Source organism: Sphaerodactylus townsendi, linkage group LG08 (genome assembly GCF_021028975.2).
Source record: "Sphaerodactylus townsendi isolate TG3544 linkage group LG08, MPM_Stown_v2.3, whole genome shotgun sequence".
Lineage (NCBI taxonomy): Eukaryota > Metazoa > Chordata > Lepidosauria > Squamata > Sphaerodactylidae > Sphaerodactylus > Sphaerodactylus townsendi.
In genome coordinates, this window is record NC_059432.1 from 54,693,655 (window position 1) to 54,837,833 (window position 144,179).

At 41.8% G+C, this 144,179-nt stretch overlaps 3 protein-coding genes across 4 annotated transcripts in view; 1 reads left to right on the forward strand and 2 right to left on the reverse strand.

Moving 5' to 3' along the window:
- CASP7 (caspase 7) overlaps nt 1–17,576 on the reverse strand; it is a 24,300-nt gene extending 6,724 nt beyond the window's left edge. The window contains exons 1-2 of one of the 2 annotated variants that reach the window (XM_048504841.1): nt 17,262–17,576; nt 13,748–13,866 (exon numbers count right to left, since the gene is read on the reverse strand). In XM_048504841.1, the coding sequence (XP_048360798.1) occupies nt 13,748–13,866; nt 17,262–17,276 (134 nt within the window). In that variant the 5' untranslated portion in view covers nt 17,277–17,576. Of the gene's footprint in view, nt 1–6,619; nt 6,731–13,747; nt 13,867–17,261 lie in introns of those variants that run through there. The other variant, XM_048504842.1, reaches the window with a different exon arrangement.
- Nucleotides 17,577–21,997: 4,421 nt separating this feature from the next.
- Nucleotides 21,998–94,758, forward strand: LOC125438089 (nebulin related anchoring protein). The gene is given in 45 exon segments (XM_048506268.1): nt 21,998–22,196; nt 22,576–22,670; nt 25,903–25,990; nt 31,559–31,663; nt 33,328–33,435; nt 33,935–34,042; nt 35,215–35,319; nt 35,413–35,520; nt 37,265–37,357; nt 39,777–39,881; nt 42,647–42,763; nt 44,156–44,260; nt 45,089–45,193; nt 45,963–46,067; nt 51,056–51,154; nt 53,075–53,179; nt 53,756–53,863; nt 55,420–55,521; nt 56,092–56,289; nt 57,257–57,361; nt 59,376–59,474; nt 60,429–60,533; nt 61,003–61,110; nt 64,610–64,921; nt 65,436–65,540; nt 66,958–67,056; nt 68,449–68,553; nt 69,958–70,065; nt 73,336–73,446; nt 74,674–74,755; nt 74,758–74,778; nt 74,781–74,869; nt 75,885–75,886; nt 76,443–76,553; nt 78,747–78,843; nt 79,814–79,918; nt 80,780–80,887; nt 82,500–82,811; nt 83,786–83,890; nt 84,750–84,848; nt 86,321–86,425; nt 87,793–87,900; nt 88,948–89,259; nt 92,815–92,967; nt 94,346–94,758. Coding segments are annotated over 45 exon segments (5,199 nt in total). The 5' UTR covers nt 21,998–22,124; the 3' UTR covers nt 94,448–94,758.
- Nucleotides 94,759–95,616: 858 nt separating this feature from the next.
- Nucleotides 95,617–115,709, reverse strand: HABP2 (hyaluronan binding protein 2). Its single transcript, XM_048506889.1, has 10 exons — nt 115,538–115,709; nt 114,442–114,552; nt 112,441–112,557; nt 111,882–112,001; nt 111,486–111,657; nt 105,699–105,810; nt 104,499–104,749; nt 98,834–98,838; nt 98,093–98,238; nt 95,617–95,784 (listed from the first exon to the last, which is right to left on the reverse strand). The coding sequence occupies exons 1-10, from the start codon at nt 115,707–115,709 to the stop codon at nt 95,617–95,619; spliced, it is 1,374 nt and encodes a 457-aa protein (XP_048362846.1).
- Between the last annotated feature and the right edge of the window lie 28,470 nt (nt 115,710–144,179).

The window sequence follows — 144,179 nt, forward strand, 5'->3', positions numbered from 1 at the left end:
TGGTTGATATCTTGGGATGTTCTTCCTGATACCCTGGTCACAAAAAGTCCTAAATATATAAGCTTGTATCCTCAGTCTTGCTTTTGTTTGTTGTCAGTGGAGGACCGCTGTAATGCATATTTCATATTAGGAGCTTCCATTTAACCAAGACTAGCACCTTTAAAAATATTTTTTTTGCTTAAAAGCTATTATTTTCTTCCAATAATATTCATAAATTTCACATACCTGTCAGCTGTTAATGTATGCATATGAGAATTACTCTAACTTTATATGAATGCTATATCTGTTTCATGAAGACCTTCACGTACATTAGAGTAAGGAAAACAGTTTTTTCTAAGAGACAATGGTAGGAAGTTGCGTGATTTTTATGCACCTAAGCTGTAAAAATGAGCAGTCTAGGAGATCATTATAGTCTTTTTGTAAGGCAATTATTTTTTAATTCCTTTGGGCACCCATTGTTCAAACAATCAGATGATGAACTGCTTTGGAATGTGATAAATAAAAAAATCTATGGTTCTGGTTGTAACAGGAATAAATCTACTGAAGCTAAAGTGTAGAGCTTTCTGAAAATACACAACAGGAGTTAACTCTTTTTTATGAGAGAGGTCCTGCCCAGAAGTTTGTATGCAGAAAAATGCCTTGCCTTAACACAGTAACTTTCCAGCTTTCTGCCTTTGAAAAGCCCTTTTTCATATCAAAACTTTTCTTTGTTTCAAAGAATCACAGGGCATATTATAGGGTGTAATTGTATGAACTTCAGTAACTGATCTGGGAATACTGGCAGATGCTGAGATCTAGCCTTCTTAATTATTGTGTGAAAAGAACACACTATGCAGTACTGTGTGCTAAGTGCCATTAAGTTGCTTCCAACCTACGATAAACGTATGAATCAATCACCTCCAAAATGTCCTTCCTCAGGTATTGCAAACTGAGGGTCATGATGACTTCCTTTATAGAGTCAATCTATCTCATGTTGTGTCTTTATTTTTTCCTACTTACATTAGTCAAAATGATTTGCAGGCCAACAGGATATTTATCATAGGATAAATACTTGGGGAACAGCTATCTGCCTTTGCTTGACTGACAGAGCAGACCTGCTCGAGTATCTTAATGAAAAGGTAAACTTAACATCCAGCGTGACTCCTGATTTAGGGACTGTTGCAGGTCCCACACTACAAGCCTCAAGTCAAAGGCCAAGAGCTTTTGTCTGAACTCTAGGTCACACCCAGACCTTTGTAATCTGTAGACAGGAAGGAAACAGAAACTCAACCAGATGTTATGCAGCTGGCCAAGTGTTTGAACAATACCTTATCTTGTTTGCTTGCAATGTTATTCCCCCATCTGACTTTGTAGCAAGCTAAACACTATACATGCAGGTCTTAGCTACGCAAGAATCCCTGGATTTCTTGGACTCTGGTATAGTATAATAGCACAACTATACAAAGCCTATGCTGGGCACTTACTCAGAATCAGATCTGTATTATTGAAAGCCACCTAGTTAGTTAACAGCAAATACTTGGTATTGCTCCAGTGCTTGGCAGGACTTTAAGGAAGCTCAGCGGCAGTATATACATCACCTTGGGGAAACTCCCTTATTTACCTGCCAAAGCAAAAGGTTACAAAAACAACTAGCTCAAGAATATTCAAAGAGAATTATTAACTTCTTTAGTTTCATTTATGCTCAGTACAAGTTGTTGAGGCAGAAAGGTTAATGCAATCTATTTCCACGGTGAACAGAAAAAACCTATTCCCTAATGCATGTTTCTAATAAAAAAGTACACTTCAGCCATAAGGTTGCCAACCTGCAGGTGAGGCCTGGAAATCTCTGTGAATGACAGCTGGTCTCCAGATGACAGAAATCAGTTCCTTGGAGAAAATGGCTGCTTCTGAGAGTGGACTTTGTGGCATTATGCTCCACTGAAGTTCCTCTCCCTTCTCCAAACCCTACTGTCCCCAGACTGAACCTCTCCAAATCCTGGAAATTCCCAATCTGAAGTTGACAATGCTGCTCAGATTTTATGAAGGTGATCATAATTATCTCCCTGTTCGTAATTACAGGAATATGCACACATTCCTGTAAGCAATTCATACTTTATATTTTCTTAGTGGATTTAAAATGCCTTACCTCCCGGTGCCAACAGCTGTTTTTATCAGCTGAAATTCTGAGAACAATTAGATGTATGTAAAACTGTAGCTTTCTTCCTTTATGAAGTGGCAAGATAATTTTTTTGAATTCTATTTTTACTAGCATTGTGCTTACTTTACGCCATTCTTTGACAATCATGTTTAACCAAATAAGAACATATAAGATTTCTTTATAACAATTTTGGTTCTAAATAATAAGCAGCTTTCCACTTCCTGAGAGAGATTTAATTATGTTCCAAGTGGAAAATTTTGGTTGCTGCCACTCAGTAAGCTAAATTTGTTTTAATATTCATTATAAAGTTATTAATCCTTCCATAGTAACATGTATCAGTTTTTTTCTTAACCAGTTGCGTCCCCCACCCCCCACTGAAGAAGTTATTTTCACTCTCCTCCATCTGCTTTTGTGGCAGTTAGCTAAATTGTGGCAAGCTAAATTGCAGACTAAATTGCACAGTGTGTAACAGACGTCCCTCTGTGATACATCTCTGAAAATGCCAGCCAGATCCAGGTAAAACTTTAGGAACAAGATCCACCAGACCACGGCCACACAGCCCGGAAAATCCACCACAACCAGTTGAATCCGGCCGTGAAAGTCTTCGACAATACATTAAATTGCAGCAGCTTCAGTTTCTGCTGCATGAAAACTAACTGGTGTCATCTTTGGATCACTTTTAAGCTTCTGCTGCTGAACTGAGCTTTCTTTCGGAACCAGTCAGATTTCATAATGTTTAGAAGGAAAAGCAAAAACATTGTAGGAGTTTATATCTCAGCGTTATCAGCTGTGTTAGCTGAATGCAGCCTACAATTATTAGGCTGCTTGAATTATGATTATGTTGTTATGGTATTAATTATAACTAAAAGTAACAGTGTGTTCTGAACATTACATAAATGTGATGATTGCAAAAAGTAGAGATCAAATCAACCATAACTTTTGGGAGTTACTATTAAATTCCTCTGAAGATGCCAGCCACAGACGCAGGCGAAACGTCAGGAGAGAATGCTGCTAGAACACGGCCATACAGCCCGGAAACCACACAGCACCCAAGTGATTCCGGCCGTGAAAGCCTTCGACAATACATTACTATTAAATGGTGGGGTATGATTGATTCCAATTATTTTTATGTTGAAACTGTATTTACTTTCAACAAAGTTTCACATTTTTGAAATCAGTTTCAAATTCAAAGAGGTTGGATTTTTTCCAGACTTATTTGGGGCACATCAGATTCTAATAGTTAGTTTAAACAGTGTGTTCTTAAGGCAGAAGAGGAAACTGAAATCATTTTATATCAAAAGGCTTCATTTGGTTCATTTCAGTTTTGCTTACAAACAATTTTAAATTATTTTAAATTATTGATTCCAAATTGGTGGTTTTAATAATTTATTGTGTTTTGCTGGTGTTTGGAGTTTTACTTTGCATTTCATAAGTTGAAAAGGTGGCTAATCAAGGCTTTAACTAAATAATTTGAATAAATAAAAATAAACCATTTTGGTTAGGAGCTCAAGTAAAGGACAGAGGACTCACTGGATAAAGGACTCTAACTCCAGTACTGCCAATAAGTATCACTGTCCAGTTTATTTCTGCAGCACCTGACAGGCAAGAACATTCTCTTGTTAGGGATATGAATGTCTTGTAGGCTTTAAGAGTTCATCCACAGAATAATGATCTGAGATCGTCCAACCCCTTCTTAATTCTAAATTGAAGATTCCTGTTGTATCCCCAAATTTCTCCTCCTATGTAGCAGCTAGGACTGCCAACTTCCAGGTGGGCACTGTAATTCTCCCAGAATTAACGTGATCTCCAGACTATAATGACCAGTTTCCCTAGAGAAAACAGCAGCTTCGAAGGACAAACTCTATGGCATAACATCACTGCTGAGTTTCCCCTTCTCTCTGAACTCTGCTATTCCTAGGCTTTGCCCCAGCAATTTTCCAGCCCAGAGTTGGTAACCCCAAAAGCAGCAGCAAAAGCCAAACTTTGGCTGTTTCCGCACGGAGGCGGAAGGGGTCGGGTCGGCATAGATGACGCCGACCTGACCCCTCTGGGACCGTTCACATGAACGGTCCCAGAACCAGCCGGGACAACGGCGCAGAGCTGCACTGTCGTCAGGGCAACCTACCTGCCTGTGGCCCTCCGGCACGTTGCCGAGGCCAGGGGACATGCCCCCCTGCCCTGCGGGACCACTCGGGAGTAGCAGGGCAGAGGGGGCGTGTCCCCAGGCCTCGGCGACACGCCGGAGGGCCACAGGACAGGTAGGTTGCCTGGACATAGGGGGGAGGGAAGGCGCCGTGGAGCCTCTGCCGTTTGCACGGCAGCGGCTCCAAGCCGCCATTTCCCGAAAACCTCGCTGGGCAAGCGAGGTTGGAAAACGGCGGCTTTGCACCGCTTGGGCAGCGTGGCTGCGAAGCAGCTGCGCCCCCTTTGCGAACGGCTCCCTGGGGACGGCGTTTTTGCCATCCCCAGGCCGCCGTATTCCGCCCATGCAGAAGGGGCCTTTGTTTCCTTAGAGCGTTGCTAGAAAAACGACAAGGAAAAAGATGTTGCAGATGCTCCTTTGCTGTGAACTCAAAACCAGTATCAGTTTAGACCAACAGCTGGAGCATTGAATACCATAAACTAAGGAATTGGTACAAAATTGTAAAAAAATGGTTAAAAGCTTTCAAAATCTCATTTTCATTAATCAATTGTTTCATCATTTTCTTTCATCAAATTTTTGATGATTATAAAATTATGGACCTGTAACAATGAAAGGAACTTTCAAAATCACGAATAAGCTATCGGTAGTGAACAAAGCACTTACTTTTAAAAATATATTTTCAGACCCCTCTCCTCTGAGATATGAACGTCTCAGTTTTATGAAGGTGAAGGTGCTTTCAAAATATTTAAAGCTTTATAACTTTATACAGCTTTTACATTGCCTAAATCCTAATCGTTTTTGAATGTGCTTCCTGCCTCTATGCAAAAGAAACTATTACAAAAGGAGATCTGAAATATCTATTCAAATTTGCCTGTTCTTTTTGTGAATTCAAAATTAGAAGACTGTTTATGTAAATCAAATAGTGCAGACTTTAAGCAATACGATTCTTCATTATACAAAGACGATCCTCAGAAGATTATGAAAGAAAGTAAGCTGTCCTATGCAGATGAATAGTAATCTATATATCTTATGTAACTTACATGCTCAATACAGACATGGGATCGTGCAAAGACACCAGTGGAGCCATACATTTATGAAGTAAATTATGATCACAGATGCTCCTTTTCTCTCTTAATTAAATAATTGTTTATAGATCAAAGTATCATTATGACTTTTAGTACATGATTTCCATGGTATCTTTTTCAATGGATGTCCATCATTACTCCATGCCCAGTTAAAAAATTAAGTCCCCTAGCCAGGGACGTGGGAGGTGGGAAATGGTGCCTGGGAAAAAATGGCACACAGGCTCTTCCTGCTGCAGGCTCCACCCCCATGGCATACCCCATGGTGCTCCCCCAAGGAGCCCTGACCCCTGCCCACTTACTTTAGTTCAACTGGCAGCAGCCGGCTGAAAAAACAGCCTGCTCCGGGCTGCAGGGCTGGGCTGGTGGGGTGGGGCGAGGGGAGAAGGAAGAGGAGTGGGCAATTTCCACTCCCACATTACCCCAATGGTGTGCCTGGGGTGGGGAGCCCCACCGTGCCCCATTGTCGCTATGCCACTGCCCCTAATTCACATATTTTCTTCAGCAGGATTATCACAAAGTCTGAAATACTTCCAAGTTTGTTAGAAACTATATGAAAGACTGTTCCTATAGAAGCTTCCTGCCCTTAAGATATACAATTAAATTAACAAATGCTCCAGTCAGATTTTGCAGTACATGAAGATACAACTCACAACCTGTCAGGTGGGGAAACAGTAGAATGCAACAGCAGTGCCTCCTACAGGACGTGGACTGCTTATCAGTTGCAGCAGGATCAAAATGTTTAATCCCTGAATATAATGCAAATTCAGAATAATATGGGATTATCTTGTTGGACCTTCGGGGCAAATAACCACATGCCTTTTTAATGCCCTTGGTTATTAGGACTTTATGACTTCAATCTATATCACTAATTGATAATTTTGGGTGTTTTAAAAACATTTGGCTCTTTGCTCTAACAATTTTTTTTATTAGCTTCACCTTCCAACAATTTTAAGTTATTTTGTTTGTCAATGGAGCTAGTATATGGAGGAACTGTACCCGAGACTTCACATTATCTAAGCACTAGAAGAAACCATACTCCACTGGCTTCCACTTCCCAAATATAATGTGAGACAGGACCCTGTTGATTGCAAGGAGGCAGATGATTGCTCTAATTGTACCAGGTATTGTTCTGATTTAATTGGTACAATAAATATATTAGCCAGCAACATGCCTGTGGACTGTCACTAAACTAGAAACAACATATTATGCAAGTTGAGTTTAATGATGTTAAATAGAACAAACAATATACAGTACCTTGGCTCTTCATCAAGTGGTATACCACTCTGCATCTGAAAAAAACGTTCACCTTGGGCTCAGAAATAGGTTTAATCTTCTCTAATAATGCCAGCATCCCACCATGCTTATACTACACTAGAGAGTGAAGCAGGGTACAGTGTGCTCACAGACGCAAGCATTTGCCTGTGTCAGCAATGGGTCACGCTGGACTTTTCTATAGGACTATTGAAACCTCCATAGCTATGGTCTAGCAAGCAGCTGAGGTCATGTAGGTCTCTGCCACTTCTGCTGATGGGCAGAAAAATAGCTATCATTGATTCTATCACTACTCTTTTGTGAGAGAGTAGGGGAAGAAGCGCTTAAGAGATTAGTGTACTTCTCTTTGCAGTAATCAGGACTATATTATCACTTTAAATAAATCTCTTTAATTTCATTTCCCCCCATCATCCAATTATGCTAGTGTGACAGACTGCACAGATAAGTAAGGTTTGGAAGTGCAGCAAAAAACAAAGCGAAGTCACAAAGTGTAAGGAAAAAAACTTTATAGGAACTGAATAGCACTCTGATTGGGTAAGCTGATCTGTACTCTGATTAAGTGAGCAACCAGCTGACTAACAGAGGGATCACTCTGAGAGGGAAAACAGTGTACCATTTGGATTTGGATTCCTGTATGTTAACATTAAGTCCCTTAGCTATGTGTAAAAATATCCTCTGAGAGGATTTCAACCAGAGAGTGAAACTGATCATAAATATTGTATGTGCCAGTGAATGCTGAGAGCAGAAATACATGGACAAAAGAACTAGAAGTTTATTTATTGGTCAAGGTAGAGGTGAAATAGTAGAGAGTGACTTTCCAGAGTGACCATAAATAAAGGATGAGGGGAATCTATCTTCTGAAAGATATAAAAATTTTTGGGAGTGATCTGCTGAAGTTACCTCACAAGGGAGATTTCTGGAGATGGGTCTCTAATGGGGGAGAGCTGTGTATATTGTGAGAAAGGTTACCAGCCAGTTAGAACTCAAGAGTCTTTTTGAATCCATAAATCCATAACATCTAAGAGTAACTCAAGACAAAAGAAATGGAGAAACCTAGAAAGCGTGATAAAATCCTGTCCCTGTGTCAGAAACTTAAGATTGCACATAGTTTAATTCTTGCCTGATTTCCATCTACTGATTTTCTTTGTAATTTCATCTTTCTTTGTTCAATACATTTTCCTTTTAATCTGTTTGAACCTGTTTTGGTGCTCCTGTGCTATTTTTAAGGGGATTTGTCTGAAAAGACTAATTTTGTAGAGTATTTAAATTTTGTAGAGTTATTAACTTTGGACCCATTTTGGATTGTGACAAAATTACTTACAATCAGCAGAGTAATTACATGAAAGTTTCCCCCCTCTAATTTCACCCCCTGATATACTTCTTAGTAAGATCATTGGTCCAAGACCAGCAGGAGAACTTGTTACCCTTACAAAGCAGTCCTCCACTTTAGTTGGGGAAATGAGATGAAGAGCAAGAGGGGGTAACTTGGATTGAAAACCTATGTATTTACTAGGATAGTCCTGGGTAAAAACCCTCAAATGAGCAGGCAGTTGTACAATTAGAATTGTTTTATTGAACAAAAGTAGTAAATCAAGAATTATATTTTAAGTAACGAACATATGCATACAAAGAACACAGAAGCTGGCTAAGAGAAAAGGGAGAAAATTGGAAAATTGGATAGGAATGATAGTTACCAGTATTGAATGGATGTCCCAGGAAAGCAGCATTGAAGAGGAAAATGACCAGTGTTTCCAGGAGCAAAAGAAGCCACACGCACATGGATTCAGAACACAAGCACACACCCACAATGAATGGCCAAAGAACCAATATTTATACCCCAAACTGGATCCTGAGGAGTATGAAGCAAGCTGGCAGAAAAGCCAGAGACAAAGAATTTATTGCTTCCTCGGGGTTTGAACAATACAATAAAATGGAGGAGGAGAAAATGCTGTTGTAAGTAGCTTTGAATTCCAGTGGAAAGAAAAATGGGGTATAACCATCTAAATAAATACATGTTTTTACAAGGTTGTAAACTCTAAAACTGGATTCTTCATGACAAATAAATGTGCTTCATCACAATCTAAACTGTAACCCATTTTTATCAACTGTGCTTATTCAAATTCATAGGATAAGATTAAAATTAGTTTTAATTTTAAAGCAAAGACTAATTGTAAAAAACAATAAAATCAGATAAGAAATCAGACCAACCCCAACCCCTTTTCATTTTCTATTCTGGGATTTAATTTTTTAAAGAATATTTATTTATTTATGTACGGTAATAGTCTTTTAACACATGAGAGATAATTAGAAACACATGAGAGATAATAATAATAGAAAATCATGAGATAATAATAGAAACACATGAGAGATAATAATTATACAATCAAAAGATTTAAATAGCTTCTACAGCTATAGAAACTTATCACGTATAATATGGTTCTCTGACAAAAATGATATTTGTCTGCCATCTAGTGGAAATACAATGAATCGTTAATGTAAAAAAATCAAGATTCCCTAGAATACTTGTTTCATCAAATGAAAATATGGTCATAAATCCCACATTCTGAAAGGAAGTGGATTGGTGATGGCGGGGAACAGGCAATTGGAGAATGACTAAATTGTGGCAGGTTACCTGAAGGACTGTCTATTTCAGTGGTTCTCAACCTTCCTAAGGCTGTGACCCTTTAATACAGTTCCTCATGTTGTGGTGACCCCCAACCCTAACATTTATCCATTTTACAGATGGAGAACACTGATGCAGAGAGTCTTCGGCGACCCCTGTGAAAGGGTCGTTCGACCCACAAAGGGGTCCCGACCCACAGGTTGAGAACTACTGGTCTATTTCCATATAAACCTGCCAGCTACTAAGATCATCCGGAGAAGGCTATTTCTCCATCTCATCTGTACATCTGGTAGGATCCCTGGAGAGAGTCTTCTTGGGGATGGTTTCCAGACTTTGGAACTCACCTACTACAGAAGCCCAGTGTGCTCCTTCCTTGCTCTTCTTCTGTAGTCAAGTGAAGATGTTTTTATTTACATCTAGATTTTAGCAAGCAGAATTTTAGGTTTTATAGGTGTATTTTAGTCACTTTTAAATGGTATAGTAGGAATTTATTGTATTTTATTCAGTTGTATTGTTCTTGGTTTTATTGTATATTATTGTACTTTGTAAGCCGCCTTGAATATAGCTAAAGAAGGCAGGATATAAATACTTGTAATAATAAATAACTAAACAAATAAATGTAATAAATGTAAATAAATGTAAGCGAGGAATAGGTTTGGCAATACCTGGGGAAGGTATGATTTGGGGAAGGGGGTGTACAACACCATAGAGTCCTCTCTACTAATCTTCCATTAGCTCCAATTACAGGATATATCCAGGCCCCACCTGAAGGTTGGCAACCCTACTGAGGAGGGTACATGTAAGGAGAACTGGAATAGATCACAAGAATGTATGCACACAATATTGAATCACAAAGACGGATGATGTAGAAACAAACAAACTGGACTTAATCTCTTTTGGGAATGAAATCATTTTTCCTCTACCACAAAAAGCAAACGAAGGCCCTTTCTGCATGGGCCAAATACGGCGCCCTGGGGACGGCAAAACCGCCGTCCCCAGGGAGCCGTTCGCACAGGTGGCGCTGCTGAAACGCAGCAGCGCCAACCTGGCTCCCCTCCACCTCCCCCAGAGCGGCGTCAGGCCGCCGCCAAAAACCTCCCTCCTGGAGGGAGGTTTTTGGGAAACAGCATGTTCCTGCCGGCGCGGTGCAAACGGCACCGCCGGGAACACGCTGTTTTCCCCATCCCCCCCCACTCACCTCGTTGTCCTGCGTCGCTCTACTGGACTTCTGAGACCCTCCCTCGCTGTCCTCCGACCCCTGGAGGTTGGAGGGCAGCGTGGGCGGGTCTTAGGAGTCCAGCAGGGCGACGCAGGATGACGAGGTGAGTGGGGGGGACGGGGAAGAGGCGCTCCCGCGCCGGCCTCTGCGGTGGCCACTCGTACGCTCCCGTGCGACCGGCCCCCACCCCTCCACCGGCAGAATTCCTGCCGGTGCAGGGGTGCCCTTTCCGCAGTGCGGAAAGGGCCGAAGTTAGGAGGGTCAAGATATTCTCCCAGCTCCCATATGGAAAGAAACAATGCTCTGTTCTCAGATGAGAGATGAGAATCCTGACTGGAAGGATTTCCAGTAGAAGCACTCAATCTGCGTAGATATTCTGGCTGCACTAGAACAAAAATGAAAATAATCAGACCATTTATGGGTGAATCCAGCAGCCAAAACCTGTATCAAACTTCTGGGCAATGAAGGCTGCAGAAACAACAGCTCCTCAAATGAAAAATGATGGTTGGTTGGTTGGTTGCATTGTGGTAATGGTTGGTTGCATTTTGTTTCACAGGCACTTATTCAGAGTTGACTTAGAGATCATCTTGTCATGAATTAAGCAACACAAGACTATAAAAAGGATCTTTAATTTTGTAATCCTTAAATGTCTTAAGGATGTCTATGTTTAGCGCCTTTCTCGTGGCTGAAGCACACCTCCTGAGGATGATGTCGCTTTTTAGTTTTTACTTTACTTCTAATAGTGAACAATGAAAAGGAATCCCTCTGAATTTTACATCCTTAGGTTTAGTAATCTGTGGTTGCTGGTCCTTCTTTTGTCTAACCCAATAATATACCTCTTGTGGGACTGAGTAGTTTTCGTCAAAGTGTTGCTTCTGTCACTGTAACTTGATGGAAGGGGGATAAAGTTTTTTTAAGGAGTGAAAGAGTACACAGAAGATGAAATGAAGGTAGAAGAAGAATTAAATCCAGCTATGTAGCAGACTCCAACCGCTAGCTCACTGCAAACCCTGCTTTTGCTCCTGTGCTGAAGGAGAGAGGATTCTTTTCCAATGAGAGAGGGAGTTGGAAGATAATCCTGCCTCTATATCCTGCTAGGAGGGATCACTGTAAGTCAGGATGTTCTTTTTCCTCAAATGAGAATGACATTTGTGTAGTCCTTTGGTTTTTTTTCTTCAAGTGATTGATAAATGGATGGGAAAGAGTTAGTTGGATATATGCCAGAATTGTCCTACTTGTATTCCACCTCTTCTCAATTAGGGAAGCCAAAAGAAGACATATGGAGGAGCCACTTCTAGGAAAGACTTCACTCCATATTTTATGAAAACATAAAGAAGAAAAAGGAGAGAAGCAAGTGGAGGGAGATGTAGAAGGATAGTGGGCATCATGCAGACAGGACAATTTGCATCAAGCAGGCAGGACATCATGCAGACAGGACCTATACTTTAGGGTTTTCTGAACAAACAGTTTTGAGAGATAACTTTTATGAGAATGGAATTCATACCTCTACTTCCTAAATTGTCTTTGAGCTGCTTGAAGCACACGCACAGGAGTAAAATGCTCAATCAAAATTCAGTTATTTTAATCAGCTAGCATGGAACAAGTTCCCCATGCTTTCTAACTGATATGGCCACTCGGACACCCAAATTAAAAGAACAAATTGCAGACAAGGACTACAGGACTAACTTGCCTGAACGGTAGAGCATATGCTTTGCATGGAAAAGGTCCCAAGTTGAATCCCAGATATCAGTTTTGCAAAAGACCTTTGTCTGACAGAAACCCTGACTCCGCGGAAGGTAACATCATATGTTTGATATATATGTTTGAATTATGTTTGAATACTTTGAGACCCATAACCACTTTCCTTCTCCATTCTAATCTGGGCATAAAGCTTTCCTAAGAAAGGATATTGTACCTGTATAAAATTACATTAAAGTTATATAATAGAGTGAGCTACCCAGGGCATTTACTCAAGACTTACACAATGCAAAAATCTTTGATTTAGGCCATTTTGAAACATCTAAACTGGCACTGATTTGAACTGACTCAAGGTTTTCCTGATCCTGGAGTCACTCACACATCACATATCATGCTGAATGCAATTCAAAGAAGGACACCTACCAGTGCTACCCCAAATAAACCAATGACGTCCCATATTGGCAACAAGACATATCTATGGGCCAAATACAGTTCAACAAGTGTATCAGAAATGGGTATATTACTAATATACTGGGCATACCCGGTATATTAGAACTGGGTGTCTTTCTTTCATCTTCATTGGGTTAAACTGAGAATCCCATGAGGTAACCGACAGATGGAATACACAAAGTTGCTCCTGGTATGTGACAGACAGATTAAACAAATGAAACATATGTCCAAACCATTCAAAACTGATTGCTTTGCTAGCTCCCCAAAGTTGGCCTTTTAAAATGAAAGTCAGGAATGGCCAAAGCAACTACAGCCTTTAAGTAAGGTTAGGCACACCTTGAACATTGCCCCGCCAAACCCATTTTTATTAGTGCTTACCTATAACAAATAAAGCTTATCGTTGAAAAATGAGGGAATAAACTATACGCAATTTATCGTAAGTTAACACAGTTTATTAATAGCTCATATTAATTATTTACTCTAATTCAACTCTATAACTTAATGCCAAGAATTTTAAAATTATTATTACAATTTCAGCCCCAAACTTACTCCAAGGATCTCAGAGTGGCACACATGCTATAGAATAGCACTTCTGTTTATATTTCCAATGGAATATTTTGTACAGTTTCCAAAAATAGGGTATATGAAATAAAGGAAAGAATTAAGTAGAACCATTTTTAAGTCAACATTTTCCTGTTATACCTCTTCCAGTGGAACTACCGTAGGGTTGCCAAGCAGTGCCTCGTAACCAGAGGGAGGGTTGTAAGGAGGGCCGTGGGGGCCCTGTAGCCATGCATATGGTAGTATGTCACTTAAGGTAAGAAAACGGAATTAGCAAAGAATAGCTCTAGGAACACTATGGTGAAGCTATAAAGTTTTAGTGACTGCTAGAACTACTCTTTGTCTCTTCTGGTAGGAGCTCCAAAATTGTCCTGGGCTGCTGGCAACAGGATCTAGGTGTGAGGTACACCCTACCCCACCAAGAAGTTGGTAGTCCTAATCCAGAATGAATTTGTACAAATAAATCAGAGAATTACTGATCCACAGAATAACTGGAACAAAACTCTTAAAAGCAAAAAGGCAGTTTTAGAAATACCAAAATGTTTAAAGTCCTTCTTACTTCCTAAAGATTGATAATCGATCTCTTCTATCTGGCTTTGCATCCGGTTGATCCCCATGATCTTCTCCGTTACCTTCATCTATCTGCAATGATGTAGGATCAGAAAGGTCTTCTCCCTGCTATATCAAATAAATAAAAAATGCAACTCAATGACAGTCACTCCTAAAATCCCTCTTAGGCCTGGTTAACCCCTTCATTCACGTTTCATAACTACACAAGACCACTGCTACTAGAATTAAAAATTCTACACACTCAGGTAAATGTTAAGATTTGAATCCACATGCTTAAATTTTGAAAGTGTTCAAGTTTTGTTGAAGGCTCTCACAGCCGGAATCACTGGGGAAAGCACACCTACTCTGTTTTTTAACCTTTCTTCTATGCTACAGAGACACAGGAACTATACCATCATTTCTCACAGCCAAGAGGATCTTCAAATCCCCACTGTTCCAAGTTTTGTTTTTGAAATTCATTTTTGAGATATTGTGTACTTATCTGTCCTTACAGCAGGAGGACTACTAGGGAACAGTTGGTACTGAATCTCCTTCAGAACTGCGCCAAATTGGAAGAGGAAATGGGCCAGACTGGGCCCTAAATCTTTCATTTATGTATATTAATTTCAAGGTATTGATAACTTTTGTCAAATTTAGTGTTTCACTCTAAACACATAATTTATACTGCATGCAGTTTGGACAGCCTACTGCCACATTCCTGCCTGTAGTCCTGTTTTCAGGAGAAAGAGATAGATCTCTGCAAAGAACCAAGTCTACTGGGCTCTAAGGTAAAAAATAATCCTGATTTTTCTTAACCCAAGAGTGTTCACTATGTCATCAAAGTTTTAAAAATGTAACCAGCATATCAATCCATACTTTCAAATCAGTCTGCAGAAGTTACCAGTTCACAGCTTTTGTTTTCTATGAGCCCACTTGTTCACATTAACGGCTGTACCCAACCACAAGCCGTGTCCTGGATGGCCAAGGCTGACCCGATTTCATCAGATTTTGGAAGCTAAGAAGTGTCATTTCTGGTTAATACTTGGATGGGAGACCACCAAGGAAGTTACCACCCATAGGCAGGCAATGGCAAACTACCAGTTAAGTCACTTGTCTTGAAAACAAGTGGTTTTCCACTTGTCACCATCAAGTCACCATAAGTTGGCCACAATTTGGCACAAGAGGTCTTCACTTGGAGGGGGAAATCACTGGAAACTGCCATCCTTTCTTACGAAAATAAATGATTAAGTTTACCGGTAGTAACAAAAAGTGGCTATCTTTTTTTCCTGTTTGATCTGAACTAGTAATTTTCCAAAAAAAATAACTCTGCAAGTTCTCTTATACTAAAATTCAAAATGACATAAACATTAAGTCAATATGCAAATATCTACATTTAATTAGTTGGTTCAAAGAGAGAAGATGAAACAATTATAGCATCTGCAACTGAATACTATTGGAGGGAAAATCAAATCAGAAAATATACATTTACAAGGGATTCTGATGTAGCTAATTTGATTGAAAATAACTTCTACAATTCATTTCAGTTCTTATCAGTACACATAATGCAGAATGTATATTTAATATTATTGAATTTTAGATAAATTATTGAGATCGATCTCATGACATTTCATACATTATTATTATTGGTCAAATAAGTCAGTAAGATAAAACACATGGGATCCATAGAAAAAATCAAGGGTTTTTTTGCATAGGTAATTGTTGGAAGTAACAATGTCTACCTTGCAAAAACTGAGAAGGCCCAGCAAGGGGCAGGCAAGTGGTCAGCTAGATAGGGTTGCAAGGTTACAGACCCTTCCGTCCTTTTGTGTCACCTCTTGTCTGTTCTTAGATTAATAATGTCAGGTCTAATTTCCTCCTTCTTCTTGGAAGTGTCTTCTCCCTCCTTCCCCAGCTGGCGAGACAGCTGGAGGCTATGCCTGTCTCTCAGCTTTCCTATTTGAAATGTAGTTTCCTAATAAACATTTAACGATAATCTGTCAGTCTGCAGCTTCTCTGCATATTTAGTACTTTACTAACACTAATATACAGGGACTTTGGTAACGGGTGAGAAATAAGGATGTAAGTAAATAAATAAAAATGAAAAAAATAATTAATTAAAAATAAACAAGTAAAATAATATAAGCCAGAGATTAATTTAAGAAGCAAACTGGCCTGCTGCAAATGGTCAACAACGTCAAAAGTGAGGGTGGTCAGGCCAAGAAGAATACACCCCCAGAATTGAGAAGTTGATCATGCTTGTGCTATTGGTAACAGTTAGGCTTATTTTAATAAACATCCAGCTATGATTCACTGATTACTGAAAATGTGTTAAGAACATCTGCTTTATGTGGTTATGATCATGAGTCAGCATGACTCTTCAATACTCTTCATCCACATGTTATAAATATTATTTCATGTTATTTGCTATGAATAGAGAACCAAATGATGGCTGGTTACGTATTCACACCTAATTTACCTAAAAGAAATACAGTTTTTTTTAAAGACTATTTTTTCCACATGCTGTCAAGAAAAAGAGGGAACCATCATAAATTGGCAAACAACTTCCAACAGTGGACATAAATTAAAACAAACATTTTGGGCACTAATTTTGAAAAGAAATTATTACAGGGTCATGGTCCTTTTGAGGATATCCAAATTACCAGGTGTGATTCAGGCAGAGGAATTCCAGAACAAGTACCTCTCTGCAGACAACATGACATGGCTGGAAAGTCCACGGCTATACAAAATGCCTTCAGTAGTCCCAAACTCACAGAATTCAATACTGCACCATCTTTTCCTTGACACGTTTCCAGTTACATCCTGGTAGAAAGTCAACAGTACACCGCTGCCCAACATGGAGATGCAGTGAGTGAAATACTTGCTCCCAAAACAGAAATTCAGCAATTAATATTTTCTAGCAAAAAGACACGATGAGAAAAGCTGCGTTTATTACACTTAACTGCCATCTGCCCCAAAAATATTACAAGCGTGTCTGAGAGATCTGGCAGTATTTTTATTCTAAGCACCATCTTGCTTTGCTAACGGACGGCTGTCAAGTTCTGTGTACTTGAACCATCTTTGCTGCCTTAGTATCCACACTGAGGCCAAGCAGAAAAGCGGCACAGAAATATTTTACACAAGCAAAAGCTTCTTCCGTCTAGAAAGCAGGGACAGGAGTAGGAACAGATGGCTGGATAGGAAGGAGAGTGATGGGGAGACATGAGGGTCAAGCAGCAGGTGAAGGAAGACCTTGGAAGAGCTGGGAATGGATGGGAAAATGTAACCTAAATTTTAAACGGACAGCTCAGGATCCAATGCGCAAAACATCATGCAGCAGAAAGGAAGAGAAATCAAAGTGGACGACTCTAGGAGTGCAATGAAAGCAAAGAGACCCCGTAACAGGATGGGCCCAAAGCGGAGAGAAAAACAGCCAGGAGCAGCGAGAGGTTGGTGGCACGTGCGGGAGAAAAGCCAAGACAGAGCAGGGATTCGCTTCGTCCCCACTGGGACCCCGAGAGACTTGCCTTCGGGGGCTCCATGCAGAAGAGACAACCAGGAAGTCCAGCGGCGCCGGCTCTAAGCGTCGAACGAGAACGAAACTAAAAGCTCCCAGCCGGTCCTTTGCCCCCTTGTCACAAGTTCCGCTGCGATTTTTAACGCCCTTTCCCCGCGTTCCGCTCGACTCTGGAAGGGTGCCATCTCCTGGGATGCACCAAGGGACTTTCCTTCCCTTGCACCACTAGCCCTCGACGGGAGGGGAGTGACTGTGCCAACCTGCCTGCTTTTTGAATGCATTGAATGGCACTCGTCCTTCGCCTGCTTGACCGTGCCCAAACCGGCGAGGAGGACCGCGCCCCTCCTTGCCAGCTCCGCTGTGCCCAGACTCTTCCACACCAGCTTGAGTCTGGCCTTGGGCACAGCGGAACTGGTAAGGAGGGGCGCGGTGATTCCTCCGGCTCTGTGCCGTGCTCCTCCGTCCATAACTGAAAAAAATAAGCAAAACAAAACAAGATAGAAGCACACTGAATGTGACAGCTCCTGCCAAACATTTGTTCTACATTTAATAAAGGTGACTGGGCTTCAGCAACATGAAAGAGGACGAGAAACGATCTTATGCTGGAAAACCCTTTTCCACTCTAATTTTGTCCTGTAGTGTCCGGCTGCTCATTTACTCCCAGAGGCTCTTGTCAAGAAGTGGAGGAAGAAGAAGAGTTTGGATTTATACCGCCTTTCTCTCCTGTAGGAGACTCAAAGGGGTTAACAATCTCCTTTCCCTCCTGCCCCCCCCCCACTAAACATCCTGTGAGGTGGGGGGGGGTGAGAGCTCCTTAGAACTGTGATTAGCCCAAGGTTACCCAGCTGGCATGTGTTGGAGTGCACTAGTTCTCCAGATAAGCCTCCACAGCTCAAGTGGCAGAGCAGGAAATCAAATCTGGTTCTCCAGATTAGAGTACACCTGTTCTTAGCCGCTACGCCACTGGAGGAGGAAGAGTGGATCTTCTCCAGTTTTTGATTTCAAATAACATTCAAATAATAAAATTAAAAACTGTTATCGAATTGTGCAACTTCACCCACGATATTCCATTACAGTTTCATTTGCAGTTAATTTTTTTTAAAATCAAGACATTTTAGGGCAGAACTACATGCACTGTACATTCCAGTAAGCTTTCCCTGGCAGCTATAAAAGCAGATGGGCAAGGGAAGAAGCAGCAGTGGCTCAAGTTGTTTGGAGGCTCCAAGTATTTTCTTATGCTGTCCCTATTAGGGTGCAACAGGCCACTTTGGGACCCAACCAGGCAGTAACAACAGCAGCAGCACAGGGGCAGAGGAACACATGTCTTCTCCCTCTCTGCAGCTAAGGTTGCCAGGTTTTTAACTGATTTCACCATAATGAGCAAAAGGGGTGGTGGTACACAAAGGGCAAATTTGTACCACACAGCTACAGCTTAATGCTGACAAAATAAAGCCTCCAACTGGAGTGCAATAACTTTTTAATTATATGTTTCATTACAATGTTAAATGGAAATGTACACAAATTTACATGTGTGAAAATTAACCAGCCATCTATACAAGAACAAGCTTGCCGGAAATCTAGATTCAATGACGACCTCGTAATAAAACTTTGAAGCTCATTAAACTGAATGATACTAAGAAACACAACTTGTAACCATGAGATAGGACAATCAAATCGGACTGTATTCTGCTAGCTTGACCCCTGTTAGCAAAGTCATTGCTAACAAGAGTGTATTGCAAAATTTTAAACCATGTTTTTATCAGTAGTACCTTCCTTCATCTATCTTCCTATGAATTTTTGGCTGTGATCGTCATGGGCATAACTTAAAAAAAATAAGCAAAACAAAACAAGATAGAAGCACACTGACTGTGACAGCTCCTGCCAAACATTTGTTCTACATTTAATAAAGTTACAAGGTGACTAGTGCAAGGAGATGAAAGTCATTTCAGAGTCACCTTCTGAAATGGAGACTTTTTCCTGGGGTGTATGAAGATAGGTAGGCCCCAGGGTCTTCTCTTCTTGAGATGGCTTCAGAAATTTAGACAAAACCATATTTTGATCTATCACCAGCATAAACATAGGCAGAATCACTGCTCCAATCAATTTCAGAATCTCACTGCACAGATTAATTGCTCTGAACTTACTGTATGTTTTCAGGGGGAGGGCGGTATATAAAACTAATAATAAATAAATAAATAAATTTTTGTCAGCAGTGTGAAGGCTAGGGCAACCTTAGTGTAGATCCAAAGTGGTGTGATCATGATGTAATTCTGTACACAAGTATCTGTTGTGTCAACAATGGAGGTTCTCGGAAGCTTGATGGCAAATTTGGGTTTACCTCTGCATTGAGTGTGAAATGGCCAGGAAATGTAGCCTTATGCTAGTTAATTCTATATTTTTTAAATCAGTGCTAAACGTGAAAGATAAAATCTGTTTTTAGTGAAAATTGATGTTTCTGCACATTATGTTGAAGATGGGGAAGTAGTCTAGAATCTACTTGAAAGTGGTTCCCAAGCTGAAAAATGTGTTTGGAAGTGAGTTCCACTTCAAAAAGTTTGAACATTATCATACTGAAGTGACAGAAACATTAATCAAATCTAGGTTCCTTTTCAAGTGAATCTCTTAACAGAACAGTTTATTTTTCCAGGTAGAAAAGGAGAAATTAATTTTTTCTTTACTCTTTGCTAGTGGTATACATTCCCATAGGATACTCAAAAATACCCCGGAGGATAAACCCAACAGAGGAATGAAGTATTGTTGCTGGTCTCTTGAGTATGTTTTTGGAAAAAGTGCTATCTTGGTTATTATGTTCTTCCTAATCTTTTAAGAAGACTGTGAAAACAACCTTAATACTTGGCCATAAAAGACAGTGTCAAGTGTGGGGTAGTGGTGTGTAGGACTAGGATCTGGATTCACTTCCCTAGTCTGCCATGGCATTTTCTTGGAAAGCCTAACATCTCTCAGGGTTATGATAAGGATAATGTGGGAAAAGGAGAACCATGCATGCCATCTTGAGTTTCTTTGAGGCATTGATTTCATGGCCAGTATCTTGAGAGGTCAGTCCTTCCTAAGATGAATTGTACTGTCCTAACCCCACTGAGTTCAATGGACAAGCACTGTAAGGCTGCAATTCTGTACTGTTTGTCTTGGGAGTAAGACCAATTGACCATATTTCCAGGTAAACATACCTAGCCTTAGGTTGCATGCATAACCTGGGCCATGACTGTTTATGATCCATTCTGAAACGTTTTAAGGCATATTCACATCTAGTCTCATATTACAAGTTACACAATTGACCTATGGCCTTCTTGTAGTGATTTAATTTTTTAAAAACATAATCATATAATGGTCCCATAGATTTTGACAATGTAGAATCAAAACTACCAAATATCTTTTGCCAGCGTCCGGCCCCTATTTCAAACATTTATTCAGTTTTTTATCTCAGTGGGAGCACGTACCAAAAATACAATGGGTTGGACCCAACCGGCCTTTTCATTCAGTTATGATATACTACCCACCTCACATGCATTTAGTTCATACTCCCAGCATAGTCTTTTCTATGATCAAAGGAGAGCCTCTCCCTTTTTCTGCATAGGAAAAATTGGTTAGATCTAATCCAATATCTAGTTTGTTGAACAAAATTCTCATAGTACAGTTGAACACTGATTTAAGAATTCTTTGACGGACTGGTAGTCAAGAGAATAGGGAGAGAATCGTGATGTGAACATATACGCCAATTCCACTTAAAAATTCCATGACAAACAGAAGGTGTTCTCCATAGCATAAAAAAGTACGGCAAAGCAAAACTGGTGAAAAGAGCTCAAACTATGTGAACATGAACACATAACTGAATAGACCAGGTCAGTTTGCAAGCTCACCATAAAGCACATAGGCAGACAGCACATTGACAAAGATCAGTGGTCTTAGTAAATTATGGGGAATATTGATGTACCAGCAATCCTCTGCAGGCGCTCTGATAACTGCTTCGGAGTCAGTTTTGTTATTTATACTCCACTGTTCGTGCTTCCTCTATTTTTCCTTACAACAATAATTCTGGGAGGCAGGATTAGGATGAAAGAAAGAGGTCCGTGATCATCCATTGAGTTCGTATAGCAGAGAGAGGATACACACTTGGGTCACCCACATTCTATCTGTGGTGGCGAACCTTTGGCACTCCAGATGTTATGGACTACAATTCCCATCAGCCCCTGCCAGCATGGCCAATTGGCCATGCTGGCAGGGGCTGTATATACTACATATATACAAAACTCCTTTTGAATGCTGACTGGTGACAGGATTCTATGGCCAAATGAAGACCACTGATGTCAATTTGGGTGGGTAAGATAGTGGACACTGCATATATAATTTCTTCTAGGGATCTAGCACTTATTCTGGATGGTAAAGTATAGAGCTCAGTTGGGAAACTGCCTTGCCATATTCTTCTCTTTGTAGTGACTCTACTAAGAGATAATAATCTGAAGATGAACCTGGGTATATTTAGAAGTCCATACTAAAGTTCTGACAACTAACCACCACAGAGGACCAAAGTTCACATATCAACAATTGGACTTTCTCATTCATATGACCATGATGTTTCTCTGTGAGTTCACTTTTCTATTTAGAGAAAGGTGTCACTGAATTCTTCAGTGTCTTTCCCTCCCATGCACTCTTACATAGTTGCCAAAATAACCTCTCTTAGTAACGGGCAGCTTTAAAAACCAGACAACAGCTGAGTTTGAAGCAGAAGCTCAGCGAAAGGAGGGCTGACGTTTTGGTTTGAAGATTTAACGAGTTAGACAGAAAGCAACAGTTTTTTTCTTATATCATCTGAAATTTTGGTATAATCGTTTTGACTTTCCTTGTTGATTTCAAGATGAACATTCAGTCCTGTGTCAGATGTGGCTTTGGGGTATATCCTGCAGAGAAGATTAACTGTATAGATCAGGTCAGTGGATATTGTTATTTATGGCCATTGCATACATTTCTGATACAAAATGCATGTTCATACATTTTTGAGTATTTGTCCTTCATAACATTATAATTGAACTACTGGTAAATAGAAAGTATCTATAAACTATCTTTATTCCAGTTGGATAACTTGGTTCTGAGAACTAGCTTTGGCACCCATGTAAAAGATATAAAATTAACATCTCTTTTATGTTGTGTATATGAACAAAATGGATCTTTGGCATGAGGGTTTTGTCACAGTGAGCAATACATTTTCTTAGATAGGCAAGAGTGATTGGTAATGTTCTTTTAAAACTGACTAATCAAGTATGAAATGCAAGTAACTTTTAGTGTATTTTTATCCTTGCTATTTTTAGACATGGCACAAAGCCTGCTTTCACTGCGAAGTCTGCAAGATGATGCTAACTGTAAATAACTTTGTTAGCCACCAGAAAAGGCCTTACTGTCAAGCGTAAGTATGACTATATAACCTCCACTTACCAAAAAATCAACAGGATTTGACTGGGTTGATCTCTGACAGAGTTCTTACATATGTTTTACTCCGCACCCCCTGGCCAAAAAATGGCCTTGCTGGTAATTCCATAGCAGCTATCTCAGTCTGTTGTAGCAAACTCTTAACCCCCCACCCCCATAAGCACTAGTCCTGTAGTAGTTACATACTGTGGCATACACAGTTGTGGGACATAGCTAAGTAAAATTGCCCTGATGTATGGATCCCTATTGCATGGAGAAGGCTATATTTGCATAAGTTCCATTTCAAGATTCCATTGTAGGTTAGAAGTTGGAACTGCAGGCCCCTTCCGCACATGCAGAATGATGCACTTTCAATCCACTTTCAATTCACTTTGCAGCTGGATTTTACTGTACAGAATAGCATAATCCACTTGCAAACAATTGTGAAAGCGGATTGAAAGTACATTATTCTGCATGTGCGGAAGGAGCCTGCATATGCAATTTCTGCTCTCCCCCAAGTATTCAAAAGAAAATGTGAATAAGGTATGGCTCTTTAGGTTAGTGAAATAAAATATTGATTATACATGGCTCATAGGTTGTTTACTCAGTGGTATACTTTATGCTGTGTGCTATTACTCTAAATTCTACTTAAAGTGATTTTAAAAAAATCCTTAACTACATTTTTGTCTCTCTTTTTTCTAATGGTCTATTGTACATAGTCTGAAATATGTGAATAATACAATTTTATCCAAACTTTAAAGCACTTTCATCATTATATATCAGCTGGGTTAAGGCATGGTAGTTAAAACAGAATGAAACAAAAGGAATGAAGCTAATCTGCCCACTGAATACTTCACCCTCAAAAGGCTAAAAGAGTTAATGTGGGAATGCCAGACAAAACTAAAAAGTCCTCACCCACTAGCACAGTGGTTCTCAACCTTCCTAATGCCATGATCCTTTAATACAGTTCTTCATGTTGTGGTGACCCCCCAACCCTAACATTTATCCATTTTACAGATGAAGAACACTGATACAGAGAGTCTTAGGCGACCCCTGTGAAAGGGTCGTCCGAACCCCAAAGGGGTCCCAACCCCCAGGTTGAGGACCACTGCGCTAGCAGGAGACAATGGGCCAAGAAACACAGGTGTAGGATAACTTTTTTTGGGGGGTGCACAGGTCCCGCCCCCAAAATGAGTGTTATTTTCCCCCAACCTAAACACTAAACAAGTGATCCTTTAGAAAAATCCTGAGTTGGAGCCGCTCCCGAGTGAACAGCCAGGCAAGAGGTGCTTTATTTCCCTCCCTTCCACCCTGTCCTCCATGGTCAAGGAGAAGGCACCTGCCATTGCCTGGCTGTTGCAGGGAGACCCCTTTTCCTTAATTTTTTTGTGGCTTGCATCTGCATAGCTACACAGGTGCAGCTGGTCATGTCATGGGACATTGGTATGGCTGTGGGGGTTCATGTCTGCATGCCTGGCAGGTAAATAATGCATGTGTGGCAGGTAAATAAAAAAACCAGAAGTGTCTCCGTGCGAAGGCGGGACAGCAACTTGGATTGTTTCTGTGGCCCCCATTTGCTGCCTGCATGGAATATATGTGAACAGGAAAACAGGAAAACGGGTTGCTTTACCATAACTGCAACCTGTTATCTGCTGTGTGAAAGGGGGCAATGATAAAGGGAGACAGGTGAAGCTACCTGGGGAAGGAGTTTCAGTGCCATGATCAAGAATGCCTATCTAACCTCAGATGAGGTCATCCAAAACAGTGCCTCTGGTATATAAGGTATGTTGGTCCCAAGGCATTCAAGGTAAGTTTGCCATTGCCTTCCTCTGCAGTATTCCTTGATGATCTTCCTTCCAAGAATTGACCCTGCTTGGTTCTGATATCTGATGAGTTCAGGCTATACCATGCTGCCTTCCCTCCCTTTAAAGGCTAATAGCAGCAGCTTAAATTGAGTCTAGAAGAAGATAAGCAGAAGAAGAGTTTGGATTTATACCCCCCCTTTCTCTCTTGTAAGGAGACTCAAAGGGGCTGACAATCTCCTTTCATTTCCCCCACAACAAACACCCTGTGAAATGGGTGGGGCTCCGAAGAACTGTGACTAGCCCAATGTCACCCAGCTGGCATGTGTTGGAGTGCACAAGCTAATCTGATTCACCAGATAAGCCTCCACAGCTCAAGTGGCAGAATGGGGAATCAAACCCATTTTTCCAGATTAGAGTGCACCTGCTCTTAACTACTACACCATGTTTGCTCTCCAAGCAAATTGGAAGTTAGTCGATGTGGAACAAGACTGGAATAATGGTCCTGTAACTCACTCCAGTCAGCATTCTGGCCACAGAATTCTGTATCAACTATAGCTTCTGCACAGTCTAAAGGCTGCTTCACATCGAGTGCATTGAATTAATCTAATCTAGATGTTACCTGACCATGCAACACAGTGGCAAGATCTTTCCAGGAATGATGTCAGCTGGCTCATCACTGCCACCTGTTTATACAACAGGAGGCTAAGGTCTCGCAGTATTCCAGACCTCCAAACCTTCTCCTTTAACATTTGCAATGAAAATGTTTAGGGGAGAAGATTTTGCAAATAAGTTCACTAGGATCATTTCTACTAAACATTTACAAGCAATAGGTGGTATTTTTAATTATATTATTCTTTTTTAGTGTTTGAAAGGTTGCCTTGACAGAATTCTTATTGAAATTAATTTAAATTTGGAAAATACTCAAATTTGGAAAATACTCAAAGTGCTAGTTCTGGGGGCTGGTTGTGTTTTCCATACTCCCATATGAACCTGACCCTCATGGTAATCAGAAGTGGCCCTGCTCCAGGTTCTGAGGCAAGATGGATAGCAGCAACCTGAGAAAGGACCTTCTTGGTTGTGGCATCAAATCTATGGAATTCCCTTCCCAGGGAGATTTGTCTGCCTCCTACTGTTGTCTTCCACCAGTGGATGAAACTTTTCCGTTTGCTTGCATTCCCTTACTTGACCCTCTTTCCCGTACATGTGTCTGTATGTTTTGTCTTGTTTGTTTTTGTTTTATATGAACAGTATTTATATGTATTTTAAGGTTTAATGTTTGTCTTGTTTGCTGCCTTTTAAGGTGGCTTAAAATATTTTAAATAAATGAAATATGCTATTCCATGGTTTTAAAATAAGTGTGTCAAAATAAATGGTGTATCTTATCCAGAGATGCTTTTAAAATTTGTGCCCTGGTTTCTTTTATAGACATAATCCAAAAAACAATACATTCACAAGTGTTTTTGAGACACCAATAAACATGAATGTGAAAAAGCAATCTGAAGCAGTAAGCGAGGTAAGATGGTTTAGATATATTTGATATTCATCAGTAAGAAGTATGTTCACACATACTGAACTGAATATTCTCTTATTTTGCTTTTCATTTCAAAATTAATGAATTATTCTAACCCTTTAATACTTCCTTTTTGACTGCTTACAACCTTCTTCTGCTGATGCTTTAGAATAATATTTGTATGTTTCATTCCTCCGTTGATCTAGCCAATCAGGGCTCATATGCTGGATGTAATGCTATCACACTGTCATATAGACAATCTGAACCGGCGATGTTCTACATCTCATCAAGGGTAAATGGAGTGCTTTCTACACATGGGCAAATCTAGCTAATCAGAGTCAGTTCAACAATTTAACATCTCTTTTGCAGTGACTGCCGAAATAGCTAACGGGAAGTCCTCTCAATGTTGTTACAGACTTCTGAGAAATGACCCATCTTTTCTGCAAAGACATACTTATTTTATCAGTTTAAAACTGATAATGAAGCCAAAATATAATCTCTTTTAACTAAAGTTAATTCATTGACCTCATATGAGTGCCACGCATGCACATAGTAACAGTTTTCAGTCCCTGACTGACAAGCTGAAGTTCTGTATTGGCGAAAACATTGACTAGAACAGTGGTGGCGAACCTTTGGCACTCCAGATGTTATGGACTACATTTCCCATCAGCCCCTGCCAGCATGGCCAATTGGCCATGCTGGCAGGGGCTGATGGGAAATGTAGTCCATAACATCTGGAGTGCCAAAGGTTCGCCACCACGGGACTAGAATTTGGATTAGACTGAACTAATTAACCTGGGCATGCAGGATTCTCTTCTGGAGTTATATTGCAAATCTGGATAACTGTCAGGAATAGTTACATGTGCATGGTAATGATGTACATCTAGAACTGTTCATAATATTAAGCAGAGCCCAAACAGTTCTCTTGTAACAAAGATGTACATCGTAATGAACCATAAAAGATAAATTTTGATTTGGTTTCTGAAATGCTTTAAATAACCCGTAATGGATTTGCAGCCCAGACTGTTCCCCTGAGGAGGGCCCCTAACAAGATTGTCAACACTAGGCTGGGAAATTCCTGGAGATTTAGGGTGGAGCCTGGAAAGGCTGTAGTTTGGGGAGAGGAAAGATCTCAGCAGAGAGTAATGCCATAGAGTCCATCCTTCAATGCATGAATGTTCTCTCTGTAATCTGGAGATCAGTTCTAATTCGAGGCCCCACCTGGAGGTTAGCAACCCTTTTCTTTAGTTATGTACCTATTTTCCCATCCCTCCCCCTCCCCGATGCTTTGGTCTTAGCATTAAGGCAAATAGCCTTTTACACATAGGTGCATCATTTGTACATTTGTTTCCCTGCAAGTTAAAGGAACTTCTGGAACTGACTGGTTATACTTCCATTATTTTAGAAATTGCAATGCTAAACTTTAGCCTTATTTCTGCACATTTTTGAAACTTGGCTCTATGGTTAGATTTAAACAAAGAATACTAGAAAGAGACTTGCCTAAATAAGAATGGAAGAACCTGAATGTGATGTTCTCAGCTACTACACTATTTGAAGATCCATGTCCTTGCTCACCAAAAATTGCTAGGGATGCTGAACTGAGGTGTGGAAAGAGTGATGGGTTCAGTGATAGGGGTTCATGCAAACGCTTCCTGTAGCTTTGTTTCACAGTCCATGTCTTCCTTTGAATTTTCATTTCAAATGAACCAGAAAACTCAAAGGAAAACTCAGCTGAATCTGTCAAGTCTTTGACACCAAACCAGAAAGTGCCTGCAGATTTATTAGAATCTGAACCCAGGTTCACTAAAAAAAAGGGGGCTTTTTAAACCTCTGATGAACTTGGTACTTAAAACTGAGTTTTTAACAACTATATAAAGTCAAGTTTTATGTGGTAGCATGAGGAAGTTTGCAAAATGTAAGCATCTACTAGAACTGAAGCTACAAAATGTGCTGAAATAACTTATATACTTCCAAAGCTATTTATTACACTGTTCCCAGTTACAAGTTTCCAAAATTTGGGGTTTTAAATACTTTTTTGTCCATTCATTCATAATATAAACAAATGTCTTACTGCGTGATTAGAACAGGTTTAAAATAGGGGAAACATTATCCTGGTATAGTTTATTAGACATTTTTATATCATACTTTCCCATGATAATACTTGAGAATGTCATATTTGCTTCATTTCTTAAGGATTTCAGAATATCCAAAGGGAAGCTATAAAAACAATGGCAGATACCCTCATGTGGGTGACTGAAGCCTTTTTGCATGGGCTGGGGATATGGGTACAAACTGGGATTTATGATCCTGGTGCAGCCTTGGGGCTGTTCGCACGCTTCCGTGCGGGTGGCCTCGGAGCTGCCGCAGCTCACAAATGCGCCTCTGCACGGAGGCATGTCTTTAAAAAAAACCCCCACCTTCTCTCCCCTGCACAGCTCTGCAGGGACGAGGGGACAGGCCCCCACAGCCATGGTGATGCCTCGGGAATCGGAGGGCCAGTCACCCTCTCTTGCAGAGCTGCACAGAAGAGAATGTGAGGTTTTTTAAAAGCACATCCAAAAGTGGTGCCTCACACCCAGGGCCCTTCGCACAGGCATGGCTGCAACCCGGGATATTGTAAAAGAATCGGGGATAGCACAATTCTCAAATATCCCAGATTTAACCATTTAACCTGGGGCAGGTCTGAATTAGAGGCGGGAGCCGTGCAAAGTTCCCACCCCAAATGCTGTAAATCTCGGCCCTGCCCTGGGTTAAATGGCCCGTGCAGAAAGGGCCTGAGAGAAGCTCTGGAATGAATCTGTTATTATCAGTAGTTTCTGTTTGGTGTTTCTGTTTGGTGGCTGTAATGTCAGAGTTTGTCACTTCCTGTATGCATATGCTAGAAAGTTTAAAGATCTTTCCCTACTTTTTCTTATTAAAAAATCCTGTTCCTTTCAATCACAAAAAGAAGTCTGAATTAAAATAGGGCGTTTCCCCACTTACCTTTGCTGCCCTTTGCTGCGCACTACTCTCAGCGCATGGCATCTCTGGTGTGCGCCCGGGTGTCCCCAAGTCCCCGCGCTCTGCGTGTTTCGAGGAGTGCCAGGGATGCCGCGCGCTGAGGGGGCGCAAGAGCGGCAGTATAAGCATAAGCATTTATTGTCATTGTGCATGAACAACAAAATTTACAAGCGTTGAGGTGGCTGCGTTGTCGCCGCCCCTGTAGTGGGGAGTGCCCTGGGACCCCGCGCTACTTGAGGAGAGTAGCGCGGGGCTTAAGGTAAGTGGGGAAAGGGCCATAGAGGCTTATGAAAGTTAATACTCAAAGTAATGTTTTGAACACAAGGGATTAATGTACTTGCTTGCAAACTGATAGATGCATGAAAATTTCATTACATACACCAACTTCCTGATACATGTGTCTAGATCAAAAGTTACACTTTTGCAGCCACTTTATGTTATTGTATACTCTTGTATACCAATCTTGGTCTACCAAAGTTATAGGATCATCTCTTTCTGTATGTGTAGTGTAGTTCCCCAATTTGGTGTCTCCAATTTGGTGACTATGGGTGCCATGGCATCGCTGAAAACCTTTCCTGGTGCCTGCCAAGTGAAGTGGGTGGGCTTTTCCCTAGCAGGGCTTCTGATTGACTGGGCAATTTAAAAAGTAACCTGGGAAACAGAGTGTCTACCTGAAAAGCTGAAGAGTTACTATTAGAGTTGTATATAATCTTAATTCCTGACTTTTTGTGGTTGGCCCCACCTACTGCCGAAGTCATTTAGTGACTGGCTCCTGGGACCATTCCACATTTGGAGAAGTGTGTGTGTGTGTGTGTGTGTGTGTGTGTGTGTGTGTGTGTGTGTGTGTGTGTGTGTGTGGAGGGGGGGTGTTAAACACCCTTTCCCATTGCATTGTGGTCCCACACTGGAGCTTGTGTACTTGGAAATTGAATTCCCAGCATGGAACTTCAAGGACGTATCTGTTGACCGTCCATGAGTCCCTCATATGGAGTGTGACTCAGTCCAAAGGTACTCAGGATCTGGTTGCTTGACAAATTCCTCCCCATGACCTGTGCCTGGGACAAATGTATCATGAATCTGATTGGCAAGCCAGAATAGCTTTTCTTTCTTGGCAATACTTAAATACTGTTATGGTTGTTCTATGTTATCTTTGAATGTGTTTAATGTGTGTGCGGGAGAGAGCATATTTATTTGGAAGTCAAACATGTTTGGGACTCAGTCTATTGGGAAATCATGTTTTGCAAACCCTATTGCGAGGAAAGCAACTCCCGCAAGGAGAACTGTGTTTTTCTTCCTTGCTTTGTCCTATCAGTATGCTCTTTGAGGTTCACAGTTATGTGGCACTCTTCATTAGGAGTATGACTTGATGTGTTGCACTGGTCCATTCTGCACAGCACAAAAAATATGCCTATGGGACATCTCAAAAAGAGGTGACTGCCTCTTTTCACTCCACATGTCCAAAATGAAACGCCCGGGGGACATCTTCCAAGGTGCTAAGTTTCCCTTACACATGTCTGTGTATCTTCAAAGATAGCTTCTCCACTTTTTTTTTAAAATAGGAAAATGAAATATTGTCAGAATCAGCAGGACCAACTGAGTACAACTGAAATGGCGCCCAGGATCAGATCCTGCAGAGCAAATGTCCTGGAGCAACCTACAACAAATGGCGGCAGGAAGAATCCCTTCAGCTGAACACAAAATGTTGGATGCAAGCTGAGGGTGAAACTGACCACAGAACAAAATGGTTGGGCAGAAAAAACAAGACACCTCCTGAGGTCTGCACAGCCAGGCAGGAAACTTCTTGCAAGCGACTTAGGGAAACTTCTTGCAAGCATCCTCCCTCCCTCCCTCCCTCCCTCCCTGAAGGGTTCTGGGCGGTGCACAATCAATAATAAAACATCATAAAAACATCCTGAATTTTAAAAGCAAAAAATTAACAGCAAAATATCTCAGATGGCAAGCTCTGCCTAAACTTCCTGGGTGGCCCATTCTATCTTCGTGTAATGGCACACACATCAGTGACTCTCTCCCACTAAGGCCTGGTGGAACAATTCTGTTTTGCAGGCCCTGTGGAACTGCCCAAGGGCCTGCAGGGCCTGGATGGTTGGAGGTAGAGTGTTCCTCCAGGCTGTGGTCAAGGCACTTGGCCCGGGTGTAGGCCAGCCGCATCATAGAGGAGCCAGGGACCACTAGCAGATTTGCCTCTGCAGAGCGGACATGTGTACAGACATAGGGGGAAAGACGGTCCCTAAGGTATTTTTGGAGAACACTCTCCAAAAAAACCCAGCTTGAGCTAAAATAAGGATTCCCGAGGACATCTTCGGAAGAAAGCTGTGTGGAGTGCCTTTCCAGGATGCCTTTTTTAAGTGTTCCAAGGACATCTAATTTAGGCTGTGCAGAACAGACCACTAAGTTTTGCTACGTTTAATAACTGTTTTGTCCCCCACTGGTAACGATCCTTTCTTCCATGATATCCAGACTGTATTTTCCATTCCCTTTCCCTTATTTTAAGCAATGCCTAGGTGATTTTTTGTGTGTTTATGGCTACTAAGTCTATGCTCCTTTACTCAGATTAAGTATCGAGAAGATGGTGAGAAATTCAAATCTGTTTTTCATTGGAATGTGAAATCAAGAGACGTCCAAACAGCCCAGAAGATGCAACAACTAAGCAATCAGGTAGAAACCTGCCTCAAGGGTCTGCTAACATGCAAGAAATATTGTATCAGCATTTAACCTTCTATGAACTGATAATGTTCCCTGAACAGAATTATAAATGTTTACGACCCATATTTTAATAATACAAGTTAATAATTTAGGTTTACAATTGCATTCCCGACCATTCTGACCACTGATTTTTGTAATCTGGATCCACAGTACACTATTGGTGCAAGTCTCAGTTCTATGAGGACAGCACCAGTCTATGCTCTGGTCATTTAAGCAATAGCTGTATCGGCAGTGGCTAGATCTGAAGATGTGTTTGGAAGAGTGAAATTCTGTTTCAGATTATATGGTTTATCAAATTAAAAAGTGCCTCAGTGAACTGAGAAATAGGGCTGTTGTTGATTTGCCAATAAATGTTATTTTTTATACTGGTATTTATTTAAACCACCAGATGCAAAGGCAATCGCAGAATAGGCATGTCACAGGAGACTCCCTCCCTCCCTCCCTCCCTCCCTCCCTTCCTTCCTTCCTTCCTTCTCCTCTGTACAAGGAGTCTCAAAGTTGCTCTTAATCAACATGAACCTGAAACAGGAATAACAACAAAATCAATAAAAACAGAAAATAGAAAAACTGAGCTCAAAGACACCATGTTCTGAACCTGACAACAGAGAAAAATCACATGACAAATAAATAAATAAATAAAAAAGATCAACAGTGGGCAATCAAACTATTCTGAGCAGGGGAACAACCAGGAGAGATTAAAATTTGGCACAGGTGTTCTTAATCTTGTCTAAGACAATATTTGCCGTGACACATGGGTGACTAATTCCAAATATTCAGGATATTTGTATTTATGTACCAAGGTAGATTTGCTGTACATTTACATTTCTATATTAGAAAAAAAGATAAATAATTTTAAGGAGGCCAGTTAAGTTCTCTTGTTTGCAATGGAATTCTGCGTTAAGGCTGTATTTCATGATATATCAACATTTCAAGCCCATCACCACTTCCTTTCACTGTGTATTGTCTGGGTCAACTGAAGTTTTTTGAGTGTGGCAAGATGCAAAAGCTTTCTCTTCCTTCTGTCTCTACATTTCCCTCTCTTGAATTCAACATATCCATTCTGAAAGGGCAGAAGGAGAACATGGTGTGAAGTAAAGGGGCAGGTGGAGGGGCAATGGTAGGGCTCAAAGGGTTGTTGACACCTAGTACAGAAATAGTAGTGGTAGGTCCTAAAGTGAAAAATAAACTTGTATTCCTATATAGGTTTTAAACTGCCTGCCAATGAGACTGAATTTTTATTATGGGCAGATAGACTGGGCATCTATCTTTAGGAGTGCAGTGTTTACTCCTGGTTTGACAACCTGATCAAAATGATGTTAATTGGAATACAAGTTACATTGAAATCATAGAAGTTTATATAAGTCACTGTGATTCAGACTGAGGTGGGATTGCATACAAACAGTGGACTTCTCCCGTGCAAATCCTGTTTAAATAGCTTCAAAAATAGAAACCATGGGGTTTCCGCATACCATGGGTTGGGATGATACAGACAAAAAGCCATGTAATATCAGCTGATATCCAGCCACTCATTTAGAAAATTAGTCACAGGCCAACTATTTTAACTACTAGGCCACAAGGTCTCTGTTCCTATTTGTCACAATATGCTTCCTGTTTAGAAAACCTCCCATGATGCTTTCCATGAAGAAGGAAAATCCTGGTATTCTGAAACTATTCCATATCCAGAAATGGTCAGGATTGCTCAAGCGCAGCAAACATTCAGCGATGTAAGTTAGTTCGTATTTTGTTACATTATTATTTATCGAAGAAGCATTTGTTTATGAGTGGGGTTGCCAGTAGGCCTGAAGAAAAATGTCCTTCCCATTTAATAGAGGCTTAAGGTATGGTAATGTGCAACTATAGCTTTTAATGGTAAATATTATCCAGTGTGATAACTCACCGAGTGACCATTTATTTGGCCTGAGAAATAAATGGTACTCTAATTTTGACAAGAGCTGGTTATAACATGCACAGCATAGTTCATTGAGAACACTGGTCTAGGATGTAGAGAATTCACTCTCTAGGTGGCATGTAAATTGTTATCTTTCATTCTGATCTTACCTCCAAAGATTGTGTTGTTAAACTACTATTTTAAGCACCATGCAATCTGCAGTTTACTTGGAAGCAAGTTGCACTAAATGTGAGTAGACTTAATTCCAAGTCATTGAGCATAGGGTGACAGTCATAAAGGCAGGATATAAACAAATATTTGTTTCTTACTTCTAGCTGAAGAATACAGAGGAATGCGAAGAACACAAGGGTAAAGGCAGCTTTCCTGCTCTGATCACTCCAGCTTATCAGATAGCCAAGAGAGCCACTCAGTTATCCAGTGATGTGAGTTCCTCTTTCACTTGGTACATCCTGGAGGAGAGGATAAAGAGAGAGGATTGCTAACCCTGAACTGGGAAATTTCTTGAGATTTGGGTTGCAGCCTGGGAAGGAAATGTTTTGGGAACAGGAGGGACCTTTGTGGGGTACAATGACATAGAATTCACCCTTCAAAATGGCCATTTTTTCCAGAGGAACTGATCTCTGTTGTCCAAAGATCATTTGTAATTCTGGGCGATATCAATTTCCCACTTGGAGGTTAACAGCCCTTCAGAGATATCTTTGTATGGGTATTTATGGTTAAGATTCACAGCAAGAATTCAAGTCCTGCATAAACATATGATTAAATTTCTATGTATAGTGTATTTTGAGCATTTTTTTGGGGTTAACTTTTTATATCTCATAACCAGTGGAACTATTATTCTAGAATATTGGCACATGAATTGCTGAATGTAGAAATCCATCATTCAGCTCAGCCATAGATTGACCAATGAATGTACTAATTGTTTGGCTGTTATGGGTTTTAACATCTATCATAAACTAATATACTATTTGAATAAACTATATGCTTTTTCTGGTTTGAAAATATGGGAAGTTAATAAGCTGTTCACTTTGTGAATCACTTTACAAAACCCCGTAGCTATTATTCCAAAAATAACTTGCAGTGCTTTAACAGAAATTGAAAATGAAAGCAATTGAGATTGTTACTGATTAAACATGCTGGGTTAGTATAAAAGAAAGCTGCTTTATCCAAATAAAATTTTCAAAGTTCCCATTGAGTTTAGAGTCATTCTATTAACTTTAATAGGCTACTGGTTTGATCTCTTTTATACATTTACTTCTCCTCAGCCGTTTCTTTGTTATAAAATAAACATCTTTGAGAATTCATGGACTTGGAATGAAATAATGGATAATTAATCCAAAGCACATAATTTTTTGACAAATAAGGTCAGAATGTGTTGTCATTCCAATCCCTTTTTATCAAGGTACCACTTCTTTTGCATTTGTAACTAAGGGGTTTACAGGACAAAAAAATGAGAAAAAATTAATTAGCAAATCCAACGATCATCTATTTTCTTGTCTTTTGATGCTTTATGGCAAGAAATAAGATGGAAGCTTTTTCCATCTCATTTTTTGCATATGTTTTACTCCTTTGTTGCATATGTTTTACTCTATAGGTAGAATATAAACGAGGGCATGATGATCGTGTTTCCAAATTTACCAGTGTTGTAGATACTCCAGAAATACTTCATGCAAAGGCAGAGGGTCAACTCACAAGTGATGTAAGTGAAACAAAAGAAGAAAATACTTAGATATTTTCACCTGTTATTGTCTCTCTCAACGTCTCTGCTAATATGATCTTTTGATTTTTCCAGTTAAAATACACAGAAGAGTATGAGCAACAACGAGGAAAAGGCAGTTTCCCTGCAATGATTACTCCAGCCTATCAGATAGCTAAAAGAGCCAACGAACTAGCAAGCAATGTAAGTTTCAAAACCATGATTTACATGAATTGGTTCTGACACAATAGAAGAAAATTCACACTATGTCTTTAAAAGGACAAATGTCCTTTTTTTTGGTTGGAAAATCCAGACATTGCTGGGTCAGTGGATTTGCACAGAGAGGCCATGGGCTACAAAGTGTTTAGGATAATCTTTTATTATTATTAAAATGAGCTGGGGTTTTTTTGAACTGGGTGAAGTCAAGCAGATTAGAAATAGAATTGTTGATGGTTGGTAGTTCCTGTTACCTGATAGAGATGAGAATGTGGTAGCTGACAGCATCACACTGTTTCTGAAGTGTCACAGTTTGGTTGTACATTTTGATCTGGATTAGGGGGAAGGCAAACATGGGGAGTATCATATTTGATTAACTATCAGGTTACCTCACTCCTTTCTGAACATTGGGCAGATTGCTTGTATTGGTTGCTCCAAAATGGATTTGATTTAAATGAAATCTATGTAAATCAAATAACTAGTCAGTAAGACGATTTAAATCAAGGGTTTCTACATGGACCCATTCTTTCTGGTATAATCTTAATATTTCCAACCATATGAAGGTTTAATATTTAGTATAATGTCTTTTTGGATTAGTTTACAATTATATATAAAAACTGATTTGATTATACTATTAGGAAAATGTAGATAATTGTGAAATTATTGCAAGATGAGCTATCTTCAGTTTTATCCAGCCTACCAGACCTTCCACTTGGTTGTGGTGACTGCATCCTGGGTTACTCTTGTTTTCACTGTTGAACAGGGGCTGCACTGAAAACTGGTTGGAATATTTTAGTTACTTGCTAATAGAAGCTGGTCATGGAGTACATTAATTCTATTTTGGTGGCCCTGTACTGGATATTAGTTTGTTTGCAAGCTTGATTTTAGATGCTGGTCATTATTTTAAAAAGTTTACAGGGTCAGTATCCAGCACTTTTTTTAAGCAGGAGAATTTGTTGATGGAGCCCCACCCTTGGGACTGGGGGTAATTTGCTGAGGCTGAGTTCTGGCACCAAAGTTACAAAATTGTCTCTCTCCAGAAGCATACACCAAGATGGCTTGTTAAAATGATGGCTCACTTGCATAATGCTGTATTATTTGATTCTATCTGTAACCTGGGACTATTGGGCAACATGTCTACGACCTGTTCTGCATGGGCCAAAAGACACAGGTGTATGACGGGGAAAAAAACCATTTTGGGGAAGGGAACTTCGCCCAGATCCTGCCCCTAAAACAAGTCTTCCCCATGTTATTTCCCCCAAACCGGTTTTTAAAAGAATTGCACTATTAGTGAGTCTTTTCAAACATCCCAGGTTGCAGCCACTTGTGAGTGAATGGGCAGGTCTCCATTTGCCTTTTTTAAAATGTCATGGCTTACATCTGTGTAGCTTTGCAGGTGCAGATAGACATATCTTGAGACATCGGCATGGCTATGGGGGTTCATTTGTGCATGCCTGTGTAGCTACACATTGGGAAATAAATTTTAAAAAAGAAATGCGTCTCCATGTGAAGGCACGACAACAACTTGGATTGTTTCCATGGGCTCCAATCGCTGCCTGCATGGATGCATGTGAATGCAAAAACAGGAAAACAAGTTACTTTGCTGCGTGGAAGGGGCCTAAGCCACTACAGGATTTTTAAACAGAAAACATTATGTACAAGTTTATAAAGTACATAAATGTAATTTATTTAAGTTGTAAGACCAACAAGGGTTATCCTTCCTTGCTTTCAGGTCAAATATCACCAAGTATATGAAAAACAGATTAAGGGTAAAGCAAGTCATTTTGCTGGTGCCTCAAAAGAAAACATAGACCACTTTAGTCAGGTAAGGAAAAATGCAAATGAATCACTGCTAAGATGAATTGATTGGATACAATCTATTCTGAGCACAGCCAAGCTAAACTGGTGAAACCAGACTTGCCTTCTTCCCCTCTCCAGCTGCCGGCCCTGAGCCCTAATAAACAGTACTGTGTGTGAAATCAGGTCTGTAATGTGAGTGGGGAATAAGCAGAAATTCTCTCTCTCTTCGTCAGCAGAGGTTATGTTTTGATGGTACCAGAAACTACTTTTCTCTTCCATTTAACACAGTAAAAGAAGAATTTGTAGCAATGTATTTTGAGGAAGAATATAAACAATTTCACCTTTAGTTTTTGGAATATTTTATTTCTCATATGTTTGGCATGACATATGATATTTTCCAAGCTTATTTGGCACTACCACTGTGATGTCTCCCAAGAGGTTTCAATGGCATGGGACAAAGGAAAAAAAAGCAGAAATTCTTGGCCACTCAAAAAGCCCAATGAAGCCCAATGGGCTGTGTCTCACTTTCTTGGTGGCATAAGTCACCAACCGGTGCAGGGGGTGTTCCCAGGCTGAAAGCACTTTGGACGATGATTAAAGTTGGCTCTACCCCAGGAATATCCTCGGATTGCCCCCGTCAGTGCTGGCACAGTGGCAGAGTCCACATTTGGATGCTGTACAGCCATGCAGCGCTCCGCTGCTGATGTGCCCCACTGAAGGCATATTTGCCCCTTGCACTAATGTATGGGCTTTCACATATGTGCACCCTTGTGGAGCCTCCACAACAGTTTTGCCTCTCCCCTTTGGATTGCACAGTTGAACTTTAATTGGGATAAGTCTAAAATATGGAGACTTGATCTATTTCTTAACTATATACCGCCCAGAGCCTTCAGGGGATGGGGCGGTATATAAATACGATAATAAAATAAATAAATAAATAAAATAAACCAGGAAATTAGAAAGCTATTCAGAATAAGGTTGTCCAGAAGGTAACTCATAGGAACCAAATAATTAAGGAATTTGTAACTTTGCACTAATAATTATAAATGTCACAAAAACCTCATTACCAGTTCATAAATAATTTCCCTGAGAAGGTAAAGTTACCTAAAATAAATGAACATGATAATGCTATCTTAGATGCACCATTTACACCTGAGGAAATAACAGCAGTGTTAAAAAATCTCAAAAAGATATTTTGAATGGACTGACACTGGAATACTTCAAAGCCTTTGCTGCAGTTTAGATCAGCTTTTATTAGAGGTAATTAATACTGTTTTCCCCACCTATAATCTCTACCCTCAGAATGATCTGAGTCAAAAGCAGGGAAAACATCTGAATGACATTACCAAAACAGACAAAACATCTGAATGACATAAGAGCATATCAGTGTGTTTCTTAATTATGACTATAAGATTTTGACCTCATATATATAGCATATATACAGTACATTATTACCTGCTTCCGGATGTATCTGATTTGGGAAATTTCTTTAAAGAGTGGGCAAAATTATATATTCAAAATCAATAGCAAACAGCCCTATCTTGGGTGTGTGTGTGTGTGTGAGTCTCTCTGAGGAACAAGCATGCCCCTGAGTTGGTGGAAATGCCTGTTTTGCCAATGGAAGGAGCAGATCTGCTGACAGCTCTGGATGGGGCTGCTTTCCTTTTAAATTATAAGTGCTGGTGTAAGGTGGCAAATGACCAGGAGGAACCCTGCTGGCATCACCCAACCCCTCTACCCTGAAGAAGAAGAAGAAAAAGAAGAAGAAGGAGAAGAGGAGGAGGAGGAGGAGGAGGAGGAGGAGGAGGAGAAGAGTAGTAGTAGTAGTAGTTTGGATTTATATCCCCCCTTTCTCTTCTGTAGGAGACTCAAAGGGGCTTATAATCTCCTTGCCCTTTCCCCCTCACAACAAACACCCTGTGAGGTGGGTGGGGCTGAGAGAGCTCCAAAAAACTGTGACTAGCCCAAGATCACCCAGCTGGCGTGTGTGGGAGTGATGGGATGCTGGCACAGCATCTGGCACAGTGTCCCAGCGACGGCCATAGCGGCTGCATGCCAGCAGATTCACCTCTCCACCAGAGCAAGTACCCTGGCATGGGCAAATCCACCGGTGCGACCGCGTTATGCTCCCAAGGGCAGATTCACACTCCCCTTTAGATGGGACCATCAGAGGCTGATCAATTAATCAGATTAAGAGTACCAAGAATTGAAATGGTTTTCAAAGACAAAGTTCCTGTTTTGCATGTGCTGAATTATGTCGCCACATAGGTTCATTATTTTGTTTATTTAATATTTTCTGCATATGTTGTTCGTTTTTGTATAAAAACCTAAAATTCATAGTAAAAAAAATAGAGAACTGTATTTGTTGACTAGAAAGGCTGGTGATGACAGCACATACAAAACTAAAAAACACAATGAGTATATAACTATGGAATATTCCCTAGGATTATTTGGATGAATATGAAGAGCACAGAAGCAAAGGGAGCTTTCCAGCTATGATCACCCCAGCATATCAAAATGCAAAGAAGGCCAATGAACTGATTAGCGATGTAAGTATGAATCAAGAAGTATTAACCAACATTGGCCAGTTGCAAGAAATTGCTTATTATGATGAAAAGATTCGGTGGTATCATTATTTCAGTAACTATTAAGGAAGGGACTTTTGCAGATTGTCATTGATTTTTGTGGCAGTTCCAGTGATACTTTATATAATTGTGCCTACCTGAGGATTCTAATTTTAATGGTCCTATAAAGTGGTAATATCAATATGTTTTTGTATATGAACAAAAAATCAGGTGTTTTGTTTGTATTGAGTTGGGATGACTGGCAAAGATTTCCTAAAAATATATTATTTACATAGTATTTTTTTCTGTTTGTATCATAAAAACTTATGGAGTAAATTGTCTCCCTCTCTTTTACCTGACAGCCAACTTTTCTGGCTAGGGTTCAAAAACTTGCACAGCCATTTTCACAAGGCAAAAGGAGCTTTGGGATTGAGTTTCTGAATGCCACAAAGCTTCCCACTTTGGAAACTGAATTGATTTTCAAAAGCAGCTTGGGATTTTGCAGGGAGGTCATTTTTCAAACAAAAACTCAAAAATCGCTCTGGATGTTTGCAAGATCTTGCCTAAAGTAGCTTTTTGGATCCTGGTCATAGTTTTAAGCTAAATGTATATATAATTTATTGGCATGGCATATTTGTATCTTTCACTCTAACGATAGCTGGAGCTGATCTTTCCAATATCTTGATGGGAAGTTTTTTTTAAAAAAATGCAATTACATTTACAGTGATACTAACCAGTCTCACAAAGTGTGTGGATTACATTTAATTGCAGAAAATTTTTTGTATTGCTTTAAAGGGTACATTTGGATGTGATTGTGAATGTGATGGACACTCATACTGTCTCAGTGATTTAGCACCCATTGGGCCATAGGGTAACCCATGTGCCCAGGCACACACCTTTCGGTCATGTGGGGGGGGCACCGAGCACTGGCCATGTACATATGCCACTGAGCACTGGCCGGTCTCTCCCACGTCATGGTGACCAGGCCAGTGCCCAGTGGCTCCCCCTGTGCCGGGGCATTGTTCACCAGCATGCGAGGTCGGGCCCAGCCGTGTGGCCAAGAGGCCTCTTCCCCAATAAGGGATTGTGCTGATGGGGCCTGACGCCTGACCAGCGCCGAGGTCAGATCCCTCTGCACAGCCAGGAGCCCCCTGCAAAGGGGGAGCTCTGGGGTCGTGCCCTCCCCGACCTCCCTGCTGACAGGAGGGCAGGAGCTGGCCTGTCCCCATGGCGCTCACCAGAGCTGCCAGCCAGACCCCCATCGTAAGTGGGGTGCGGGACCCGGGGAACACTTGATCAGTGTTCAGTGTTGCCCCTGGGTCTGTTTTCCCTTGATACGTCTTTGTACTGTCTCCTTCTCCCCCTCTTTTCCTCTACTTTTTGGTCAATGGGGACCCAATGTAGCTTACGTTATCATTCTTCCCTTCTCCATTTAATCCTCACAACAGCCCTGCTAGGTGGTTAAGCTGAATAACTGAAGGTCACCTAGCAACCCTCCATGGCAGATTTTGGATTCAATCTAGAGTCTCCCAGACAGTACTGTGACACTCTTACAACACTACTTTTCTTCTCCTCCTCTCTCAGATGCTGATTCCCTTCTCCATTTCATAATTCCTGTAACCCAATAATACTTACTCCACAGCTTATGAAAAGTGACATTTGAACCTACTGCAACCAAAAGAGCCAAATTTATTTCCTCCCTAGCATGAGGCCTATACCTTAGGAATGCTCACAGGTTTCCCCTAGCAGCAGCTGTTTTAGTGTGGGTACCACCTGCTAAACACAAGCCCCACTGGGAAATGGCTTTGCCCAGTGTTCTGAAATATGGGATAGGTGCCACATTAGGGAACAGTGTTCATATGTGGTATGTCAAAAAGCCATACATTGTCAACTCACTGAATGAGTATCACTTTAAGATCTGATGTCCTAAATTGGCAAGTGATGGATGGTGTCAACCTGCTGATCAAACTATAGAGGCAATCTGGTTAGTATTAATCATTATTTGCTCAACTTGGGCATTACAACAAACTCTAGGTAAGGGAACATGGAATATGTGCGTAAACAGGGAAAAATGAAAGGGGAAGGGAAAATACATAATCCTACACCATATGCTCATTTTAAGGGATGGTCAGAGTTGAACATTATTTTAAATAAATAAGCGCTCCAACAGATTTGAAGAAGTAGAAGTTTTACAGGGCCATACTAAGCAGAATTACATTCTTCCAAGCAGACTGGTTTCAATGGACCTAGAAACGTATAACTCCACTCAAGATCACACTAATATTTTCCAAATATATTCTCTGTGTACATTACAAAAGTACTTATTTAAACACTGAAGCACTGTAACTAAGGAAGATAAGAAATGCCAGGGCTGTCTGAATGAGAGAAAATACTGGGAATTTATTACATCTACTGGAATATCTGCTTATTTTTAAACATACAAGCAAGACATCGGAACCAAGCAAATTCCATAGACAGCACATCTAATTCAGCATCAGACTCACAAATAACATTTGCAAGCATTCCTCCTTCCCCAGAATTGTTCTCCCCTAATTTACCTTGTAAACTGCTTCTTTTTCATCCATATCTATCTGTTGGCAGAACACTGATTTCAATCCCATCCTGCAAGTAGCTTGTTTGTTAACAGAGCACATGTAGGAAATAACAACTAACTACTAACAAGCAATCGAGCAAATGAGGAATAGCCACTTGGCAGCTCTAACTTCATGAGTTTGTTCTTTTCTTCTTAGATAAAATACAAGAAGGACTTTTCAAATATGAAAGGAGCAGCCCACTTTCATTCTCTTTCAGCCCAAGAAAACCTTGTTCTTAAGCAAGCCCAAAATACCAACAAGCTGTACAGTGAGGTAAGACAGTCAAAAACGATGCAAATTGATATGATAGTATACAACACAGCGAGCAATTGTTTGTATGTGATCGTGGCAACCTAAGGGCACCTAAATGCATACCATACTTTGTAAATGGAGTGCTGCACTGCACAAAAGAGCAACAACAATTTAAATGTTTTACAGCACTTCTTTCATAGTGGGAGCAACAGGGATGTTACACATTTGTGTTTGCTTTCCAAACTGCTGTTAATATTTGAACAATGACATAGCTTGTACCTATGCCAGTTCTACTCTTCCTTGTGGCAAATGTGTTTTAGACTAAATTTGCTGGCAACATTTCATGGGGGAAATTCAGAGAAAGGCCCTAAGGGGAGTTCCGCAGGGCCTGTAAAACTGAGCTGTTCCGCCGGGCTTTTGGGGGGACCGGCTGCTGATTCCGCCCCTCTCATTGCCCTGCCCACTGGCTGTGTATCTGACCATCTGCCAGCCCCCTCCCAGAATTTGACCACTCCCGGGATTTGATCACTGGGGTGTGGTGCCAGACGCCCTTTATTATTATTAATTATTAACTATTTATTGATGGGTGCTGCTGCTATAGTTTTAAGGTTTTGTATTTTAATTGGGGTTATTCGATTTGTTTTATTATGTTTGTTGTTGTTTGCTGTACACCGCTCTGAGCCCTTTGGGGGTAGGGCGGTTTATCAAATCAAATAAATAATAATAATAATAAAATAATAATAATCAAAGGGATTTACAGAGCTATCCAAAGGGAGAGGGGGTAGTTGTGGTGTGCCTGGTGATGGTGCCTTCACAAAGCCTCCTAAGAGCAATGTTCCCAAGAATGATGCTGCCTGACCGTTGTGAAATTCCCGCAATGCAGCACAATGCACCTATCTTTTTGCTGGTGTAGGTCTGTGCTGGGAAATGGGGCCAAAAGGGCTCAGGAAGCTGACTAAAGCTGGCTTTGACCCCAAGAATGTCCCTTTCAGCAATGGCTAGAACTCCTGTGCCAGTGGAGTGCTAGTGCCACAACTGTGCTGGCACAGCATAAATGCCTCTGTGCTGGCATAAATGACCCTTATGCCAGAGTAAGAGGCAGTTATACAGACCACAGGGTCATGCCATCTCAGAAGTGTCCCTCAACCTTTGGATAACTCTGTCAAACTTTGGGAAACAAATCCCAGTTGTTTCAGCAGGATTTAGGCATGTCTAACTAAGTGCTCTTCTTGCTGCTCAGAGGTGGTTTCAGGTTGTTTGTATACATGCTGAGCAATCTTGTGTTTCTGCCTTTTGCTTTACAAAATCACTCTCAAGACAGAATCCCATTTCTGAAGTAGCTGCATTTAAATAATATTTGCAATAAATGAATACATTTGTATTTTTCATTATTTTTAAAATCTGATTTGTTAGGTGGAATACAAGAAGGATCTGGAGAACAGCAAAGGACATAGTATTAACTACTGTGAGACTCCTCAGTTCAGGAATGTTAGCAAGATCTCAAAATATACCAGTGATGTAAGTCCTCTGTACCTTGCATACTGTTCTGTGAAAGCTTAACTTAGTCACTGTTGGAATCACAGTTTGTACACATGTGAACTGCAGATAAGAGGAGGAACCCTTGGTTTAAAAAAAAGCATTAGGAGTTTGCATATAAAAATCTTTACAGGAAAAACAGATTATGTACTATTCATCATTAATCTAATCAAACAATGCCTATTAATTATTCATGTTAATTGACTCTTTTTCATTTACTTTATCTGTTATGTCTGTTCCTTAATTGGTTTTTAGCACTGTTAGGTAACCTCCGTCAACTCTGTTTGAGTTGCAAATTATAGAGCAGACTGTAAGCAAGTCGTATTCTACCATGGATGGAAGAAAAACATTTTATTACCTAATATACTGCAGTTGAATTCCAGTGCCTTAGCCTTTATGAACAGAAGGTGTCACAATAGCTTTGTTGATTACTGCAGAATACTTTTAAAGCATTTGTGAATAAAAATCAAGCAGATTTAAGAAGGTAATTTGAAATTAATATCCAAAATGCAATCATTTGTTATCAGAAAAAAAAGAAATCAAAATATCTGTCAACAAGCATAAAAAGCCAACTATTATTATATTAATAAATATGCTAATCAACAATTATATTATATTTCTTCATTTAATTTAAACCTGGCCAGTAACACCTGACCACTATCTTGTTTTGAAATAAGCAAGATGTATCATCAGGATGACAAGAAATGTAGCACTAGTTCTATTTTATTCTGTATTTCCTTTGGATGGGGTATCCTGTTTGTTACAAAAAAAAAGAATTTTTATTTTTGAGGGGTTTGTTTTTGTATGCAGCTCAAATACAAAGAGCATTTCCAGAACCAGAAAGGTCACTATGAAGGGGTTGGCTTGGACCAGCGTACCCTGCATGCCATGAAGGTTGGCAGTTTGGCAAGCAATGTAAGTTGGTTGGACTCGTTTAATTGCTGATATTTTAATTGCCAGATTGTTTAATCATGACTTCTGATCTGTGTCGCTTCAAATGAAAGTATCCACAAGTTAGATGCTGTCCAAAGAGATGCAAGGATATGGGGAAAAAATAAGAGGAATTTCAGAAGTCCTTCTGAGCATTAAACAGAATGAATATACCAATCATAAACTTTACATAGCATGTCATAATGTGGCCAGATCATTGGAGTATTATGCTTTGTCAGTTTTAATTAATTGTTGATATTAGGTCTTGTGATTGGACCATGAGATTAGTGTGTTTAGTTTGGCAGAATGCTCAGTCTCTCACTTGCTACTATGTAGCCTCTCCCCTGGTCAGTCTGTTTATACAAAGCGATCTTTCATAAGCAATTAAATTTGGTCTAATTGTATTGGGTTCATTGAGATGTCATTTCATTACATTCTGTGTCTTGAAGTGCATTATTTACAGGTCTGTAAGAAGTCCCAAAACTAAGTAGGAAGATAAAAGGGATGTGTCATAGGTGGAAGTTAAGTTAATGCACCCACAGTTGGCACTGGATTAATTACACAGCTGAAAAAGACTCAATTAGCAGCTAAACTATGCAAATAATTTCATTTTCTTTTGCATTGATGACAGTGCACTTACTTTGTTCCTTGTGTTTAATATTAATATTATTGTGTTTCTTTTTTCTTGTCTGCTAATTTTTCAGAACAAATGACAGTTTTAAAAAAGTTGATTCTTTTTGTTCTTGTGTTCCAGATAGCCTATAAATCAGACTATACACATGATGATGTTGACTACAATTACCCAGCGACTCTCACTCCATCATATCAAACAACAAGGAAGTTGGTCCCTTTGAAAGATGTAAATAGCCTTCTGAGTTCTCACCCTGTTACCATCCCCCGTGGGAGGGAATATGATTCATGGCCAGACATTTCATTGTGGTGTTTACTATACCAGATGACAGCAGAGTCCAAAAAGAAAAAAAATGTTTTTCAGCTAGCAAGATCAGGAAAGCTAAGGAGCCTGGAAATGGCACTCTAAAAATCCTGTTATTTAGATATACTGGTGTCACTCCTGCCCTCTTTGGTGGTAAACCAGAGGTTGTAAACCTCTTCACTTTCCTGTGGCTGGACAAAGAGCCACTATAAGAAAGGCTATTTGTATAACTGAAATGATACCAATGAACATCATTGATAGTTAACATGTTGATCAATAATTTATGAAGTTTCTGCAGCCAAACAGAATTTATTGTGAGTCTTTTGTTAGGAAGTGGCATACATGAGATCTCACAATAGGTAATAAATGTGCACAGGAGCTCCCTATTCAAAGATTGTACTGCTCTGGCATAATCTCTGCCTAACTTGCATTTTGATTACTGGAAACTCTTCACTTCTATAATTTTCTTTCTGTAAAATGTTTCCAAGTATCCCCTTAGTCCCATAAAACTCTTTGCTTGCCATTCCCTTCACATGGTGTTTTAGCATTCTATCTATCCCTCCAATATGGCTTAACATAAATATTTTCTTTTCTTTTTAGAACAACCACATTTGCTTCTATTCTAAGCTACATTGGGCTTTAGAACATTTGCTGTAGAACCCTTACCTAAGGGTATTATGGACTTATATTGGTTAATGTATTGTTGAAGGCTTTCCCGGCTGGATTCAACTGGTTCTGGTGGGTTTTCCGGGCTGTGTGGCCGTGGTCTGGTGGATCTTGTTCCTAACATTTCACCTGCATCTGTGGCTGGCATCTTCAGAGGTGTATCTCTGAAGATGCCAGTAACAAGATCCACCAGACCACGGCCACACAGCCCGGAAAACCCACCAGAACCAGTTATATTGGTTAGTTAGCTAACATTGCTTTACCCAAAGAATATTGGGAGTTGTGGTTTGGTAAGGATGCTGGGAGTACTTTTTTAGAATTCATTAGTTATACTAGAAGAACTGTAGTTCCCAGAGTTCATTGTGGGAATGGGGGGGCTATTCATTAGTTTATGTCTGTGGCATAGATATGCTCTTAAAACTGGTGCATTTCCAGTAAACATAAATTGTCACCATAGCTGCTAGACTAAGCATAATGAATAGGTTATAAAGTCTATTCTTCACTGAGGCAGGAAGACATCTTGAAAGCGGGTGATTCCCAACCTTTCCAATATGGAGGCAGGACATTTTTTTCTTGATCTTCCTATTGGAGTCACCTCTTCAGTTTTTTTCCTGCCTTAAATAGGAGATCAGGGGCAGAGCTAGGCTCTACCTTTATACTACTTGTCTTATCTCTTCACTTCTTTTCTATTCATTTATCTCCTACCCCTACCTTCTATTCATTTATCTCCTACCCCTACCTACCCCTACCTACCCCTACCTTCTATTCATTTATCTCCTACCCCTACCTATCTCCTACCTATCTCCTACTCCTACCCCTACCTATATCTTTACCGAATATCTTCTTGTGCTCCTATCTCCACATCTTCTTCTTGCTGACCAAAACAACTTCAAACAGGCTTGAATTCTGGCCCTGTAAGGTCTTGAGGAGAAAAATTGTAAGACATGGAGCTGTGGTAGCAGCCAAAAGAGCCTCCTCATGGTCTGCTACCTTTAGAAGAGATGAGCAAGCAAGGAGCTTTCCCTGGCAAGTAACCGCTAAACCATTCAACCAGCAAGCAGCAGTGGTGTGATCCCAAAGGCAAGTGAGGCAGCAAAATCATGCCAAACAGAAGTGCTGCATATCTCCCACATTTTGCCTTCTACTGCAGCAATGGGTACCATTTTAGACCAGGAGCATGGGCGCCATCTAATGCCAGAAGATCTTGCAGTCATGCTCCTACTCCCAAGGAGACCAGAGGAATGCCGGATGAATGTCTACTTATGAGTAACCAGCCCTGGTAATGATACTCAGAAGATCTGTGGGACTTTATCAAGCAGACATTCAGGGAACAGATGGTGGCTTTCTGTCCTGGAGAGTGTATTTCTTTCCCTGCCCCTGCCCCTGCTCCTCCCCTTCTCTCCTTCTCCTACTAATCCCCCAGGGGGGCACCCACAGGAGCCTGAAACCCACAGGGGGAAGACATCCAAATGTCTGGACAGAGATAAACGCCTCAGAACTGAACTGCCACCTGACACTGAATCTGACCTTAGCAAAGGCAAGGGCAGGGAGAAGGGGAAGTTGAACTTCCAGAACAGTATCTCAGATTTTTTAAAAACTAGAAGACCCCCAGGATCTACTGATCAAGACCTTTGCCATCTTATACTTGCAAGGAAGAGCCTCAAGACAAGAACCCTCCTCTTCCCAACCTCAAATTACAGGCAGATTAAAAAGGAATTATAAATTCTTCCCAATTTTTGAGGGTTTTGAATTTCTTTCCCATTTCCTATATTTTTTGAGAACTAACGTAAAAAGGAATGGACTAAGCCTGCAGCCAACAAGCATTTCCCACTTTTTGAAAAAAAAAAGATGTATGTCGTGCCTGAGTTTGCAAACAGACTGCTTAAGACACCATTAGCAGATACCTCAGTATCCGCCCTACAGTCAGAGGACTCACTTGACAAAAGACTCTAGTTTGTTTTGAAGATGGCACATGATGCCATGGCTATGGCAGTCAAAGCACTCTCTACTACTTCTACAGTGTCCAGGGTAGCCATTGTCTGGACACGTAAATTACTTCAGCTAATCCCTGATTCCAACAGATGCCTTATTGAAGGTTCTAATTGCATTCTCAAAGTTGCTTCTTTTGCAGTTGATGCCACACTCAATGCCTTAGTTTTCTCTTTGCGAGCATGGCATGCTCCACTGTTGTATGCAGAAATCTGTGGCTGAGGTCTTGGCAAGTGAACCTGCCCCCAAAGACTTATATGGCAATCTTACCCTTTTCAGGGCAATACCCTTTTCAGAGCAGCCTTGGACAAGGTGCTTGTGGAGTCCTGAGACAAAAAGAAGACTATGCTTAACTACACCAGCAGATTTGAGAAGAGACCTTCCTCCTGGAATTTCTCCCTTCATAGCCACAAAATGCTACCCAGATATTCCAGAGATTCTAGAAGACAAGATTGTCAACAGACCAACCAGTTTTTTGATGATACCCCAACAACAGGGGCTTCCAACACAAGGGAGAGAAGGGCAACAAGTATACCCCCTCCAACAGCAACTCCAAAATCTGACTATGCAGGGATTCCAGTGGGGGGCAGAGTATCCCATTTTCTGGATGTTTGGGAAAGGGACCAGAAGAACTAATGGGCCTTAGAAATTGTTACAAAAGGATATTCACTGGAATTTTCATTTCCCTTGACACCGATTGCTTCCATTCCCAACTCTCAAAAAATCCAGAAAAGCTTCAGAGGACAAGGACAACACCTACTTGACATAAAGGCTGTGCAGTCGGTTCCAGAGAACAAATAATTCCAAGGTATCTACTCTGTGTTCTTCACCATACAAAAAAGAAGTGGAAAGCCATACTGGATCTAAAGTTCTTGAACAAATGCATCAAAGTGAGAAAATTCCAGATGGAATCTCTGTGATCCATTACAGAGACCATCCAACTGTCAGGACCATGTCTGTCAGTATCTTGATATTTTGCTGTGTGTGATTTGCAATTGTTTTCCTGTTTCCCTCTTCCCTTCCTAGCAATCTCCTGGCGCCAGCCCATCTTCAAAGACGTGTGAAAGGTTCCCAGGTCCTTTGTAGCTTTGTAGTAGAAACTGTAATGGACATTTGGTGTGGGGCAAAAGGCGGGGGATTAAAAGATATAAGTCCTGGATCTGAGCTCTCTAAACTGCTTTTGGACTTTCCTACAGTCTCTGTTATTTCCATGTTCGAGAGTCTGACACCAACTGGAGGACTTACTCACCACACTGGAAGTATATCTTCATTTCCCAATTCTTCAGGCACTTCTTATGAAGTGGTTAAGGATGAAGACCTTATTTCGGGTTGCCATAATGTCTGTTCATACAGTGTCAGAGTTGGGAGCTTATCAGTTAAACCTGAGTGTTGTATCATCCTAGAATCACAGATCATAAAAGATCATCTCATGAAGAGACAACTAGCCATAAGACAGACACAAATAATGAACTGTTTTGGTTACATTGATAATCTTTCTTATTGTTATACATTTTTAGGAGAAAGGAATTGTATTAAAATGAATTCCTTAGTTTTAGATTTAGTTGCTCTAGCTGCTTTCCCTCAAAACAATAACCTTCTTAGCTAACTACTTCTAAGTAGTGAACAATGTGCAGTTTAGCAAGGAGGTAATTAACCAGAGTGAATATTAATAGAAGCCCGCTGAGGATAATAATTGTATCCTGCTGAGTGACATAGAGGTTTTGGGGAGCAATAGGCTTAAAGGGAAACCTCACCATGAGGTTTATCTTGCATAATTTGGGGATTTAATAAACCACTTTGTATAGTTTGGTATTGTTTTCAGTACATCAATGTATTAGCAAATTATTGAGCTTGCTGAGTTGAAATAACATTGTCTTATTACAGTTTTCTACTGCATATATAACTTGTCCCATTTAATGGATTTTCCTATGTTTCTTACAATTGAAAACTATAATTTAATATTGCTATAGTGGAGTGATCATTTTCATTCTTCTCGCCAAACATTTTTTTCACTTTCCGTTATTTAGCTTTGCTTAGTGTAACTGAAAGAGACAGAAAAATAAGGGTACCGATTTTGTGTAAATGATTATTGAAATTGCATCGTTGTAAAAAAGCTGTTTGGTTTTGATTTTTATTTACAGTTGTGGATAGTCTAAATGTCTATGTATTTCTCTAGCTTAATAACAACTGTGTCTTCAAGCTTGGAAAATTGTTTAACCTGATCCTATTGTGATGCATACATTTTTATTTTTATTTAGGTAAACTATAGGCAAAATATAAATAAGTTGAAGTACAGCTCTATTTCCTCCACACCTCAGATCATTCAAGCAAAAATCAATGCACAGCAGCTTAGTGATGTAAGTCATTCTGCCCATTGTTTGATTGTTACATGAACACATTAGAACTATAACATAGGTATTTTCACTTATTACACATGGCTAACAGTTGTAAATATAAGGAGTTTATATTCGTTTTCCAGAAGAATTTCCTTGTCAGAAACCAGAGCTGGTATCACTTTTCTAATTTCACATTAATTTATACGCCATAATAATTGTAAAAGCATGCTATAATAATTGTTACAGCACTTTGTGGAAAGAATTTCAGTTCCAGCCTTTTCACTAAACTGACCTGATTTGTCTTCTGATTTTCCCATAAGCCATCATGGTCAAAAGTAGGTGAAATGATAACAAGTTCTATAGCAGAATTCAGATAATTTGAACATTACTATTTAAGTTTCTTTCTTAGGCTCATTCCGCACATGCAGAATAATGCACTTTCAAACTGCTTTCAGTGCTCTTTGAAGCTGTGCGGAACGGCAAAATCCACTTGCAAACAGTTGTGAAAGTGGTTTGAAAACGCATTATTTTGCGTGTGCGGAAGGGGCCTTATTAATGTCTGCCTGCTTGACTGCAGTTCGTTTTTTTCCATGCACAAGATCAGAAACTCTGGTGGCGTGCATAATTTCTCCTTAGCACTATTAAGATGAGAATTTGAAGCTTGACCCTTCAAATAGCATTACAAGATTTTCATGTCTGGTTGGAATCAATCTACGTGGGTAGCAAGCAAAATCTGATTATACAATAGTTTAGACCAATGGTTTCCTCTTACGAAAGAATTGACTGACACATCAAGTGGCCAAGGCCATATATTCTGGTCATGTTGAACAATGGAACTTTTTTTGGCAAAATGACAACAGAGTTTAAAAAGTAAAAAAAAATAGGCTACAGTTCAAATCAAATGGTGCAAATTCAGTGTTTCAAAGAATGATCAGGAGTTTGACTTGTTGTAACTGATTATTATTGATGAACAATGAAGTAACTTTCAATTGCCAGTCATTATAAATAAGAAGGCAGCATGATTTAGCCTAATCTGATCAAATCTTGGAAGCTAAATAGGGTTAGTACTTGGAAGAGATACCTTCAAGGAAAACTTTGCAGAGGAAGGCAGCGGCAAACCACCTCTGTTTAATCACTTGCCTTGAAAGCCCCTTACTGGTGTCACCATAAGTCAGTTATCACTTAATAACACTTCACACACAAAACTACAAGTGTTACGACCAATGTGAGTTGGCGCTAGGACGTTGTTCTCACTAAGGTCATAAAGTTGTACATGTCTTGGCTTGAGACTTCAGATGGAGGCTCATTTGACACTCTCCTTGTACAAAAGGCATCTCAAGGAGAAAGTCTTCCATCCAGCATCTGTTTTTTTTTCCTTGAAGAGTGTTACATCATAGAAGCCCATATCTACAGCCCATGTATGGGTTTACCACTTTAGTGAAAACTAACCCTAATTTCTTTATGCAAGGGCCTATCTAGAGAAGAATTATCTGTGCTTGAGTGCCAGTTGCCACTAATGTCATAAACAAGTAGTTACAGATGTAAGTGCGCTATTTTATAGAATAAAGTTATTTTATATTTTATAAGCTGTTATAGATGAACAATCTGCAGTTTGCATTATTTTTCAAATATATTTCATATTTTATGGCAATAATAATTTTATGATCCTTGATTACAGAGATTATTGATTACAGAGATTCATATTAAAGGATAAAATGCTCTTATATCCTCAAATGGGGAATCAGAATCAGCAGCACAGTTATAATTTTAAATTTAGGCTGAAAAAACCCCCATTTTATTGATCAGGCATTTCCTATGAAGATCTGGAGAATGGTTATAATCACATTGTTTCTTTTCAAATTGTCTTTGTTTTACAAATTGTTTTTGATTACAGTGCTTATAGTTCAATGTAATTCAGACAAATTGAATATCTTGTTGCAGCTGAACTACCGAGCTCAGTATGAGAAGACTAAAACACATTATACTCTGACTCAGGATGTACCACAGTTAGTCAAAGCTAAAGCCAATGCAGAATTATATAGTGAGGTAAGGAAAATTATTTACAAATATATATTTGTGTATTATAGCAAGATATGACTAATAATAAACATGATATGTGGTGGTTCTGCAGAAGGTATTAGGTATTTCCATTTTAAGTGAGTTAGGTGACTTTTCAAAGTATGCCAAAGATTTCATTGGGTTTTCATTTACACCAGCTATAGGAAACATATTTGGCACCAGAATTACATTTGAAATATATCATTTCTAATGGACATTTGCATGTTTTCATTTTATGAGATGGATTGTATGCCAAGTCACCACAGGTGGACATATTCTCCTTAGTCAGTGATGTTTCTTGTTCTGGAATTGCAAGGTGTAGATTTGGAAAGGCGTGAAATCTTTGTCTACCTGTGGTTGTAAGGATCTGGGACTCCCAGTTATATTAATTTTTCATTCTACCATTTATAATGAAAGAAGCATCTAATCTATGTCTTAAATGCAATGACACACCTATTCACTTTTTAATCATATATATTACATTTGCTGATCATAAGTAAAGTACATTTTTCTTGCTTCTCTCTAGTCAAGGCAATGATTTTCCAATGTATTTTTTTAAACCAGATTAAGTACAAAGAAGGCTGGGAGAAAAGCAAAGGCCAGGGCTTTGAAATGACATTGGATTCCATGTCCTTGCTGGCTGCCAAGGCATCACGAGATCTTGCAAGTGATGTAGGTTATATCCTAAGTTTTAGAACTTATTCCTCAGAGAAATTAGTATTAACTGCAGGAAATGAAAGCATGTTGATTTGATGTTTAAAGTTTTAGGCTTCATTTTAAATTAATCTTTCTCATACTCTGATGAACTGTAGGAGAAATGGTACAGTATTTACTATTTCTAACTAATAATCATTGAGTTTCTTTTATGTAAGAATAGAATAAAAATTGAAAATTCAGTATGTTAATTAAAATAAGCCACATCTTAATTGGCCGGAGAACGTTTGTCTTTGTGTCTTTCACAATATTTTCAAAGCATCCATTTCTGTAATTTATATTGTTTCAGTTTTATTTCATAATGACATTTTCTGGGCATAGCTGTCGCACATTATGCTAATACCACATTAATTTTTGTTTGCCTGCAGTTCTCAGAAGAATATAGTATTTTCTGATGTGATTTATTTAATAATTATTTTTAAGTGAGTGCCCCATGATTGCTATAGTTCAAAATGAAAGTGAAATATGGACTCCAAACCCCAAACCTCAATTAAATATTGGTTTTTATATGCCTCTACCAAGTCATAGGTAGATCTGGTTCTTGAAGCAGAGCATTAAAGAGAAAAAATTAGTTCAAAAATATTTTGTGGAATGGATTGTACAGAGTGATTCAGTTTGCCATTCTTCCTTTCTGCAGCAGCTTAAAATGATCTTCAAAATATCCCTCCTGGGGCAGGAGGAACATTTCAGGGGAATTTGGACTTTTGAGTGTAAGGAAAGGGAAGAAAGTTGTGCCCCATAGATGAAAGCCCTGAAAGAGCCACCATTACATTTCTGAAATTAATCATCCTTGGTTAAACTAATGAAAAAATGTAATGTCTAGTTAACATAAAGAACATTAAAACTATAACATTTTATTCACCTTTCTATCAAGGGGCTTAGAATAGTATATGTAGGTTTTTTGTTTCCATTTTTTCCTCATTGACAACTGTATGTGGTGAGTTCAGCTGAAATTGAATGCACTAGCCGGCATGATGATGTGGAACAAATGGTGCTGTCTGTTTTGGAATAGACAAACAGATAGCAATGTCTACTTTAAATTGTAAGGTGGAGAAGCCACGGTCAGAGGCCTGGACTGGCAGCTGAAAAATGCTGCTGTTGCAAGCATACGCAACAGACACCTGGTGTTTATCAAGCCAGAATAGATAAGTACTATCTTTGAATAGGGTCTGTGTTCTTTGACTATTTAGACCAATTAGACCAATTTAGACCAAACCAATTTAGACCAATTAGACCAATTTAGACCAAACTATTTTGCCATTTATTGAGCAACCAATCAGTATTAGTCTCAGCTTTCTAGATGGTAGAGAAAAATGTATAAAGTCTTTGAGACACACATGTTTATTTGATTGTCTCTGCTATTGCAATAAAAAACTACTTTTTAAGACCAGCTGTCTGTTTGGACAAGCCTTTGTTTGTCTGACAATTATAATATATACTCTCATTGTGAAGTCTGTTTTTTTAATAAATACAAGATGTTAAAGTTGACATACTCAAATATTTTATCTTTAAAGATTAAATATAAAGAAGAATATGAGAAAACAAAGGGTAAAGCAATGGCAAACAAAGATTCCCGACTTTTGCACTCTTTGCAGGTTGCCAAGATGAGTAGTGAGGTAAATAATTTCTTATTATTATTAATTCATATCTTCCAAGTTATTATTATTATTTTAAATTATTATCTTCTAAATTACAATGAATATAGAGTGAAGTTATGTGAACAGTGGAAAGATAGGACAGGATAGAAGTTAAGGAGATTTTATACACAATTTAAAGAGCACTAGGCCTCAGATCCAAGAAAAAATATATTCAAAGCTTTATTCATTTGCTTTTTTTATTATTTAAAATTTATTTGTCACACATTCACCCTTAATATATATTTGTTCTGGGAGAAAAGCATTTTATGTGCTACATAAATAATGACTATAAATAGTGAATGCATGTAAACTTAAACTACAAAATTGTAATTCTTTCTAGATTATTGAAACATTCACAGTATAGGTAGAATTGATTGCAATAGTCTTTCAGGTCAGACAACACAAAGATATAGAAAGCAGAAAGAATGTTGGCTTCACCTAACTGCTGGGCATACAATGATTTGATTTGTTAACATTAAATTGATATAATGCTGTTGTTCTTCTGCACTCTTTTATAAAATATTAATGTCAAATTCTGCTATAACCTAGGTTGCATATAAAAAGGACTTTGAGAAGAATAAAACACATTTTCACTTGCCAATGGACATGATAAATTTGGAGCATGCCAAAAGGGCCCAAGCTCTGGCTAGTGAGCTTGATTATAGAAAGAAACTCCATGAATACACTGTGGTTCCAGAAGACTTAAAGACACAGTGGGCCAAAAAGGCATATGGGCTACAGAGTGAGGTAGGCACCAAGATGCGTATTATTCTGTGTATCTTAACTCTTTTATCATGATACAGGTGCTAGTTTGCAATTCTATCCACAGACCACGTGCCGACCACTCAAAATCAAACTGAATTTGATATACATTTAAGAATTGGCATGGCAAAATGGTCTGATAGCAATATTTTGGTAGAGAATCATGTACACCACTGAAGGGATTGTAACTAGTATGCTTGTTACGTGGGTTGGGAAATTCATATACCGGTATACATACATAAGCCTTTATTGGCATAATCAGAAGCAAATACATAGATAGGTAATAAAAGCAAAAGGCCCCACAAGGACCATAACAGATACATGCTACTGGAAACTCTCAACTATCTCCATAATGAAATTGGCGACCTCTTCACAAAGAACAGTGTCCGAGTTATTCAGCAATAGGGATAACCTAATCAGATCAGGCAGCCCAGATTGGAAGAGAAAATATAAGTTGGTATATTTAAGCTGGTATTGTAAAATTTACTGAGAGGGGTGTAGAATGGTCTAGAACAGGGGTAGGGAACCTGCGGCTCTCCAGATATTCAGGAACTGCAATTCCCATCAGCCTCTGTCAGCATGGCCAATTGGCCATGCTGGTAGGGGCTGATGGGAATTGTAGTTCCTGAACATCTGGAGAGCCGCAGGTTCCCTACCCCTGGTCTAGAATAACCTGATCTCATACAATCTCGAAAACAAAGCAGGGCCAATACTTGGGTGAGAAACCGCTAAAGAAGACGTTGCAGGAGACAATGACCAACTACCTCTGCTTAATCACTTGTGAAAACCTTGAAAAGTCACCATAAGTCAGCTTTGACTTGACAGCACTTTGTACAGGCATGCAGAATATAACACCGCCCTGAGCTTTTGGGGGAGGGCGGTATATAAATATGATAAATAAAATAAACCTCTCAACTTATGTAACAAAAATTATTTTCCTTTTTTCCTTAAGCTTCAGTACAGGACAGACCTGACATGGATGAAAGGAGTTGGGTTGATAACAGATGGGAGTCTTAATATAGAACAAGCAAAGAAAGCTGGAGAACTTGTTAGTGAGGTAAGTTTCATTATTTTACTGTTTTGATGAAACGAAAGGAAAAGGTTGACATATTTTGGAAAAAATTGAGTTGGCTCCAATTAGCTTTTCCTCTGGTAAAAGGGAGAGGAAGTGTTGCCTTTTGCCTACCAAAAAGGATGTGCTGAGGATGATAGGACCTGCATGGCCATGTGATATGGGGGCAGTTGTATTAGTTGAATGAATGAAAAAGCTGGCTGAATCCAACCCATCATGAGTCACTGGCATGCTAGATATTTGTCAGTCCCTCTGCTCTAAGAAGGAACACCTGTCTGTTTATCAGGGTCCCACACCTGTCTGTTTATCAGGGTCCCATTAGACTGCCACACCTGTCTGTTGTGCTGTTGGTTGTGCAAACCTACCTTAAGAAGCTAGAAATTAGAAGAAAATGTAAGGGATTTATTAAAAAAATCATGGCAAGAAAAGAAGAAAGGGTAGTTAGTTAAGTTTATTTCAAGTTACCAGTGAGAGTGCAGTCTGATGTAGTAGATTCCTGACATCTGACACCACTGATACTGTGAAACAGAGACAGTGAAGAGCAACAATGCTCAGATCTAATATCTTGCAAAGAAGTCAAATGACATCTACTGCTGAAGTTTGCTGTATAAATATTCACTGTCAGAAGCAGTGAATCCAGTGATTTTCAGATGATATGATTATTTATTTCTGAACTGCATCAGGATTATGGCCTTTTCTGCATACACAGTTTATTATAGCTTACCTTCTGTAAAATCATTCCACACTTCTTTTCCCCTTGTTGTTTTGGATTTCTTATCTCTTGTATTTTCAGTTGCATTTCTTTCACACACTGCTGTTGAAAATGTACTAATCCTGATAGTGGTGGGCAGAGACGTAGCTGAATTGGAGTGCCCCCAGAGTGGGCTAAGGGGAGCAGGGGGCACGCCCAGTGCAACATGCACCCCCTCCCTACACCACTATTCATATATCTGCTTTACTAGTATAAGGGGCTTTAGTATTCCAGGCACTGAAGCCTGGGTCGAAACCAACTAAAGTTGGGTCCACTCTTGGGAATGACCCAGGTTATCCTCTCTGGCACCCACTTGAATGCCAGTCTACCCATGCAGTGGCACCCATTTCTGAGTTTTGCAATATGTCCAGGGGTTGGTGTCTGCACTTTCTCCACTGGCAGACGTGCCCCTTACACCAGTGGAGGGGGCAAAGATGCTGGTGAGGCTCTCTACCACTTCCAGAAGCTGTTTCACATACCCCCTGGATTGAGGCATAAAAGTACCAAGTTAAGTATACCTGATCATGTGAACAGGCTGTTTTATTATGGTTCTTTTGACAGCGACAAACTTAAGAAACTTAAGAAAAGGCTATATAGCTATGTACAGGAAAAAAATCAAGATATTATGCTAGGCTCTAACTGTTGTAAAACACGACCGATTTTGAACGTCTTTTGAACTTCTCAGGACTTTGTTGCATTTTGAGAACTTAGGAAAGCAGAGGCCAAACTATTCCTATTTCTTAATATGGATATAATCTTAACAGTTTAGTCCTAAGTACACCCTTCAGAGATTATTGAAATCAATGGATGTATCCTTGAGTTTGTAGGAATATTGCACCGTGGGACATGTATCTGGAAAATTATCTTCCATTCACACAAATTAGAATCTCACCTGCAAATTTCTATATTAAAAGTTATGAATATGGCCTTTTCTGGGTTTGCTCCCTTTACATGCTTTTTTAGATTCAAAGTAGAGAAAACTGGCATCTAAGATGGCCTGAAGTCATTGGTTCACGTTCATTACAAATTGGTCTATTTCAATGTTAAATCACACTGTTAGAAAATTATGTATAGAATGATGGAAACCTGCACAGGGTTCCCATTTCCTCTGAGTGATTTTTGTCTTCATTTCCAACTTGGAAGCTTACATTACATGGCAATAAGTGGAACGTATAATTTTTAATCTTTAACCTTTTAGTAATGCTGTAATGATTTCTGTTCCACCCATTTTTCATATATTTTAATTAGAAAAAGTACAGACAGAAGGCTGATGCTCTAAAGTTCACAAGTGTGGCAGACAGTTCCCAGATCAAACATGCGAAGAAAAGCCAGGAACTGCAGAGTGATGTGAGTCCCTGCTTTACCTTCTCTCCACACCAATTCTTTATCATTAAAACTGGTAATTCTTGGGGACAGGCACCACCACTGAAAAAGCAATAGGATCCAGCCATGAAAATTTGCCATTGCTTTACACAGGTTTGAGGTATACTTCTAAGATTTTGTTTGAACTCCCTTTACTTCTACAGGTAGAAAACCTTTAAACCCAAAGGTATCCAGATACGTGCTGACCAGGTTTCAGAAACTGTGGTGATAAAGGCCATGTACAAAACTAGAGAGAAAAAGAATAAATTGGATCCTTTAGAACATTTGCACCGACCTCTGTAGTTGTTCTTTCCTTAGTGCGGCTGTTCTGCCTGTCATTAAAATTATCTTATATGGTACCTGAATTAGGCTCTCTCTACATTGTTTTACTGTAAAACCTTTTCAGTTGATTTGACAGTACTTAGGGGGAAAAATGTTTCTTTAAAACCCCTGTGTCACTTCGGTTTTGACCTTTGTCTTGCTTTCATTAGCAGGGAAACAGTGCCTGGTCTTTTACCTAATTTTGGTGAAGGTAGCAGAAGCTAAAGTGGCTACAACCATTTTCAGTGTTCCCAAGGGGTTTGATCATATGGATTTGTCTCGTTAATAATAGTTCCTTTCCCCTAGTGGAAGAGCCTGTTGTGCAGGGGAAAGGTGCAGCTGTTAGTGGAAGAAATCTAACCCAAGATATTCATAGTTAAAGTGATCTTGTTAGCTGGTGAGAATGCCATCTTGAAGATTGGCCAGGTTCTTCATAAGAGTTTTTATCCATGCATTTTAGGTTGCTTTGTTGTCTACAGTCAGCCTAGCACAGTATCTAGAAAATGTCTCAATCACTGATTAATAGCCATAATTGAAAACCTTATGTGTTTTTTGCTTCAAAAAAAAAGTGTGGCTTCAGTTGATACTTTTTGATCTTCTATTGTTTTCTATGAGCAGATTGCATACAGATCAGCAAAAGAGAATTTTCTTCATAATTACACCATCAGTAAAGATGAGCCACTCTTCATACAGGCCAAAATAAATGCAGCAAATATTAGTCAGGTAAGAATGAATTTTACCTCTTTCCCCTCTCCTCCCCCCAGCTACTGAGAATTGAACATTCATAAAAAAGCTGAAACTTCTGTGAGATAATCTTAACCCACTATTAGAGAACTACAGTTTCCAGGGTTCTGCAGGAAGAGAGAATAACTATTAAATGAGTTATAGCATGGCAGTACCTTCAAACGATTATTTCTCTTATCTTTGTTTCATGGTACAATGGGACGGTCCCTTTGGCCTAACCTGAGGACCCTCTATGTTGTATAATTCTTTCACTTCGTTAACATTGTTATTTTGAATAAGAAATTCCTAAATGTGAACAGTAGGCAATGTGAAATAAGGACTACAATACATTCTTTATAGTTCATAGAACTGAGGGAATCTGATTCAATTTGTATAGTTTAGGTGCTAAGATGAAGCCAATGGTACATGATAGTGATGAAAAGTAATTATAATTTTGACATCTTTTTAGAAACTCTACAAATGTAGTTGGGAACACCAGAAGGAGAAAGGATTTGAACTTCATCTTGATGCAATACCATTTCTGACAGCTAAAGCAAAGAGAGATCTGGCAAGTGATGTGAGTATTTAGGAAGACTGAGTAATTGTACTTTCTTTTGCTCAGTCCATTCATTTACAGAAACCAAAAGCTCAGAGTTAATAAGGTATTCATTGGTCCTAGACACATCTGAGTGGCCGGTACATTTATTCTTAGACATTAGGCCTTCTGCCATTTTGAATATTCTACTACTAGTTGTAATATTTGACACACAAGCTTTATTATATAGGGTTTCCAGCCCATTGCTGTCACTTGGAGGGAGATGGGAATATGGGAAACACCATCAGTGCAACACCATGAGGTCACTTCTGGGTCAAAACTGGAAGTGATGTTGCACCTGCCTAGGAATCACTGGAAATTCTATCATGAAACTATGGAGTTTCTGGTAATTTCTCAAGTAGTGTGATGTCATTTCCAGGTTTTCCCTCAAAGTGATGTTGCACTGACAGCAATTTTTAAATTCATTTTTCTCCCTACAGCTGACAGAGCAGTAGTGGGAAGTGGGAGTTGCTAGCATGTCTCCTCCCATAGTGGAAGACCCGGAAAACCCATTTGTCAACAACTTGCAAGTAATCCGGACAGTGCAGGCATCTAGACTAGATCAGAACTTCCAGACAGTTATCAGGATAGAACAGGGGTAGGGAACCTTTAACACTCAAAGAGCCATTTGGACCCGTTTTCCACGGGAAAAGAAAACACTTGGAGCCGCAAATAATTTTTGACATTTAAAATAAAGATAACACTGTATATATTGGGGTTTTTTACCCTTTACTCCGCTCATTCTGAGAAGCGCGTGGATGTGTCCACCCTGCTGCCTGCAAGGCGGGCAAGGATGGGGCCAGCGGCTCGGCCTTGCCGGCTGCCGGGAAAGCACCCGCCCCGCTCCAACGGGGCAGGCGAGAGGGGAAGTCCGTGGCACAGCCCAGCCAGCCGCGGGCAGTTGGTGCGCCCTCCAGGGCGGGCAAGGATGGGGCCAGCGGCTCGGCTCGTGGAGCCGCAGTGCAAGGGCAGAAGAGCCGCATGCGACTCTCGAGCCGCAGGTTCCCTACCCCTGGGATAGAACAAGACAAAGCAAGACACTAAACCTTAACTGGGGGGTTAAGAAATGGAACAGCACCGCCTATTGATTGGACGGCCAAACTGTATAATAATTGGAAATGGAAAGTGCTGTCAAGTCACAGAGAATTTGTTGCAACTCTGTTTTGCTTTCATGGCAAGAGATGAACAGTGATTCTTTGCCATTGCCTGCTTCTGCATAGCAACTCTGGACTTGGTGATCTCCCATCCAGGTATTAACATAGTTGATTCTACTTAGCTTCCCTGACCTAATGAGATCAGAGTAGCAAGGCCAAAACAGGTCAGGGCATATAATAATTACAGTATACTTTTTCTCTAGGAGAGCATTTTATGTTCTACACCCCTGAAAAGTGGTTATTTGCTCCTGGCTTCATATTTTAACTATTTTCCTTTTTATTTAAGCCTCTTTGAGAAATTTATGGCAAAACAAGGCATAAATATAAAACAAGTAAATCTTATTTATTTATATAATGTTGCAATTAGTTTTCCATGTTATCAAATTTTTGATACTGCTAATCTTTAAAATACAGAATGCTATAAAAATATTGACTACAGAAACATATTGTAGAAGACAATTCAAGAATACAGTGAAGCTGTTGAGTTCAGTGTAACCTCATAAAAACTCTCTTAGGCTGATACCAGGATGAACTGAATTTTCACTATTCAGCAAAGACGAAAAGTGAAATTGATTTGACCTTTCAAGTATGATTTGACCTTTCAAATTATGTGTTTCCAGCCACAGCTTACCGTATATACTCGTGTATAAGTCGACCCACATATAAGTCAAGGCACCTAATTTTATCACAAAAAATTGGGAAAACTTATTGACTCGCGTATAAGTCGAGGGTGGGAAATGCAGCAGCTACTGGTAAATTTCAAAAATAAAAATAGATACTAATAAAATTACATTAATTGAGGCATCAGTGGGTTTTTGAATATATATTTCAAAGAAAAACAGTAAACTAGCTCTGTAAGTGGAAAAGAGGGTCAACAAGAACAATATGGTATCAACAATAACTTTAAAAACAGAAACCATAGCTTTTTTGTAAGGAAGGGTTTTAAACAATGGATCTTACAATAAAAACTGGAATGAACATGCCTGTTCACTGTGACTCAAAACTACCCTGCTTTTTAAAAGAATAGTTCATTATTTTTAGTGTACGTATTTTTAAAATTGCACATGGCAGGTATCATTTTAGAAGGGACATTCACACAACCTGTCAGGGGAGGAATGTTTATGTTAGCAGTACCAACATTTTAGAGTATCTTTAGGAGACCCTCCTGATGATACCACCCAGGTTTGCTGAAATTTGGTTCAGGGGTCCAAAGTTATGGACCCTCAAAAGGGTAGCCCCATCTACTATTAGTTTCCATTGGAAACAATGGGGGATGGGAGCACACATTTTGGGGATCCATAACTTTGGACCCCCTGAACCAAACATCACCAAACCTGGCTGGTATCAGCAAGAGATTATCCTGATGATACCACCTAGGTTTAGTGAAGTTTGGTTCAAGGGGTCCAAAGTTATGGACCCTTAAAATGTAGCTCCATCTACTATTAGCTCCCATTGGAAACAATGGGGGATAGGGGCATGCTCTTTGGGGGTCCATACCTTTGGACCCCTTAAACCAAACTTTACCAAACTTGGCTGGTATCATCAGGAGTGTCACCTGATGATATCCTGAAATTTTGGTGCCGCTAGCCTAAATATTGTGCCCCCTGGCAGCCAACAAAGTAAAAACCCTAAAATATTTTTTAAAATACACCTGATATATATACGGTAATTTTTTTCAACCCATGTAGAAATGTATGAGACAAAAATAAAACAGTTGAAAAATGCTGGACATTCTTTATTATTATCTAGATCTGATCTGTTATCTAGATCTATTGTTATCTAGATCTAGATGCCAGAGACATCTGCTCACCTTACAAGGTCTGGTAGGACCAGCCTTGTTTCTAACTCAGGCTGAATGGAGCAGGGCACAAAATATAAAGGAAACGATATCAAGGGTGTGTCATATCCTTTTGGTTAAGTGAATAAGTGGCTTGATCAAGATAACAGGAAAACATTCAAACACTTGCAGTTCAATCTTAAGCATCGTTTCACCATTTTAAGTCCACTGACTTCAATGGATTCAGTGGATTCAGTTCTTTGGATTGTACTGTTGAACGCATAAAATAAACCTATATAGCACAGTTTCAAGTTACATGAGGCCAACTGAAAACATGAAAACCACACAAAAGTCTACGTGCATGTTTATTTTAAGCACAAATTGATGTCTGTAGGATTTGATCCATGTTATTTGCTCTGAGCTTCATGTTCTATGGGCAAATAATTCAATATATGATACATGATAGTAGTTTTACCAGGGGAAGCAGGCCACTACATGCTGCAGACTGATTGTTCACCTTAGCCTCTTTTTTCACTTTGTTTCTTCACAGGTAAAATATAAGGAGAATTATGAGAAGTCTAGAGGGAAGTTGATTGGGGTGAAAGATGTGAGCAAAGATTCACAGATGTCTCACATGCTCCGTATGTCGAAGGTGCAAAGTGATCTGGAGTATAAAAAGGCATTTGAGGACATAAAGACCCAATATCATGTGTCCATGGATATGATCAATCTTGTCCATGCCAAGAAAGCTCAGGATCTAGCCACTGGGAGGGGCTACAAGACAACCCTTCATTGTTATACAGCCTTGCCTACTGACATGAAAGTAGAATGGGCAAAGTGGGCCTATGGCTTGCAGAGTGATGTAAGTGTTGACCACTGTATACTTTGTGTGCAACCACTTCAGGCAACGATAAACATTCTTTTAGAATCTGGAAGAGTTTGTCTTTGTAGATATTACCCCAGAAATGTGAAAAGTGGCTCATGAGTCACTTGTAAATCCATATTCACTTCCTTCCTTTTAATTTCCTAGTCTGCCATTACAGTGCTGAAAAATCTTCTGTAACATTCCTGCAGGGTTGTTAGTATTCATCTCTTCAGTATTTGTTTATGCAGAAAATATTTAGCAACCTATAATGAGAGGGTAAATAAACATTTTAAAAGGATTTTTTCTTAAGAAGAAATGTTTGCAGCTAGCAATATTGCCATCTTTTTTTCTTTAACTCCCCTCCCTTTGCTGCCCACAATTGTTCAGAAATGGATGAAACAAAAGCAGGCACTAATTTGGCTCTGCTGGTGTTCTGATGTGTGAATTCTTTAGGTGGCACTTTTAATGTGTGAGCAGCAACAATGGGGCATTTTCTTTTTCCTTTTGTTAGTACCGATACAGAGCAGATTTGAACTGGATGAAAGGAGTTGGATGGATCACCACTGGGTCATTAAATGTGAAGCAGGCTAAGAAGGCAGGAGAACTCATTAGTGAGGTGAGATTTCATGACAGCACTCATGAAAACCATAATGTAAAGTGCCCAAGGAAATGAAAGCACTGCACCAGGGGGAAAGAAAAAGGCATCCCACATGAAAGCTTTCAAAATCAGGAATAGGACTGGTAATTAGAGGGAAGCCAGATACCAAACACAAAACAGTGGGAGTCCTTATAGCTTTTGCAAAAACAAAGTAGGTGACAAATGATATTATGAATAATAATGACAACCAAGCAATGCCCTATCGTTACCCACTAGTCCACTTTTTCATGAAGTGGATCAAAAGAACAACAAAATAAGGTGTCTTTATGGCACTAAAAACCTACAAGCTTTCTCTCTTATTCTCCCTCTCAAACCAAAAGCAATATTGAGGCTCACTGATGACACGTTGTACCTCACTATCATATCTGTCCTACCTCAGGAAACAATGCCTCCATCCTTTTTTTTTCTATCTCCAGCTTTAGTTTCTTGTGTAAACATGGTACATGTACCTTCCCATAGTGAGCACTTTTTTTATAACCAGGTCATTAAATCTTTCCATCACTTGAACTATAGTGTTTTGCTCCTGGGAAATGCAGTTCTTCCTCTGTATAATTCTTCCATTTCTGATGCAACTGTTCAAGAGTTCACATTTTATTAAGAATCACCAATAGAAATTATTAGTGATGAGGAATGCAGCCACAGTTAATATTAGTGTTTTCTGTGTATGTACTCCAGTACACAGAGCTAGCCCAATTATTTTTTCAACAGAAGTGGAATAAAGTAAGCATCCTCTTGGTTGGATTATGATTACACTATGGATTATGCAGGGCTACGTTTTCACCATGTCCTTATCATATGGCGAAAGGTTATAAGATAAAAGAAATAAGTTTTGTTGTGTAGGTATATGCTTCATCTTCCAAAAGATTACATATGTCAAAATCTGTTTAAAAAATCTCTGACAGTCCCAGGAATTTATACACAAAATCTGTCTGAAATCTGTTAATTTCTGCTATGTTCAGAAGTTGAAAGGAATTTTTTTTAAATACCAAGCATAAAATGCAAGCACTTCTGTTATTATTTCTTAGTTGAATTCTTTAATTTCTTCAAGAATATGTTGATGCACATTCTTTTTTGTATTTGAGCCCATTTGCAAGAGTTTTCAGTCAGGAGCTTTGTTTATATTAACAGGCATAACAGCATTCTAAAATATTTTTCTTACATTTTGGTGAATTTTTTCCCTGCCAGTCGATGAAGGTTATTGTTATATGGAAACAAATATTAATCTGAAAATACCTAAAATATAAAGCTGAGGAAAAGGGAATAATTATTATGTTCACAAATTCACTCTAATCTCAAGCAACCTATGATTTTTTCTTTCAAATAGCATGAAAGAGCAGCACAAAATTCACAGCTTTGATCTTTTTCTGCTCAACAGAAGAAGTACCGTCAGCATCCATATGCTTTGAAGTTTACCAGTATTAAAGACACTCCTGAGATGATCCAGGCTAGAATTAGTTATAACCAGGCTGTGGATGTAAGTTATAATGTATATATATTATGATTATAAGAGTGGTATCCTCTTTGAAAGACCTGATTGAAGCACCGGCTTTCTCTCACTCCCTGTTGCTGGTATCATTCCCTGGAACCAACAGACTTGTGTTCTGTTCAGGTGAATCACACAAGGGCTACTTTAAGTTAGAGTGGAAACCTGCTATTTTCCATTGATCCTAACAGGAATCCCATACATAGAATGTCTGATATAAATGATTTTTAGTCCTATGCTTTGTTTATTAAATACCTTCTCTTTCATCAGTGAGCTTTTTCAGATACCTGATGGAAATAGAAATATTTTATTAACTGTTATTCCCAGGGTGAGAGTAGGATTCACAAACATAGTGAATTCACCAAGTGACCTCTATATGGGCATCTCCAACATTGCTTATGCCACTTTTGTCATGAAAATCTCTACAGTCCCATATGTATAGATACTCAGGGATTATTTATGTGTGATCATGCACATTCACAAGGTTGAAGAGAGTTATTAAGTTGTTTGGGTTGTGTATTATATATCCTGTTTCCCCGAAAATAAGACATCCCCTGAAAGTAAGACATAGTACAGGTTTTGCTGAAGTGCTAAATATAAGGCATGCCCTGAAAGTAAGACGTAGCAAAGTTTTTGTTTGGAAGCATGCCCGTCGAACAGAACACCAGAGCATGCAGCTGTGGAGCGGAAAAAATAAGACATCCCCTGAAAATAAAACATAGTGCATATTTGGGAGCAAAAATTAATATAAGACACTGTCTTATTTTCGGGGAAACACGGTAGTGTTAGTGTTGTCTCTCCATGTGTGAGCTATTTTTGAGATATGACTACAGATTAGGTCCTACTATTTTAGCTCTGCACACCCTACAATTTCAAATTCCAAGGAATTTTTTTTCTGTAGCAGATTCTGCACAAGTTACTTTTAAATCTATATCCTTTATGTGGTTGCACTTTGGACAAGAGTTCGTGTTACATATGACCTCTGGTCTCCTAATAGGACTATGCACCGCATTTCCTTAGTCACAGTTTAAAGTCTCACCTGACAGTTAAAATAATGAATGTTTAAAAGCTGAGATAGCATGTGCTTGGAATTCTTGATTTTTAAATATGTCTGTGCTCAGATTAAACTTTGAATTCATGCTGAACTACCCAGAATTACAGGGTGTGTTTTGATATAAACAATGAGGTGTGGGAGAAATAAACGTTTGTAAATTCATTGTCTTTTTCCATATATCAGACACTCAGGTTAACTATTCTGTGCTTGAACCTTGATATTGTTCCTATAGTAATGCTATTTCCTTTTTTATATGACATTGAATCTAAACAGACCAATGTACCAATGTACAGCAAAGATTTTATGTGGAATTCTTTTGTGTTTTTTAGAGATTATACAAGGAGCATGGAGAGAACATAAAACATCATTATACCCAAACAGTAGATCTACCTGAGATCCTTCAAGCTAAACAGAACAGTGTAAATATCAGTGAGGTAAGACTTGTCCAGTATACAGATCTTACACAGATCTTACTACTTTCAAGGACTTTTTTTTTTGCTGTCAGGTCACAGCTGACATATTCTATTCTGTTCTATTTACATGGTGACACCATAGGGTTTTTAAGGCAACAGATGTTCAGAAGTGGTTTCCCATTTTCTGCCTTTGCATCATGACCCTGGTGTTTTTCAGCGGTCCAAATACTAGCCAAGCTCAGGGCTGAGAGTGTATGACTTGCCCAAGGTCATTCAAAGAGTTTCCATTGCATGAGTGGGGATGTGAACCTGGCTTTTCCAGGTCCTAGTTCTATACCATACCAACGACTTCATGCTGGCTCTGAAAATTCTATAAACTTACAAGAGCTGCAAATAGTTTAGATTTTTATCAGTATGGTATCTTGGTACTTATCTTTTTGATTTGCTTAATCTGAACCACATGTAGCAGTGATTCTAGGTCTGTGTGCTTCTGTCCTTTCCTTTATTTTCAGTTATAGGAACAAAGGTTGTGTTACTGGTCTTCATGCCCTATTAGGACTGTAGGATGCCATGCAAGAGCCTTTCCTCTGAATGCATAAACTAGTGCCATCAGTTACCACATTTCTTCATTTAGTACTATGGATCTTTTTATGGCGGAACAGTGGAAATATATGGACTGCATTCTGGTTTTTACACTTGGGCAAACAGGTTAAATATAAGATTTCCTTTTTAACCAGATACCCTTTTGCCTCTAAAAGAACATACGGACCCACAAGAATTAGCTGAAGATTCTCTGACACACTCTCTGAAGTAAGCAGTACTTGATCATACAGAATTTGCACATGTTGGCAGAAAATTTCTGCCTTCTTTCTGCAGCTCACTACTCCACAAAGCAATTTTTTCTGGATGTTCAATCAAAATTAGTATTTTTAATAAGGTAAGGCATAAAAAAACACTCCCATGACATTTCCCTGTTCATAGAAGCTTTGGATCCAACCCATGATCCACAACAATGGACAATGTGGACCGTGGAATGTAGTGGTTGGAATGCTCAACAAGGATTTGGGAGATCCAGGTTTGAATCTCCACTCCATGGAAGCTTTCTACATGACCTTGGGCCTGTCATGCCCTTTCAACATAACCTACCTTGTAGTATTGTTGTGATAAATAATAAAATGAAGGAGAAAAGAATAGTGTAAGCAGCTTTGGGTATCCGTGAAGTAAATAAATATATAAACAAAGGCTTGTTAAGCATCATTTGGGACTATCACTCAAAGAAGCTTTAAAGCTTAGCCTTAAACAGTATCAGGTATAACTAGTCACAAGGGAATGAGAATGCAATTCTTGATGTAATTTTGTGCACATTGTATTGAGAATAAGCTCAAATGTCAATTCATGTTGGTCATGTTTATTATTTCCAAACAGACTCGCTACAAGGAATCCTGGAGCAAGATACGAGATGGTGGTTATAAACTGAAATTGGATGCCATTCCATTCCAGTCTGCAAAGGCTTCCAGTGAAATTATAAGTGATGTAAGTTGATTTAACAGCAACATTTTGACATTCAGTGGGAGATCTTGGGAGAAAAATCATCCTAAAAGAAATTTGCTGGGACAGCAAAGAAGGGAAATGCAGAAAGAAAGCAAATACTTTAAGGATGACGGGTAAATGTGAAGAGTGCCAGAGGACCTTTCTAAACTGTGTCAGTGAACTAAAAACAGATGAATTTCTCCATTAAAAAGTTCATTCTAATAATCATAACTTTATATACACATAAATGGATTCTGAATTACCTGTAGTGGCATGGGACGTAGCGGTGTCACCTATATTGGGTACTGTGGCAGTGAAAAGGAAGACAGATTCCCTGGACAGGCTTGAAATACAATGGCACCCCACTTTTTGCAAACAGAAAATCATTGGAAAACAGCTGTAAAATTAAGCAGCAAAACAAATTAGTGTTGGTGGGTAGACTTGTTGGTCTGCCATAAATGAGCTAAATTCAAGTCCAGTATCCCCTTAGAGGCTCTTGACAGCTTATATCTGGGCAGTCCAATTCAGATGCGAGAGGGGGTGGGCAGAAAAGCAACTGAAGTTGGCAAGGGCTTGCGCTGATGCGTTTGCCCTCCTGGCCTGTGTAAGTGGCACTTATGCCAGCCAGGCGGGCAAAAAGGGAGGTGCCCGACCCACTCGTAGCCTCCAGCTCCAGCTGCCGGCATAGCTGGGGGTGTTCCAGGGGCATTCTTGGAGGTGAAGCTGATGTTAGGCGGCTCCCACTAGCCTTTGGCCCCAGGAACCCTGGCAGTGAGAGAATCAGATTTACGCCCGTCTGTTTAGCCCTGTGGAGGGCTTGCAGTCAGCTGGAGTTTTTGAGTTTTTATTGCCTCCCTGCATCGACTGAAAACCCTTTGGAGGCGGTGCTGTGGTGCCATGGCAGTGCTTTTCCCAGCCACCTCACCATCTGGATTCAGCTGTTAAAATCTTGTTGATCTCTATGATGCTACTGGATTCAAATCCAGCTCTCTTGTCCCCATTTCAAACAAGATACGGGTGGACACAGAGAAAATCAGGAAAAGGACTACAGTGTGTCTTGTTCTGGTGTTCTTATTGTGAGGGGGGAAGGGCAAGGAGATTGTAAGCCCCTTTGAGTCTCCTACAGGGGAGAAAGGGGGGATATAAATCCAAACTCCTCCTCCTCCTCCTCCTCTTCCTCCTCCTCCTCCTCCTCCTCCTCCTCCTCCTCCTCCTCCTCCTCCTCCTCTTCTTCTTCTTCTTCTTCTTCTTCTTCAATTGTTATATAATTTTAGGTTGAAAGCATTTGCTCAAACTCTTAAAACAGTAACTTAGGTTCTTGCTTCTGTTTGCTGATGACGCAGTTGTACTTTCCCGCTCACGAGTCGGACTAAGGAGAGCTTTAGAGTGTTGTATAGAATACTGCACACTCAACGATTTGCAACTTAACTTAGATAAATCCAAAATTGTGGTATTTACCCATAAATGGAAAGCCACCAATTGGCGGATAGGCCACAGTAGTTTCGCGCAGGTGCAGACATATAAATACCTGGGGCTTACCTACCATCATATAGGGCCTCCTGGACACCTTACATAGTGAATCGGGCCATCTCCGCTTGCCACAAGCTTAAATTAAGTGCCTCAGCCATTATACGCTTCCTCTATGGGAAAGGCCGAGGATACAGTCCCTCTGCAGCTGCTGAGAAAGGAAGCATTTAATGCCAAGAGAGTAGAGTCAACAAATCCTTTATGGGATCCCCATCTGGAGTTAGGGGCATGGAGCAGAGAGGTTGAAAGGGTCCGAGTCATACTTTTCTTGTATAAAATCCTTGGCTTTGGGCCCCATTCTAGTTCCCTATCGCTGCGCCCTTGTGCTTAGAAACAGGTAGGCCAGCATGTTCGGGCTGGGAAACTTCCTGGCCTGAGTGCCGCAGATATCCAAGCTTTTGGGCCAGGATTTGTTTTAATCCCGAGATGAACTGGACTATAGCTATCCCAGGGACCGGCTCCATCCCTCCACACACAACCCAGTGGTGGGTTAAAATTGGAAGCCAAACTTAATGAGTTGGGCATTTCCTTGGAGGACCTTGCTAAATGCTAACAGAGCAGGAGGTCTATGGGGCTATCAAAGAAGAGACTTTTTTGACAGAGAGTTTCAACAGATGCTAGAGGAAGCTAATAAAAAGAACCACAATGTTCCTGTCTCGATCTCTCTGGGGAATACCTATGGATAGACTAATAGTGCAGCCCAGTACCTTTATCTCTCTCTCTCCTGGTTGAGGCCCGGGTGGCGTAGAGCAATCAACCTTAGCTAGGTGTAATGCCCTGCCTTCTTCAGCTTTAGGGCCTTGGACGCCACCTTGGGAATCCCACATAGCAAAGAAAGGAAATGCCCTCAGTGTGGCATGGGTCTTCTGTGGAAACAGTATTCTCATATGCTGTTGGATTGTCCCTTTTATGAGATAGGTAGGAAGAAGCACATAATCCCCGTCCTGCATGGAAGTGAAGGCATTACAGATAAACAGAAGGTTATATATCTTTTAAAAATGTCAGCAATACAACTACGGAAGCTAAGTTGGAAGCGTGTGGCTAAATACCCCTTTTGCAATATGGTATTTAGTTATTTTAACTCGTCAGAAATTGTAAAGTTGTAAAGGCTGTTATTATCTTGCTAAGCTAATCTTAAACAATCTATATGCCATTAAAGGTATTCGAAATCGAAATCGAAACTTAGGTTCTTGCCAGTTGTTATTTACATTTAAACTTTATAGTGCAATCTTATGAGGTGTTGTGACTCCAGTGAGCTCTAAGGGAGGAATAATAAAATTAAAAGTATTATGGGTTTATGTCTTTGGATCATTTTATTATATTTTTGAAGACTTTGTAACACTGTAGTTCTTTTAAGCAATTCTCTTGAAAGTCTGTCTGAATCTATTTCTTGATAAACGAACACGCACATCATCAGATATAACTTGCAATCTTAAACCAGGAATCTTATTTTTAATTGTATATTTCTGCCTTGAAAAATGTAACTAAAGACCATCAAATCCAGAATATTCTTAATAAACACAAGTCAAACTCTAAGAGTTGAGATATATATATATATTATTATGTACTAAATATCTTCCACAGTCTTTTTCTTAGCATTATAATATTGGGAACCACCATAATCTGTTTTACAGTGACCATGAGATCTACTTACTTTTCTTTTAAACGTTTTGTGAGAAAACAACTTAAAATGTAGCTGAGATATTCCTTTCTTTACACCTTTGGTTTATTGTTTTTCTTCCTCAGTACAAGTACAAAGAAGCATTTGAGAAAATGAAAGGCCAGATGATTGGCACATGTGGCTTAGAAGATATTAATATTTCTCACTCAGTACACGCAGCATTGCTACAAAGTGATGTAAGTGCAAGGAATGAGATGTGAACATGCACTGATTCATTTCTACAAAGTATTGTTTGTCATGAAAAATAAATGTTGCTGGGCTTTTTGCATGGCCCATACTTCCTTTTGGAGTTGGAAGTACATTTACAACAATAATGTAACCAGAGGTGGGATCCAGCAGGTTCTCACAGGTTCCCGAGAGTAGGTTACTAATTATTTGTGTGTGCCAAGAGGGGGTTACTAATTGGTGATTTTGCCACGTGATTTTTGCCTTAGTTATGCCCTTCCTCTCAGCAGTAGCGCGCAAAACTTGAAGCAGTCTAGCAGGAGGTGCACCGGCGTGCGTGGCAGCCTGAGCCTGTGTGCATTCATTTCCCGCCCAAGGACCGGCGCAGTGGCTGCGTCCTTGCCACAGCACCGCCCAGGAATTCCCTGCCCCGGGAATGCCCTGCCACGCCCCCGTCGTGCCCCGCCCAGCGCCATTGGCGCTACGCCACAGTTTGAATCCCACCACCATGGGAACCTGTTACTAAAATTTTTGGATCCCACCACTGAATGTAACTTAACTGTACATATTTATCCCAAAAGTAGTTCTTTGTGAGTTGAGAAGACATTTCAGTGTGACCCTAACATCCATGAGAGATTAATTGTCTTTCAATCAAAACAGCTTGTGTAATTGTATATTGGATGGCCAAAGCAGTGCATATTGTAAACTACTTCAATTTTGAAGTATAAAGTTATTTTGTAATAACGCCCCAAACCATACAACTTCTCCCAGATTTTCATAAATCAGACATTTTATATGCCTGACTTGGATGGCTCTGGCTAGCCTGTTCTCATCAGATCTCAGAAGCTAAGCAGAATCAGCCTTGGTTAGTAATTAGATGGGAGACAACCAAGTAATACCAGAGTCATGATCAGAAAGGAGGCAATGGCAAACTACCTCTGAGCCGTTTCTTTCATTTAAAACTCTATGGGGTTGCCATAAATCAGTGATTTGAAAACACACACATATGCGCGCGTTATACAAGCACACACACACAAACATTGTGTACTGTTCATCCAAAGATCTAGAACTATTTAAATCACTAACTCTTTACCAGGTAAAACCAATAATGCTTTGCCATATGTGGGCTGTAATAGGGTTGAAAATAAGGTGAAATTCTGTTGAATTTCTAGTCATTTCCGAAGTTTATATGCTTCAGTTAACTTCAGTATGAAATATTATTTATTCTGTTTTCATAGGTAAATTACAAGAAAAGTTTTGATCATCTGAGGAGCCAATTCCACCTTCCGCTAGACATGGTGAACTTAGTACATGCCAGAAAGCCCAATCTTTGGTCAGTGATCAGCACACCGGCAACTTCTGCATGATTATACTTCCTTGGATGAAGATATTCGACTGCAGTGTGCCAAGAATGCTTATAAACTACAGAGTGAGGTAAACTGAATTATCCATACCAACTTTATCATAGTGGAGTGGGGAGGGAGGAATGTATACTAGAGCCATAACACTGCAGATATTAATCTGAACAATGATAGCTTCTAACAGTGGTGGGAGGGGAATAGATATAAATAGCTTCCTGTCCATAAATGCATTATTCACTGAGAATTCTTCTTAGAGAGACAGTATATTCTTTCCCCCACTACATGTTGTTAAGGAGTTGTCTGCCTTATTGATTTGATAGGTTACAAGAAAGCTGTGTTTGTCAGTATGATTAAAGGGTCACCTGCTAAAAGTCAGGGCTTTTGACAAAAGAATGTTAGTATTCTTCGTGGCTACGTAATGTTTAATCAAAGGTCGCTTCTGCATGGCCCCAAAACATCACCCTAGGGATGGTAAAACCACCATCCCTGGGGCGCTGTTCGCGACAGTTGTCAGCACTGTGCCTAACCCCCCAAAACGGTGGAAGAATGGCACCTTTGAAACTCACCTCTGAATGAGTTTTTTTTTTAAGCAGCGTCTTCCTGCCAGTGTGGTCCAAGGAGCACCGGCATGAGGGTGCCGCTTTTGGCCCCTCCAGTGTTCCGTTCACCTACCTCTTCATTCTGTACAGTTCTGGAGGGCTGGAGGACACTCCCATATTGCCCTCCGACTCCCGGAGATTGGAGGGCAGCGTGGGCATGTCCCTCCAACCATCCAGAGCTGCACAGGGAGGAGAGGTAGGTGAATGGGATGACCCACAGGCGGCTCCATGCAGAGCCGCCTCTGCAGTGCACAGCAGCTTTGAGGCTGCCTACATGGTACCGATGTGAGCGGTCCTGAATTGTGGACTTTGGGAGATGGAGCTCGCAGTTTCAACCTGGACCCCAACAGGCAACCTCAGCTTTGAACTGCATTCTTGTGCACCCTGGTCTGCTACCTGTACTTTGTCTCTTGTCTGCCCGAGCTGTGATTCTGCTGAAAAAAGCACTTGGAAGTTCAAGGCTCTCTTAGGCATAATAGGGGCTAAAAGAAGTGCTGACTTGTACAAGTGTTTGTACTATACTTTTGTATTTCTAAATAAAGCATATATTTCAATGATATCACAATGCATTCTCATTTAAATGGAATTAAATTGATGCTATACTTAAGCTCCCTGGAAATTTTAGAGTGGTGAGCAAATAGCAACGTATCATGGTACCTCGGTTTTCGCCGGTAATCCGTCCGGCGAATATCAGCGTAAAACTGGAAACTAGCAAAAACCGAGGCCACGCTGCCTGTGTGCATCGCGCTTTACGCGAAAACTAAATCGTCAAAACCATAGGTATGACTGTATGTATATAAATATACATATTGTGTATAAATGTAAGTAAATAAATACAATGTATATGTGAATATATAAAGCACAAAGTACATAATGCATGCCACTACTCACTCCAGTGTGGTTAAATGCTACCCACAGAAAATTCCTCCTGTAGCAAATGCTACTTCTAACAAAAAACATTAAAGGAGACTCCTGTAGCAAGTGCTACTTTTGACAAATGCATTCCATATTTTCTTGCTATGAATTACTTTTGATTGGTTTCTCAAGCAGAATTTTATACAGGTCTGACTTGAACTTTATGAGAGGAGTTGGCTGCATTACACCAGGGGCCTTAGAGATTGAAGCAAAAGAAGAAAGCCTCTGAACTCATCAGCTTAGGTAACAAAAAGAGAGGGTTTTGATTTCTTGCCATTCCACAAAACAAGGGTTTGCCAGATGTCTCTGTAAAACTGGGCTGGCAAAGAAACTCCCTCTGGATTAGAGGGTGGGCTTCCCTTTTCTCACCTTCCCCTTTATTTGATCCACTCAGATTCATATCCTAGGTGAACTGCATGAAATTCAAGGTTTTGCAGACCTTGCTTACAACTTTCGCATGAAGCGCTTCTGTAATCAGGACCCAAGAGTGGCTCTTTTCACAGAAGGAAATGTTCCTCTCCAGATGAAAGGAAGCCTGTGTTCTGTTATTATTAGACACAGAATGATTTTTTCCCCAAATGCAAATAGCTAAGTGGCCAGTAGGTAGAGAGATTTTTTTTTTTCCTTCTTTCCCATCCCTTCTTTTTTACTCAGAGTATTTCAGGGTTTATCTATAGGTCTACTCCAGGATTCAACACCTCTTCACTTGTCCAGTGTTCTCTTGTTGTAAAAAAATATATATTAAACATGAACTGGGCGAGACATATATATAAAATTATATGCTACTCTATCACAACTAGTTTGATGACCTTGAATGTGGTGCATCTCTCAATTGTGTGGAATTTTATTTTGTGATTGTTTTTACAGTATTTACATATAGACTTGTACACAAACAAGTTCAGCTCCACAGCAAACACTGTAGCTTTACATCTTTCATTGTTACGTAGTGCATAATTCCAGATTGAATGGAACGTGAACACCTGCACTGGTTTTAACTGAGCTCTCTCTCTCTCTCTCTCTCTCTCTCTCTCTCTCTCTCTCTCTCTCTCTATCTATCTATCTATCTATCTATCTATCTATCTATCTATCTATCTATCTATCTATCTATCTATCTATCTATCTATCTATCTATCTATCTATCTATCTATCTATCTATCTATCTATCTATCTATCTATCTATCTATCTATCTATCTATCTATCTATCTATCTATCTATCTATCTATTATATTTATATACCGCCCTCCCCTGGAGGACTCAGGGCAGTGAACAACAAGCATAAATAGAGCACAATAAAATCAAGACTAAAATAAGTTAAATATTAATTAATTTGGCTCTATATAAAATAAACCCCACCCCATTAAAACGCATTGCACCCTTGATCAAGATCCCTGACATTTCCCCTGATTTTTCTTATTGTGGTATCTCCCTCTGACTTGAGAATCATCTCCCCTTAGGGCTAAGAAAGATGAAATGCTGGAAGTTCCATGAGTGGAGTTCCCATTTTCTCTAAACATCAGGTGTGCACAAGCCTGATTTTTGAGTGGAGGACAGTTGAAGTCTTGTTGGGAGCACAAGAAGCAGAGGCTGTGTCACATGGAGCCTCCTGCAATGGCTGTACATGCTTGCTGGGTGCTGCCAACAGACAGATATTGCAGACAAACATATCCAGTTTGTCCAATTGTCTCAGGAATGCATATTTCATAGAATCACAGTTGGAAGAGACCCCAAGGGCCATCAAGTCCAACCTCCTGCAATTATATTTCCTATAATGTTCTAAGGTAAAGTACAATATTTCAAAAACATTAAAAGAATGTTGCCTTGTTACCTTCCATTCAGATGGCATAGAGATGACATCATCAGGTATGGTGTGTATAGCCCATCTTTAAATGACAGGATTGAAAGGAGTTAGGGACCAATTTCCTAAGCATGTGAAGCCATGTTAATAGGAGTAACAATAGAATGGAATGGAAGGGCTGGTTTTCTTTTAGGTACAAGATTGAACGGGTCCAAGGTTGCTTTTCCTTTCTGTCACAGGTCTATAAATGAATTCAGCTGATGTTTCACTTATTGATTGATTGATTATTTACCTTTTAACTCACAAGAGGTTAAAGGAGATTGAAAACATAAATTTGTTTTTCTTTCCACTAATATCCAACCCTAGCTAGTCATCTTACACACTAAGGGTCAGTGCCTTTGCAGGCAAATGGCTCTCATGTCTTTGGGGTCTATGTTGTTTTCACTAATGAGGGTATATTTGTGCATTTGTGGGAGCAAAAGGATTAAACAGGCGCAGAAGTCAATAGATCAATACTTTGGCAGGGCCCTTTGCATAGCACTCAACAGATCACCAATAGCACAAGAAATATAATGGCCTTGTTTTATAATACAGCTTAGCTCTTGGATTCATTTTTTTTAATCTGTATGTGAATTCAGAGTAAATACCGTCAGCAGCCGAATTCCTTCAAGTTTACATCGGTGACAGACTCTCCTGGCCTCCTTCATGCAAAATTCAGCAATATGATTGCTAATGAGGTAGGCTCTGCTAACGTGGATCAGAAAATATGCTGTTTAAAATGCAATGAGCTGGGGAGGGAGGAGAGAAGCTCTCTCTGAGAAATAAAATACATCAAAAGGGGAGAAAAAGGCATCATCGATTTATCCTTTAGCATGGTTAGATCATATTTTATTATTCCCGGACAAACATTTAGTATCATTTTGTCAATCAGATTGCTCCTTTAAAACAAAACAAACCAACAGCGAAAAGGGAAAAAAATCAGAGTAGCTATTTGATATGAATTCATGCAAGTGGCATTCTTTTTTCTTCTTTTTTTTGGTACTTGAAAGCAACCATCATGCAAAGATGTGCAAAGAAGGAGCATTCTAGGAGGACATTCTTAGTGGTTCTTAATGTGAATGTGAATAATTCGCTCAGGAGCCTATTTAATCCACCTGAGGCCAAATTTCAGATATTTCTTTTTAGCCTATACAGGTAGCTTTGCAAATTCTCTGTGTCAGTGGCATTAAAAATCAAGGCAACAACTGGGAACTGGCATGCCCCAAACCAGGAACTTTTAAAAATCATCTGTGTGACATTTGTCATAACTATATTGAGTATTCCTACAGATGTCATCAAATAAGGCTCTAAGAGAGCAATCTTAAACAAGTCTACTCAGAATTATACTCAGGTCTATTCCATGGGTTTTCTCCCAGATTGCCATGTAAGAAGCTAACGGAGAGACCTTCACTTTTTGCCATAGCATTCACCACTAGCACAGGTTTTTTTTGGTGGTGTTGCTAGGTGAAAATGGTAAAGATGGCTTATGCAAGAGTTTAATATTAGCAGTGTTTTTATCAGCAGGTTTGGAGCTTCTAGTGATTTAACTTTAGCTATTCAACTTATGTGCATAGTATCTTATTTACTGTAATTTGTTTCTGTGTATCCCACAAATACTGTCTTTTGCATTTATTGATGGCTCTTTTTTTAAAAAAAAATCTCTCCTAGCGCCTCTACAAGGCAGCAGGAGAGGACAGTTTGCATCACTACACTACAACTTTGGGACTGCCTGAATTTACCAGGGCAAAAATAAATGCGATCAACTTCAGTGATGTAAGTGCTTGGATTTTCCCTGTCAGAGGTTGAATATGACCAAACTATTGTATGCTGTGATAGGTACAAATACATAAGTGGGGAAGGGGCTATAGCCAACTTGCAAATGAGGCTATGGGGTAATGTTGAGAGATTGTAGGACAGCCTTATATTCCCACACCCCACCCCCAATCTTGTTGTCATTGAGCTTGTAGTTGTCATCTTTGTAGCCCTGACTGTTGGAAACTTATCAGAGTTTTCAACCCAGAGCCTTTCCTAACAGTGTTTTCTCTAGTATTTTGTTTATGGGATTTCAACACCAACACTCTTACATTTACTGACATTAATATTTTTTTAAAATTGAACATTTCTGCAAAATGCTATAAAACAATAATATGTGTCTCAAATTCTGTGCTTGTGTAGAACTTATTTTTGTTTGAGGCAGGAACAGGCTTATGTGAAGATCCAGGTCATGAAGACCTAGCTTTACAGTGTTGGAGCAACTGTGTAGGTGTCCTAGCCTGACAAATGATTGCTTACAGAGCTGGTACAACTTAACCGTCTATATTTAGGCTGCAATAGTAAGCATATTTTCCTGGAGCAGAGAAGCTAGATAAAGTGAAACTTACTTCTGGATAGATTTCTTGAAGGTTACTTTCTCAGCCTACCTATAAAAGATCACAAAAGGAATTAGATAGTTCTTTTATTGTACTGTTTTGATTGGGTTTGAACTGTCAGAGTCTCCTAAAAGTGGTTAAAACTCTTTGAATGTGAGGTGCTGGTTTTATAACTCTATACAACAAACAAATGAAGAGTTCTTTGTTAATTTACTTGTGTTTTAAAATTTAACCAAGAAGTCTAAAGTTGTCATCTCCACTTTAGGCAAAATACAGGGAATCTTGGCATAATCTCCGTGCTCAAGGCTACAAGCTGACAATGGAAGCAATTCCATTCCAGACTGCCAAGGCCTCAAGAGAAATTGCTAGTGATGTGAGTTGAATTATGCAGTCTTCCATCTTGCCTAATTTTTGTTAACTTCATGTAATACATTGTCTAAAGCATATTTTACTGAATTAAAGCAGCTCAATAATCATGTGAGACAAGGATGTGAGACAGAAAAAAATGTATTACTTATGAATGAGATTCTTTGTGTGAATTAAAAAATGAGTCACTGTTAATCAGAAGTCAAGCCATGCTGGAGATCTTGCATCTGAATACGCAGGAGAAAACTAGGAACATTATATATCTGAAAAAAGTGTTTCTGTATATGAAACTCCAAAACATCCAAAGCATTTAAGGTGCTACTATCTCAACTAGGGCTATCAAGCCCTCAGGATTCCCACACAAATTTCCCTTTGGTGTGACAACAGAGGATAAATTAAAATTAAAAAAAACTCACTAATATCATGAGCATGATGACATCACTTCCAAGTACTGAAAGTGAAGATGGTATCGTGTTTCCCCAAAAATAAGCCCTACCCCGAAAATAAGCCCTATCATGATTTTTCAGGCTTTTTGGAGGGGGTTTAAAATATAAGCCCTTCTCCAAAAAATAAGCCCTGCCAGTAGTTACAGATCAGGATGGTGTGATCCAGCAGGGTACTCCCTGCCAATGAGGATGCAGCTTGCATCACACTGATGGGGAAGCAACAGGGCTGCTAAGAGCCCACCTTAATGAAGTGTGAAGATACCATATGCATCTTTTGGTGCAAAAATTAATATAAGACCCTGTCTTATTTTGGGGGAAACACAGAGCTCTAGTGATTACTGGAAGCTTTTTGATAAAACCATAGTTTCCAGCAGTTCCTAAAGTTACCTATTGTCACTACCAGATTATATTTCCCAGATTATATTCTGAAGTGATGTAATCATTCTTGCAACACTTCTCCCCCAAAATCATTTTTTGGCCCTCACCATGCTCTCATCTGTTGTTATGCTCAGCCCAGAAATCCTAATCAAAGCACACATTAATTAATTAATTAACTAATTAATTAATTAATTAATTAATTAATTAATTAATTAATTAATTAATTAATTAATTAATTAATTAATTAATTAATTAGATTTTAGACAGCCCACCTGGGACTCTTTAAGGATTCTAATGAACACAAAAGAAAAACAGGCCCAAAAGAAAAACAGGTGCAGCACATGATAGATGAGAACATTGCACTAGCTGAATATTTAGGGTTGCCAGCGCTGGGTGGGGAAATACTCCTGAAGATTTGGAGGATGGAGCCTGGAGAGGGCTGGTTTGGGGAAGGGGGGTTAATCAGCATGGTATAATGCTGTAGAGCCCACCCTCCAAAGAGGAGAACTAGGGAGATCAATTTTAATAGCAAGAAATCTACAGGCCCCACTTGGAAACTTTATAATGTTGCTGGGTTTTACATCTCTTAGTGGTACAAAACTTATGTTGCTTTTGGAATATGGTTGCACTGAACAAGGGAAGGTTAAATAAGAGATGCATGTAATATGCAATACATTGTCCTGATGTGTTTATTTTTGCATTGATATTTTTCTTATATTCTTCTTATATTCTTGCCCACTTTTTAGAGTGCCTGAAATGCCTAGTTGTTAAATACAATTTCCTTTTCCCCCCCAGCTTCAATACAAGCATACCTTTGTAAGGGAGAGAGGAAAGCACATTGGGGCCAGAACTGTTATGGATGATACCAGGTTGCTACACTGCTTATATGCAGCTAAGATACAGAGTGAGCAGGAATACAAGAAAGGATCTAGAGAGACCAGTTCTCAGTATAACCTGCCTTTGGACATGGTAAATCTAGTACATGCTAGGAATGCTCAAAACCTAGTGAGTGACCAGGACTACAGGAAGAGACAGCATGAATATACAGTACTCCCTGAGGACTTGAAGATGAAGTGGGCAAAGAGAGCTCATCTGTTGCAGAGTGAGGTAAAAACATACCCCCTACTTCAACCCTTCCTTAAGTCTAAAGATATCATAAAGGCAAATGAACATGTGCATTTCTGTGCCAGATGACAAAAATAAAGGCGGGTACTTTAAATGTGTGCTTACCAAATTCCACACATACCTCCCTGTCTCCTGGAACCTGGCTACTTATGGAGATCAAAATATTATTGAGAGGCCAAGCTATGGGGTATTGTTAAATTTAGAACTAATAGTTGAAACATGTCTAGGTGAACAAATGTAAGTGAAAATACCACTGATAGGAGTCTGGGCCTAAATCAAAGCTGTAGCATACCTGCATCCTGCTTGCCTTACTGTACCCATGATACAACATTCCAAACTCAACTCTACATTGCAACAAAAGACAACTTAAAAGAGCTCTTCATGCTTCATCTCTTCAATGAAAGCCAACGAGATAACTGAAGAATCCCTGTTGGATTTTCCTCTCTGTATAGCAAATGTACCAATTGCCTTTGTTCTTTTTCTGAGGTGAGAGAAAGGCAATGTGTTGCGCAAACTGGGGGATCCCTATGTAAAAAGCCATCCATTAATATGGAGCTTAGCTATTGTGCTAAGAGGGCACCTTAACTTTCTTTCTTCTCTGCTTTGATGGAGGCATGGACTTTTACACTTGGATGTTAACTACCAGACAGTATACTTAAAAAGGACACTCTGCTGAAAGTTTAGCTAGGAAGTGCATCCAAATTTCTGCTCCAAGTCATAAGCAGAATCCATGTGATAATTTCATTGCACTGAATGTTAATTCAGTTGTGGAGCTCCTTTTGTATTTTATGCATGATACACTATTTAATTCTGAGAAGATGAATGCAAACAGTTTGACTCAACAAGATGATGCATGCATGAAAAATAGAAAAATAAAAATGTTAATGCCATTCAGGGATTCATATCAAGATAGAAAAATCTGATAAACTCTACAGATTTTTGTTTTTATTTGATAGTCTCGCTATAGATCAGACCTGAACTTCATGAAGGGAGTTGGCTGGGTGGCTCTGAGATCCCCTCAGATAGAAAATGTGAAGAAGGCTGGAGAACTCATCAGTGAGGTACTGATAAATCTTTCATGGGATGGTACGTCTGAAAGAATTGTTTACCATCAAGACTCCTTGTTACATGACACTTATGGATGTAGCTTAGCATTTCCTTTTGATGTGAGAGCCTGTTTATACAACAGGCGTATGTTACCAAAGAGCAGTACATACGATAGGAGTCCACCTGTGACATCCGGATGCATATTTTCTATCCTGATCAGGAAATTCAGAACAACAAAAATATGTAGCAATAAATAAAGGCAGTGAATTCAGCAACAGAATGCTAAGCAGGTGAAACGTGGTTCTGAAAATTGCATACCTGAGGTTGACATTGAACTGGAAAGTGATTTATCCTGATACTCATAAGTTATTAACAGGGAGAAAGTCCTAACTATAGTTCAGAGGTCCATAAACAGTAGGATTAGATATTCTGAGTACAAATTTCGATTTAGCTAAGAAAAATAATTTATTCACCACATCTGCCATAATATATTTTAGTCACACTGGCAAATTGAATGGTAAAGACAAACACTAAAAAAGAGCCTTTTTTTCTATTTGCTTTATCCATCTTACTGAAAAACAAACAAACCAAAAAAAAAGCACTAGGGATCTTTTGAACCCAAATTGAACAAGCAAAAAGTAACAACCAAACTATATCCATATTTCTGTTGACAAGTTGTTACCTCAGTTTTAACACATACCCAAAGTAAGGATTTCTTAATGTTTCTTGATATTTTAAAAAACCGACTCCATTTTATAATGTATTTATTTTACTTATTGCAGGGGAAATGTGTTTTGAATGTCCACTATCACCCACCTGAAGTCTTACTTCAGTACAATTTGTAACCCTTTATTTTTTTTGTTCCTTGTTTAGACAAAGTATCGACAAAAACCAAATAGTCTAAAGTTCACAACAGTGACTGACTCTCTGGATTTCACCCATGCTAAGAATAGTTACATTCAGTGCAATGAAGTAGGTTAAACTTTTATATGTTGTAGGGGCATGTGGGTTATCCTTTACTGCATGTAGGATTCTGTTTGTGTATGTGAGTGTGGGCAAAGTCACAGTAAAACGAAGTCCCAGCCAAATTATAGCAACCCCAGGAAGGGATTTTCAAGACAAGTGAGAAGTAGAGGTGGTTTTTCCATTGCCTTTCTCTGCAGAGTCTCCCATCCAACGACTGACTCTGCTTAACTTCTGAGATCCTATGAGATCTGGATATACCATGCTGCATTCCACCCCCACCCTAGGACCATAGAAGCATGAAATAGTAAATCATCTATTTCCCTGAAGCCTATTATTAAGTGATGGCTGACAAATCAGTGTTAAAATTTACAGTGTTAAAATTGCATTATGTCCTAGATATTAGAAGTGTCATGTTAGACTGGATAGACCTTGATCCAGCAAACCTAGATTAGGTACTGATCTATCAACTGTGTTCATTGATGTCTACTTTATAAAAGTATATTTAATGTTGGCAAATTCGAGATCTTATCCCAAGTATGTTTTAAGTGATATTCACTGCTGTATCTGCAGTGTGGAGGTTCTGTAAGCTAAAATGAGGGAAAGACATTTGTTACCTCTTCCAATTAAAAACTTGAGAGTTTATGATAGCCATTACTAAGTACCTGTAAATGAATTCTAACCTTATCCTCTTAGTGTATGAAAGAAGAAGGTTCCACTGTTAACTGCATCACATGTAGAAAACCACTAATCTAACAGAGCAATGCTGTGTAGAGTAATCCAGTGGTTCACCGTATCTATTTCCATAGTAAATGGATTATACATCAAGGAATAGAGATGTTTACAATGGTTACAAATATTTATCTTAATATTTATCTTAATATTGTGATTGTGGAGCAACTGTTAACATAAATATTTACCATTCTCAATATAACCATGCACTCAGTGGTGGGATCCAAAAATTTTAATAACAGGTTCCGATGATAGTGGGATTCAAACAGTGGCGCCGCTACACACATGCACCTCCAGTCCCTATTGGGCAGGGAGGTTGCTTTAGTAACCCCTTCTCGGCACTCAGAAAAAATTAGTAACCACTTCTAGAGAAGTGGTGAGAACTGGTTGGATCCCACCTCTGCATGCACTCCTAACAGTTATTAGAAGAGTGTAACTCCACTTAGGATTCTGCTTGCAGGGATCTCTTTAAGAATCCTTGATCAGCGTATTTGTTTTGTTGTAAATTAAAATTGTTGTCAGGATAGCAAATTCTCATTTAGATTTTAGAATGTTCATTTGCACAAAATATAAGTTTTTTTTAAAAAAATGGAAAACATATTTTGATGCCCTGTAAGCAATATAGGCATCATTTAATGTTAAATATATTGCAAAATTGTAGTCCTTGAGAAAACAGCTGTTTGTTATCATTATGGACACTGTGAAAGTACATTGTCAGGAAGTTCATTTCATGTGATTTGGTTTCACAGCGGCTTTACCGAGCTGGAAACTTGGAATCTAGATACAGATATACTATTCCCCCTGACCATCCCGATTTCATACGGGCACGCCTCAATGCACTCCACATTAGTGATGTAAGTTATACTTTCTCTTACTATTGGTGGTTTATTCTGAAAATAAACAGATTATCTGCATAAAAATGGTTCAAGCAGCTGTGGATCAAAGTATGTTGGATGTATGTGAGGATATTCCTTATGCTCATGTAAAAAATCTCATCTGATTTTGTAAATAATGCTTCTGTGGCCTATGTTTAAATTGGTGGGAGAGAAAATAATCCTAATAATATTTGTTTTGGTGAATGAATAAAATTCTTTGTACATCATTGATACTGCATTAAGTTAAGCTGAATGTCATTTTGTTTATTACTGGAATCCATTATTGGAAAAGGTGATATAGGAAGATTCCATCCTCCTAAAGAGATATAGGCAGAAGTGTATTATGCATTAGACATTGACAAATCTTTTCTCTCATGGTAGAAGAAAAGAATAAGTGAGATCTAATGCTCATGCAGTTAGAACTCTATTGCTATACACAGATGAATGTCACAGTTGTAAGTCTGATATGTGCCGTTTCTTCTCAAAACATTCAAATGGATCAGCATGCATCTGAACTGAAACAGCCAGTGAGAGCATGGGGAGATGGAGGAGCTGGGGGCCTCTCATTAAAAATGAAACTGTTTTTGGTAGATATACAATTGGATCAGATGCCACACACAGAAAGCTGTTGAGAGAGACTGACCTTACAGCTCACAAAAAACCACATTGCTATTTGTAAAGCTGGAAAGATAGCCATAAATCAAATGAATGTAATGTGTGAGGATGAGTGCAAAAACTGTGCAAACTGTGATAAAGTAAAATGATTCATGGGGTTTTAAATCAAAGGACCTATGTTACAGCACAATCCTCAGCAGCGAGGCAAAAGGCTTTGGTAGATTAAAAAAGAGAAAGAGAGAGAGAGGAAATGACTAGGACTTGCTAGAGGTTGCAAGATATAAACTACCTTGCGAGATATAAACTGCCTCAGCTGGGGTGGGAAGACAGCGTATCCAGGGCAGTAACATTGCTCTAGTGATTTCCCATAATAAGTTGTTATTCCCAATTTTATTTCTTTGAGTTCTCCAAATAAACTAAAGGATATAACGTGTGATCCTTTGGGTGTGTGGAGTCTCTTCCATGTGATCATTTTTAAGATAATGGGAGTTACTGCTGCCATATTGTGGGATCATTATTCTGGAGGAAAAAATATAGCCATTTGATCAGAATCTCTATTAGAATTTGTTGGAAAGAGCAAAGGCAACATATCTTGTAAGTTAGGGGAAGTAGGACGGTCATAGTGGCCTTGACCAATCCAGAAAAAAAATGACTCTGTTATAAGCATTTGCTAATGTAGCCACAAGAGTTCTAATCTACTTTCCCCTTTTCCTTTTCCCCTTTTAATGCAGAAACTTTATAAAATGTCTTGGGAGCAGACACGGGCAGCTGCCTATGATTTTAGATTGGATGCCATTCCTTTCCAGACCGCCAAGGCTTCCAGAGAAATTGCCAGTGATGTAAGACACATTCATTTTTCCAGATGTCAATCTTAAGAACACTGTATAAGTTACTGAAAAGACAGTTTCCTGTGTTACAGTATGTTATCCATGCTTTGTGGACCGTTTGTCCCTAAAAATTTAAGGAAAGATTGATAAAAACACAGGAAGTCTCAATCTCAGCCTTAATCTGCAGCACTATTTGTAGCTGGAATGAGATGGAAAGAAACAGGGTGACTCTTGGCGATTGTATCCAGCATTAGCTCTCAGCCAGGTAACTTCTGGGCTACTTTCTACAGCCCCACTCCCAGTGGCTAGCCACATGAATGGAAGGTCGAGTCAGAGGACCTGAGGGCTGCATGTTCCAATTTGGCCCACTATTCATGTTTAGAAGGAAGAGGTGAAGCCCGGCTCATCAGCAAAACTTATTTTCCCACCACATGTTTTAACATTTTATTTCTCTTGTTGCTAATCTTCCTTGCTGATTCCCCAAGGAGTTGCTTGTTAACAAGACCAAAAAGGGATTCATGGTTCTGACTGACTGATCAGCCCTGGGGTTTTTGTCTTCCCCATAGGAAAAAATATATGCTATGTTATGTTTGAATGTATTATTTAAAAGAGCATAAGCACCACAACTAGCTGCTGCTATTTAGGCTCTGGCTGGGAAATAAGGTACAGTTTGTGCAGGGTGGTCTCCCTGTATGATCCTAAAGGGGGGTCCCCTTAAGGACATGTTAACAATAATTAGTTTTATTAAATGATGGGTTTGTGTGATGTCATTTTTAGGGTACTGTTAATATGAGAGATGTATCTATTTTGCACTTCTATTAAAGCATAAAAATTAATATAAATTTTATTCCCTACTTATACCAACTGAGAATCGACTCAACAAATTTGTGTTTACATATATAAAACAAGAACAAAACAAGAGTTCTGATCTAGCAGTGGGCCACACAGGTTATGGCCCTTACATAAACAATGAAAATGTACAAGAAATCATGGGTAAACTGTGTTTGTGTGTGCATTTATAATGGAATAAAACCTTCTTTCATTGCTTCATCTCAATAGTTCAGATACAAAGAAGCATCTCAGAGGAACAGAGGTCAACAGATTGGATTTCGCAATGTGAATGATGATCCCAAAATGCGACACTTCCTCAAGATGGGGCACCTCCAGAGTGACCATCAGTACAAAAGGGATTTTATGAGAAACAGAGCTCATTTCAAGAGTCAAATTGATCAGCCAGGATTCCTCCATGCAAAGAAAAGTCAGCAGTTGATAAGTGATGTCAACTACAGGCAACACCTGCACCAGTACACCTGTGACCCAGAGCAACTGAACCTGAAGCATGCCAAACAGGCCTACAAACTCCAGAGTGATGTACGTATATTTGATAAATAATTTATCGTGCAATCCTAAGCATAGATGCATACTTCTAAGTCTGTTGAAGTCAGTGTACTTAGAAGGGGTATAACTGCATAGGATGGCACTGGTACAAACCTAGATGCAAGGATGTATCTGTTCTGTACCCAAAATATTCAGACCCAGTCCTCAACATTTTCATGATCCACAGTGGACTTAAAAAGAGGACTATTTAAACACTGACTTAAATAAAAATTGATATTATCATTTAGATAATTCAGAAATACCTATGCAAACCAAAAATATTTATTGATTTACAAAAAAAGCATCTATATAAAGTTAGAGGATTTGTGATATGATTTTTAAATATTTAATTCACATTTTTCTTTAGATTCAAACAGATTCAAATCCAGTTGCATCTTAGAGACAAACAAGAATTTCAGATTGTAACTCTTCTAGAGCTTTAGGTGTACATATTTTCAGATTGTAACCGTTTGGCAGCTGTGACTCTCAAAAGCTTGCACCCTAAAACACTTGCTGGTCTCTAAGTTGTTACTGGACTTGAATCTGTTTTACTGCAGACCCTCTGAAATTATTGATATAGAAGTAGTAGTAATAACATTTTATTGTTTGAAGCCATAGGCCATTAGAACCTAAAACTGCTTGAAGCAAATATAAAGTATAAAATATACAACACAATTGCAGATTTACAGATTTAACAAAACAACCAACTAGACAAAATAAATTAATCAGTAGTTATTTCTCTCTTTGGGTGTAAATCTGGTCTGTATCTTCCTGGCTGCCAAAGCTAAAAGAGACATCCTGTAGAAAACAGTTGGGTCAGTTCTTCTGAGTCTTCTGAAACAGTTTATATCCACCAGTATCCTTGTGAGAAATTTGGATCTAGGTTCTAAATAAAGAGAACAAGATAGAACATATATAGAATATCTTCCTTCCACTTGGAAAATCACAATTTCAAATGATACAATGTGTAATTGTACCCTTAAATCAAAATTGATCTTCATTCAATCAGTATTGAATGGACTAGAGAAGCAGTACTGGAGTGTACTGACTGAAAATCGATAGCTATTTGTAATGACAGTAAATACTCTGGTAGTGTATAACAGTTTTGTTGTATGGAGGGCTTTTAGGTCATGAATAGGTTTCTTTTGTGTTTTTTTTAATCCCCACACCCCCAAGAAGTCCTCTTGAAGGTGGCATGGTAGCTCCGAAGTGGCACTGCATCCCGCTGCTGGGGGCTGTTAATGCTGAGAACCCAGAGAAGAACCATTTTTGGATGGGCTATTGTGTGCTTCATAGTGGAGTTTCCTCAATTTTTTTTGTTTGCACAGGGATTCTACTCCTGAAAAGTGTCCCAAGCTGAACTGATGCACCAGGGACCTTTGCAGTGTGGGCAGGGGAAGATGGGGAGAAGCAAGAAAGCTCAAAGAAAGCTAAATGTATGCTGATCTTCATCACTTTCCCAGTGAGGGAAGAGCTTTTGGAAATTATGATTGCTGAAGACAGGGAAATGTATGCTCATTGCAAAGGATACCACAAGTAGACAAGTGGCCAGGGCCTCTTTTATAACCATTGACAAAACAGGATTTTGTAGACTGGTGCTAGTTGGAATCAATCAACAGTAGAAGGGGTTCCTCTTTTTCTGCTGTAGCCTATATCTTTTTATTTATGATATTACCTGTCCTCCCCTCCAGGGGTATATCTGCCAGAGGGACATGGGAGGTCAATTGACCCTGGGCACCACCCATTATATCACATTTGTGTCTCCCACACCCCTCCCGCAGAGAGGCGCCACCAGCCAAGCTGGGAGCCTTCTGCAGGATCACTGTGTGCCCCTTGGCCTGGCCCCACCAGGCTGCCCGGGACCATAGCCACCCTCCTTTACCGGCTGAAGGAGCAGCCTGGCGGGGCTGGGCCTGGTGGGGCCAGACTAAGGGAAGCAATAAATGGCACCTGAGGCAACCCCCGCATGTCCTTCATGCCCCCTGTGCCCCCATCATGCCCCACTTACCTCAGCCAGTGGAGGAGGGGGATGGTCCTGGGCAGCCCAGCAGACCCACAGCAGGCTCCCAATCTGACTGCTCCTTCATCTGGGCCTGCCCCACCAGGCCTGACCCCACCAGGCTGCCAAGGACTGCCGCCCTACTCCAACAGCTGAAGTAATTGGGGTGCGGGGGGGCTCAAAGGGTGCACGGGGGCCATTTATTGCTGGTATGCCTCTGCACCCCTTCGCCCCCTCCACCCCCAATAATCTCATCCAGGAGCAAGATATGCCCAAGTGTCAGATTATTGTACTCCATGAAATGGGAAGTAAATTTCTTTGATCTATATTTATTGACGGAGCAAGTGTTGGAGATCAGGTACTTGCTAGGCGATGTACCTAATAGAGGTCAGTTGAAGTTGAAGTACTTGCTAGGCATAAAATATGATTCAAGGTTAAGAACATAAGAACATAAGAAAGAGCCTGCTGGATCAGACCAGAGTCCATCTAGTCCAGCACTCTACTACTCGCAGTGGCCTACCAGGTGCCTTTGGGAGCTCACATGCAGGAGGTGAAAGCAATGGCCTTCTGCTGCTGCTGCTGTTCCCGAGCATCTGGTCTGCTAAGGCATTTGCAACCTCAGATCAAGGTTTATCTAGATAAATTAATAGGTGACATCGGTGAAGACTTGTTGCTGGTTTCTGGTTTCCAGGACCCAGCCATAATATATGGGGCTATATGACAACTGACAAAAATGTTTTTTTCAATTACTGTTTATTTGCAAAGAAAACAAGTTTATCATAAGGTGGTAGATTCAGTTTTAGAAGATTAGTTCTAGCAGAAATGTCCTCCCTCCTGCAGCGGAACTCTGATTTCCTTGTATTATTTCCAGGTGTCCACAGCCTCTCAACTCAACATTTTGGGGTGCATTTGGGACTACATTGGGAGATGAAGACAGAGAAATCTCGCATCACTGGGGAAAATTCCTTTCATTAGCAAAAATTTTAAATAGGATCCAATGTTACATATTTGTATTGAGTTTATTTTTAGAAGCTGAACTATTTTTAGAGGATAAACTATTTTGTTAGAACTTAATTCTTTCCAAATCCAATTTTAAATTTAAAAGTTTGATTTACATGTTTTTAAATTTATTTTTAATTTAAAATTATTTTTTCAACTTGGCCACAATATTAAAAAGACACAGGGTGTCAAAGAGTGCACGAACGTTTAGCAAGAGCAACAACCAAAATACCTTTCTTACTTGACTCTTCAGTAGGCTTCTTTTGGTTTCTGTTCTTTCAACATGTATTGTCACTGTATTCTAACATTATCTCAACATCCAAAATAGATACAAGTTTATTGTATAAAATAAAACTCTTTCTGGATTTTTATTGACAGAGAACATGCAGAACATTTATTATGTCAGAATTTGTATTTGTTCAAATCAATCAATCAATCCTGTTAATATAAGGCAATCCAATGTATGTGATTTCCTTTGCTTACAGTATAAAATATGTATTTTCTTAGACCCTACCCATTAATGTCCCAAAATTCATTAATCTGTTTTTCAGGTGAAGTACAAATCTGATTTGAACTGGATAAAAGGCATTGGCTGGACTCCTCCAGGCTCCTACAAAGTGGAAATGGCCAGAAGGGCTGCTGAACTGGCATATGCTCAGGAACATCAGCCTGAAGGAATGTTCAATCAGGATGATCTGGAAACTGTAAGTGAATGGATAGCACTTTTTGTTTAAACCAGGACTTGAGGTGCAGAACTAGAGATGTAAAATTTCCAGTAATTCTGTCACTGGGGGTGGGGGCTGGGAGGAATCAGTTTTTGTTTTCAATTATTTGGAAATGAGGGAAGGAAATAGAAATGAGAGCAGGACTGAAATATACGTACACACACACAAATTTATTCTTAGTTCTAAAGAGTGAAGTTAACTTTTATACTTCACCAATATAAAAATTCACTGGTTTGGATCCCACTTAAAATTTTCATAGATTGAGACTTCCAGCCTCCTTCCTTCCCACTACAGAGTACATCATCTCCCCAAATATTACTCTTGGAGGACTACTCTGGGAACCTCCAGGAAAAGCTGGGAGAAGGAGTTTCTTCTGCAGGAAAGGAGACTTGGAAAAATTATTCTCGTCCACAGAAATGTTAAGTGGGATCCAAGCCATTATGTATAACTTAGAACAGAAAATTGCCCTCGTTTATTCTAATTATGAGATGCAACATAATAAATAAAGAAAACTTCATTATCTAGACATAGAAATTGTTTTATCCATGTGTGGGTTCCATCAAGTCACAGCTGACTTATGGTGAACCATAGGGTTTTCAAGGCAAGAGATGTTTGGAGGTGGTATGTCATTGTCTGCCTCTGCGTGGGCTGAGAGAATTCTGAGAGAACTGGTCACCCAGCAGGTTTCTTGTGGAGAAGCAGAAAATTGAACCCAGTTCTCTAGATTAGAGTTCACTGCTCTTAACCACCATACTGGAAATAAAGAGCAACTAAAACAATATTTTAAACCTTTACCTTCAAAAGTATTTCATTTATGATTCTAAAAAGAATGTACTTCATAAATGTTTCAAGGAATGAAGATCACTGGCCAGGATGTACTGAGATATAAAACAAAGAGTTAAGACCATGTAAATTCTACTGGGGTACCCATGTTAGTCTGTTGTAGCAAAACAAAACAAGTCCAGACTAACCTAAATTTAAATGAGCTACACAGACCATTACGATTTTACCTGCTGTAAATCTAATGAAATGAAATCAGTGCATAAAGTCCTAGATGTTCAAGGTCACAGGGTTCTCTTGGAATATGTCCTGTAAATTATGGTTATCACTTGGAATCTGGGCCCTTGGAGTGAATATGTGTTCTTTATATGTTAGATGGCATCTAGGGTTCAGAAGTATCCAGAAAGAGCTGCCTGTCCAATCAAGTTAATTCATATTTTATTATTTAAAATGTCAAATGAGACTATGAATTAATTTTATTTGATTAAAAATGCCAAATGAAACATTTTATTTGCTGATTTGATAAATGGGTATTTCATAACAAGTTTTCTCCACTTAGAATTAATTTTGTTGGCAGGAACAAACAACAGGAGAAGGATCCCAACAAGTCAGAATCAACCCAGATGCAGCAGAGATTCTGCAAGTCAAGCGAAGAAAAATGCAGTTAATGAAAAAATGAAGTGGGACATGGACATCTGTTGATGGAAAATGCATATGTTTTTAAGCTTAATCAGCAAGTCATGTAGCTTCTCTAACCCCTAAGGAGCATAGAGGATGGCACCAAAAAAACCTAAATCTTGAATCGATAATGATTTTTTAATATTCTTGCATGCATACATCAATTAATTTGTAAGTATATGTATTCTGAAACTTACTATATATTTAAGACAGCAAATGAGTTTAGTACTAGATGACTGGCAGGCTCAGCTTTGTACTAAAATGAATGAACCATGATTTGCTGAAAGTACAATAAACTGTGTTGAAAATAAACTAACAGATTCATTTTCTATAAATATTTATCTTGACCATTAAATAGTTATTCCTTGGTTCATGAAGATATACACACACAATTGGATGATGCATCACTGATCATATTTAACATTAGATTATTCAGAGAGACAGCTGACAATAAGGACACAATCGTACGATTATATATAATTCTTACTCTTCTCAACTGGGGTGGATTCTTGATGATTTGTTATTCTTGAAGGAAAGGTGAGTGTTTTCTGGTATGTGTAAGTGAATTAGAATAAATGTATTAGAGTGAAAGAGCATGCAAGAGAGAAACAAAGATTGGAGCTAGACTAGATTCTCCAGTGGCAGAATGGAACTTTTCTGCCACCTCCTTCTCACGGCAGCCACTGATCTCCACAAGCTGTTGCTCCTGGGGGACAGCACTTAAAAGTACTTGCCTCCCCTACATTCCCCATGCTGTAATTGGGGAGACTGGGGGGACCTGAGTACTATAGTAATATAGTTAAGGGGAAGGAGGGTGGGTGATTTGACCCTGCTGTTAATATGGAGGTGAGTTGTGATAAGCAGGTTGTCTGTTGGGTGGGAAGGAAACAAGGAAGCTGGAAAAGTGGAGTGGCTATGGGGGCTGTCAGGAAAGTGAAAGGGGAAATAGTGGGGGAGGGGAAAATAAGATTACTTCCACAAGTTGTTGTGGGTTCCCATTTGAACATTTGTAATCATCCACTGCATTTTGAATTCTATATTTCTTAACAATCTTTTTACAAAATATATTTTTAATTATTAAAATATTAGTAAAATCTTTATAATTTGTCATTATGGATCCATGTTTTTGTTTTACCTTTCTTTAGTTCCCGAAGACATTTCTTAATTGTGCTAAATAGACTCCTGTTGAATTTTCCTCCTAATCCAATTGAGAAATCTTGTCACACGGGTATAAACACCTGGTTTATTTTTTAATCCACATTGGTCTCCCCAGCTCACAATTCCATAGATATAATAAGAGCCATTTTTAACACAGGTTAGAGGACCACCTGAATCTCCCTATTAAGAAATAAAAGTAAGGCAGATAATTCCAAACCAAAAGTACTGACCAACAGCAAATATTTACAGGGCAAGATTTACAGTACAATATTATGAATACTTGCTCCATTATAAGTCCATTGATTTCAATAGATTTAAATTGGAATGACTGTATCAAATTGCATAATTAGCGGAGGCAGTAGTAGTATAGTGTAGTTATGGTATAACTATCTGCAAATTTATGGAGGAGACTTGAAGGCAGCTTTTCTTGTCACTTTTCTTGTCACTTCACTTTTTCTTCTCACTTCACAATAATAATTAATTATTAGCAGACTTCCTATCATTGGCCCTTTCCGCACGGGCCAAAAACAGCGCCCTAGCGATGGCAAAAACACCGTCCCTAGGGAGCTGTTCGCATGGGGGTGCTGCTGAATTGCAGCAGTGCTGCCCTCGCTCCCCCCCCAGTGGCACAAAGCCGCTGTTTCCCGTTTTCTGGAAATAGCAGCTTCTAACCGCTGCTGTGTGAACGGCAGCATCTGGAAGGCACCATCCCCCCTTTTCCCAAACGCCTTACCTTCCCTCCGACCTTTTGACCGGACATGCCCCCCTGCCCTGGGACTCCAGAGCTGTCGCGCAGGGCAGGGGGGCGTGTCCCCTGGCCTGAGCGACATGCCAGAAGTTCGGAGGGAAGGTAAGGCATTTGGGCGACAGCGCATTGTTGCGTCGTCTTCCCAGCTCCTACCGGGACCGTTCATGCGAACAGTCCGGGGTGTGTGTGTGCATCGGCGTCATATACGCCAATGCACCCCCGAGCGTGGCTGTGCAGAAATGGCCATTATGTAGGGCAAATGTGTTTGTGGAAAGAACACCTATATCTTGAGGGAGCCATGGGTTTTCCAGGCTGTACTGCAGTGATCTGGTAGCTTTTGCTACTAATATTTGCCTGCATCTGTGGATGCCATCTTCAAAGGTATGCGTTCCTCTTCATGGCGCAGTGTAGACTGATTTGCAACTTAAAACGAACTCTACCAAATACATGCAAATGCACCTCACCCGCCCGGCCCCTCAGCTGTGAGGTTGACAAAACATATATCATAACTTATAGTCACTCCACACTGTGCTATGAACATCTTACCATGACATACCTCTGAAGGTGCCATCCATAGATACAGGTAAAACATTAGTAGTAAAAACTACCAGACCATAGCCACACAACCTGGAAAACCCACAGCTCACTTAACATATAGGTGTTATTTCCATGAACACACCTGCCCATTGATTCTGACCCTGAAAGCCTTTGACAATACATTGCTAAGGAAGTTCTTTGGATGCAGAATGTCTCTATGTGTTCTAAAAGCCTGGGAACCCATTCTCCCCTGGAGAAACTGCTCAGAGATGCAGACCAGAATCCCTAGCTATTCCATTAATATTCATTTTCAAACTCAGTACGTTAAGGATATTTTCCCCTTCTGGGGATATCCTAGGAAAGAGAAATAGGTAAATACATATGAAGGCTCTGTGTAATAGCCTGGCAGCACATACATTTGGGAGGGGGGTTATAAAAGAGAGATATGGATAATATGAACTAGATGAGTTGGGAGAAACATGGGCTGATTTTGCACACCGAAATTCCTGTCACACACACAAGGATTTGGGATTTACATTTTAGATGGAAGGTGGGTGGAAGACGGCAATCCGGTCGCACACAAAAGGATTTTAGATGGGGGGTGGGAGGTGAGGGCATCGATTCTCAGTGCCTGTTTTGTGTTCAGAGTCATGTAAAACTAAAATAGTGAAGGTGAGTGGGGGGAATGGGGTGAGATTCAGCCAGTCTGAATGCAGGAAATGGAGGATGCCCGCACATGCGTGAAAGAGACTACAGAAGAGCTTGCGGTGCTTAAGTGGTGCTTGGGAGAAAGCCCCGTGCTTGTAGGGAACCATTCTGGGCTTCCTGCACCAGTCCTGACTAAAGTGAAGGAAAGAGCCGGGCAGCAGTGGGGAAGCAGTGTGAGAAGCACCGCAGCAGGTACGCTCCCCGGCTCAGCCACGGAGCATTTATAAAGTGCAAAATCAGCCATTGTCACACTCCCTGATTTCTGTGGCTTATATCAGTCGCACTTCTCCCATAGGCTTGCCTGTCACCAGAAGAGATGCTGTTGCTTTGAAGGACATTCCTCTCACATCATGTTGAAAGGAAGGAGATTGTTGTAATATATCTGATACAAGAAGCAGATACATATGTAGTACCCTGCCAGACATTACTCTGCATAGCCTATTTACATTTTTTTAAAAGAGAAATTAGTGTTCAAATACTGAAAAAGCAACAGACCTGACAAGTATCAGCTCTTGTTCTCTGAAGATTTCCTGCACAAAGCATGCTTTCATCCAGTTTGTTCATATATACGCTTGGTGCATTACACCGCGTCTGGGAAATCAACTTTACTCTGGCATCTAACAGCTGATGAGATTCCTCACCTGCAGGATGAATGCCAGGAACAGAAAGCAACTCTTACTTTCCATATTTCTTTAGCTAAATCTTTGTGGATTTTTCTTTTCAATTGGATCACAGGATATCGTTGCTGCCTACAATATAATTGTTTGCTGAGGGGTAAAAATGATATGCTGAATTCAGTAAGAATTTTGTCAGAGAATTAGAAATGACCAAAGCAGATAGAAGATACCTTTAAAAAAAAAAAAGGCTTTGGGACCTCTATTTATATGCTTTTATTTTCCTTCCTGCCATTTTGTCGTTGAAAATCCACACTTTACTAGATTTGCATTGATTGATCTAGGAAGATTAAGTTCTTGTAGACTTTTCAAGGGAACAGTAAGTCATAGCTGACCAGTCTGGTTCAAATCCTGACATTTATTGTGTCTTCTTTTGGTCATTATATCAATACATTTGAAAATGTTTACACAGCGGATAATCTTTCTTTGGGACCCGTTAATCTGCCTGTGTTAGGCTTACCAGGTATCACTCTTTAATATATTGGTCACTGTCATGCATTTAAGCACTTAAGCAACAAGCAGCAAAGATTCTGGAACTATTCAAACTACAATCTACACATACAAAGCCTATATAAGAGGCATATTAATTCACATACAAAGCCTATATAAGAGGCATATTAATTAAAGAAAATATTACCCCCCCCCCCCCCCACCCCCCCCCCCCCCCACCCCCCCCCCCCCCCACCCCCCCCCCCCCCCACCCCCCCCCCCCCCCACCCCCCCCCCCCCCCACCCCCCCCCCCCCCCACCCCCCCCCCCCCCCACCCCCCCCCCCCCCCACCCCCCCCCCCCCCCACCCCCCCCCCCCCCCACCCCCCCCCCCCCCCACCCCCCCCCCCCCCCACCCCCCCCCCCCCCCACCCCCCCCCCCCCCCACCCCCCCCCCCCCCCACCCCCCCCCCCCCCCACCCCCCCCCCCCCCCACCCCCCCCCCCCCCCACCCCCCCCCCCCCCCACCCCCCCCCCCCCCCACCCCCCCCCCCCCCCACCCCCCCCCCCCCCCACCCCCCCCCCCCCCCACCCCCCCCCCCCCCCACCCCCCCCCCCCCCCACCCCCCCCCCCCCCCACCCCCCCCCCCCCCCACCCCCCCCCCCCCCCACCCCCCCCCCCCCCCACCCCCCCCCCCCCCCACCCCCCCCCCCCCCCACCCCCCCCCCCCCCCACCCCCCCCCCCCCCCACCCCCCCCCCCCCCCACCCCCCCCCCCCCCCACCCCCCCCCCCCCCCACCCCCCCCCCCCCCCACCCCCCCCCCCCCCCACCCCCCCCCCCCCCCACCCCCCCCCCCCCCCACCCCCCCCCCCCCCCACCCCCCCCCCCCCCCACCCCCCCCCCCCCCCACCCCCCCCCCCCCCCACCCCCCCCCCCCCCCACCCCCCCCCCCCCCCACCCCCCCCCCCCCCCACCCCCCCCCCCCCCCACCCCCCCCCCCCCCCACCCCCCCCCCCCCCCACCCCCCCCCCCCCCCACCCCCCCCCCCCCCCACCCCCCCCCCCCCCCACCCCCCCCCCCCCCCACCCCCCCCCCCCCCCACCCCCCCCCCCCCCCACCCCCCCCCCCCCCCACCCCCCCCCCCCCCCACCCCCCCCCCCCCCCACCCCCCCCCCCCCCCACCCCCCCCCCCCCCCACCCCCCCCCCCCCCCACCCCCCCCCCCCCCCACCCCCCCCCCCCCCCACCCCCCCCCCCCCCCACCCCCCCCCCCCCCCACCCCCCCCCCCCCCCACCCCCCCCCCCCCCCACCCCCCCCCCCCCCCACCCCCCCCCCCCCCCACCCCCCCCCCCCCCCACCCCCCCCCCCCCCCACCCCCCCCCCCCCCCACCCCCCCCCCCCCCCACCCCCCCCCCCCCCCACCCCCCCCCCCCCCCACCCCCCCCCCCCCCCACCCCCCCCCCCCCCCACCCCCCCCCCCCCCCACCCCCCCCCCCCCCCACCCCCCCCCCCCCCCACCCCCCCCCCCCCCCACCCCCCCCCCCCCCCACCCCCCCCCCCCCCCACCCCCCCCCCCCCCCACCCCCCCCCCCCCCCACCCCCCCCCCCCCCCACCCCCCCCCCCCCCCACCCCCCCCCCCCCCCACCCCCCCCCCCCCCCACCCCCCCCCCCCCCCACCCCCCCCCCCCCCCACCCCCCCCCCCCCCCACCCCCCCCCCCCCCCACCCCCCCCCCCCCCCACCCCCCCCCCCCCCCACCCCCCCCCCCCCCCACCCCCCCCCCCCCCCACCCCCCCCCCCCCCCACCCCCCCCCCCCCCCACCCCCCCCCCCCCCCACCCCCCCCCCCCCCCACCCCCCCCCCCCCCCACCCCCCCCCCCCCCCACCCCCCCCCCCCCCCACCCCCCCCCCCCCCCACCCCCCCCCCCCCCCACCCCCCCCCCCCCCCACCCCCCCCCCCCCCCACCCCCCCCCCCCCCCACCCCCCCCCCCCCCCACCCCCCCCCCCCCCCACCCCCCCCCCCCCCCACCCCCCCCCCCCCCCACCCCCCCCCCCCCCCACCCCCCCCCCCCCCCACCCCCCCCCCCCCCCACCCCCCCCCCCCCCCACCCCCCCCCCCCCCCACCCCCCCCCCCCCCCACCCCCCCCCCCCCCCACCCCCCCCCCCCCCCACCCCCCCCCCCCCCCACCCCCCCCCCCCCCCACCCCCCCCCCCCCCCACCCCCCCCCCCCCCCACCCCCCCCCCCCCCCACCCCCCCCCCCCCCCACCCCCCCCCCCCCCCACCCCCCCCCCCCCCCACCCCCCCCCCCCCCCACCCCCCCCCCCCCCCACCCCCCCCCCCCCCCACCCCCCCCCCCCCCCACCCCCCCCCCCCCCCACCCCCCCCCCCCCCCACCCCCCCCCCCCCCCACCCCCCCCCCCCCCCACCCCCCCCCCCCCCCACCCCCCCCCCCCCCCACCCCCCCCCCCCCCCACCCCCCCCCCCCCCCACCCCCCCCCCCCCCCACCCCCCCCCCCCCCCACCCCCCCCCCCCCCCACCCCCCCCCCCCCCCACCCCCCCCCCCCCCCACCCCCCCCCCCCCCCACCCCCCCCCCCCCCCACCCCCCCCCCCCCCCACCCCCCCCCCCCCCCACCCCCCCCCCCCCCCACCCCCCCCCCCCCCCACCCCCCCCCCCCCCCACCCCCCCCCCCCCCCACCCCCCCCCCCCCCCACCCCCCCCCCCCCCCACCCCCCCCCCCCCCCACCCCCCCCCCCCCCCACCCCCCCCCCCCCCCACCCCCCCCCCCCCCCACCCCCCCCCCCCCCCACCCCCCCCCCCCCCCACCCCCCCCCCCCCCCACCCCCCCCCCCCCCCACCCCCCCCCCCCCCCACCCCCCCCCCCCCCCACCCCCCCCCCCCCCCACCCCCCCCCCCCCCCACCCCCCCCCCCCCCCACCCCCCCCCCCCCCCACCCCCCCCCCCCCCCACCCCCCCCCCCCCCCACCCCCCCCCCCCCCCACCCCCCCCCCCCCCCACCCCCCCCCCCCCCCACCCCCCCCCCCCCCCACCCCCCCCCCCCCCCACCCCCCCCCCCCCCCACCCCCCCCCCCCCCCACCCCCCCCCCCCCCCACCCCCCCCCCCCCCCACCCCCCCCCCCCCCCACCCCCCCCCCCCCCCACCCCCCCCCCCCCCCACCCCCCCCCCCCCCCACCCCCCCCCCCCCCCACCCCCCCCCCCCCCCACCCCCCCCCCCCCCCACCCCCCCCCCCCCCCACCCCCCCCCCCCCCCACCCCCCCCCCCCCCCACCCCCCCCCCCCCCCACCCCCCCCCCCCCCCACCCCCCCCCCCCCCCACCCCCCCCCCCCCCCACCCCCCCCCCCCCCCACCCCCCCCCCCCCCCACCCCCCCCCCCCCCCACCCCCCCCCCCCCCCACCCCCCCCCCCCCCCACCCCCCCCCCCCCCCACCCCCCCCCCCCCCCACCCCCCCCCCCCCCCACCCCCCCCCCCCCCCACCCCCCCCCCCCCCCACCCCCCCCCCCCCCCACCCCCCCCCCCCCCCACCCCCCCCCCCCCCCACCCCCCCCCCCCCCCACCCCCCCCCCCCCCCACCCCCCCCCCCCCCCACCCCCCCCCCCCCCCACCCCCCCCCCCCCCCACCCCCCCCCCCCCCCACCCCCCCCCCCCCCCACCCCCCCCCCCCCCCACCCCCCCCCCCCCCCACCCCCCCCCCCCCCCACCCCCCCCCCCCCCCACCCCCCCCCCCCCCCACCCCCCCCCCCCCCCACCCCCCCCCCCCCCCACCCCCCCCCCCCCCCACCCCCCCCCCCCCCCACCCCCCCCCCCCCCCACCCCCCCCCCCCCCCACCCCCCCCCCCCCCCACCCCCCCCCCCCCCCACCCCCCCCCCCCCCCACCCCCCCCCCCCCCCACCCCCCCCCCCCCCCACCCCCCCCCCCCCCCACCCCCCCCCCCCCCCACCCCCCCCCCCCCCCACCCCCCCCCCCCCCCACCCCCCCCCCCCCCCACCCCCCCCCCCCCCCACCCCCCCCCCCCCCCACCCCCCCCCCCCCCCACCCCCCCCCCCCCCCACCCCCCCCCCCCCCCACCCCCCCCCCCCCCCACCCCCCCCCCCCCCCACCCCCCCCCCCCCCCACCCCCCCCCCCCCCCACCCCCCCCCCCCCCCACCCCCCCCCCCCCCCACCCCCCCCCCCCCCCACCCCCCCCCCCCCCCACCCCCCCCCCCCCCCACCCCCCCCCCCCCCCACCCCCCCCCCCCCCCACCCCCCCCCCCCCCCACCCCCCCCCCCCCCCACCCCCCCCCCCCCCCACCCCCCCCCCCCCCCACCCCCCCCCCCCCCCACCCCCCCCCCCCCCCACCCCCCCCCCCCCCCACCCCCCCCCCCCCCCACCCCCCCCCCCCCCCACCCCCCCCCCCCCCCACCCCCCCCCCCCCCCACCCCCCCCCCCCCCCACCCCCCCCCCCCCCCACCCCCCCCCCCCCCCACCCCCCCCCCCCCCCACCCCCCCCCCCCCCCACCCCCCCCCCCCCCCACCCCCCCCCCCCCCCACCCCCCCCCCCCCCCACCCCCCCCCCCCCCCACCCCCCCCCCCCCCCACCCCCCCCCCCCCCCACCCCCCCCCCCCCCCACCCCCCCCCCCCCCCACCCCCCCCCCCCCCCACCCCCCCCCCCCCCCACCCCCCCCCCCCCCCACCCCCCCCCCCCCCCACCCCCCCCCCCCCCCACCCCCCCCCCCCCCCACCCCCCCCCCCCCCCACCCCCCCCCCCCCCCACCCCCCCCCCCCCCCACCCCCCCCCCCCCCCACCCCCCCCCCCCCCCACCCCCCCCCCCCCCCACCCCCCCCCCCCCCCACCCCCCCCCCCCCCCACCCCCCCCCCCCCCCACCCCCCCCCCCCCCCACCCCCCCCCCCCCCCACCCCCCCCCCCCCCCACCCCCCCCCCCCCCCACCCCCCCCCCCCCCCACCCCCCCCCCCCCCCACCCCCCCCCCCCCCCACCCCCCCCCCCCCCCACCCCCCCCCCCCCCCACCCCCCCCCCCCCCCACCCCCCCCCCCCCCCACCCCCCCCCCCCCCCACCCCCCCCCCCCCCCACCCCCCCCCCCCCCCACCCCCCCCCCCCCCCACCCCCCCCCCCCCCCACCCCCCCCCCCCCCCACCCCCCCCCCCCCCCACCCCCCCCCCCCCCCACCCCCCCAGAAACCACACAGCACCCAAAATACGGAACCATTGTTAATATTAAGACGGTAGCAGAGCTACTTCTGGATCACAGCAGAACCAGTACTGAATGAGGCAGAAGTGGTGCACTTGACATAAGATCAAGAAAAGATTCCAGCTAGATAAGAGCAGTGATCTAACATCCCATTTTTCACAGTGGTCAGGCAGATGTACTAGAAAACCCATTAGCAGAGCCACAGAAGCTGAGCTTTCCATCTGTTGAAAACCTGCAGCAACTGGCATTCAGAGGTCTACTGCCTCTGAATGGACATTTTGTTTAGCACTTGAGGGATCTTTTCTCTAAACAAGTGGCTATCTCTAACATGTGACAGTGAGTTCCACAAGTTAAGAGTGCATTGCATGAAGAAGTACTTTCCTTTGCGTCTCATGAATCTACTCTTTATTCACTTCATTAAATGCTCTGCAGTTTTAATATTTGAGGAGTGGAATTTCTATTCTCTCCACACCAGGATAAGTCACTTTGACTCTCTGTGGTCCATGTCTAAGTCAATTTCTTAAAATTAATGCAGCAGCTCAGTACCAAATCAGTAGAACTCAGAAGGCATTCTTACACAATGCAGTGTGCAGCAGTAAGAACCCAGCATGGTTCAATCAGCACCCCTCCACAGTAGTGTCCCTTGGGCATGGAAGAGCCCATTGAAAACTTCCTTTGAAGAGAGGCTTGCCATGGATGCTTGCCAGGAGTGGTCTTGGTTCCACCATAGATTCTCTTGAGTGATCTTATTGTCTCTGGTTGTCCACATGCATTGGGACTGTTACCCTCTCTAGGCCACACAATAAGATTGGGTGTAGTCCCAAAGGCCTCTGTTATAATAGAAAGGATAAGGCAAGCATTTAGAAACGTTATGTGGGTGATGGTATTTTCTCTCAGTCTCCTCCACTTGGAAAGGCAAAGTTAGTTGCTTGTTGTGTTGTCAAAGGCTTCCACGGCCGGATTCAACTGGTTCTGGTGGGTTTTCCGGGCTGTGTGGCCGTGGTCTGGTGGATCTTGTTCCTAACATTTCACCTGCATCTGTGGCTGGCCTCCCTCTGTGATACAAGTCTGAAGATGCCAAAATATGGTTTGGTTTTATTATATTAATCTGATAAGGTATTAGTTTTAGTTCTTTGTCTTTCATAGCTGTCACTATGGGGGGGGGGGGGAGGCATTTCAAATTCTAATAGGATGAAATTCTTAGATATTGTATCCCTAGTTCAGTAAGGAATTTTCCAGAAATTTCAGACAGGAAAAAGCACCTGCATTTTAGACAAGACAAAGTGAGGTGACTAGTATGGCGATCCAAAAAAGCAGGGATATGTATAAATACACACACACAAACACACACACATAACCTGCACCACTTTCAGCACTGAATTGCCTAGCCACAGAAATTCAACTTTTCAGCATCAAAGTTGTTTCTCACAGCACATTAGTAATGTACAGTTCCTAATAGGCTCAGGTGGAATTTTATTCCTTCCTTCTGTGGATGGTTTGTTTTGCAATGTTGTGTTTCATATTTCATTCATTCTGTGTCTTTTGACAGTAGACATCCCAGAACCTGTTATTTGTTTGGCACATGTCTTAGCAATCTACAAATAGCAGCTCCTATAACAACACAAAACTCTTGGGCAGAGCTTCAAGAACACTGTTAAAAAATCATGCTAGAGTCACTATAATTTTGTGAGCTAAGTTACAGTTGTGAATAGATGGCAGGCAATTCATAATGTCTTCCAATCTGCTACACCTTTCAACTTGAATTAATATGTTCCACATTATTATCTACTCTACCTGTTGCTGAGCAGGAGGAGACATCACAGAAATCCCACTTCACCTTGTTATCCACATTGACAAAGCACCAGGGCTTTTCATCACCATCTGGATTCCTGAAGGAGGGATATTTTGATAGTCACCAGTCAGAAGCGAACTGAGCAGAACAACTGGAAAAAGTTTACACTACACATAGAAATGATCTTCACTAATTGTGTGTGTATTCTTTTTATGGTATTGTCTATCAGCATTTTTACACACATTTCCTCTATATGTATAGCTTACACAATAGAATAAGGTGTGTGTGTTGTTTTTTATTCATTTATTTGCCACCTGAGGAGGGGAGGAAGCAGTCCAAGGGTGCAGGAGACACAGAAACCCATAGTGTGGGTAAAATTTGGCCACAGTTGTTTTATTGGTGTGCTGGCAAAAGGAATCAGAGGCGCAGCATGGGGTATGAATCCAACACTGGGCAGCACGTCTGCTGTCCCCCAGTGACCACTGGGCAGCACATCTGCTGTCCCCCAGTAATAACTTCCCCCCAGTCTGATGCATGAGGGAAAACACCAATGCCCCGAGCAGCAAAATAGTGGGAGCCATCTGGGCGCAGGTCTCTGGATTAACTCCCCTTGCTGCCAGGGGGTTCAAGCAGTGGTGGGATTCAAATAATTTAACAACCGGTTCCGGTGGTGGGATTAAAATAATTTAACAACTGGTTGTTTACAAGCACCATTTTAACAACAGTTTATGCCGAAGTGGTGTGAACCTGCTGAATCCCTCCACTGGGTGCAAGCAACCAGCAGCCCCCACCTGAGCATGTAGTTCACAGGCTCACTTCACCCCCAGGCCTTCTTATGGAGGCCCCCACCAAATGGAGAGGGCTGCAGCACAAGATGCTCCTTCCCCAAGCAGATCAGTTCCCATGTGCAATGAACCAGGCTGTAACAGATGAAATGCAAATAACAACAACAATCACAGTAATCAGAATGCCAAAATAAAAAAAACTCAGATCCATGGGGAAGGAGGGTGGGAGAAGCTGTTGGTGCTAAGGTAGGAAGAGGCAAGGGGTGGTCCGGCCTGCCCATATAAGGCAGCAGCCCCGTCACCTCCAGGCATGCCACTCGCTTGCACTGTCAGCTGGGCGGCCCATCCCCACACTGTATTGGATGCTTAACAGGCAGCAATGGCAACCAAGGTAAATCTCAGCTGCAATTTGCCACTCTAGGAGGGGACGAAGTGGTTTGAGAGTGCAAAAGGAGACACAGAAATCCATTGTGCGTGTAAAATTTGGCCACAGTCATTTTATTGGTGTGCTGACAAAAGAATTCAGAGGTGCAGCATAGGGGATGGATCCAGCACTGGGCAGAACGTCTCCTGTCCGCTAGTAACCACTGGGCAGCACATCTGCTGTCCCAACACCTGGAACAGCAAGATAGTGGGAGCAATCTGGGCGCTGGCCTCTGGATGAACTTGCTGCCAGGGGTTGCGAGCCCCCAGCAACCTCCACATGGCTATGTGGTTCACAGACTCGCTCCACCCCCCCTCCCGAGCCTCTTATGGAGGCCCTTACCAAATGGAAGGGCCGGCATGCAGGCTCCTCCTCTCCTGAATACATCAGTCCCCATGTGCAACCCGCCAAAGAGTGAGGCCACCTCACTCACGCCAAAGCTTCCTAAGCAGAGGCGTATCTAGACAAACTGGAGCCCGGGGACAAAACCTGAGTTTGGCGCCCCCCCCCCCACATCATCTCTCACCTCCAATGGAATCCACCCCCAAACAGCATCACTTTCAATGTTTAAATTGGGACTTCACATTCTCCCTTTAAGTTCATGCCAAAGGGGGTGGATTTAAAAGGAGAATCTGGGGAAATTTGGAGGGTGATTGCTATCAGGGGTGCAATTGTTAAGCTAACAGCACCAAAATTTCAGGGTATCTTTAGGAGACTATCCTGATGATACCACCCGGGTTTGGTGAAGTTTGGTTCAGGGGGTCCAAAGTTATGGACCCTGAAAGGTGTAGCCCACATCTCCTATTAGCTCCCATTGGAAACAATGGGACCCCTGAACCAAACCTCACCTAACTTGAGTGGTATCATCAAGAAAGTCTCCCGAAAAATCTCTGAAATTTTGGTGCTGCTAGCCTAAAAACTGCACCCCCTGCAGGTCAAAAACTGAAAAACACTAAAAAATAAAAACACACACAAATGAATCTGAAATTTTTGCGCCCCCAACTAGAGGTCACCCAGGGACATAGGATACCCCATGTCCCCTAGGTAAATAACCCACTGTTCCTAAGCCAACAACAAATCACATGAAGTAGATCTGATGCTGTGCAGCCAACGGTCCATACCCCATTCCAACAGATGGATGCCGTCATTCCGATACAGTGCTGGAAGGTGAAATGAAATGTCTAGGTGGGCAAGGCACTTGCCTCCAGAGACTGCACAAAGTGTGCCACTGTCCTATTGGTCCTGTATCTGGCCAGGTCTACTTTCTCTGGGGCCAATTCCCCATGTCCTACTTGATGCTCCAATAGGTGTGACCAGAAAATAGTAATCCCTGGCAACCAGCTCATCATGAATTCTAAGTCCAACACCATGTGGCGAGCTGGTCACGTGGCTGGCAATGCCAAGGTCTCTCCTCCAACCAGAAGGCGAGGCATACTTGGCAGCCCAATGGACAATGCTGTGACCAACAATCCAGATAGTCCTGTGATGGACTGAAAGGACTGAAAGATGAGAAACATTAATTCTCAAGCCAGGGGCAAACATATCCCTTGTCTGCCAGGGAGTGCCAGTACCTGATAATGTGGATCTGCTCCTTGGGCAAACCCAGGTGTGTTGTGGTGGTAGCGGCACCAATACGAAAGGATTAGGGGTCAAACTCTGATGCCAGGAGCCCCATGTGGCCCAAACAAGTCTAAAGGATGCTGGTAAATTGGAAGCATGATAAGCACGTGTCATCAGAATGTATAAGGATTGCCCTGTGTTGGTGGCTGGACAGAAAGGTAGTCAGCTGTGTCTATGACTGGACAGGGCAATCCTGACAGGAAAGCTCCAAGGACCACTGTAGTCCCAGGTGCATGCTGATCTGTCTTGGACTGGCAAAGTCAGATGCGCACCTCAAAGCCGCCCACCCATAGGTCAGACAGCATGAGGGCCCTGCTACTATGGTCATCCCAAAATGTGGGCACCAATTCACTGCAGTGAAAAGCTCTGAAGAAGGCCAAGGAAAAGGCTGCCCGGAATAGCTTAAATTTGAACTGGGAGGAGCAGATTGTTGACAGCTGACTGGACAGGCCTGCCAGCATGACAAAAGTAATGGGCCTGTGGCTATTGTTGGGATGTGATGTTAAGTGGCTCCACCCATTAATAGTTCTCCTAACAAGTAAAGAGTGCCATGGGTTGGCTACGCCCAATGCCTTTTAGTAAAAGGAAATGGCAGCCAGGTGCATGCACAAGGTCTTGGAGGGCTGGCCCTGACCCCGAAGGTGTGCCAGGTAGTGAAGGACCACCCCATCTGTGAAGGGGTGAACATGTGAGGGGCAGAGGGGGTCAAGAAGGCCAGGAAGGCAGACACAGCTTGCTGGCAAGCCTGCTGCGTTGCAGGGGCCAGGGACCTGAGAACTCCCTGAAGGATCAGGTTCTGTCCAATTTCCAAAAGCTCAGCATGGGGTGAATGGGGTGAGGTCTCGCATTGGGAACCAGGGCTCAGAACATCTCTTCCTGGAAGTGAGACAAGGCGTCTGTGATGCCATTATCAAGGCTTGGAATATATTTAGCTGAGAAAGAGATGTTATGAACCAAGCATATAACAACAAAGCATCAAACTACATGCATGACCCACTCGGAGTGGGATTGGGGCCCAAGCATCTTGGAGCTGGCTGATGGTTGCCAACTGATCCCATCCCCCAAGATCTCTGACTGGTGGCTACTCTTGGGGCACTGCAAGGACCCAGAGACCCTGGAAACCTTGGCTGGTGCCCCTCCCCCTGACTCAGGGAGGACCTCTTCTTTTTGCTGGGGGCTCACATTGTGGGCGCCTGGGGAGAGCGCCCCTTGGATGCCATGAGCTTGGTCCTGCTTCCAGCTTGGCAGGCTTCCCCATCCCCACTGGATGGTAGAGGGAGCCCTGAGACCGCGTGTGGCACAGCCCTCACTGTGTCAGTTGCACTTCTTCCTCCCCTGGTGCTTTTGCTTGCCTCTGCTCTTAAGGCACCTGGTGATGCCTGTGGCCTGGATGGGCACTCGACTGGGTTGCCTTTACCACGTGTGTTGTTCCCTCCTGCCACTGGAGCTCCTTCCCCCTGCTGGGACTCTATTCACTGGGGAATCCCTGTGACTTCTGGCCCTACTGTAGCAGGCCCCTTGTGGTCCTCTCTCGTGTGCCGCTCACAGTTGCACTGCGATCTGCCCTGCTATCTTGCTCAATTCAGGCCTCCTTCCATCGCCTAGAGGAACTAAAAAGCTAAAAAGCTGCTTTCCTACTGCTCCACGTGGTCTGAAAAACAGGTGATGCGAGGGAGAGAGAAGAGAAGCCATGGGTGCTCAGGAAAGAAGAGACGTAGGATGACCCAGCCTGTCTATATATGGCCACAGCCCTGCCTCCTCCAGATATGCCTCTTGTTCATGCCAGCAGCTTGGTGGCCCAGTCCGATGTTGGGTTGAATGCCGGCGCTGAGCCTGCCCTCTCCTTGCCCCACCACTGGGCAGCAATGGCGGCCTAGGTAAAGCTCAGCTGCTCTTTATAGTTGTTACTAGTCACAATGTTTTCATTGCTATTGGTGCTCACTTACTACTAAAACTTTGTAAACATAAGAGCCTTGAGGTCAAACTAGATATGATGGGACATCAACACATATTTATAACATAGGAATAAAAGTTACAATTTTTTTAAGAACATGAAATGGAATACTTGCATAAGGTAAGCTAAAACTACCCACATGTCTAGCAGAGCTTAGAGTGGCTCACAACACTCTATTAAAACTATTAAAACCACAATCCAGTAAGTGTTCTGAATAATGGATCTAAATGTCAGTCATAAGGAGTGGGAAGAGGAAGAATTAAGTTCCCCTAATTTCTCCAAGCAATATACCATGCACTTAACAACAACAACAACAACAACAACAACAACAACAACAACAACAACAACAACAACAACAACAACAACAACAACATGCCAGAAAATGCATGTTGGTTATGTCTAGTTTGACCTTTCTAGTGATTACCAGTATTTCATGAATTGTTTTAACTTTACTATAAAAAAAATGACAGGATATTTGAGAATTAATTTGCCGTTACCTGGACTGTCTTTGTTTTAGAATGCACTGTGCCTACAGAGTTCTGTCCTTAAGGAACTGGGAACCAGTCTAGAACAAAGATGGCACAGGAAATGGTGGATGAATTCTCAAATCTCCTGTCATCTTTATGCTGAAAAAGGTAAAGTTCAAGGAACTCATATGTATCTTTCCCAGATGAGTCAGCAATAAACATCTACTGGAGAATTCTTGTTTTAATGGAAGTTTCACATATGGAAGTTTCACATGGAAGTTTCACATATTTAAGCCAAATGCAGCACATTCATGCTGGTGATATTTAAATAGTTCCATTAACTTCAGAGTAGTTATTCCCATAGATGGTAACAGAAAATTATTCAATCCATTCAGCACTGATTCAATCCATTCAGTACTACATTCAGTAGTTGCCAAAGGGATCCATCTTCTTCTCTGTCATTGTTATTCATAGAAAGTTTTGCGGAAGGAGTACATTCTGAATGCATGAAAAGAAACTTACCTGCAGAGGTTATGGTCCCCAAGGTCATGATAATCAGCATGCTCCATAAATGCATTGTAACTGCTTTCCAACAAAAGGTGAGATGTCCAGTGAAGGCAAGCCTTCTTCAGCACTGTTTGACTAACATTTCCTCTGTATGTGTGGCCATTTTCTGTAAAACAGTCTTCTGGTCCTACAAAATAAGTGTAATTATATGCCCCAAGGCTTTTTGAATTTGAAAAGGCACCGAGGGCTGGGTGGGTAAAGAACTCTGCACTGTGGGCCCTTGCAACATTTTGAAATTGCTTTAAAATATCGATGGCAAACTTGTGGCAACCATGAGTGCTCTGGCATGTTCAACGTAGCTTTTCCCATGTGTTAATTTGTCAACCTCTTGAACATAGAGCATTTGCTTACCTATCTCACAGTATGTTCCTCTGAATGGTTCAGGACAATTGCATGTGAACTTTGATCTTATTCGGTGCTTCACACAGATGCCTCCATTTTTGCAAGGGTTTGGTTTACAAACAGATTTTGCTGCCAGTGTTCAGACAACAAAACAAATCAGTCTTTTAAATTAGATTGATAGCTTTCAAGAACAGTACATGAAGACACACAATTGGGAGTACTTTGGTAATCAGAAAGTATAAGTGTGCTTAGAAGTACATTCAGTTTGGAGGAAACCCATAAAGCTAATAAGTCTTGATCAAGATAATATATATCTATGGGGTTATTGTAAACATAAAATAACTCAGTATCAGCCAACCTGAACATCTTGGAGGAAGGGCAGGGTGCAGCATTACAACCAAGTAATTCTGTCCAAATGTAAACATTATATTTATTGAATGATATTAACAACTATTTAAAAAACCAGTAAAGGACTTAGTTCACTTCTTGAGTAGATATTTAGAATAGCAGTAGCAGGGCCATTAATTCAATGATGCTGTAGAGCAAACATTGTACACATAGTACTTACCTCTGTCACAGAATGGTAGCTGATAGGGATATCTGCAACTGCATCGATAATAAGGTGGTATTAGGCTTATAAGACAGTCTCCTCTATTGCAGCTGTTTCTTTGACATGTGTTTTCCACTGTGGTAGGAACCGGTAAAATTGACAAGTACATTATCTCCTCACTTTGCTGCAACTTCATCAGCACTATAGCTAAGGAAGCCACTTACTTGCTCCAGTGTGGGAGAGGTTCTGCTCTTTGTCCTTGCTCCCTGCTGCCGTTCAAATGAATAGCAGTAACAGGAGCATTTCATGAGCAGCAAATGTGCCACAGGAGGAAACTGGGAGGTAGAAAAAGGCATCATGTGATATCATTTCTGGCCAAAAAATTGGAAGAGGCATCATTAATGGGATGATCCTCTAGGAACCACATGGATCACTATGGTAAAAGCCATAGAGAATGATAGGATTTCTAGAGCATCATTGCAATCTGATTATGTTAATTCCATTTTTTTGGGTCATAAATGATACAGCAGCATTGTGTGATGCCATTTCCACTTTTTCTCCTGAATGTCAAACCCTCCCACCTCAGCAACTGTAAATGTATCATTATATCTAATTCTGAACCTGGTACTAGAGTTGGGATCAAAAGCCATACAATACAGCCAGGAACAACTCAACAATCATCACCATCACCATCACCATCACCATCACCATCACCATCATCATCATCATCATCATCATCATCATCATCATCATCATCATCATCATCATCATCATCATCATCATTTTTGTATCTATGGTTGGTTTTATTATTAATACAGCCATGAACAGAAGGTAAGGGGGAGATATATAAACCTGAGGGAAACCTCAACTGTGAAGAAATCTTTAAAAAATACATTAAAATACATTTTAACCATCAAGTAACAGCTGACTGATGGTGACCCCACTATGGTGACCCCATTATAAAAACTAGACTTGTGCATTTAATTCATTATTCTTTCATCTCATTTTTATAATTACAGTAATCAGTAATTAAAGAATATTGAATTAAATGCACAAGTCTAGTTTTTATAGACTGCTGTAGTATGGAGCTAATACATCATATAGGCAATAATGTTTTTTCATTCCAGAACTCTGTCATTCAAATTAAGGTTTTATAGTTGGAACGTTCCATATGCAGCATTGTTGGTATGCTGTGGGAACACTGTAGATATGTTATAATAATGTGTCCTTGGCACCACCAATAAAAGTTTTGAAAATTTCCATGAAAAGTCTACTGAAATCTTTTCGAAAACTTGGGTTTTCAGTTACTGAAATAATTTCCTTATTTTAGGAAACTCCTCTCTTGGGTGCAGTCTCCATGCCATTTTATCTCTTGGAAAAAGATCTCTTTTTTCATGAAATCACTGATTACATAGTGGGGATGAATTGTAATTCAAGCCTTTCTGGCAAAATGATAGAGCACATTCATTTTCTATTAGAACATTCACTGAACTTTGAGGATACTTTTGTACTTTTAAATTATCAGCACATTTCTTAGAGACTAACCAGCAGTCAATGAACATGGATCCCCGGTGCCTTTACTAGGACAGTGATGATGAATTGGATGTCACTGGCATAAAGCAAAGTATGTACATCTGTTGATATTTGAGTAGTACATAATTTGATCACAATAGGTAGTGACTTTTTTAAGGTTAAAAAGCTCAGCACACAAAATGCACGTAACTTCTCAAATATGTATGTCAGCACTGCAGATTTATTTTAAAATACTTTATAAACTATGCAAAGTTATGAATGTCAAAAATACTATAGATATGTTGAAGTTCCTTCCAAAACTGCTGACATAGCAATAAATATTTAAGCTGGTAGAATGTACAATCTCCAAGCTAACAATAGCCTATTTAAATTGTAAATAATTATGCACTTGAGACTAAGCATTTAGCAAATTACTTCGATTAAAAGGTGCATATAAAATAAATAAGTTTGATATAACAGCAGCAATAATATAAAAATAGCACTCACCATGCTCACACTTGGACCCTGTATATGGTTTGACACAGTGACATCTATAGCTGTTTCTGTTCCTCTCACAAATCCCATTATTCTGGCATGGTTTGACTTGGCATGGATTTACTATCAGGGAAATAAAGCAAAGTTGCTGCATATGAAAGGCTAAGGTTTTGTCATGGCAGTCATGTAAAGCATTACCAATCAATTATTTTGTAGTCCCACTCTACTGAGGATTATTCTCTTGATAACTTTATGCATGCGGAACAGCTGTTCCATTTTCTCATATCTAAATTTGCTGTCCTCATATGTCAACCAGTGTATGCCAAGAGTGCAGTCAAATGAGGGCAGTGCTGTGGATCACCAAGTAGTTCCCTACTTCCTCTCCATTCAACTACATATGCCAATTGCCTCTGAATCCAGATGTAAATATAAGGGGGCTGAATTCACTTTGGAAATGCTTCTACTACAAAATGAATCATATTGCTTTGGAGCTGAATTTGGAAGGACTTCTAAATTAAATAAGTTCTTTTTGAATCACTCCAAACTAAAACAAAATTATCTGAAGAACTTTCAACTACTTCAAATGACTTGGTGCTTTATTTGGCATTTTGGTTATCTAACTACCCGAAACATTTCCTTCCATATAAGGGAGGTGGTTTCCAAGCAGTTAGGGAGACTGGGGTTGCATTGCCATTCCAACTGGATGCCAGCATAAACGGAATGGACTGGGGCATTCCTTGGAGTAGAGTCAGATCCCACCCAGTTTGGGCTGGGCCCAAACTTCTGGAATTGGTGGTGGTGGGGCTGAGGGGCAGATGGCCACCAGCATATCTGCTTCCTCCCCCAGGGTAAGTGCTCTGGAGATGGTAAATGCACCTGTGCAAGGCTGTGCTCAAGCCCTTTTGCTCCCCCGCACCTGGATGGGACTGTTAAGCATAATTCATATTGAAAGCAGTCACAGTGGTCTCAATTTGTTTTGCAAACAGGGGATGGTCAGACTTTTTGCAATATGTACAGTAAATAATTTATCCAAATCAATAGATATTTGCAAATAATCAAGAAGAAATTGAAATTACTTGTTTCGCCTTAAGAAAGTAAAAACTAATACCATTGTAACTGAAGTATTCAAAGAACCAGTCAGGATCTCTTGAAGACACACCATGTCTGGTATTCATGGGTTCTGGTGTGGTATATTCAGTGCTGTATTCATAATAGTAGTCATCGTTTGAATCTGTCAAGGATGGGTGGGAATAGACATGTATAACAAAAATATCTCTCATACAATAAGTTCTTATTTTCTGGATGGGTAAATGTTCTTATGGATTAGAATACTGAACAAATGGAAGAACTATAAACATAAGAGAGTATCATTAATTTGGAAATGTTGGCAGTTTGTTGAACTATCATTCAGATGATTTATTTATGTATAACTTTCTATTCCATCCTGTCTTGAGATCTCAGACTGGATCATCAACATATCCTTAGTTCATTTTATTTTCACAATAATTTTGGGATACAGATTAGAATTAACAATAAACACTTAGCCAAGATCACCCAACAAGTTTAATGGCTTATCATTGAAGCACTACCCAGTCATATCCAGTAGAAAGCACTAGAACTCCAAACCAAATCACGTATTACTTTTGAACATGACAAAGTCACCAGAAGATAATGGCAGTTTTCTATGATGCATATTTAATTTGATTTACATAGTTTTTATCCTGTCTGGTGAATTCTGAACTAGGTCTCAAGTATGAATTAAAAATAGCTGCTCATCACATAAGGGTTTGTTCAAATGAATCATATGCCATCCAGAATTTATGTAGTGACTTTATCATGTAAGTCTTGTGTTTCTACAAAAATGCTTAAGAGGACATCCATGTTTATCACATTTTAATAATATTCATAAATTTTATTCAACATGCCATTTCAGCAATGAATGTGATATTTTGCAATATCTATTTTCAGATTCATTTCAATCTAACTCTATCCATATATTTTACTCTGCCTAGTACATTACTAAAGAACAAAGCCCCATTTTAGGACACAGCCCATGTTTCTTTACAAGCAATATCTTAATAGTTTCGGACTGCATTTCAATGTTTTGCACTAATGACTGACATTAGTTGCATTACTCAGAACATATACTTTAAGATACTTTTATTATTGTTACCTGCACAATTCAGATTACTAACATTTGACCGTGAGGCAATTGCAACTTTGCTTGGGGTCTTCAGGCAAAAGAAAAAGCCTCATTAGGGGACTATAGAATGCTTCAGGGTCCCAATCCCATTGAGGACAATGCTGAAACCACATTACTGGAATAATACTTCTACTTAGATAAAGGATAAAGTACAGATAATTATTCTAGTCCTAGTAGCAGTATAAGAGAAGGACATATTCACGAACAAAGGGAACAAGTGGGAGATTCTCCTTAGCTTTGATCATGGTGCCACATTTCCAATACACAGGCACAGATCTTTGTTCATAGCCATAGCTCTCAGGATACCCATTGACAAATAGCTTTCAGAACAGCAAAGTAAAGATGGGATGGCAGTTCTTTCCATAGACTTTTCACAGAAGTAGTTGATTAAGACGGGTCATCCGCTCTTTCCGGCAGGTGTCACTGCAGTTTGTTGGAACCACTGGTGAGTTTCAAAGAGCAGGTATGGTAATGAGGAGAGTGAAAATGCATACAGGGACACTTTTAAAAGCAATCCCCTAGGGCTGGGCCGATAGCCTGGTGGATAACGTTTTGCCTTGAACTGATTATCAACGACATTATCTTAGTTTTCTCAACTCATTCATTCTGTTGCAGCCTTTATCTTTATTCTTCCTTTGCTTCTGATGAAAAAAAAATACTTTTTTGTACAATGGATGCTTTATATTTCATATTAAAATAGAACTTCCTTTTTTTTTCTGTGCGCCAACCCTGGTTTCTTGACGGAAAAAAAAAGTTTCACCTCATTTATCGTTATGTCAAGTCAAGACTTCTTTTCTTCGCTCATTATTTCATAAGAGTCAAGTCTCTGCAATATGAAAGTGCTGCAGGAGTGCACGCCGGGCTGAGGAATAAGGATCTCATTCCAAGATAAGGCCATTGTCTTCACCGAGAAAATAAAGTTTGATGTGGTACAATAGAAAAGGGAAAAACAAAGAGAACGTTTGCCTGGAGTTCAGACTTCAAGCTGACATTGCGTAGGAGGATTTTGAAGAAGTTAGTTTTTCTTCTGTTTATTTATTAAACTTTGTCTAAGAAAAGGTATCTTTGGCTCCACATGTACTTTTTAAAGGTCTGCATGTCATCCCAATATTCTACTCTACAGATGAAACAAACAGGGCCTTTTCCTTGAGTGAACAATAGTTCCATTTTTGGATGTTTTGAGAACACCTTTTAGTTTGTAGTTTCTGCTGCTTGAGGATTTCGCCTTGATTTGTTTTGTCTCACCTGCCTTTATTAGTTCCCAATGAAATATTGAATGACATCATGTGAACGGACCACATGATAGTGCCAGCCAGTAGGAACTTACATTTCTGTATGTTTCTCACAGTTGTTGGCCTTTCTTTGTTCATTTTCTATAAGAATTTCTTTTTGGATCATTTACTGATTTTGCTCAGTAATTGGGGGTGAGGAGTCTATCTACAAAACTTTCAGAGTCATAGAGGACTTTGTATTGAGACGCAGGTTAAATGAGCTATTTTTTGACATGAACAAATTGCTATAACCGATCCATCCATTTTTACACATGCATAATGAAACATATTCAGGTTTAGTATATGTAAAGGATAAATAACATGGACATGGTGGATAAATGGTTAGAAATTATTAGTATGAATACCTTGGTGAATAAACAGCAGGTATATAAACGGAATACCAACATTATCTGCTTTAAACGATATCTCTTCTTTTTAGTCCAAGGCTAACCGAAAATTCCAACATAGAATGTTTCACTTGAATGGGATGAAAAATTGTTTTCCCTTTCCTAAGGCTTTGCATATGTTTACAACTTTAAGACATGTCACAGATGCTGAAATGCAGCAACTGCCACCAGTCCAGTCTTGAATGATTTCTTTGCACAAGGCATAAAGCTGCATTTGGAAACTTTCTGAAAGGAAAAAATCCTGGGCAAAGTATCTGAGCCCCAGGTCTACCTAACACAATAGTATTCCCTGCCTCTCTTATACCACTTATCTTAAGGTCAAGAATTTTCACATGAAGTGTCGCATTAGCAGACAGCATTTGGATGTTGGAAGGTTTTTTTTAATATTAACTTTCACAAATCCTCAGACAAAAGAAAGCAAATAATTGATTTTAAATAAACATCTCCTAGACTGATCATGTCATAGAATTCATTACTTGTGTACATCAGCTGTATCTTTTGTATCAGCTTTATCTTAGTGTATCAAAACAATAAAAATATTTTTCTGTCACAATGAAACTCTAAAGAGATAATTAATCAACTGGCCAGATTATCCATGCCTGAGCATTATTTTTAAAAAATATTTTCAGCTGCAAAATGTTGGGGGGTGGGGGTGGGTTATGCTCAGGCTGTATTTTTAATAGTTTATTAAATGTTAATACTTCTGTGTTGTTTTATTATTTGATCATGTTTTACTTTGTGAGCTGCCTTGAGCAGGTTCTCTGGAAAGAGGGCATCTAAATTTTCTAAATAAACAAATAGATCAGAGTTAATATACTAATGTCAATTTGATTATCATTACCCTGGTCTCTTTTCCCACTACTTTGGATTGCTTTATTTGGTTTTTGTCATGGCTTGTTATATAATACATTGCCACAGGCCCACAGGTAAAAAGTAAAGATGATTTTAATGAATAACAAAATGTCAATACACACTGTTATTAAAAATTGATCAAGCATTTAGTATTTATGTATCCTTTACTTTTACCCTATTCCTTTAAAGTGGAACATATGGACTCACATTAAATGCATTAACCAAAGGGTAAATAGATGCCACATTCCTTCAAGTCTGAATAGTATTTTTTCTTATATAAAAAAAGAATTACTGAGCAACCAAGCAAGAAAAATATCACCAAGAAAAAAATAATCTGTATAGAGGAGAATATTTTTAACTGAGGTACATCAATAATTATCTTGTATTTTAATGTTTTTCTATACAAAATTATTACAGCCATTTACATGTTGGACCACCATTTTGGTGCCACTTAAAATTATTCTACATGACTGCTTCTATGCCTAGATATATTCATGTGTCCAATATGCCAACCACATGATTTCTTCTGGGATATTACCAGCCTGGGCAAGCCTACTTCTAAATACATCGAATAAACTGCTGAATTATGAACGCACTGATCTATGTGTGAATAGTATAGCATAGTACAGAATAACGTGCATAACATGATCTGAGGAATCCTTGATCTAATAGTTTGGCTACCCAAATCCAAAGATGGCTACTCAGATCCACCCAATATTTCCTCTCAGAGAGAAACTCTAACCACATGAAGACTTTTCTTTTCAACATTGTGGTCTTACTACTTCCATTTATTCAGGACACCTTTTTGTACTTTATCATAATGGTTTAGAGCAGGGCATTCTAATCTGGAGAATTGCGTTTTAGTCCTCACTCCTTCACATGAACGGCAGACTCTAATCTGGGGAACCAGTTTGTTTCCTCACTCTTCCACATGAAGCCTGCTGTGTAACCTTGGTCTAGTCACAGTTATCTCAGAATTCTTTCAGCACCACCTACCTCACAAGGAGAGAGGAAGGGAAGGTGATTGTAAGCTGCTCTGAGACGCCTTAAAAGATAGAGAAAAGTGGGGTATAACTAACTCTTCTTTTTCAGAAATATCCCCAAGAATACTGCAGTGAAATGCAGTGCAGTGGATAATAACAAATTTCTGTTTACTGAAAAATTCTGTTACCAGGTTAGCAACTGATTCTGAATTACAACCTGTCATTTCATCACAAAACAGCTTTCTTTAACAATATATTCAAAGGGGAAATTAATCTCTATTCAGAAATGAGCTTTCCAGCCCCATGGCTGTGCAACTGAAGAAATCTCTTAGTCCTGCTTCATTTCTTCAATACTCCTGTTTTCAGTTCATAAGCACTACTTAACCTCATTTTCTTCACTTAAGAAATGTTTTGTTCAGTCCATTAAATTATTCATAACAAGTCATAAGTGTAGTAAAATAAAAACAAATTTTATAAATATCTAAGTGCAATTAATGCACAAAGGCTGATTCATGGTCTTATTTGAACACATGGTAGAATCAGAACTTTCACTCTGCAAATGCTGAAAATCCTTAACATATTTAAGGATGCTGTGATCTGACATTTGTCTCTGAAATATGACAATTACCCAAAATTTAATGAGACATTCTACATGTACATGTTCAAACAGTAACTTTTTCTGTGTAGTAGAAAAAAAAAGACCCTTCCTGTGAGTGATAGGCAGGCTGACTTTCAAGTTTAAAATAAACTTTTAGATTGGGTTACCTACAAAATTAATGCCCCTCCGTTCTGCCCTCTCTGGCTTATAGTTAAAACTAGAATTATAAAAACGGATCATAAAAATAAAACAAACTAAAATACCTATTTCAAATCGTTAAAATCGTTAAAAACAAATTAAAATACCTATTTCAAATCTTAGAAAAAAGAGATCACTGAGGAAATACCAGATAAAACACTGAAGTGCTGCATAAAGGAATTATACTGTATATCTTCTCTCTTTGATAAATTGTGTTCTAAATAATTTAAGTACAGTTTAATTGGCTTTCCTTATAATTGTATATAGTCTTTCTAAACAATTACCGGTAGCTTTAACTGGGCATATTATAAAAAGGGATAAACAAGTCTGATTTGTTGACTTTTTTATTGAGGCCTCTTCTTTGGTGTCTGCGTATGCCTTTTAAAATTATGGACCCTCAAAGGTGTAGCCCCCATCTTCTAGCAGTTCCCATTGGAAGCTATTGAGGATGGGGCACCCCCTTTGGGAGTCCATAACTTTCCCCCCCAAACCTGAAAACTGTGCCAGATTTGCAGAAAAAAATTGAAACTGTGTAGTAGAAAAAAAGACCCACCGGCTGGGTTCCCAGCTGGCAGTTGCCGGTCCCTTCTGCTCTCCCCTCTGGGCAGAGGCATAGCTAGGGAAAATGGAGACCAGTGCAAAAAAGTTTCGCGCCCTCCCTGCCCATGGGTGGCCACTGTGATGCTGGAATCCACCCCCAAACAGCATCATTTTCAATGGTGTTTAAACTAGGGAGCACATACTCTCCTTTTAAATCCACCTTAAAGGGAAAATCTGGGGTCCCCAGTTAAAACAACATTGAAAGTGATGCTCTTTGGAGGTGGATTATCCCCCACCCTGAAACAGCATCACTTTCAATGTTTAAACTGGGGACCTCAGATTCTCTCTGCTGAAGGAGGTGGATTTAAATCCACCTTAAAGGGAAAATCTGGGGTCCCCAGTTAAAACAACATTGAAAGTGATGCTCTTTGGAGGTGGATTATCCCCCACCCTGAAACAGCATCACTTTCAATGTTTAAACTGGGGACCTCAGATTCTCTCTGCTGAAGGAGGTGGATTTAAAAGGAGAATCTGGGGTAATTTGGGGGGGGGGTGCCTGCTGTCAGGGGTGCAATTGTTAAGCTAGCAGCAGCAAACTGGGCAGTTTTGGGTGACCATTCTTTCTGCTGAAACCCAATGAAAACCCAGTGTTTGCTGTATATTGGGAAAGCCCCTTACCCTTAAGTTCTTGTTAGCTGTTTTATTCTACATCATTCTGATTTCAGTTTCTGTTTAACTGAAAAGATAATGCAACTGATTTGGTTTGGATTTTTACATACAGATTGTGGAAAGGGCAAGCACCACAACCTATATAAATCCTACATTTATATTGGGGAGGCAGAGAGGGGTGCAGTGCTGAGCCCACTCATACATTCAGAAAAGGTTCCAAATTCAGCCACAAATCATTCTCATTCATTAATCAAACTTGTGCTTAGTTTCTTGCTCATTCCAGTAATAACCTCTTTCCACAGGATCTATACTTTATAAAGTATTTGCAATAAAATTAAAGAGATGTATCCCTTACCAATCTGAAAGTCAAACAAGGATGACACAGTACCAGAACTCTGCATGAGGAACAAAAGTATAATAAAGTATTAGTAGAATAAGTATGTTAGCAAAGAAAAGTCAGTCCTTAACTGTGCAAACCCATTCATAAAATAGACCCATTTTTAATATCTGTTCCCATTGTGAAGGTAAATTCATGTAAACATAGTAATTCGTTAACACATTGAAGTTTTCAATTTAATAACTGTTGGGTAAGGGATACACTACGCTGGAGGAGGGCACTTAGAAGGGCTTTTTCAGTCATGCCCTCTACCACTCAGAAATGCTCTACAACCTTTCCTGAGAGAATGACTTATGCAATCACCATCACTGTAATTATCAAGTTACTTTGGTCTCCTGCTACAACTGGAGACCTCCCATCCTTGGCCCTCATCAAGTATGCTGTATGGTGAAGCAGCAGGTGCAAAATTTGGGGGAAAGTGGCAATACCACAATGACACTTTTGGTTATATACCTGAAGTGACATCATAGAATCAGTGCAACCGTTTAGGAATGTTCTAAGCTTCTGTGACAAAACAATTATAATCTAACTAGCCAACTTTGATGACAAGCTTTGGCAGCTTTTGAGGGTCATGTCATGGTGTGCACTTCCTGTTACATATCTGGAAGTAAAGTTACAATGGTGAGGGAATGCTCTAAATCAGGGGTGTCCAACTCTGGTCCTCCAGATGTTCGTGGACTATGATTCCCATCAGCCCCTGCCAGCAGTATGCTGGAGGACCAGAATTGGACACCCCTGCTCTAAATCTTTTCAAATCTTTGTATATTAGCAAGGTTGCCCTTGTGGTCATCTCCTCTAGCATCATGATTCTCAGTCCTTTTTCTTTCTTTGTTATGTCTGTTCAAATGCTGTGATGTTGATGCTTCGAGGTACCAACTATTGTAACAGAATTTTGCCCAGTTTTCTGGTCTGTACTACTGCTCTGCTGCATATTAATAGACACTTCATTAACCTGCATATATAGAGACAATTAATGAACCCGTATTCATATCAGAAAGTGCCTATTATATAACTACTTAAAACAGATCATTTGAAAAATAAAAGTGCTTTTCAGTTTCAGAGTCTTTTCCCACTGTTGTCCATTTTTTGCATGTTATATTCGATGTAGCCAGAAGAGGGAGGGCTTGTCTTTCAAAGTCACAAAAGAAATAGTAAATGAGCAACTAGCCTTTATTTCACACCAACACAATTTCTGCTGTCTAACATGGATGCCGTGCTATTCAAGGTGATAAAATTCGATAGTTAGGCAGGCAGGCAGACAGGTAGAAATCTCCCCCAACCCTCATCCTTTGTTCAAGAAGCTTATAGCAAGTTTACTCCCTCGTCTCTATTTTATCCTCATAATAATCCTACGGGGTAGGTTAGGCTGACATTGTGTGACTAACTCAAGGTTACCCAGAAGACTTCCATGGTAAAATGGGGATTTGAACCAGGACCTGCCAAAATTTTGTCCAACACTCTTACCACTATGCTACACTGGGTCTTTGTTTTGAAGCTGGAAAAAAATTACAGGAAGCAAGTTTTACTAGGAAAAGTGTCATCTGCTAAATTTCTATGTAACAGGCTATTGTGAATAAAGTAGGAGTGTCATAGAGCTGCCAAGTCTCCTGCTATATTAGGTAAAACCACAGAGTTTCCATTAAATCCCCAAGTAGATGACATCACTTCAAAGTTTGTCCTGGAAATATCTTCATGCTGTTGATGCAACAGCACCTTCATGACTCAATCTCCTGCTGGATGTCAGCCTGCAGTTTACAATCTTAGAGCAGGAAAAGGGCCATAATTCTGCTTATAAGGTGATGAATTCCACCACAGCAAATGGGAACTATTTCACCCCCCCCCCCTTATTTAGTATTTCATTTCAAGTTATTTAATTTTGGATATATTGAACTTTCCCATTGATGAACTAACAGTAATTTGAAGGAAGACCACTGGCGTAATGCCTATTGGGCAAGGTGGGCAGCTGCCCAGGGCATCACCTTGTGGGGGGCATCAAAATGCTGGGTTCGTTTTTGGGTATTTTAGTGGTTTTCCATTTTTGGCCTGCAGGGGGCGCAATTTCTAGGCTAAGCCCGGCACCCAAAGGAATTACTCAAGCTGTGATCATCCAGGGAGGACTGGGTCCTCCTATGCTACCCCCCAAGTTTGGTGAGGTTTGGTTCAGGGAGTCCATAACTTTGGACCCCCTAAACCAAACTGCACCAAACTTTGGAGGTACCATAAGGACAGATTCCAGATGATACCCTAAAATTTTGGTGCCGATACATCCAAAAATGCGCCCCCTGCAGGAACATCCCAGAAATTTGCCCAAGAATCTTTGTTCTGCATTGAGTTTTCTGCATTTTGGTGCTGATATGTCTAAAAATGCACCCCCTGCAGGCACCAATGTCCTGGTGCAAAAAAAAATTGGTCGTGGTGGAGTGGCCGCCCATGGGGGGGGGCATCCAACTCAGGTTTTGCCCAGGGCTACAGTTTGCCCAGGGCTGCCTCGTTACGCCCCTGAGGAAGACTGTTTGTTTGTGTGACACTTAACAGCAAGCATGGCATAGTGGTTAAGAGCAGCAGACTCTAATCTAGAGAACCAGGTTTGATTCCCCACTCCTTCACATGAAGCCTGTTGAGTGACCTTGTAGCCAGTCACAGTTCTCTGAAAACTCCCTCAGCCCCACCTAATAATTTTGTTTTAGTGATTAACTAGATTTCCTCCTATTCTTTATTCATTTCCAGTACGGAGAGGTCGGTGCTGCCGGGCGCACCGATGCGCCTCCCGCCTCCGAAGCGGCAGCCCCGCCGGGCCGCGGGGGGTGCATTCGCAGAGGGAACTGAGTCCTGCTGCTGTGTACCCGCAATGCAGCCGTCGGGAGAGGGGGGTGCTCCGCATTATGACAAAGCTCAGCTGGGCGGGATGCTAGGAAAAGTTGAAGGCAGCAGGGAAAAAAATGAAGAGTCAATATGAGATGGATTTGTTTCTATAAAGGGAGTCATGGCCCTCAATCTGCAAGACCTGGACAAGATGGTTAATAATAGGACATTGTGGAGATCATTAATTCATTGGATCACCGTAAGTTGGAAGTTGTTTGACGGCACTTAATACACACACATGTAGTAAGTTCAATTTTATTTAATGGTGCTTACTTCTAGGTGAATGGTTTTAGTAGTGCAGCCACAATATATTCCCCATGATGATCTGGGCTTCCTAAACACCTCAAGTATTCCATTTCTCCTGTTTTCCCAATTTCCTGTAGAACTGTGAGGATGAGATATTTTGTTTTAAGAAACTGAGAAATCAATAGATTATTATACCACTTTGAAAGATCATAGCCCTTTGAAAAAGTCAGTGTTGAAGTGTATAGTGTATTCAACAACAGCTGGAAGACTAAGGTTCAAGTTTTTACTCTGCAAAGATGCCCATGTGTAGGCCCTGTCTCCAGCCTGCCCTAACTCATAGGGTTGAGGAGAGAGAATAAAATGGGGGGATAAATGAGGGCTTTATCTTAAACAAAAAACAGTGAAGTTTCAGGAAAAAAAATGTGCTGAAAAAGTGAGTGTACAACAACTGCAGGTCAACTGGATAATGCTTTATTTGCCTGTTACTAATCAGGCTGGTAAACTGTGTGTCTGACTGGAAGAAGTTTGAAAAGTCTAAGGGCAGGTAAGAGGCAGTTGAGTAGACAGAAAGTTGAGAAGGAGATTGAGGAAAACTGGGTGTGGTGGTGGTGGTGGAGCGCGGAAGAGAAGTCCTGGAAAGGCTTAGTGTCTGGAACTGGCAAGGAAAATATATGTGGTAGATAAAAATGTTACAGAAATACTATATCTTCACAGGCTTTTATAGTGACAGGAGACAGAGTTGGCATTGTGTTGTATTTATTCTTTATTTTTGTACTACACTATATGGTCAACTGAAAGTTGTTCTCTCAATTCAATCTAAAAATATATTGGATATTCTCTTAATCAGTTCCTACAGCTGGAGCTTGACTATACTAATTACCAAAGTCTGTTAATGTTTTTCAAGAGTCCCTTTGGCATAAAGGGACAGAAATTTCAAGTGGTGGAAGTAGCTGGAGTAGATAGTGTGTCACAAGAACTATGTGTGTTTCTTCAGAGAAAAGGTAGAGTGAAATACCTAGAAAGGGAGAGGGACTGCTATGAGAAAGAACACTGACAGGTCTGATGGTGATATTACCCCATCCTAAAGTTAACATTCAACAATAAGAAATCACCATTTTACATCATTTTAACTGAGGCTATGGCATTCTGCTATATTACAAGAAGCACACAGAATTTTAAAAACAGACACAGCAGAACTTGTTCTGTAACAGCCCTAAGTCAGGTCTTCTTGTGTGCTTGACACAAGATTTCTGCAGCATCAAACCTTTTGCTGTATCTGTGCTGAGAATGCAGGTTATGCTGCTTGACTTAAAGCTTATGGAAACCTATTAAGACTCTTTAGCTGTAAGGGAACTCTCATGCTTCAGGGCATATGCTGATTGCCTTCAGGGGTCAAAAAGAATTTTTCCCTCTACAACAGATCAGCGCAACATTTGTTAATGCATCTAGCTAAGACATTTTGCACTCCTGTAGCTTCAGGCAGACCCAAGCCCATCGTGTAGAAAGAGCATATTGGCCTTCCTTGATCAGCAAACCATGCTGAATTGGCAACTTGCTTTCTCCTCATGTCCCTCTAGAGATCTCAATGCAGCTGAACAGAAGACAATTTCTTATGTGCATTGAGCAGCTGGTTGATAGGTTAGGCACTTATTAAGAGCAAACTCAAACATTTGCAGTCTGATCTTTCGTAGGCTTACTTGGAAGTAAAACTCATTTAATCCATGGTGAATTTTTCACAGCAAATGTATAACAAGTTGCAGTCATTATAAAGGAACCTGTTTTCCTTTTTCCTGTTCACATGCATGCCGTGCAGGCAGTGATTGGAGCCTATGGAAACATGGAGACGTTTCTCTCCTTTTTTTAAAAAAACCTGCAATGCATGCATAGCTGTGCAGGCATACAGAAATGAACCCCCGCAGCCATGCCAATTGTCCCACAATACGATTGGCTGTACCTACATATCTGCGCATGTGCAACATGCAAACATTTTAAAAGAAAAAGGGACCTCTCTGCAATGGCAGGGCAATTATGAACATATTGCTGTGGATCGGTCATACTTGCTGCCATGAGGAGAAAACATGCTTGAGGGACTTTGTATCCTATGAGGACCTCAGAGAATCTGCCTATAACCTGCTGGGTGACCTGTACAGAATGACAGGCAGGCAGATTATCCCTGACTGTGGACAGTGCAGTGGAAGGGAGGAAAATAAAATGCCTCTTCTTGGCCATTTGCATGGAAGCAACTCCAACCTGGGATTTTGCAAAATAATTGCTGGTTCAACAATTTTTAAAAATCCCAGGTTCAGGGAAATAAAATGGGGCAGTCTTGTTTTGGGTATGAGATTCATACGAACTGCCCCCCCCCCCAATGGTTTGTATTGCACTCTACACCCATTATATTTGCACTCCATAGAATCCATGATCTGCATCAGAAGAAGAGGAGGAGGAGGAGGAGGAGGGGGGGGGAAGGAGGAGGAGGAAGAGTTTGGATTTATACCCCAACTTTCTCTCCTATAAGGAGACTCAAGGCAGCTTACAAACTCCTTTCTCTTCCTCTTCCCATAATAGACCCCTAGTGAGGTAGGTGGGGCTGAGAGAGTTCTGAAAAACTGTGGCTAGTCCAAGGTCACTGAGCAGATTTCATGTGTAGGAGTGGGGAAACAAATACTGTTCAATAGATAAGGTTCACTGTTCATGTGCAGGAATGGGGAATCAAAGCCGGTTATCCAACTTGGCTCCTAGTATGTTTACAATCATAGGTCCTTTATACATACATACATGCAAAACATACCCCAAGGCTGTTTGCTCTGCTGTGGTGTTTCCTCACTTTTTTCCCCATTTGCACAGTATTCCTGCTGACCGGAACCACTTTTTTGCCTCCCTCCCTGAGTAGGCAGGTCTACTCAGACATTGGCCCCAATTTATTCGATGGTACTCACACTTACGAAATTGTTCTTAGACTTGCAACTGTAGTCTTTTTTGTGTGCTAAAGTGTTCCCAAGTACTGCCAGAATTAAAATAATACCTTCCAATTTAAGTACTTATCATAGACGCCCTTTGGCCTTGCATTGTCATACTTCTTTAGGGTAACTTAAGACATGCATTTAGTACATCATCAGCTGCGTTATTTTATATTAGTAATTTTAAAATGTGCCCTATTAGACTAGCATTCAAGGGAATTAAAGTAATATGAATGGTATGAATATAGAAATTTCAATTATTGGTAGAATGTAAACAATAGAAACAGCTGGGAATTTAAACTATCAGTGGTGGGACGTATGTTTAATATTTTTACACTCTTATAACGTCCTGTTACTATGTTAAAAGCCTCTGAATCTTACCACTTGGTTGGCTGAAATTAGTCTACCATGTAATTTTTAAGTTACATAAAATGTTAGGATAAATACATTTCTTTATTTCTAATATAGTGCTCAGCTTTGTGAGCAGCATGCTATGGTTCTGTCATGATTTCATTAATCATTATTACATAAAACCTTTAAAGAAGATACTTACATAAATAGGTGCATTCCCAAACAAGACAATTACGTGAAGAACTTGCAGATAGACAAAACCGTTAACCATTTTTATAATATGATGATACACCTTTCCTACATTCTATTAGTTTTTCTTGTTTCCGAGCTGTTTGGAAAGCCAGCCTAAAGTAGTTAAACAGCAAACTTGTGCCTTGCAAATTATTAACTATATTTTTCATCTAGACTATCTTGAGCCAATGAGTACAGCCAGAAAGTCTTTTAAACATGGTTCTTCTCTGGGGTGTTTGATAAGAAAGGATGTTGCTATATTTATTAGCCTTCTGTACTTCTGTTGGGATAATTTGGTGACTTATAAGTTTCAGTGACCCAGTTCCTCAGCAGGTAGACATGATGGCTATGGAGCACAGTGAGAGAGTTTCTTCCTTGCACTTCATTTTATTGGCTGGCACAGTGGCAAGCTGCAATACTGCAGTGAAAGCTCTGCTCATGATCTGAGTTTGATCCCAAGTTGGTTTTAGGTAGCTGGCACAAGGTTGGTAAATGAGATCGGTCAATGAATACCTAGCTTGCTGGAGGTAAAGCATAGATGATTGGAGAAGGCAGTATCAAAGCACCCATAAACACAGTCTGCCTAGTAAACATCATGATGTAACATGATCAGTAATGACCTGGTCCTTGTACAAGAGACAACCTTTTTCTAATTCCTTTGGTTTCTAAAGTCATGATTCAACCAGACTTAAGAATTTCTTAGTCATTTCAGTAGGGAACATTTAAACCAGTGGTTCTCAACCTGGGGGTCAGGACCCCTTCGGGGGTCGAATGATCCTTTCATAGGGGTCGCCTAAGACTCTCTGCATCAGTGTTCTCCATCTGTAAAATGGATAAATGTTTGGGTTGGGGGTCACCACAACATGAGGAACGGCATTAAAGGGTTGTGGCATTAGGAAGGTTGAGAACCACTGATTTAAACACTTGAAGCCCTTAATTTTGACTGAACCATGTTCTTTTTTTAAAAGGTTGCTAACTATATTTCACTCATGTCTTGTGAAAACTTGTGATCATTTTCTCCTTTTGAAGTAACAGTGCTGAAGATTTATTGGTTTTATAAAATAGCGTTTGGTACAGGTGTTACAAAACTCTATAGCAAGTAGAAGAAGTTCCTTATCCACTGCACATCCAAATCTACCAGGTAAGCATCATGCTGAGAAAATCCAAGCAGTCCCCAATCCCACACAAATATTGCAGCTAATCAACCTTTCTCATTTCCTACATGTCTGATCAAAGAAATAGTACTGGGGCTCTGACCCCACTAGCCAACATTGTGGCTTGGCATGCATGCTCATGATATTTAACAGTCACTTAAATGCTGAATTAACAATTCTGTCTCCTGCCAAGGGAGTTGTTGAACCAACAGCAAGAGCCATAATCTTTCATTGGTTAGCTGTGGGCAAATTAGACCTATAACAAAAGTCACACTATACCTTTTGCCCCCATCCAGACTTAAAGTGGCTCATGGTCTTCTGCCCTCAATTTCATTCTCATAGCAACAATCCTTGGAGGTAGATAAGGGTGAGAGGATATGATGGGCCCAACTTCACCTAATACATTTCTGTGGCAAAGGTGGGATTGGAACCTGGGTCTCTTTACCTCAGTGAAGTAGGTGTGGTGGAGAGTATGCGGCTGACTCTAAATCATGCAAAAACCTTATTTTATTTTATCCTATTCTGACATTCTAGCCAAGCACCCCAAAAGCTCTGGTAGGCTGGGGTAGTTGTTAACTGCCCTTGGTTTTGTTAATCCCATTTTGTTAATTCTTCTCCCTAGCTGTGCTGCCTTCTCTTGTTGGCTTCACATGAGTAAACTTTTGCTTCCATTGTAAATACCAAAGGGATATTTAAGAGCTAATCTGCACCAAGATGGTCACATTCTCTTCATTTTTGGGACTCCAAGGCCCACCATCATGCTGAAGCCAGAGGTCAATTTTGTAGTGGCTAGCTTCACTTTCTGAGTAGTTATGCCAATCATAGACAAACTGATGGACAAATCTTTTATTATTATAAATTACAGAAGTAGTCTATATGGTTGATTAACATGTCAACATGCTGATGATTGCTCATTAATTAGATTTTATCACTATATCCCAGTCAACTGCACTATAGACTCAGATTTAGGCTGTTTCCGCATGGCCACGCTGGGGGTCGGGTCGGCATACATGACGTTGACCCAACCCCCCCGGGACCATACTCGCGATCGAACGGGTCCCGAAATTCACCGGGAAGACGGTAATTCTCTCAGCCTCGGGATCAACCTACTCCTTCTCTTCTGCGACCGGGATTGGCAACCTACCTTTCCCTGCGCATTTCATCTGGCGCTGGCCGCCGAAGGCCAGGGGACACCCCCCCTGCCCTGCGTGACCGCTCTGGAGTTGCAGGGCAGGGAGGCGTGTCCCCAGGCCTCGGCGATGCGCCAGACGGTTGCAGGGAAGGTAGGTAGATTGGGAAAGGGGGGAGGGATGGCGACTTCCACTCTGCTGCCAGCTCAAGACAGACAGCAAGTGCTGGAAGCCGGGCTAGCTTTCAAAACCTCGCTCAGGGAGCGAGGTTGGGAATCAGCGGCTTCGCACCACTGGGGAGGAGCAAGGGCGGCACAGCTGCGAAGCAGCTGCACCCCCCTTGCGAACAGCTCCCTGGGGATGGCATTTTTGCCATCCCCAGGGCGCTGTTTTTGGCCCGTGCGGAAAGGGCCCATGATTCAGTTTATATACAGTTGCCAGTTTCGGGTTAGGAAATTCCTAGAGATTTAGAGGTGGAGCCTGAGGTGGGCAGAATTTGGGGAGGAAAGGGACCTCAGCAGGGTATAATGCCATAGAATCCACCTTCCAAAGCAGCCATTTTCTCCAGGGGAACTGATCTCCATAGTCAGTTGGAGTTATGGAAGAACACCAGCTTCCATCTTGAGACGGAGGTTGAAGACTATATTCTGCCAAGTGTGTCTGCTGTTATTGGTCTTCTTATTGAAGAATACCCAATAAGCCCAAAGTTTCCCAGAACATATTTGAAGACTAGTATTGAAAACTAATATTCTATGACTTCATTCAGACATGATAACAAATAACCTTAGAAATCTTTAGGCGCAAGTGCAGCCCTTTCCCTTCCCCCTTGTGTTGCTAGGGACAATGAAGAATTCCTGATATGCAACAAGCCACACTTTGGCTGTTTCTGCACGGGCAGAATACAGCGTCCCAGGGATGCTAAAAACAGCGTCCCTGGCCTCGCAACCCTCGAGCGGCGCGAAGCCACTGTTTCCGAACCTCGCTCCCTGAGCGAGGTATTTCAGAAACAGCAGCTTCCAACTGCTACCGTGTGAACGTGTCAGGGAGGCGTGTCCAGGGGGTGTGTCTGGGGGGGCTTGTCCAGGGTGTGTGTCCAGGGACTTGCCACAGAGGCCAGCGGGACTCCAGAGCCATCGCTCCAGGCTGTGGGGCGTGTCCCCTGGCTTCTGCGACGAGCTGGAAGCCAGGAGACAAGGTAGGCGTTCAGCAACAGCGCAGCCTGTGCGAAGGCTGCGGCGCCACCTGCCACCCTCCCGGGACCTTCCATGCGAATGGTCCCAGGAGGGTGCGTCGGCTTTGTTTATGCCGACGCACCCCCGCACTGTTGTGGTGTGGAAAGGGCCTTTGATTCAGACTGAATGAAATATATAGTTTGTAGTAAATGTAGAAGTTTTCAGTGTGAGTGAGAGGAAGGGAAAAGAGGAAGTGTGTGCACCGAGAACAATAAACCACATTTGTTGTTATGCTTGATTCTGTCATGTCAGTTCCTCTGCGGAATTAAAATTCTCAAAGTGTCTCAATTTGCCCACTAGCAAATATGGGAAAAGAAACATTACTTGAAAAGAAACATTAGATCAATCAAGCATGGTTGTACTTGTGTTATATTCATCCATCTATTCATCCATCTTGTGACACAAATTTGCTCTCACAGATATACATATATTTTCTCCCCCACAAAAGTTTCCATAAATAAGACAACTTTCAGTAGTTGTAAAGATGAAAAGAGTGTGATAAAGCACAATTTTATGTAATGTGTCCTTGAATAGGTGTGCTGAATTTAATGGAGCCCTGATTCATCAAATCTCAAACAGAATTAAAGTATGGACTGGATCCTAATAACAACATGCTTTATACCCATGAAAGATAAATTAAAGGATGCAAAACTGCTATTGACAAACATGGATTATATGTACTTTGAAGGACTTTGAAGTTGTGCCAGATGCATCTTGTCAGCCTCCAAAGTTTTCTTTTAAATCTCATTGAGTAAGGCTTTTACTTTTTAATTATTTTTTCCACAAACTCTTTGATCAAGTGAAATGTAGATCATATTTGGGTGATTCCTGTGCATTCTATTAAGATGTGTCCTTATGCATCACTTTAGCTACATCTTTGCAAAAGTTGTATGGTACTTAAACACCTAACCTGTAACACTGAGACTCATTTATCTTTTAATTCTGTTTCACATTTTTTTGGGCTAAATTTACTGAATTGTACAGGTTTGTATTTACTAGGCAACCACTAGGTTTGTGTATGCTAAATATCAGTTAGCATAAATCCATGTGCTTATTAGCTGGTTGAAGAAGATGAAGAAGAATGATCCACAACATTTATAGAATTAATTGGGCCACACTAGTCATCTAGCCACTGTCCTTGCTTGACATCTTGGATTTTTGTTACACGTTCATGACACTGGCAGTACCAGAAGTTACACCTTTCTAAGTCCACTGACTTCAGTGACTCAGAAGGTTTAAACAGTAACATGTAAATGAAATTATTTTTGTTCATAAGATGGTTCAGTGGTATAGAAAAGACCATATCACAAGTTACATTTCATATTTGAGAAAGCATGTCCTATAAAGAAATAAGACGGTGACCCTCCATTTCCAGCATAAAAACTACTTGTAGACCGTAGCAGTTTTTACTGAAGGGCTGGGCTCAGAGTGGTTTGGATGACAAAACAAGCAAGCTTCTTTTTGAAAATATATACTGACGTATTCTATAAGATTTGTATGACCCAGAGTACCATTATGCAAATGTTTTTGTGGCATGACTTCAACAAATGTATGTGCAACTGTGTAATAATAATGGCAACTATGGGTGTGCATCCAGACATTCCCAAGCTGAAATTAAACCTGAAATTCTCAGTTTTGGTTTGGCCTGTTGGCATCATTTCCAGGACTAAAACAAAATCTACCCAATTTTGAGGTGTTTCTCAGGTTCCAGAAATGCTGCAAGAGTGGTAAGGGTGGAGAGAATGCGTCCCCATTGAGCTGAAATGTATTATCTCTTTACACATCATTTAAACTCGACCAGGCCATTATTTTCCATGGGTGACCATACACCTGGCCTCCCTGTACAGAAGTTGTACAAGCTTCTGGCACACCTTTTTGCACAAATAGAAGAAAATGTTGGCTTTATTTCATCCTTGTTAATATTGCAGTGCAAAGGTAACATGTGTCATTTTCACATTTACAATTTATTTCTATTTAAAGGTTTGGACTTTAGGGCCTAGGGAGTAAAAGGTCATTGAGCATGGGCAGTTAGTAAGGTTGCTCACATATTACCAACTGTAAGATCCTCACCTTTAGTCAGTTTGGCATGCAGTAGGAGAGGTAAGGCCCAGAGCCCCACATGGGACTGCACATGCGCAGACCTGCCACAGAGAAGATTAACAAGCTTTTCTTCCAACATTTCATTAGCCACAGAGTGTTCCCTCCCCCATTTCTGAGAGACATAGGCAGGACGTTTCCTGTTGAAACAGTCATAAGGTTGGAGCGGGGAGGAGCAGCCCACTCCAATTTCTTTTTGCCACCGCATTGAGAGCATATGCTTTGTAGCATTCCTGATATTTGGCCTGCATTTTAATGCACAGTGATATATCTTTGAAGAGTTCTGCTCTTTTCAATAAATGTACAACAGCAGAGCAAAGATGGTGAAGAAAGCCAGCCATTGTCAGATTGTCTTCTTTGCCTGGGAAAGGGGCACATTCCAAGCATGTGCAAGGCCTGTACTAACGTCCGCCCAAAGGCTTGTTAAGTCAGAGCTTTGAGTTGGAAGGCCATTCTTTATGAGAGATCCTTGGCTCCCAACCTGATGGTTCGCTCAGGGGTAAGTCTTAAAAAAACCTCTTGGTGGCATTGACACTGGTGCCTCATTCTTCTACCCTGTCAGAGCGGGCACTATCCAGAGGTGAGATCCAACCAGTTCTCACCACTTCTCTAGAAGTGGTTACTAATTTTTTCTGAGTGCCGAGAAGGGGTGCGTGTGTGCAGCGTGTGTGTGGTGCCACCACTGTTTGAATCCCACCACAATCGGAACCTGTTATTAAAATTTTTGGATCCCACCACTGGCACTATCCCTCCCTCCACTGCCTTCACCGAAGAAGTGCTCCAAACTGGTAAGGAGGGCTTGGACTCCTTGGCCAAATTCCAGAAGATATTGCATATTGTTAAATCAAGTATATTGTTAAATCAAATCAATTACCTTATAGGTATTTATCAAATTAAAGTGTCAGTTGAAATGATGTTTAAATTAATTAAGTTTAGAATTGACTGCTAATAAATTAGTTTAGCCACATGATGAAAAACTGAGTAGGCACTTTTATGGGAACTAGTCAAAGAATTTTAAGATGCTAATTGAGAAATTAGTATTGGTGTGATGCTTTAGACACATAAAGTTATTCCCAGTGGAGCCCAAACACAAACTTGTACCTGACTCATGTCTATGTAGTTATCCAAAAATTCCGTGTTCCGTAGGCTTCTTCTTCACTACTCAGTTCAGCACTGACGGTATGGCTGTTTTAATGCTTATATCTTTAACACTTAATCTTGTAGTTCTTTCATATTAGCATCAGACACTTTCATACCATTGTAGAAATCAATATGAGAGTGTGGATGTACCCAGTTAATTCCCTTAGAAATGATGCACAGGATCAGACTTCCATTTCATAACACTTATCCTCAAAGGATAGTTCAGTCCTATAGAATTAGATTCCCAAAGAAACATCAATAAATAAGAAACTGTGAAAAACCTAATATAACAGACCAATATAAATTAAACATCGTTGAAATCTTCACATAATAATTGATTTGCTCACTTGTACTTTCTATTATTTAATCTTTCAGCAGACTTTTTCTCCTTGCTTTTTAAATATTTTCTGTTTATCTTTTGTCTATGATATTGTTTCTGATCTGTCTCTTTTCCATCAATCATTTATACACACAGACCAGTCCACATGTCCTGGTCCCCTTGGGTTCCCAGCTCTGGGTTGGGAAATTCCTGAAAAATGTTGGGGGTGTGGTCTGGGAGTATGGGGACTTACGAGGGACATAAGCAGGGTACAATGTGATAGAGTTCACATTACAAAGTGGCCATTTTTTCCCAGGAGTACTGATCTTTGTCACCTGGAGATCAGTTGTAATCCCAGGAGATTTCTACCCCTCACCTGGAGATAAACAACCTTATTTTCTTAGTACTTTTATTTATTTATTTATTTATTTATTAGATTTTTATACCGCCCTATCCCCGAGGGGCTCCGGTTGTGTATGCCTCATTTTTTTGAGGGTGAGAAGTTGTTGAGACTGGCACTTGCATGGGTTGGTTCCTTGGATTGAAGAGAGCACTGTATAGATTGGGTTTTTTTTTAGTATATGCTTTACAAATATACAGACAGAGGCATTGAGTCACTCCTACAGATCAGTAGATTGCCAAACCAGATCTCCATAAACAGTGCAGTCATGCACTTCCAAGTGCTTCAGCCACATCATCCTAGTGACTCCCTCCCTGCTTCTACCACTCATCCTTTCAGCATCCAAAACTGCTTCCCCCCTTTTTTTGCACAAACACCTGCTTCTTTCCTTCAACTGGGGTGGGGGTGTCATCTCTTTCAGTCCCAGATGTACAATTGAACAAAACAATTGCTGGATACAGGCAGCCCATCAAAGAGATATTATTGGTTACCCTTTTGTTGTATAGATTAGACATTCGATGTAACCATAAGCCAAGCCCACAACAGGTAAAAAAGTGAATTCTCTAGACCCATGGTGGCGAACCTTTGGCACTCCAGATGTTATGGACTACAATTCCCATCAGCCCCTATCAGCATGGCCAATTGGCCATGCTGGCAGCGGCTGATGAGAATTGTAGTTCATAACATCTGGAGTGCCAAAGGTTCGCCACCACTGATCTAGACTGTGCAATGATGCTTAATTTACTTAACACCTTTCAAATAAAATGCTTCATTTCCTGGTACCCAAATGAAAAATTGTAAGAATCATAGAGTTGGAAGAGACTACAAGGCTCATCAAGTCCAACCGTCTCCCATGCAGGAATACACAATCAAAACACCCATGGTACTATGTTTACTGAACAACTAGGAGCGCTATTTATTATGTGACAATCTCTTTAATTACCTTTGTTAAAAAAGCATCTAAAATCAAATTGCTGCTGGGATTTAAAAATATCCATTTTATGGTGGAATGAAATCTACCCCGTCTTGCTACATATAACCCAACCTTTCCTTTTGGCTCACATTTGAAGTCTTCCTGTAATCTAAGGAGCTTTTCTCCAACTTAAGTGGCTGCTCCTTCAGAATATAACACCCTAGTATCTTGGGTAAGAAAGTATGATGTTCAGATAAGTAACTATTATGCATCTAGTGCAAATGGGATATTTTGGTTTGGGGTAGAATAACATATTTGTTTATAGAAGGCCCCTGGTTCAGTCTAATTAAAGAAGCCAGGTATTGGGGGAAAACTTTTTTCTAACCAGGATCCTGGAGAACCAATTCTAGTCAATGATAGTGACTTTGATGGACTGATAGTCTCGTTTTGGTATAAAGCACCTTCATAACCCAGTGTTTAAAGGTTCTCTTTGATTCCTTACTTAGGTAACTGTCCTATTATATACTATTATTCTTGTAATTCAAAACAATGGCTGTTTCCCCTGAGGAGAAAGAAAAGATTGTTCTATACCTTTGGAGAGAAACTGAAAAAGTTTCAGTAACTGTCTACATTTCAAAGGATGGATACTGACCAAAATAGCACCATTGCTTTGATTCCTGAAGTAGTTATTCTTGGCACACGTGCATTGGTGGCCGAAGAGTAGGTGTGGTGGTCAAAGGTGTGTGATAAATGCAATTTATCCTGCGGCTCTCTCTACCACATGCCTATTTTTTTATGTGTGTAGCTATAAATACACTTCAGTATTACAAGCCCTTGCCTTAGTTGCCAGAGGTGCTGCATGAAGATCATCATCCCAGCAGTTCTAGTGAGATTACTCAGCTGTGAACAGATAACTCAATACAAAGAAGAGGAAGAAGAAAAAGCCAGAGGGAAAAAAGTAGAAGCTGGCAATTTTATACCAGCCCAAACTAGACAAGCTTCTCTTTCTCTGATGACCAAGGGGAAAGCTTTGATAAACGGTAGGGCAGCTCCTCAAATCCACATCTCTGAAAGTGGAGGTGGAACGCTGCGGGAAATAATATGAGAGTCCCTGCTGTGGGAGTCAAGGGAGACAGGGGAAATAGTTCAGGTAATAAAAAAAATGTTAATATTACAAGAGAGAAATGCATCTGAGTATAATTCCAGACTTTTAAGTTCAGTTTTCAAATCTTGGTTAAAGAAAGAGACAGCCTGCTGCCATCTCGGTGTTTTGTCACATTGGGTTTAATGTATGGAATAAATCAAAACTTTTTTTAAAGCTCCCTCTTTGGAACACTTTACAAAGAAATACATTAATAATACATGAAAAATGCTCATCACATTGGTGTGTATCACCGAAAACACTATTTTAAAGGAATTACGAACAACACATGAAAAGAAGAGGCCTGAAACTCTTGGGTGGGAGGAGATGGGCCTCTCTCTTATGCCCTGACCCATGGCTTTGGTTGGCTAACAGGGAAAAACTAACACCCAAAGCAAAAGACAAATTTCCACAAGAACACAGTATTGAAACCTGGAAGGCCGTCACCTAATGGTACAAGGCAAAAGAACAAGAAAGATGAAAAGAGTTCCCAACTAGCTGAGGATATGTTTCAATATACAACAGTGTGCTTTCGCTTTTGTTGGACAGAACCTTTACAGCGTATAGATTGCTTCAGGGAAAGAGAACCATTTTGTATTTTGTTTTGCATCTGAACCCACGATGCATATAGAAACACATCCTACAATGCTTCACTGAGATTTTCTGTTTTCCCTCTTTCAGTTTTAAGCAATTTCAGTTTTAAGCAATTAAGAAAAGATAACTGAATGCTTTGCATTTTGCACAATAACATCCTGATCTTCAGCATATGAAAGAAAAATAAATGGGGGCAAAAAGACGGAAGAGGCCAGTTGCCTGCATACTGATTTGCTTTTCTGTCATGAATACATGCATACAATTAAGTAAAAATGAAAAAAATATTAAGTAAAAATGTTAAATAAAAACAATTAAATAAAAATGAAAAACGTATGAAACTGTTTTAAGTCTGTCCAGATCATGGTTGTTTTCTGTGACTAGTTGCACCTTTTCAGGGTCAGAGATAGGAATGATCTCTTTCCCCAAATCTGATACCTTTGATCCAACTGTGAGTGTCATATGTTGCCTTCATGCAAAGCAAGTATTTCACCATTGAGCCATGGCTCTTCTCTTAATTAATGCACTATTACTGGATAATCTCTTACTTTAAGGACAATCCATCTCTGGCTTTCTTAATATATGTATTTGTTTTAAAATTTGATCTTCCCCCCACTAAGGTTTCAAGCTTCAGAAATGCTTGGGGAGTTGAGGGTGGAACCTGGGAAAGTGGAGTTTAGGGAGAGGAGGAACCTCGGTAGGGTGTAATGTCATCCAGTCCACCTTCCAAAGCAATCATTTTTCTCCAAGAGAAGTGGAATAAGTGATTTAAATAAATGAATAATAAACAAACAAACAAACAAACAAATAAATAATGTGTGTAGTTTTGAGATCAGTTGTAATTCTAGGAGGCTAGCAACCCTACTCCCAACAGGTCTCAGGTAGCTTTAAAATTCAAATGTGCAAAAGTAGCTGTGTATAAAAGCTTGAATATATAGGGAGAAAGAAAGAAAAGCAAGCAAGCAAGCAAGCAAGCAAGCAAGCAAGCAAGCAAGAAAGAAAGAAAGAAAGAAAGAAAGAAAGAAAGAAAGAAAGAAAGAAAGAAAGGAAGAAAGAAAGAAAGAAAGAAAGATTAGTGTTGAGATTGGGAACTACAGTAGTTAAGGTCGTGGCCTTGAAACAACAAAACAATTTTGATTTCCTAGCTTTTTCTGCTGATTCTTATTTTTATTTTTCTTTCTTTTTCTGTAACGCAGCAATTGCTTTTCAAAACAATTAATTTTGCAAAAATTACATTTATTTCTGTTTTAAAAAATTTTCCCTCCTAGATCCTTGATTCAGTTTATAATAATGCCAAATAATAAAAACATTACAGTAAAACAAATTAACATATAGAAATTCTCCCCTTTCAAGAAAGTGTAAGCTCCTGGGGACCAGAAGAAGGCTGATTTTTTTATTTACTGTAAATGTTCTGTTCCATCTGGACTTCTTTCAGTGTTCCTCAAACCATTCCTTTCCTTTCTTTTTGGCTAATTTACAAAGTTATATTTTTGGCATGTCTGGAACGTTTCCTGCATAGGTAAAGTTCCCTGCCTTGTCTCTGTGTGGTCCTGTTCTGCTGCTTTCATCACATGGCCAGTCAGTTTAGATATAATTATGATAGTATCAAGACAATTTATGTAGAATAGAATGTGAAGTGCCAATATATGCGTATTATTGCTGGGGTATTAAGATTGACCAGGGATTTGCCATGAGGAACAAGGGATTTATTACTGAATTCTCAGCCCTTCAAATAATAAAACTGGCCACCTATGAGTGGGTCAAGTAGTAAGTCTGACCAAGCACTTAGATGGCAGATTTCAGTTAGTGTCAAAGCTATTGATGTAAATGCTGACAGGGCCATCACAGCAATTCATACTCAAGCCTGTGTCAGTGAGCTCATTAGGACTTGTCATTCTATATCATAACCCTTTTCTATGCTATGACAGTGGCATTCATTGAATTACCTATATAGAGGTAAAAACATATTCTGAGATCCAAAAGCATCCAGACTGCTAAAAAAAACCCCAGATAATTGCTCATAAATTACTCCTGCGGTCTACTAGGAACTTTCAGTTTCACTGACAGAAAACCAAACCTCCTGAACTTCCATAACAGAAATCAAAGGTTTAACATATAAGGAAGGTAGCTGTTGTACTACTTGAAAAGGCCATAGGTCTCTCCCTGTACCAGACTCCCTCTCTGCCTCACACCCATTGAGATTTGCTAGGGAAACTGCTCAGAGTTTTCTCTTGATAAAAAAAGGTACAACGGCCTAGGGGACAGAATACAGCTCGTTTACTTCTGGCTATTACATTGTGGAAAACAGGCCTAAGTACAATACATGTTTTTCAGGGAAGCCTTCAGTGATATTTCATAATTTGGGTTGGTTAGGTGGACCACCGTAAGTATAATTTTATTTACTGTATTTATAGTCTACCTTCCTCACAGGGACTCAAAGTGTATTAAAGAGTGTAAATTGATACATTCAATATGATGAAACATCTAATAAGCAAGATACTAGGAGGAGGATTACAGAAATTTAAATAAAAATAGCATATTAGACATTATGCAGAGTACAGATACAATGCAGAAAAACAGTTTTACATCAGTACATAACAGTGCAGTGATAACAAAGTAATATGTTCAGCAAACATATAAATACATCCAATTCACTAGTGTTTTTGTCCATAATCCCTTTCCCTTCATAAAACACCTTCCTGGGCCGGCTACCATCATGCCCATTTGCAAAATGGCCCCCGCAGAAGGCCTTGAAAGGATGAAAGAAGCTGTAACATGGTTGTACAGTGGAACATAGATGGAGACACAGCCCTGTAGATCTGAGGGTCCAAAGTCATGCAGGGTTTGTATGTGATTGTAAGTACCTTGAACTGAACCCATTAATTCTTGGGCAGACGGGCTGCAGAATGGGTGTAATATTGACTCTACTAAGTTCCTGATAATCAGTAATATTTCATAATTTGAGTTGGTTAGGTTTACTGCTAAACCAAAAAATTTTTCTAGCATTTTTTGGTTTGTAGATGACATTATTCTTTAATTTTGTTTGATATCACAGCTGCCAGTTCTTTAGTTGGTTGTTGGCCTTTCATTACAATTTGAGCTTCACCCAGAGGCCATGAACATTGTAGTATTTGTGTGGATTCCAGCAGGGCTGCCTTCCAAATCTGACAGATGTTGATTTTGTCAATTTGAGATGTTTCAAGTGCATCCATAGCATTTTCAGAATGGCACTGGGGGTACTAATTATCACTGGGACTACCTCAGCTGGTTTGTGCCATAGTTGCTGAATCTCAAACTTCAAATCATTATATTTAGTAACCTTTTCATTCTCTTATTGATTCTGTTGTCATCAGATATTGCTATGTCAATGATGGTCAGTTCCTTGTCCTTGATCACTATGATGTCTGGTGTGTTACGCACCAACACTTTGTCCATTTGGATTTGAAAGTATCACAAGATCTTCACCTTCTTGTTTTGCAAGACTTTCTCTGGATGATGTTCCCATCAGTTTTTAGCTGTCCTGATGTTGTAATTCTTGCATAAATTCCAGCAGGTCATCTTGGCCACTGAGTTGTGCCCATGTTTGTACTCAGTCTGAGCAATCTTTTTTCAGCAGCTGAGTACACGAACTACAGTTTCTTTGGGTTCCTTGCACAATCTGCATTTTGCATTATCCGAGAATTTTTTGATTTTGGCCTTGCTCGTTTTTGTCCTAATTGATTGGTTGAGTGACTAAAATTAGTGATTCTGTTTTCTTTTTCAAAATTCCAGTTCTAGTTCCCTTTTTCAAAACCACAGCCAGGTCTTTTCATTGTCCACCTTGTCCTTCATCTTGTCCAGAAATTGGTTGTGCAGTGCTTTGTTGTACCAGCATTCAGTTCTTGTTTTAATCACATTTTTTCTTTATTCCTGTTTGGTTTTCTGGGTTTTCAATACATTTATGTTCTTCTCTTCCTAAATTCCTTGCTTATTCTGAATTTCTATTAATATTGGACAAAACTAATAATCATTCATTACAAGTGCAATAATTTTAATTCCTGCCATACACAGAATCACAGGCAAAGGACAATATGGCAAGCATGGCAGAATAGCAAGGTTCTGCAAGAGGCACTAATGGGGAGGATAAAATGGGGCAGGGAAGTAAGCAACATAGGTTTGTAAATACCTTGGAAATTATCTTTTTAAAAAATCTCTGGCAGCATCTTGGCTCAGGAACTTTTGCTAAACAGATGACAGAAATGTAGAAAAGCAAGTTGTAGGTGTCCAACAAATCTTTGGTTCACGAATACCAAGGGAAAGACAGTCTTTTGCTTTATAGTACAAATATCACAGATACCAAGTAGAAACAATATTGTAGGCAGTAAAGGCCATTTGACACTTCAAGAACAGCAGGAGGATGTCAGCACATGCTCATGCTGTTTGGTTCATATGATCTTGCTGTAGTGATTCATGCTGGGATCACAGCCAAGTTAGATTACCTTTGCAAACCATTTGGAGACTCCAGTTGTTCCAAAATATGGCAGTTTCTTGATAAAACTTAATGCCTACCCTGGATGTTTATCCCATAAATTTTCAGCTGCCCTTTCCTCCATAGGTCAGCACAGCAACTCACAGCCTGGATCCTGACCATGCCCTCACTTATACCAATCACATTGTATCCCATATTTACATCCTTGGGTCAATGGGGTCTCAACAGCTAATTTTGTGCTCAATTTGATCAACAGCCAGGCCTTACCATTGAAGTCTAAGTAAAATCAGGTGTATAAGAAGGACTTGATAAGCCTTCTCCCTTCAGCTATGCAACTGGGGCTTCAAACTATCTTCCTCACTAAGATGGACACACTGGGACCCTCTCCAGGATCAAA

Coding starts and splice junctions, on each gene's coding strand:
- HABP2 (XM_048506889.1), bottom strand. CDS start 115,709: ATGAGAGATATTTTTGTTATACATGTCTATTCCCACCCATCCTTGACA. Junction 112,002..112,440: donor GCTACCATTCTGTGACAGAG/GTAAGTACTATG, acceptor GAACACTGGCAG/CAAAATCTGTTTGTAAACCA. Junction 104,750..105,698: donor CAGGTAGAGTAGATAATAAT/GTGGAACATATT, acceptor ATTATAACAGAG/GCCTTTGGGACTACACCCAA.